This window comes from Magnolia sinica, chromosome 1 (genome assembly GCF_029962835.1).
Source record: "Magnolia sinica isolate HGM2019 chromosome 1, MsV1, whole genome shotgun sequence".
NCBI lineage: Eukaryota > Viridiplantae > Streptophyta > Magnoliopsida > Magnoliales > Magnoliaceae > Magnolia > Magnolia sinica.
Window position 1 is genome coordinate 40,378,939 of NC_080573.1, and position 144,179 is coordinate 40,523,117.

The 144,179-nt window shown below is 40.4% G+C and overlaps 1 protein-coding gene and 1 non-coding gene across 6 annotated transcripts; one reads left to right on the forward strand and one right to left on the reverse strand.

The window, feature by feature from the left end:
* The first annotated feature begins 31,466 nt into the window (after positions 1 to 31,466).
* Positions 31,467 to 31,557, forward strand: TRNAY-GUA (transfer RNA tyrosine (anticodon GUA)). Its single transcript is given in 2 exon segments — positions 31,467 to 31,503; positions 31,522 to 31,557. It is a non-coding gene; the product is annotated as a tRNA-Tyr (tRNA).
* A 1,100-nt stretch (positions 31,558 to 32,657) lies between these two features.
* LOC131246596 (3-isopropylmalate dehydrogenase 2, chloroplastic-like) lies at positions 32,658 to 82,916 on the reverse strand. 5 transcript variants are annotated; one of them, XM_058246875.1, is made up of 13 exons: positions 82,766 to 82,916; positions 82,490 to 82,688; positions 81,237 to 81,366; positions 67,737 to 67,848; positions 64,694 to 64,769; positions 64,484 to 64,572; positions 57,879 to 57,965; positions 41,412 to 41,528; positions 40,830 to 40,937; positions 40,653 to 40,706; positions 40,413 to 40,565; positions 33,557 to 33,661; positions 32,658 to 33,189 (listed from the first exon to the last, which is right to left on the reverse strand). In XM_058246875.1, exons 1-12 carry the CDS (start codon positions 82,898 to 82,900, stop codon positions 33,581 to 33,583), a joined length of 1,341 nt encoding a protein of 446 aa, XP_058102858.1. In that variant the 5' UTR covers positions 82,901 to 82,916; the 3' UTR covers positions 32,658 to 33,189; positions 33,557 to 33,580. The 5 variants fall into 5 exon arrangements, with proteins under 5 accessions (XP_058102858.1, XP_058102869.1, XP_058102848.1 ...); XM_058246886.1 differs by lacking the exon at positions 32,658 to 33,189 and adding an exon at positions 33,230 to 33,411; XM_058246865.1 differs by lacking the exon at positions 32,658 to 33,189 and having other exon boundaries at positions 33,230 to 33,661.
* Positions 82,917 to 144,179: the final 61,263 nt, after the last annotated feature.

Below are 144,179 nucleotides of genomic sequence, written 5' to 3' on the forward strand. Positions count from 1 at the left end.
TTTGTTCTCTTTTGAATGATGTTCATTTTACAATAAGAATACTGGACAATCAATCTCCAAGATACCTTCGAATGTTGTTTTGTCACACCGGCGCACTTGATGTACGAAAACTTGAAGCGTCACTGTATGTCTAACCCGAAGACCGACCAAAACGAACCAGAGAGAAAATGGTCTGTATTTTTGTATATAATCAGTACGGAGAGAGTAAAAATTGAATTGAATTAAAAATTTTGCCTGATATTTGGTTTTATAGACTTCAAAGGTCATTGAATGGGTGTGTACGCACCCTGCCAATAGACATGTTGGGTTTTCGAAGGAGAAAACCTTTGGGTTTTCGGTTCGATTGAAAATTTGTGGATTCTTAGGTTGCACATCTATTTTGCAAATCAAAATTTCAAAAGGCAACGAAATGTTTGGGCTTTGTAAGTATACTCGTGTGTACGCATGTACCACACTACACCACATCGCACCACACCTCCCCAATAAGCAAATTCACACGCCCCAGTGCCTAAGCCCTATCTGAATTTATCTTCTTATAAACTCAAAAATTTACACATGCCTATCCAATGTGGGACTAAACCCACATCACTATAAGATAAAAGCCTTTTTGTTTTTTGTTGATTTTTGAAGGAAATTTTCAATCCATTAAAAATTAAATTTATTTATTTTGAAACACCAAAATACAACAAGCATGACTCGACCTGAACCCTAACCTATCCGACCTGAATTCCATCTTGAAGCCCCCACCATAATCGAACCTGAATTTTGCTATAATCAACCCTAATCCAACCGACCGACTCGAATTGACCCAACCTAACCCAAATACATGTAATTATTTCCAACTGAGCCTTGACCCAAATTTGCTCAACTTGAACCCAATTTAATTTCAAATTAGTTAAACTTTTCCAAACCTCACCGGGCAAAGGACCTTAACAACCGAACTCAATGTGACTTAAAATGGTGTTGGGTTAGTTCAAGTTGCAACCTTCATGTGGCATTTCTAAGAGATATCGAAGCCATGCATCTAGGTCATGTGGACCTCAGTGGGTAGATGACTTGGCTAAAAAATTTGGCTCGCCTACTAATCAAGCAAGCTACATATTCACAATCGATGTGAAAGGTGAATGTGTGAAGAAAAAGATTATGAAACACACCCTCTGAGTGGTTATATAGGGTATCAAATGAAGAGTATAGATAAGAATTGGCTGACCTGACCCTAGTCTGCTAATCCCTATACTTAGCTCCATATGGGCAACTTATAAAGAAAAGAGATAAATGACTAAACGTTAAATGTGGTTCAGACTAAGAATTTTGTATGCAATCATATAAATCGTTTTGGTCAGTCGAACTTAACAATTTTTCTATGTGATCATATAAATAATTTAGATCATTGAAACATGAATTAAATTCAACTCGTGTCTTTAAGGACATGTTTGATTTTTTAATTTCCAAGTAAATGCATTATAAATGAGTAATTATTACTGTCATGCCCCAAACTCGAAAATCGGGCTAAAAAATTCTCGATCGCCGAATCCGGTGTCGACAGCCTCCGTAGTACCCCATTCTCAGTTCCCGGCGTCCATACGCCAGATTTTGATCCTGGGATCCTACAAGGAGGATTTTTCAATGTACATTCAACTCGTAATAAGCATAACTACAAATTTACCCAAATCACAAAGGTAACATCATCATCACATATCAACTAATATAAACATTTGAATACAGTGCTAAAAAGGAAATACATATGACAAAATTACCTTGTAATGTGCTGTGGTGGTTCTGCACCCTTTAAAGTTTTTTTTTGTTTTTTTTTTGTATGAATTGTTGGATATTCACGAACCCCAATTGTAGGGTTACGAAGTAGTAATAAATCAATGAGACCGATGTCGAATCCCCAGGGAATGGGGAACATGACCTATAAATGATCTAAGTCTAATAGTTTGTCTGGGTTTTTAATCCAGTGAGATAAAAATGGTTTTAAATAAGAAGAAAAAGGACTAAGGATCTAGGAATCCACTTATAGCAATCACAATATCTATTTTACTAATTCAATGATTATAAGTCAATTAGAATTGAAGTTCTATCATATCCAATTAGAAGATAGAGCGGTTAAATCAAACATAAATAATATTAGAATATGAATTCAATTGAACAATTCTCGCATAAAACACTCGAACATCAATCGCAGGGAATTAAAAGCATCTATTGTACCTGAAGTCTACAATATATCAAAGAATTTTATAGATTGATTCCTTCCTTAATCAAGCATTATAATTGCACTTTTAAGCATCCAATTGTACCCGGAGTGCACAACAAATCTAGAAATAAAAAAACTCAAAGACTTTAAAGTAAATTCAAATCAATTCAATCTAATATCATAATTCTAACCATTGTTTACTAAATCAAATAAACTAAATTATGAAATTAACTATAAGCTTCATCCCTTAGCCTTAACGAAGAGATTAGCCTAACATGGCTAATATTTTAGAAGAAAAACAAAAGAAAGACAAACTAGAATTGAGAAGTCGAAGAAGAAGAACGGTTTTGCAGAGACTCCTCCACCCCTTGGTCTCCCTCCTAAACTCTAATTCATCCCTAAAACAATTAAGAAAACTCTTTTAAATAGTAAAAGTTCACACTGACTTTCAACTGACTTCAATTTCTTCACTTTTGTTACACTTCGGTCTTACTGAAGTTTCCTTCGGTCGAACTGAATTTTATCTGTCTGACTTAGGTACCACCTAAGCTATCTTAGGTGAAACCAAAGTTGGCTTCAATCGGACCGAAGGTCGAGCTGAATGAATTCTAAAAATTATAATTTTTTGTTGGACTATTTTATGCACTTTCAGTTGGACCAAACGGACCTTGGTGGGACCGAACAATTTGTTTTTTCTCTTGTTGGACTTGTGATTTTGCCAGTCTTTTCTCTATCCTTTGCACTTGGTTTTACTGGATCTTTGGTATCTGAATTCTTTATTAATGATCTTTAAATCTCTAATTCTTCATTATCTTCTTTTGAACTCTATATCCATCCTTTTAATCGCATATTCATATTTAGGTTCAAAACCACCTTGCATGATAAAAACATACATAATTCTATCAGATTAACACTTAAATGTCAGGAAAGCTAATGTAATAGAAGAGATAAATATGCAATATTTGGTCTCAACAATAATTTTTAATCCCAACCCTTTTGCTAGTGCTGTAGTAATACATATAAAATATATTTTGAAACTAAATGAATAAATTTTCATAAACTCAAGCAATTCTCAAAGCAGTTCCATATTATAAAAATCTAAAATTCACTAATATTGAGTACTACTTTCTCCTAAACTCTTATACTTGGTAAATGTCCTAATCAAGTTCAAAGAATTAATCCTATAATTAGAACAATTCTAAACATTGAGTTCCATGGGTGCATAGTGAAATTTAAACTTAACACAACTAAAGGTTTCAGCTTTCTACTTTTATGATACCATTGATAATTCAAAGAACATTCAAGATAACCAAAACTTGTCTTACACTTTTTATTTTTCTACTCATCCACTTTTGATTTTTCCATCAACGGCTTTCACACTATTTTCATCATTTTCTTCTTCTTTACAGTCCTTTCAAGGAACTTCGATAGGGCCCTTTTCGACGACAATTGTTTTTATCTGGGTATTTTCTTTTTCTCTCTCTTTTTTTTTTTTTTTTAAACATGATGGACAAATTCCCCAAGTTTAGTTCATATCATTCTTAATAATTATCAAGTTAACAATTCAGTATTAACTAAAACATTAATGTGTAAGGTAGATGTGACATGTGAATTACATGACTCATTGTTTAAAAACTTCTAATTCAAAGATTAAAAACTTCAAACTTAATTTTTAAAATCTATCAAATAATTAGAATCTAAGAGTAAAAAATCCCCAACATTAAGTATCTTATCGTTCTAATATCTAAATTAATTTTAAAATCCCTTAAATTCACATAAAAATGAAAAAAATATATATAACTCAAAATTTTAACAATTCAGTACAAATCTAACAACCCACAAGTTGAACTCTCGCCCGGACATTGAACCGTTGCTCGGACAGTAGCTCAGTTAACCAGGGTGTTAGAATCCCCCGCCTTTAGGGCAGAGCTGCCTCAGCTTTGATGTCATTATTCTAACACATTGGTTAACTGAGTTGTTGTCCAAGTGAGGGTTCAACTTGTGGATTGTTCGAACATATCGCTAACAGTTGGTCGGGCCTTGGCTTAGTCCCACATCGGATGGATGAGCGCTCGAGATCTTGGCTATAAGTGCGGTTTCACCTTTCCCTACGACGAGGCATTTTGGGGGAACCCCAAAACCAAAACTATGAGGCTTTGGCCAAAGCGGATAATATCGATACAATGAGGAAGGCTAGGTCATTACAAATGGTATCAAAGCCAAGGATAGATCTGCCCTGAAGGTGGGGGGATTCTAACACCCTGGATAATCGGGCTGTTGTCCAAGAGAGGGTTCACTGTCCGGGCAATGGTGGTGAGCCCATTTGAATCTAGGCGTGGCTTTTCAAGAATTAGATCTACACCTAAAAGAACTTGGATGCCCTAAAGCATGAATGTTTAGAGAAATTTGTGAACCTTAGCAACAAATCTTCGTTTAATCCCCTGAGGTATCCAAAGTGGATAATATTCACCTATGGTAGAAAATTTTTCAATGTTAAGATACCACGATGAATCAGAGACTATAATTAGGTAAATTTCTAAAAAAAAAATTCATTAAGCAATGTAGTCTCTACAAATTCCAAAGTTTCAAACGTCGGTTTAAATTCCAGGTCCACCTTTAATGGTAAACATTCTGGATACGTGGAAGGAGACATTTCAGAATAATAATTCTCTCGGTTAGTATCAACTACCGAGGTATTGTCTTGCAAGTCACTCACTATGTCTTTTATCATATTATCATTAGAATCCTCAAGGTGTGTCAAATAAACTTCTAAAGAGTCGGGACATTCAGTTGAAAGGGACACATTCTCTATATTGAGGTCAAGCGTGTCATGTGGGTGGAGTAGATCAATATCACTATGTTTGAAAAGTACTCATGCTTCTTAATCATTAACCTAAGCTATAATTGAGATTGACTCTTGGGGAAAACTGGACCGTAAGCTCATGATCATAATCCAACTCCTCCTCGTTCTCAAATTCAGTATATTCTAGAAGTGAGTTGTGTGTTTCTAGATTGGGTTGAGGCTGGGCTAAACTAGCCTCTTCCCGTGACTGAATTCTTTGAATGGAGGATTCGAGCAACTCTAATGATGTTCTAATGTCTGTGAATGATTGCGCAATGTGTCACTTTGATTACACTTATACTACGCTTGATTTTCGTTAATCACACTTTGATCTTGCATTGATTACCATTTGATTATTCGTTAACATCCGGGTTATCAGGAAATGAGTTGCATACTCAGGTCCTGAAAACCGGGGCGTTACATCATATGTGAGAGTATTTGATGATTGTTTGTAAGCGTTACCATTCATATAATAATCACACATTATCTTCTTAACCGGTGGATGATAATTGTTCTCCCTCCTATATTCACGTATTAGTTTCTTAACCGATGAATTATTATATCTCGGTTGGTCCTCGATTATAGATTTAGTTAATTTATGAGACATAAGATGTTTCCTATCATAATCGTTTAACAACCCTTCAATGGATCTCTCATCATTTAGAAGTTGATTAAAGTGTTCATGTGTCCACTCTTGCATGAACATGATGAAACCTAATAAACAATTCTACGGAAAAATCCTCCAGCAATAAGGAAAGCAAGTAGAAGGAGTAAGGAATGATGTTAACAGAAAAGAGGAACTAAAGTGAAGATCTTATAAAATAGAAACAATAAACAATATTAGTAATGTTAGGAAAAAAAAATAGATAAACCCTAAAAACAAAATTTTAAAAATTAAAAAAATTTAAAACCCTATGTTAGAAAAATTCAGAAAATAAGAAAAATCTAACCTAAAATAAAAATCAAACCTAAAAAACTTAAACCTAATTGTGTTCAACGCCACTACCCGACAATGACGCTAAAAACTTGTTCACGAACCCCAAGTGTAGGGTTGTCAAGTAGTAATAACTCGGTAAGACCGAGGTGGAATTCACAGGGAATGGGAAACATGGCTTAGAACTAATCTAATTCTAACGGTTTATCTAAATTTTTAATCCAACAAAATAAAAATGGTTTTTAAAAAAGAAGAAAAAGGACTAAGGATCTAGGAATCCACTTATAGCAATTACGATATCTATTTTACTAATTCAATGACTATAACTCAACAATGGATCAAAGATGAGACAACACAAAGACTTAAAAGTAAAATCCAAATCTATTCAATCTAATATTGTAATTCTAATCAATGGTCGTTAAATCAAATAAACTAAATAATGTAATGAACTACAACCTTCATCCCTTAGCCTCAGTTAAGAGATTAGCCTAACGTGGCTAATATCCTAGAAGAAAAACAAAAGAAAGACAAACTAAAATTGAGAAGTCGAAGAAGAAGAACGGCTTTGTAGAGACTCCGCCACCCCTTGATCTCTTTCCCAAGCTCTAATTTGTACTTAGAAAGTCCTAAAACATCCCTTTATATAGGCTTTGATTGCACCAACTTTGAATCAACTTTAAATTTACGCACTTTTGTTACTCTTCGGTCGCATCGAATTTCACCTGAAAAATATGTGCAAAATTTGTCTAACTTAGGTCCCACCTAAGCTGTCTTAGGTGGGACTGAAGTTAGCTTTGGTCCCACCGAAGGTCGAGCTGAATTAATTATGAAAATCACAAGATCTGACTGGACTATTTTATGCACTTTCGGTCAAACCATACCGACCTTAGGTGGGACCGAGCAGTCTTTTTTTTCTTTTGTTGGACTTGTGATTTTGCTAGTCTTTTCTCCATTCATTGCACTTGGTTTTCTTAAATCTTTGACATATGAATTCTTCATTAATGACCTCCAAATATTCAAATCTTCATCTTCTTTTGAGTTCTAAATCTATCTTTTTAAGCGCATATTCATCTTTAAGTCTAAAACCACTTTGCATGATGAAAGCATATATAATTATATCAGATTAACACTTAATTGTCAGGAAATTTAATGTAATCGAAGGGATAAATATGCAATATTTAGGTCTCAACAATAATCCTACTATAACTTATGTTTTTTCTATTTGCATTCTAATTACAGGTTGTGCCTCACCAGGAATCAGTCGACAACAATAGAGGGCAATGATCCTCTCTCAAGGAATCCAAGTAAGGTTTCATCCCTGCTTAGTTTGAATCTAAAATGACATGTAAGGTTCTTTGCCATAGTTATGGGATACCAAAACCAATGGTAACGATGAACATTGCTTGTAAGTCTCAAAATGGGACCCCGAACCTATCTAGAATGGCGTGTGTGGGGATGTATTAATTATTTAGGATTTTTAGAAATTTTTTGGTAAGAAATGTTGAAAATTAGGGTTGGATTTTTAGAATTTTAGATGTAATATGCATTCCGCATCCAATTACACCATCGTAGGGTTATTTGCCCAACAATAGGGCATTTGTAGCCCAGTACAGTGCGTTTGTGTTTAAGCCAGTATGACTACGATGCTTTATTGGGGTGGCATTTTACATGCTCAAGTATTCTTCTTCAATCTTATATGATACATAGCTTATTACATATTGATCTGAAGAGAGGGAGGATTGGATGAGAACCCAGATCAGACGAGGTAGGGTGAGACTCTTGATTGTAGGGCTGATAGTGATGTGTGTGACTTAAATCCACATAAATATCATCTCCATCCAAAGGATATGTGGCCCACAATAAGACTTCAATGGTCATTCATGATTGTTTCTAGTACTACGACCCAATTGGGATTTAGAACCGCTTCAGTTAGTTGATTATGGCCTAGAATGAGCTTATAATACAGATATTTAGTGTCTCAATTGACTCATCAAAATCGAAGTGTCGGTAGTCCACACAAATGGAGAGTTTGGATGGACGTTCATCTCGTTGAGATTAGCTTTGTAGCACAATAATGATACAAGGTAAAGATGCTTTAGATGATTATATACTTGAAAGAGTGGAGATAATGACATTAGCCATTGAAATCTTTTAACGCCCCACCGTAATGCTTTCTTCTAATCTAACTTGTACATGAGGATACAAACATATCAATTAAGAAAAAAAATATGTTATTACTCATCGAAAATATCTGTGGACCATAGAAAGTTTCGGTGTTCTATTTTCAATTTCCCCCATTTCTTATTATGTATTGTACATATGATGTTACTATGCCATTGGCTGTGTGAGGCTTGCCGAGATGTGTGTGAGTAATCTAATCTGTCCATTTATATGCTAGGATGATAGTAATGTAATCTTAATTATCAGTCGGAATGATTACTCGTGTGGCCTGTACCAGAGGAATTTGTGGCTAGTGAACAACTATGAGTAACATTGTTAGTGCACTTATTTTTACACCATGTTTGTTAATCACGTGAGTCGTTGTGTCATATAGTCAGCTGAGCTTTTAGAAAGTGAAGATTGAAGACACAAGTAAAGATAGAGCATCAAGGAAGCAGCAACAAGTAAATGATGTGCCTTGATGACTCTAACCCTTGACCAAAACAACTCATATACTTCTAGATGGTCTTGACCTAATACGAATACATAATTGATTATCCCATAGCCTTAGAAGACCCAAAAAAAGATGATAAATAAGGCTATAAGAGGTGCGAATCTACTGTATAAAAGATAGCCCAAGACAACAGAATTCGATTGATGTTTGATAGCATCGAACAACCTTCGACGGCATTAAAGGCTTACTCGATGATATCGATTGAGAGTCAAGGATGTCCAGCAATCAACTTGATTTTATTTCTAAAATTCTCGATGACATCGAGGTTAGTTCAATGACATCGAAATTGGTCCATATATGTCTAGCAAGAAATTACCATATATTGTCTAATTTGTTCGCGACTCGCGGACCGACCCAATACCGTGCTAGGAGATATGGGCCCACGTTCATTCAAGAAACGCCGCGCATTGCAAATTTTGAGAGAATCTCTATAACATGTCCCATCAATCAATCCCATGAATCACCTCACATGTCAGGTACAACATCTCATACCACAAGTACAAGCAACCCATCACTTTCTCTTTCCGAAAGTCAACTCTCTCTCTCGACCCATCCCTCTTTCACCTAAATTTCAATCAAGCCCATACCCTAACCATCCTTTCCTTACAACAACCACTCCATCCATCCCTTTCATCCATCATTCCTCTCTCTCTCATTTCTCAAACAATCTCCCAAGCAACAAGAAAATCCAACGTCTAAGCAACCCAAGTGTGGCCCACTTTTCCACTCTCTCATCTCCCATCTCAACCTTTCAAGATCCATCAACCTCCATCAAAGTTGAAGGCACAAAGCATACGAAACCAAGGAGATAAGGAAGAAGGCCGATAGGTGGGTGATCCACTGTTAATTTTTAATTTAATGGCCCACTTATGATGGGACCCAATTTAATTTATGTGATGTAATCATATGAGGGGCCCATAGTGGCGGGGTCCCTCCACTACACCGATCTCTCTCCCTCTCTCGCTCTCCTTTTCTTTTGGTGATGTTGATGATGAGTGTGTGGCCTGCTTATGACGTATATATTATATCCATACCGTCCGTTTTGGGATGTATGGACCCCACCGTGATGAATGGATTAGATCCACACCGTCCATTTGAGGACCATGTATAGGTGGGGCCACCTCTATACATATATGTGGTTGGTGGGCCACGAGTACATGGACCCCACCTTGATGAAGGTATTGCATCCATGCCTTGGACGTCCAGCAGTCTCTGCTGCTGGACTGTGTAAGGGAAAACACTCTAGCAGCTTCAAAAAAAAAAAAAGAAGAAGAGGAGTTAATATTTAAAAAATATATAATATATTCATATATCATAGCACGTTGAGGTGGGCCACACGTGTGGACCCACCATCATATATGCAATGAATCCCTATTGTCCAGAACGTCCAAAGAGTCTGGACAGTAGGTACTTGAAGTTATGAATATATGTATTATATTATTATATATTTAATTATACATTGTACTATATTATATTATATTATATATATACATGCACGTATAAATTATACACACACACACACACACACACACACACACATATATATAAGAGAGAGAGTGAGGGAAGTGGGGCGGCCCACGCACCTGGGACCCACCTGACAAGCAGAGTGGCCGGTGTCCTCGCTCTTGTGGGCCCCACACTGATGGATCCAAACTGTTCGTCCATCTGGCATGCCACATGTGCCCCACCTTGATGTATTGTGCTACCCACGCCGTCCATCCAAATTTCTTAGGACCCACCTCTTTTTATGAGATTTGCACCGTCCATATGGGTCTGAACGGTGAGTATGAGCAGTGCTGCCACCGTGCAGGTATATGTAATATATAATATTATATTATATATTACATAATATATTAATAACATTATATTGGTGGGCCACTATGTGGACCGCACCATGATGTATGGTTACATCCATCTGACATGCATACGGCCCCACCATGATGCCCGTGTTGTATCCCTACTATCCATCCATCTGACGTAGCTATGGGCCCCACTGTGATGGGTGTTTTCCATCCAAACTGTCCATCCACTTAGTGGGTTTTAGACCGTCCATCTGCTGGATGGTCAGTGCCCCACCCATGATGGATGTTATCCATCCAAACCGTTTATTCTTTGGTGGGCAGCCACGTATGTGGACCCCACCTTGATATATATGATTCATCCCAACCTTCCATTCATTTGTCAGCTCATGTTAAGACTGAGATCAAATTAAGACAGGTCTAGTATCAAGTGGACCACACTACAGAAAGCAGTGAAGTCAAACGCCCACCATTGAGACCCCCTTTGGGTTACAGAAGTTTTGATTCAATATAATATTTGTTTTCCTTCCTAGCTCAAGTCCTTGTAACCTTATGAACAATATGGATGGAAAATAAATACTATGGTGGGCCCACTAGAAATTTAACTATGGAAATCATTATCACCACTGTAATTTGTGGTATGGTTTAAATGATCCTTTAGATATGATTCATTTTTTTATGCTCTATAATGATCTCTAACAATGAATGAATGGTGTATTCGACTCGGCCCATTTGACTTGGCCCATTTGATTTGTCCCATTTGATACGGCCCATTTGATTCGGCCCATTTGATCTAGCCCATTTGACTTGGCCCATTTGATTCGGCCCGTTTGATTAGGCCCATTTGACTCGGCCCATTTGACTTGGCCCATTTGATTCGGCCCATTGATTTGACCCATTTGATTCGGTCAAGTATATCTAAGAATAACAAAGGCACACATCACAAAATCCACTAAAAATTTGAACTTTTACAATCATCCAAAAGGTACAAAAGGACATACATGAGAATAAAAGGAAAAGAGAGAGAAATCAGCAACACTAGAGTCCTCACTGCTCAACTCTGCTCCACGCTCTGCTGCTACGGCGCCTACCTAGAGTCTCCTGCACGCATCAATCGTGCATAAGCTTATAGAAGCTTAGAGGGTGGTGTAAGTGTGTGACAATGGTGCACAGAAGAATAGAATGAGGTATAAGGAGAGAAGCATAATCAATGAACATATCGCTAGTCTTACCAAGGCTTACCATGAATGCGATACAATAAGTAATGGGTGCCATACCAAGGCAATGTATGAAAGGGGGGCTTGTACAACCAATGCTAATGCGATGCAAGTAATGTCAGTGCTCATATCCAAACCATAAGTCAAGTAAATTTTCAATCATAAGGAAATCACCGGGGTCCATCACACTGCTGAATGACTGCCGCTCTACAGACCCCGCACAGTCAAACGAGCGTAAGAGACCTCACTACCCGCCTGTGGACAACCAATCACCAATAAGGCCTGAAGGTAGCGGACCCATTTACGAGCTGGTCAGACTCAGCCTAGCAATGCCTCCTCACACCAGGCAGGTAAGGCCACACCCCTATCCAACCGACTACACGATAGTGGGAGTCGCAGCCTAACGGTATAAGGCCCTCGTGCGCTCATGTATTCCACCCGGTCACGGCGTTGGAGCAGATCCTTGGTACCATGGAAGTTTTGGAAATTTCACCCATGGGCATCCTATGCACCCGGTATGCTCAACTAATATTTTCGGTGTCCACACATACGGCCATCCACGAATACCCCTGTGGAAGCAAGGCCCTGATGAAGTAAGGGCGGATATTCACAAGATATGCAATACCAGGTGCATGAATCACACAATCACACATGCATCAATTCCAAGTATCCATCTCTTGAGGAGATAGCAACATGTCCTACACAATGACACAGCCATGGCCAATCATACCTCAACCAATCATGCATATGATGCGTATGGGAGTGGGCCATAAAGATGAATAGGGGTGCCGATGAGGTGAAGATGAACTCTCTACCTAACCATGAAGGGTTTAGGTACTTAACCAATTCCTCATAAGGAATACAACCTCTAGTGGGGGCCCATATACCTGGGGTAGCCCACGAGACTAAGGAGAACAATGGCCTAAATAGATGAAACGGGCCTAGGAAGGGTCTATGGTGGACCTTTAACCACCCATAGAAGCCCGTGGGCCTACCTTAGGGCCACCAATGTGGACATCCAACCACAATTGGTCCCCAAGAGGTAGCCCATCTCTAATTGATCATGGATCAAGGCCCAAGGCCCACGCAACATCAGAAATAAGAAACGGGCAGCCATAATCATATCACAAATACTCATGTTGGGCTTCAGAAAGGCGGCCCAAGGCCTATCTACAACATGGGTCCAAGGGAAACACACATAGCCCAACCCATATATATCGCTATGGGCCCATAGGGGAAAGGTTAGGGCCCAACATAAAGGCCACTAATCCCATATATTGTGGTGGCCTAGTGGGCAGCCCATTGCTCAAACCACATGGGCAAATGTCATGCTCTTAGTCAAGTAAGTTGGGCCTACAACCCGGTCCAGGTATTAAAGTTGATTTGGTGGGCAACCAAGGGCCCATCTACTTGTGTAATCCAGCCCACTAACCCAACACAATAGTATGGTAAAAATGGCCCAAGAGTTCAATGGGCCTATCTGGAAAGTTCTAGCCCAATTGGGCCTAAAGAATTCAACAACCAGCTACATTCATGGACCCGATTAAATTCAACTGTGGTGGGCCTCAAAAGTGCATTTATCAAGCCCAACATTTAAGGAACTAAATGTATAAATTATTTCCTCTAAGATCTTCACAATGTGGTGGGCCTTACTCTTCAAAATTTCAGCCCAAAGGCCAAGCATAATTATAACATGTTGCTGTCTTAAATTTGGGCACTCCATTGGAGTGGGTCCAGGCCCTTTAAAACTCTGGAAATTAAGGGCCAAGGTCCCCCTCATCATGCATACAATGAGAGGTAACCCAAAAAGGTGGCCCACCATCAGAGGAAATATTTTTGAATTATGGTTTTATTAAGGCATATTGCTGGACTGTACAGCGAAAATCTGGCAGTCCAACTATCTTTGCCCATTTATTTGGACGCCCAAATGAGGTCCGTTGGAGCTAAAATTTTACAAAGTGACACTACCATAGGTGGGACACACTCTCACAAAAATTCAGAATTTTTGGACATCTGTAAATATTTTAATTCATTTAAGAAATCCATCTGTCCTGAAAATCGGACTGATCTGGACGCCATGTTATAATGGGCCGGTCCAGCCATCACTACGGTGTGTACAGGTGTCCATTGGCCTCAAAATTTTGTAGGTGGGTCCCACCATGGGTGGTCCATCTTTATGTAAATTTTTATAAGAAATTTTGGAATTCTAACCTGTCTAGGGTGGATTGCTCTGGAACAGTGCAGAAAATTCAGACTGTCTACCTCACTTGGACCACACCTTTAGGACCCCTATGAATGTCAGATTGGGCTGAAATTTGGGAGACATCAAGATGAGATCCCCACCTTTTAGAAAAGTATATTTGGTGGTTATGAATAGTCCCCCAAACAGTCCCAAAATCTGGTCCAAAATCAACCAGAAACTGTCCAGAAAATTCTGGACAGCAACATGTACTTGGGTAAAATTAATTATATAAGCTAAATAAAAAGGGGAATACTCCAAGAACTAGGTGCTATGGCCCTCCCTAGTGGGCCCCACAAATGTCCAAAACAAATCCCAAGGTTACCACACTTGCATGCATCAATAAAGGTCAGCAAATGGGACACCCAACCATAGTGTAGGTGGGTATGGATGTCCCACCCTAGCTGGACTTTTCTGGACTGTCCAGGCCCACCAAGTGGACCACACACATCATCAGCAATCATAGGAAAGGTAGAATAAGAGAAATAAAAACATTCCGGCCATTGGGAGAAGGCTCCGTCACTATTGAGCCTTCCCCAACACAATCACACCCATACATTGCATTTCCATCTATATTTCACCATGGATCTTCATCATGCATAATCTATACTTGAGATGAATGGATGAGATACCATCTCAACCATGATGCAAGGGTCTAGATGACCCATCAAGTTATGGAATGTGGAGAACCCTCCATGATGGGGTCAATCAAGAGGAAACCCCATGCATGGGACATGCATGCATAAGATGGACCATTTGGCCACATCCAAGGAATTGTGTAGGATCTCCACCATTGATTGGTGGGTCCTATACTTTCCGAATGAAAGAAGAAGATCTACACTATGGAAGGGATATTGCATGGAATAAAGAAGCACCCACCTAAATATCTTCACCAAAACTTGGATCACCAAGCTCCAAATGCTCCAAGGAACCAAGATAGATGGATGAGATGGGTTTTTAATGGATGGATTAAGAGGAAAAAGGAGGAGAAGGGGCTGGAGAATTTAGAATTTTTTGGAGGAATGTTGCTAGGGAAGAAGAGAAGAGAGAGAGAAATGAGAGGGAAAGAGAGAAAAATCTCTTTTAAGCTAAGTAATCATGAGTTTCTTACCTAGGATAGAGAAGAGAAATCATGGTAATAGGGAGTTAGAAACAATGTTGTAGGGTTAGTAGACTTTTTAGGTTAGTGGGTGGTGTTTTAGAGATGGGTGGTGTAGGGATAGGGCCTAGGTAGTGTGTGTGTGTGTAGTGTGTGTTGGAAATAGTGTAGTGTGTGTTGGAAATAGTTCCAGAATCCCGATTACCGAATCCGGTGCCGATAGCCTCCGTAGTACCCCATTCTCGAGTCCTAGCGTCCATACGCCAGATTCCGATCCTGGGATCCTAAAAGGAGGATTTTTTTTTATATACATTTAACTCGTAATAAGCATAACCAAAAGATTACCCAATTGACAAAGGCAACATCATCATCACATATCCACTAATATAATCATTTGAGTACAATGCTGAAAGGGAAAATACATATATCGAAATCAAAGCTCCAGAATACAACTGCACGCTCCAAGCTCAACGCTGCTGCAACCTAATAACACCTGCACGCATCTATCGTGCATAAGCTTATAGAAAGCTTAGGAGGTGGTGTAAGTGTGTGCACAAGGTAAGTGCCAAGTACTCAATACAATGTCATTATCATACAAACTGGAAGTACTGGTAATCCATAAATCGTACAATATCGGAATAAGCAAAGATACTAGCAAGATCATGAATTATCTGAGTAAGCAGAAATACTGATAAGAGCAGGAATTATCAGAGTAAACAGAAATACTCACAAGATCATAGATCATACGATAACAGAGTAAGCGGAAATACGAGTAAGTCCATGAGCCAATCAATATCAGAATACGCAATATATAACAACTATGCAAACGAGAAGTCATAAAGAGCCAAATATCAAATGCCGAGAATGCAATGGGGTATATAATTCCTTATGTGTTCACAAATACGTCAGCCATATCTAGACTATATAAATGCAGAAGCACAGTAACCCAAGATGTCGTATGCCGCGGATGTAATGCAATATGCGGTGCGAAAGGAATGACCATGCTGGAGTGTGAAGTCGGGATGGTAGTACGTAGTATCGCAGGCTATGGGGTCCATCACAAGGGACTTCTATCCAAACCAGTCTCATACCTAAATTTGGATAGTCAGACTCAATGTGGTAAACTCCTGATCTCAGGTTAGTCATGCGCCCCAACCGAAATCCTGGCCATTGCGAAGGCACACGTAACAACTAGTTGCATACCACCAACCCGAGTAGATAGTGAATGAATGAATGCATGAATGAGTATGCAACTCCTACTCAATAAGTTCACATATCAGTACAGTTCATCTCTGAGATCATCACCGGGGTTTAGTACACTCCAAATGGCACTGCCCCTCTCCCAGCAGCATAGTCCAAGTGAGCGTAAGAAACCTCACTATCCGCCTGGCTAATAGTTTACCAATACCTATCCGGCACGTCGATAGCGGACCCATTTATGAGCTGGTCAAACTCAGCCTAGTTATGCCCCCTAACCTCGGGCGGGTAAGGCCATACCCCCTCTCAACCAACCACAACATAGTGGGAGACGTGGCCTCTTGGTATTCGGCACTTGGGCGCTCATGTATCCACTCGGTCTCGATGTTGAGGCGTCCTCTGGTACCAAAAGGGTTTAGGGATTTTCACCCAAGGTCATCTATGGAAGCCCATCTGGCCATCCACGATATGCCTATGGAGGTTACGGCCCTGAGGTCGCTAAGGCGTACAATAATCATAATGCAAGATGCATGAGTCATACAATCCAGTCATGCATCAATCCTGCACATACCGTGTGCTCATGTGAGATAACCTCCACCTATCAGGGAGTCTCATAATAACATACTCAATGACATATGCAATGATCAACCACATCTCATAACAAACATGCGGATGATGTGTATGGGCATGTATCATGATGCTATGTTGTCACATACTCATAATCGGTATCAATAATTGGCATCGACAATCGACCTCGACAATGTGGACATTTAACCAACATTACCCCCAAGGAATAGCCCACATAAATCCTAACATATAGTGGACCCATGACCTCACACAAGGGCTAAATACACAACACCATGGGCCTCACTCAAGAGCTTAATATACATCACGATGGGCCTTTCACATGGGCCTAACATACATCACAATGGCTCCATAGCCTAGCCCTCAAACACACCACAATGGGCTTTGTACAATTATAATGGGCTGCGTCACATGGGGCTAATACGCATCACATGGGCTACATATACATCACAATGGGCCACGTCCATGGGCCTTTATACATCATAGTGGACCTCAACCTACGAGCAGAATATACATCACAATCGAAATCCACAATCGGCCACGATGATTGGCCTTGGTTGATAATCAGCCAATCGACCACAACAATCATAATCGGTAGTCGATAACCAGAATCGGCAAATCAGTCACGTCAATCAGAATCAGTCAATAATCAGCGTCATTGATTGGTCGAACATGGCCTATGGGAAGATCACAATATGAAGATTCAACCATCATCGCCCGACAAAGTGGACATTTAACCAACATTGCTCCCAAGTAGTGGCCCATGTAGAGTCAAACATAAGGTGGGCCCAAATATCCGACAGGTGGCCTCAAATAGTCATCACAAGTGGGCCTTGCACGCGCAGCACATAGGCCTACGCATCACCGTGGGTCGATACATTGGGCCGCTCCATTAGCCTAATATGCACATCACGGTGGGTGGCATCATTGGGCCGCATCAATGAGCCAGAAATACATCTCGATGGGCTTCATCACATGAGTAGGAATATTTCACAATGGCCTCACTAAATGGGTCGGAAACACATCTCAATGGGCCACAACGTATGGGCCGAGTATATATCACAATGGGCCACGACCCATGGGCCGCTACCCGTGGGCCTCAAATACAAGTGGGCCACATTAATGGGGCCCATATATAAACCTCAGGTGGGCCCTGCTCATGGGCTTCAAATACATAATATGTGGGCCCTACCCATGGGTCTTATACGCTTCAAATGGGTCACGCGTCATGGGCCCAATACATGTCATAATAGGCCTTGCATCAATGGGCCGCACTAATGGGCCTCGTACACATTAAGTAGGTTGTATCAAATAAGCAGCACTAATGGGCCTCGACCCATGAGCCCTGATATATATCATAATGGGGTGCCTACCCTGGATGGTGTGGATAAAAATACATCCAAGTGGGCCTGACAAATGGGCCACAACATACATCAAAGTAGGCCTCATAACATGGTCATACATACATCAAATGGGACACACCAATGGGCCCCATGTATATCAAATGGGCCACACTCAAATATAAGTGGTGATAATGATTTCCACTACTAAAATTTTCAAGGCCCGCCATAACATTTATTTCCCATCTAATCTAATCATAAGGTCTCAAGATTTCAAAGATAGCCATTCAATCCTCACCGTGCACTATGGTCCACTTGATAAATAAATCTGGATTATTTTCATCCTAAACCTAAAAATCATTTTTTCCAAAAATGGTTGGATGGTTGGATGAAACACATGCATCATGGTGAGTCCCATAGGGATGGAAGGCATAGATAAGTCACATATCCCGCTATGGAGGTCCACAATTGTGGACACAACACATGCATAAATGGGTCTTAAGTAAGACCCACCAAAATGTTTATTTTCCACCCATCCTAGGGCCCAACATACTGTCCATCCAAACTGGGGCCAACATGATGTTTATTTTCCATCCAAACTAATCTGGTGATAGGGTCACATGGGCCTAGGGCCCGCTATAATATTTATTTGCATCCAACCTAGGCCACTGTAATATTTATTTGCATTCAACCTGGGCCACTGTAATATTTATTTGCATCCAACCTGTTAATAAGGTCATATAGACCTGGGGCCCACTACAATATTTATTTATTTATTTATTATTATTATTATTTTAACCTGTTGATAGGGTCACACGACATTGGACCCACTACAACATTTACTTGCATCCAATCTGTTGATAAAGTCACATGGGCCAAGGGCCCACCGCAATGTTTACTTGCCATACAACCTCTTTATAAAGTCACGTGGACTAAGCCACCGTAATATTTATTTGTCCACCAAACTTTTGGTACGATTATGTGATCTTGGGGTCCACCATGATGTAGTTCACAAATCCAACCCATTCATTGTGTGTGTCCCACCAATTTAAGGGTCCAAACAGAGTTTCAGGTGGATCCAAGCTGCATGTGGACCCCAACAGTTGATTCCATGTGGCTTGACATACCACCGCATGAAAGATGATGGTGTGGGCCATACGAGAACGTTTTATAACTGATTTTTAGAACCAACATATCAAATAAAGGGACCTATCAAATGAATGGCGTGGATGTAGAACATACATCATGGTAGGGTCCACCATTGGGGCCAATGGGATCCTCCCTACTTAACGTTGGACGCCCAGAGAGTCTGGACGTCAATGTACATGCATGCATATATATTTATATATTTTTTTTAATCCTAGGTGGGACCCACATTAACCAGATCTACTCCGTCCATTATATGTGTCCCATAAAGTTAGAGGTCCAAACCAAGTTTCAATCACATCCAAGACTCAAGTAGGCCCCACCAAATGATTTTATATGTTTAGGCATGTTTTCATATGATTTTAGATGGTGTGTCCCGCCTGAGTCTCTTATAAGACTGATTCTTGGAATGGACATATATTTTGTAGGGACCCATCAAATGCACGGAGTTGATGGTCGACACGCATCACAGTGGGGCCCACAGCTGGAGCCGTGAGGCCCAGCTCGCTGGCCGTCCGCCAGCCGCAGGCAGCGTCTGCTGCGTTCTGACAGCAGCAGCGCTGCTTCTGCATGCAAATTTTTTTTTTTTTTATTTTTCTACGGTTTTTAGTAGGTGGGGCCCACCTAAGATAAATCCAATCCAGCCATTGAATTTTATAGCTCGAGACAGACTCATTGAGTCTAATATGCAGTGTGTTGTGGTGGGTAAAAGCATCAAGGCGAGTTTTAACGGTTAACCTCACTATTCCCTATGGTATGGCCCGCTCGATTATCGGATTGACTCCATTTTCTGGTTCAACGCCTAAAATGATCTGGGAAGTGGGGTTGACGGTGTGGATTAGACCGATACATCAAGGTGGGGCCTGCATAGGCAACCCTTCCCAAAAGCCTTAAAATCTCCTCTCTTTTTTTTTTTTTACGCTGTGTGAAGCACATCCAGCGTCCGTGGATGACGCTGGACGGACGAAGTGAATATGAAAGTTCTTTAAGGTGGGTCCCACGTTGACGTGGCCCACCTTACAGGATCAACTTGATATTTGTGGTTTTTCCATCACCCACAAGATAGGGCCCACATAGCTTGGACGACCATGGGGTCCATCTGATGGACAAATATACATCACATCTTATTGAGTGGGCCACAAAATAAAGGAAGAAGAGAGAGAGAGAGAGAGAGAGAGAGAGAGAGAGAGAGAGAGAGAGAGAGAAGGAAGGAGAATCACCCACTTTACTCTTTTTCTTCTTCCCATATACTCCAATGCTTCTATGAAGCTCTTTCAACGGTGAAGATGATAATCTAGAGGTTGGATTGGTGGGGATCTAAGGTAGATGGTGGTTGGATTTTTGGGATGGTTGGACGTCCATGGCTTTTGCAATGGAGAGTGAGGAAGAAAGAGGGAGGGAGAGAGAGAGATAGGAGAGAGAGAGAGAGAGGTGATGGTTTATAGGTAATTAATGAGTTGACTTATGGGGAAAAGGGAATGGGTGGTTATTTATGAGTTATGGCTAGGGGTAGGGTAGGGTGATGTCACCCCTAGGGTGACATCATAGTAATTATATTTTTAGGGAAGTACAATAAGAGGGATAGGTGGGTACCACGATCAAGCGATCAATGGTCGCGATTGTGCACGAGCCGAATCTCATAATCTGAGCGTCGCATTGACGCACGAGACGTGTCATCGGAACCGCGGCGATGGCGCGGTCACAATGACATAGGTCTCGGCTTGAGTCGGTTCGGGTTTACAGGATGTGACCCAAGAGCGTGCGCAAATGCTACTGCGGGTCATTGAAATTTGATCGGGAGGACCGTGAAAATTTACGAATAGTACGGGCGAGAATACGGGTCTTACATGTAGTGTGTGTTGGAAATAGTTCCAAGAGATGGGACCTACCTAGAAATCCATGCACACCACCCCTAGGTGGGCCGCATGATCATGATCAAGGGCTTAGAAAATGAAATGTACCCAACTTACGATCTACACATCGGATGGATGCACAAGACGCGCCGTTGGAACCGCGGCGACAATGCAGTCACAATGGTATAGGTCTCAACTCGATCCGAGTCGGGTCTTCATGACTGGGCTCACGGATGACCGCAAACACTATCCAAGGGTCACGGGTCACCGAGATTCGACCGGTAGGACCGCGGATCAAGATAGACGGAATGCATACTCACACACACACATTTACACATGCGAACTCGGGTCGGGTCTCACAACCCTCTCCACCAACAAAGAAATTTCGTCCTCGAAATTAAACAATCTTAGACAAAATAAAAGACAAAACACCACCATCATATAGCAATTATCTAGCCCATTTGATTAGGCCCATTTGACTCGGCCCATTTGACTTGGCCCATTTGATTCGGCCCATTGATTTGACCCATTTGATTCGGCCCATTTGATTCGGTCTATTTGATTCAGCCCATTGGTGCGGCCCGTGGATGTGATCCACTTGATGTATTTGATGGCCCATGGGTTGAGGCCCAATGTGATGTATATAAGGGCCACGAGTGAGGCCCAATGAGATATATGTGGGGCCTTTGCATGGGGCCGAATGTGATGTATATGAGGTCCATTGTGATGTGTGATTACTCCATGATGTATGTAATAACCCTTGTGTGAGGCCATGGACCCACTATATGTATTGCTCTACTTGGGCCACTTCTTAGGAGCAATGTTGGTTAAATGTCCACATTGATGGGTAATGATGGTTGAATATCCACATTGTGACCTTCCCTTAGGCCTTGTTAGGCCCATTCTCATCGAGGCCAATTCTGATTGTCGAGGCCGATTGTATAGGCCAGTTGTCGATACCGATTATGAGTATGTGATAGCATAACATCATGATATCTACACCTTGGGCCCACCTATGTGATGTATCTGCCACACCGTCCAGCATGGGATGGTGTGCCTGCCATGATGTACGTGTTTGATCCCTACTGTCCACGTGGGACATAGGTAATGTATGTGCCTTATATCCTGACCACCTATGGGACGTGGACCCCACACAACGTATGTTTTATCCACACTGTCCATGGGACGTGTGATCCACCTTGATGTGTAATTTCATCCACACCGTCCAGGGACAGGGGACCATCGTGATATATGTTTTATCCTTGCTGTCCATGGCCCACTTGCTTTATGTGCAAGGCCCACCTATGATGTATATTTGAGGCCCGATGTGATGTATTTATGACCCATGTGCCGAGGGCCATAGTGATGTGTATTAGGCCCATGTTATGCAGCCCGTTGCGATGCATATTAGATCCATGTCATGGGGCCCGACATAACGTATGTTAGGCCCATGTGAGCAACCCATTGCGATGTATATTAGACCCATGTCATGCGGCCCATTGTGATGTATATTAGGCCTAAGTATGTGGCTCGTTGTGATGTATTTAAGGCTGATTGTATAGGCTGATTATCGAGGCTAATTCCGATCGTCGAGGCCCAATGTAATGTATATGCAGTCCATATTTAAGGCCCATTATGGTGTGTATTCAGCCCGTGTTTAAGGCCCAATGTGATGTATATGAGGCCTATGTGATGAGGCCCATCATGGTGCATTTGAGGGCTAGGTGATAGAGCCCATTGTGATATATATTAGGCCCATGAGAGAGGCCCATCGTGATGTGTATTAAGCTCTCGAGTGAGGCCCATGGTGTTGTATATTAGGCCCTTGTGTGAGGCCATGGGTCCACTATATGTTAGGCTCTATGTGGGCCATTCCTTGGGGGCAATGTTGGTTAAACGTCCACATTGTCGAGGCCGATTGTTGATGCCAGTTATTGATACCGATTATGAGTATGAGATAGCATAGCATCATGATACATGCCCATACGCATCAGCTGCATGTTTATTATGAGATGTGATTGACCATTGCATATGTCATAATACAGATGGTTTATGAGACTCCCTGATAGGTGGAGTTATCCCACATGAGGGCACGGTATGTACAAGATTGATGCATGATTGGACTATATGACTCATGCATCTTGCATTGTGTGATTGTGATTACTATATGCCTTAGCGACATCGGCCGTAGCCTCCAATCATGTCATGGATGGCCGGATGGGACACTAAAAATTTATTACTAGCATCGAGCCGCCATAGATGGCCCCGGGTGAAAATTCATAAACCCTCTTGATACCAGAGGATGCTCTAACGCCGAGACCGAGTGGATATATATGAGCGCATGAGGGCCGTGTACCAGGAGGTCGCGTCTCCCACCGTGTCATGGTTGGTTGGGAGGGGGTGTGGCCTTACCCGCCTAAGGGAGTAGGCATGGCTAGGCTAAGTCTGACCAACTCCTAAATAGGTCCGCTATCGATAAGCCGGGTAGGCATTGGTATACGACCTGGTAGGCGGGTAGTGAGGTCTTTTCACTCGCTGGGCTACGCCTGTAGGGGCGGTAGCCAATTTGGAGTGTACTAGACCCTGATGATTCCAGATGGACGGTATTGTTATGTGGACTTATTGAGCAGGAGTTGTATACTCATTCATTTATTCATTCACTATCCACTCGGCCGGTGGTGCGCAACTATTTGTTATGTGTACATTCGCAATGACCAGGATTTCGGTGGGGCGCGTAACTACCTGAGATCAGGAGTTTGCCACATTGAGTCCGACTATTCAAATTAAGTATGGGACTAGTTTAGATAGAAGTCCCTTGTGATGGACCCCATAGCTGCGATACTACGTACTATCATCCCGACTTCACACTCCAAAGATGGTCATTCCATTCGCACCGTATATCACATTACATCCATGGCATATGGCATTTTGGTTTGCTATATTTCTACATTTATATAACCTAGATAAGGTTGATGGTATGTAGCTCTTTTGAATTACATATTGTATTGCATCCTCGATATCCGATATCCGGTTCATTATTTTTCCGCATTATATAGCCGATTTACATTACTTTCTCAAGATATGACATTGGCTTGCTATGTCTTTTCATCGCATATCCTGGATGAAGTTGATGATATTTTTATGGGCTTGTAGTATTTTCGCTTACTCGATATCGTATGATTCATGCCAGTAATTTTGATATTATATGATTAAGGCATTGTGTTAAATACTTGACACTTATCTTGTGCACATACTTACACCACCCTCTAAGCTTTCTATAAGCTTATGCATGATAGATGCGTGCGGTGATGTTAGGTTGCAACAGCGTAGAGCTTAGAGCATGTAGCTGTCTAGATTTTATTATATGCATGTATTTCCTTTTCAGTATTGTACTCAAATGATTATATTAGTGGATATGTGGTGATGATGTTGTTCTTATGATTTGGGTATACTTGTGGTTATGCTTTTTATGAGACAAATTCATGTTGAAAATCCTCCTTATAGGATCCCAGGATCGGAAAAATGGCGTATGAGCGCTGGGAGCCGATAATGGGGTACTAAGGAGGCTGAAGACAACAGAATTCGATTGATGTTTGATAGCATCGAACAATCTTCGATGACATCGAAGGCCTACTCGATGATATCGATTGAGAGTCAGGGATGTCCAGCAACCAACTGGATTTTATTTCTGAAATTCTCGATGACGTCGAGGTCAGTTTAATGGCATCGAAACTGGTCCATATATGTCCAGCAAGAAATTACCATATATTGTCTGATTTGTTCGATGGCATCAAGGAACCTTCGATGACATCAAAGGAACTTTTATGACATCGACAGTGCCATTTTCTACCTGTTTTTTAACCGTTAGAGTTCTAACTGTTTATAAAGGGCATTTGGTTCTTGGGACTTTTTGATGGATTTTTAGAGCAACTATAGGTAGAGTGATTACATACTCATATCCCTCATCCCTAACCTCTATTCCGTGGTGTTCTAAGCACTCTTCCTTAAGATTTTCACTCATATGAGGAATTCAAACTCTACATTAAAGATATGCTTAGACCTTTCAATTTTCTAGAGGTTGGACTTAAGTAAATCTTGGAATATCATTATCCAAATTTTCTAGGAGACCCATCTAGGTGAATCTCGTAGAAAAAACAACTTCTCACTAGTTGTATAAGATTTAACCAACCTCGCATCACCTTGGTCACCTAGGAGGAGCATCATATGTAAGGTGGTTGATCGTGGAGCTGAAACCTTAGTGAAGCAGCGACAACATGATCGGGGGAGCATCGGGGATCTGATTGAAGCATAAGAGAGCAGAGATCAAGCAACCCAAAGAGGTGCTACAAAATGGGGTCAATCCGACAAGTAAGTTGTCAATTGTAAGAGTCTAAGTTTACTCTCTTTCCTTGTGTAAGATTGAGGGTAAGAGTTTGTAAACCCAAATTCAACAAGGTTATTATGTAGGACTTGACTCTTTAGTAGGGCCTAAACCTTAGGTTCTTGTGTAGGACCTTGACTCTAGTGTGGAGTCTAAATTCTAAGTTCTTGTGTAGGGCCTAAATCTCTGGGTTCTTGTGTAGGACCTTGGCTCTTGTGTAGGGCCTAAATTTTCAAGTTCTTGTGTAGGACCTTGGCTCTTATAAAGAGCCTAAATTTAGAGTTCCTATGTAGGGATGTAAAGGTTAGGGGTGAATTTAATTTAAAACCTCCGATAGTGAAATTCGGTATACTCATGAGTTGAGTGCGTTCCCCAGGAGTGGACTAAACAAGTATTAGAACCACTATATATGATTGTGTTTAAGATTGTCATTTGTACATTTATTTAATTATGCTTATGAGTTTGAATGTTTGAATTATGTATACATGATTATATAAATGCCCAGTGTTAATAGGAAGCACATCGTGCACAAACATATACACTATCTTGTTATAAACTAATTGCCTTAATTACAAATCATTTGTAGTCTATGTAATTGGACCTTCTATTGACTTGAAAGCCTTAGAGTTATATTGCCTTACTTAGTTTAATTGCTAATTAGTTTAAGTTAAGCAATCATTATTTTTAATAAGCATAATTTTTAAATCGGTCCTAATCACCCCCCTAGGACATGGCCTTCATTCCTTAGCCCCGCCAAGCTTACGCACTTCACGCATAGCGGCGAAAACCGCAATTTCAAACATAAGTTTATTATCTTCATGAAATATATACCATAAATTTACATGATCATTAAACAACAATATGAATGGCTTGAACGATATGAAAGCATTATGCATATGATGAGAATGGATTAAAAATTAAAAAAATTTGTAACCACTATTTGTCAATTAAAATTAATATGAGATTTGGAACCGCATGTGCTTAGCTTGTTATGACAAATGAACATATTAATAAATATATTGTGCCATTTGTAAAGAAAGTGTGGGATTTGGATGCTTAAATATGTGTTTGACACACATCAAAATAAAAAAATGTCCATTACAATTGATTTTCATTATTTAATTTGATTTAGTAGTTTACTGTATTAATATTCATTACTTAGCAATTGAATATGTTTATTTTATTATGTTTAATATAGATGTAATAAGTCTAACTTGAAAGTAACAATTTAATAGAACTCTAATTGTTAGTTTTGACTTATGTATTTATTTTCAAGTCGAGAGGCATAGCACCACCATATTAGAATTAGTTTTTTCTTTGTAAAAAAATAAAATATTAATACGTTGAGATTAATAAATACAATCATATTCATATAGTCATCTAGGTCCGTTGAAATCTTACTCCAAATGAATCGTGGGGGATAGATATAGGAGGAATTGATTATATTACAATGATGATAGCTGCAACAATGACAGTTATGGCCGTCGAAAAGTGCTATACTAAATATTTGCTGTAAAATTCTTCAAAATGTGCTGATCACGAACAAGAATGAATCATTAGTGAAATATTAGGGTGACTGACTTAAATTCCATATCTTAAATGAGAATGAGTAAATCAACATTATTCAAATTATACTCTACACTCCACAAGACACACTATCTAATGTGAAGCATGTCAGTATAGAAGAATAAATGATAATGTTCCTCCGTACTATCAGCCACAATGTCCATAATTGTGTAATAAGTCATTGCTTATTTTGATTTGGTTATACTGTAAATAGATATTTCAATAAAGTTCTGGATACATTATTGACACTTTATCCGAACTACATCAAACAATTAAGAGCTGAAACTCTACCAGAGATTGCCTAAAACTTTTAATAGAGTGACTACTTCTAGGTGAGATGACATTTACGAAATTATATTATATTTATTCTTATTCGCACCCATATTACGAATGACATTTATCAATATAGGACTATATCGGCACAATAGATGAAACACATGTACGACACATGTTCCAGTCTTAGAGAGTGGTGTTTATCAAAATATAAATGGAGTTGTCTCACAGAACGTAATAGTTGTCTTTGACTTTGGTATGAAGTTTACATACATGCTTGTGGGATAGGAATGATTTGTTTTAAATGCACGTGTCTTACACAGTGACCTGACTCTACCACATGATCGATTGAAGATTCCAAATGGTGAAGTAACAAATATAAGAGAGATACACGATACATGACCAATGTAACAAAATAACTAATGTTATAAAATATTGATTTATATTATAGGTAAATTCTACAAAGTTGATACCGGATATGCTCATTTATCCAGGTTTCTAGCACGCTATTACGGTGTCTGCTATCATCTTAAAGAATACCGAACATGTCGTAACTCATTGAATAAGAAATAATTATTCAATTACAAGCATACTCAACTTTAAAATGTTATAGAGCGTTGCTTCGGAGTCATAAAAGCAAGATTTTTAATCTTAAAATTGCTTCACAATACCCCATCCACAAATAAGCAAAGATTATTTTCGTATATTACTTATTACACAACTTCATCCGCATATGTGGTAACGAAAACCTAATAGATAATGACAGCATATCACGGGAGGGGTATAAAGGTGGTGCTACCTTTACCGGTAAGATATTGACCGTTGATGAAAGTCACATTATCATAAACGCAACACGGCGTGAGAGAGATGCATAGGGAAAATTCAAAGATGATATTATCACTAGGATGTGGAATGATACGCATCAAGTAAGTCACCGAAATTTAAACTTAAATAAATGTTAACCTATTTACGAGACGTGCTTTCTCATTTATTTTGTCGAATGCTTTAGTTTCATACTACTCTTTTATGCGGCATAAAGAATTTGTGTACATAAATAGTTGTTTATATTAATCATATCATAAATTTCAATTATACTCTTTTAAATTGTATAATGTACACAATTTCATATGATGATATTCAATAACCCAACCCCTCATTCTTTTGTAAAATTTTAAAGTTAGTTTGGTGAATATGTTATCGAAGTATAGAATACAACCTTAGCCACTAACAAAGAGTCCGGAAAAATCACTGCAGAATGGAATGCGTAGGACAATACTCACATTAACGTCTAAGAGAACATCGAAAAAATACACAAGCAAATTGTCTGAGGACGCTAGCTCAACAACTAGGTAGATCTGTTAGACGGATGAAATTGACAATTATTTTTTAGACACCCTGATTGATATTATTGCATCAGGCCGCAAAAATGGACATAGATTTAAGAATGAGTTATTTAAACCAATTTTTAATAACATTCTGAACAATATTGGAATATTTCTAAATATGAAAAACATTATAAACCGACTTCAAACAATTAAAAAATATTACTTTACAATACATGATTTATAAAGTACAAACAGCTTTAGGTGAGAAAACAATTTGAAAATTATTATTGCTATGAATATTATTTGGAAAGATTGCATTCAGGTGAGTATGGAGCTGTCAAAGACAATTTGTTTCTTAAAATATTTCTATTTATTATCAAATGTCATATCACATGAGCACCTCTATTCTTATTTTTTTTAATAGCCACATCTATTTGCTCAACACATATACGAGAAGCCTCATCCGAGATATGATGATCTAGATTATGTCTTCGGGAATAATTGCGCTAGTGGACATCGTTATACTAATGGGAACTTTAACTCATCCACTACACCTTGTCAATCCAATGATGTCTATGAATGGGACATCACAAATAGTGGATTTAAATGAAGACACAATACCATTATTATTGGATGAGTACGATAATAGTACACCTGACATACGTTGGTTGTATGGTAGTCATGATGGTGTTAACTTTGCGACTCCTAGTCCAACAATAAAGAAAAATGATGTGGGGGAACACAAACAGCACTGTGAACTCCCAGAAGAAGGATAAGGTATTCCACCTAGGTAATATAATTGGATATGGTATATCCGATATAATTGATGCAATGAAGGTAATTGTGATTACCGTGAAAAAATGTAAAGATTATGGATGGATATCACAAATTATTCCAACGTTATATGAGATGAAGAATGATCACCACAAAAGTTGTTCTGTGTAACGAAATTATTCGCTGAGCGAAAATCGTATGGTGCGGTATTCTTGAACCTCCAATAGGAGAGGATGTTTGAATTTGTGATGATACCGATGCGCGAAAATGGCTTGCTTGACCGAATCTGTGGATCTAATATATGAGGAAAGTAAATATTTTACTTAACTTTTACACATAAGACATTTGATATTTTGTTTAATTTTAAATATGTATTTAGGATAAAGTACGGCTCATAAGTATTGTTAATTGTGGGACCAACATTTTCATATTTGTCCAGGTGATCATCGATATCCTCACATATATTGAATGATATTACATTATCATAATATAACTATGCATATATTATTGTTGTTGAACATTAATTCATTTGTAGTGCCCATAAATGATCATGTTGCTTTCATAAAACTGTTATCTGTGATACATTAGTATTCCCCAATTTGAGGGTGAAGTGTAGGTCAAATGGTATATATAATTTAAGGTGGACAATTACATGGAATAATGGAGACTTTAGTCTCCACAAATTTGAATGTACATATTTATATTGTTTTTCATTTGCTTGTTTCGTACTTGGTTCCTAATACTTGTTCATCAAACTTTTGCCGAGCATGTAGAAATTTCCTCAATACATATTCAGGAGGATCAACCACACAATACCCGTAAGTTGGAAGTGTTAGCATTCCATTACAAATGCCGATCATTACATTAACCAATCTCATATTCTATTTACTATTTTGAATCTTTTTTGTCCTATAGATGGAAAATATATACGTTGTGTTCAATGGCCGCTCCCTAGGCATTTACCATACCTAGGAGGATTGTTGTGCGTAAGTCCTCGGATACAAATGTCCGACGATTAGAGCATGTAATAGTACCGATGAAGTATTTATTACATGGGCTGCGTTCTTAGGAGAGTTTCAGTACCCTACTGTGCCAGTGGGAGATTTTCCTCCCCACTGGATGACGGTTGTTGGTTAGCTATACATTCCAAAAATGAAGCCGATTCAAATTTTATGTGGACTACACATGAAACATCCATTATTGAATCGCCACCATTAAAAACTTCATGGGCCACTGAAATGTTTATTTACCATTTAACTTGTTAATAAAGGTCACGAAGACCCGAACTAGGAGACAACACTAATATCAGCTTCATCCAAAACTTTTGTGGCTCACGAGAAGTTTTCAAGGGTTAATTACCATTGTTTCTTATACCATGGTCAACTTGAAATTTGGATCTGCTTCATTTTTTTTGAAATCAAGACCTGAAATGATTTTTCAAAAAGACTGAATGGCCTGGATACAAGTCATATACATGAAGGGTGGGCTCCAAAGATAGGGATCCCACATCCACCGAAGCTCCGTCCGTGTAGAGAGAGGGTAGGTTTGGGGATGGCCATTGGCCAAAGTCTGCCGAGGGACGGCAACTGTAACTCGCAAAGCACACGTGTGGAGGGACACTAGACACTTGCCACGCACGAGAACTATAAACGCTCCTATCAAGTGGGTCCTATTTTAAATTACTTGGTCTGCCGGGTCACGGAGCTAAGCTGAATCTGGACCGTTGATCAGATAGTAGATCAGCCTGATTTTTTGGCTTGCAATCATAGGCCACACAATGAGAATCTGGGATCTGGTACGTGCGCGCGATGCTGACGCCAGTGATTACGCTTAGCAGGGCTTTGAGAAAGACCTTAAAGATGTAATGGTGAGAGAAAATCGACCTTGCCGATCGATCCTCACACCGAAACGGATACCGATCATTAAAATCAATGGCTGTGATTGTGTGACGTAGATCAGCGAAGAACTAATTACATCTGTATCATATGTTTAATTATTATCATTCTTGGGTTTTCTGTCAACGATCCGACCTTAGCTCAGTTGGTAGAGCGGAGGACTGTAGTAGTTGCCTTGCAGTTAAATCCTTAGGTCGCTGGTTCGAATCCGGCAGGTCGGACATCTCTTTTCTTTCTTGTTTTTTCTTCTCTCCTCTTTTACCGAATATTGGGGACCATTCAGTTACATAGAGATCAAATGGACGGTTAGAAATAAAGTGGCGTTCCAATTTTTGGAAACCTATACAAGGAATCGGGACCGGTTTTCTATTATTTTTATTTTTGCAACCATGAATAACTGTACTATCAGTGGTCCACTTTATTTACAACCGCTAATTATAACACACACAAAAAGTGTCATTAGCATACATATCGTTGTGTGTGATAGCTGTATGTGAACTTTCACGTTCTTGATGTTCACCTGGAATGAAATAGTATCAGCTGTCCATTAATGCATCACCCCACCTTGATAAGTAGATCAGCTTCATTTTCATGCCAGCTGATCCTATTCTGATCTGCGATCATTTTCTCCTTTGGAAAGTGCAGGCAGAATGGGCCCCACAATTTCGTATGGTCCCTATGGACTTGCATGTGTAGTGGCTGACTATCACTGTTTCTGTACTCCTAATCTCTTCAGTCGGGGCTCATCACAATAAATAGCAATCGAAAGCACTCTAATCCAAACCATCCAAAATTATGGGGTCTGGCAGACGGTCCAACGCCCAAAACTTTTGAAGATCGGGCAATCTTCACCATCCACATCCAAAAAAAAAAAAAAAAAAACTTGGACCGCCCATGTACAGGGTTGGCGATTTCCTACAAGTGATCGACTGGTGGAAAACGCATCCAAATCCCATTCTGGCCCATCTTTTCCACTGGAAGAGGATCTTGTGTAGTCAAGAGGACACCGGACATTATCAATTTCCACTAAAAACTAATGGCCCACTTAAGTCGATGTCCTAAATGAATTGACCAGAATATCAACGGCAGAAAACAAGGCCACGGTTGTTTCCATTTTCCACTTTCTGTGTTGCCCCAACTACCACAAATCAGATATTGTACCCACCCCCCCAAATCATTTCCTGCGCTACCTTCAGTTTCTCTACATCCAAATGCACTCTTGAGAATCAATTGACAAAAACTCCGAACTGATATGTAGTAGCGCCGGCCGATGAACAGTAATATATGGTAGAACAAACTCTCCACAGGACGTGGCAGGGTGATATATCATCGATCTGGTCCACCCATATACTGCACCAGGACATTTTAAAAGTAAAACCCACGATCAAATCATATCCATTACTAGTGTACAGTTTGTTACAGATACTTCCAGTGCATAATCCAATAACTGATTTTGTTCTCCATCGTCACTTTAATGGACACAAATGAGATGAGATATAACGTATAATTGAGAATGATCTTCGATATGAAAACCATCCATACCAGGGCCCGGCACATGGGCGGACCTGATTTCAACATCTCCATACCGTGTATCGTGCGGAGATGTGCCCTAACCATATTACGATTTTTCCACGCTAAACTGTATAATCTCCCCATAAGTATTGAGACAGCAAAAGTTAGTAACACAACATTGAACGGTCGCAGCAGATAGGCAATGGGAGTTAGTTTTTGTGAGTTTGGCTGACCCCACACTGCCGTGGACCCAGACCATAGAGGCAGCCCCACATGACAACATGTGAGAAGGCCAAGCAGATACAAACCTTCAGCAGGACTTCACTCCCGAATCTCATATTCTGATTGCCAAAAAATAAAATAAAAACAATAACAGAGCAATAACCAGAATAGTCAGATAAAACATAAATCCATCAATAATCCATCCATAATAATACAATAAATAGCCCATCCCTCGAGCAATTACAGAAACTAATTATAAAATTCTACATGAATTCCAATGATTCTAAGATTCTCCCTTCTTTTTTATTCCCCCCTCTTAGATATGATTACTGAGAAAATTGCTGAGATTCAGGATCAAAAGAACAGGAAAAAAAAAAAACTCATTAGTGAGGAGTAGCCTGCTCCTGCAGTGACTTTTCCTCCACCTCTTGTTTTCTCGAGCTTCAAAGTTGGCAATGAAAGCCATGATCAGCGTGAAAGAAATACCTGCCAGCTACTTCCCATCTGATTTCAACAAGAAACTGGAGCGGGGCTTAGAGAATCTAGCAACTTCAGCACTTCTTCTCCCATTGCTTTGCATCCCACCAATGTCTGAAGAAGGTAATATCAGTTATTATTCATACGTAAAGCGGCCGCAAATAAGTCAAGTTTGCATGGATCTCCATTGTCAGAAACTAAAATATCTACTACTTAGCTAAGGAAATTCCAAGATCTTCATGTTCTACTTGACGGCTTGTTTGGGCAAATGACCAAATCTTGATGACTGTGGTGGCATGAAATACAGAAACATATAAAGCGGGAGAGCCGTTCCCAACCTGAATAGCTAGTGGGGTAACAACAGGTGGTTTCAGTCCAAATATGAGTTTTGGACATACTCTGTCCACTTCACCTTCGGAACCTGGAACACCAAAGATGCACCCAGGACCTTCCTTAAATAACCCATACAAGGGTGAGCTAGGATTGGAACACAATCTCAACGTAGGGAGGTTGCCCAAATAAATAGTGGTAACCTTCTAATTCTTGAAGTTTCTCCAAATAAAGTGGTAAGCTCGTAATTCTTGAAGTTTCTCCAAATAAATAGTGGCAAACTTGTAATTCTTGAAGTTTCTGGGTGGTTGTAGGAATCAAAGACATACACTCTAGATTAAAATAAATAAATAAATAAAGAGAAGAAGAAGAAGAAAGAAGCAACAATACATATCAGAAATAATAGGTGATAGCAGTGCTTGTGAAACATAGACAGGGACAACTACAGCATAAGAAGGTGGATACTGATATGGATATGCTATCTCACCAGTAATGTACTATTAGAATTTACTTTATCATTTTGCTTGAACCATTTTAATCAAGTAATTGATTTTAATTGACTGTTACTTGAAACTTTTTAACTTCTGATTTTAATACCTGTAATGTGCAATTAGAATTTATTTTTATCATTTTACTTGAACCATTTTAATCAAGAAATTGATTTCAATTGACTGTTACTTGGAACATTTTAACTTGTTGATTTTAACCAACCTATGTAATTGACTATTGCATGGCACCTATGAGAGTTTTGTGCTCTTATTACTGATCCCAAGTCAGACAAATGAGGACAGTTGTGTCAAGTTGGTAGCTGGCGTGAAACTTTTGCTACAACTTTTATCATGAATCCTGACAATATGATATTTCAAAAGATTTTTCTGAAAAAAAAAAAAGGCATTTCAAAAGACTCAAGGACCTATGGTTTAATTGAGGATATGGTCCACTGATGGAGTGGATGTGTCTGATTAGACCACAAATTACAAATGTCTAGAAAAGCTCTATTGCTATTTCTCAAGGTAATCCACATCATGTAATGAAAGTGAAGGGCCCATGACAAATAACAGAATGCTCCAAATAATCGATCCATTTACCAAGTAAAGTCCACTCCATAGTAATATCCCAAACATTATTGACAACCCAATCGATGCTTCAGGTAACACCGCGAAAGCATCTACTATTCCTCTCTCTCCAAATCGACCACCAACTTGCGAGGAAACAGAGTCTCCAAACTGCTTTTGCATGTTTCCGGAGAGAAACTCCATGCCATGCCAAGAAGAGATCATCAATATCAAAAGGCATAGACCAGGCCAGATTAAACCTTCCAAGTTCCAAGAAGCGAAACCCACACTCAAATTGCAAAGGTGCAGTGGATAAAGAGACAGTTAACCAACTCAGCATTGGACATGCACATAAGGTATATATTTGGGATGATCATGGAATGCTTTTGGAAATTGTAAATCATTAGAACTCTATTAGCCTTCAATTTCGTCTAAAAACGACTTGCAAACTTTATTATGACCTTCCCTCACTGGTTGTACGCTGATCCCATTATCAAGAAGTGTATCCACAGCTTCTTGTAACAATTTCTCATGACACATTACGTATTCCCCTGGCATAGAACTACTTGTGTATTGCTCCAATAAACAACTCTTTGAAAGAATTCATTAATATCCGAACTCATTAGGTTAACCCCATTTATCTAAATGATTAGTCTCAACCAGTGTTCATAATATCGATACTATTGGCCGATATTATCGTTATCGCTAGCTAGCGATATGAAACTCAATAAAACTTGCTCAGAGATGAAAAAATAAGGAATTTTGTGTATCGTGCGATATATCACAAGATATCTCAAAATATCGTGCGATATCGCCTATATATCGCAAGATATCGTGAAAAATTGTGTGATACCAACAATAAAGCAAGCATCATTTTCGGCGATACGAGGCAAAATCCTCGCTACTACCCCCACAAATTCGAAAAAAAATATATAAAAAATCTCTCTTACCTCAAAGATCTGTATTAGGTAATCGCCTTCGACCGAATTTGGTGGGCCAAACATCGAGCTGGATCAAGTAAAAAAACCTTAAAAACCCAAAAATCATATTCCTGCCGAGGCTATGAGGATTTTGGGAAGGATTTGGAAAAGGGATGGGAGATTTTTGGGCTTTCGAACAGATTCGAAATCGCATGACCTTACGAAGCTTAAGGAGAAGAAGACGAGGCCGAGGGTTTCGTCAGCTCGCTTTCTCCTTAACTAAGGAGTGGATTTGATGCGACTCGGGTGTATTTAAAACAGTACAACACTTACGGTGGGGCCCACCTTGATATATATATTTTATATCCATTCTGTCCATATGTTTTTAGGTATAAATTTAGGTCATAGGACAAATAATGAGGCAGATCCAAAGCTCAAGTGGACCCCATCACAAAAACAGTGGGGATTAAAAGCCTACCATTAAAACTTCTTGAGGGCCACAGAAGTTTTCGATCACGTTGATAAGTACATATCTTCATGTACTCATGAACAGGTTAGATTGCAAATAAATATTATGATGGGCCCTAGGAAGGTTTCAAGTTTCAACGGTGGCTGGATTGTCCCTGTTGTTTTCTATGGTGGGGTCCAATTGAGCTTTTGATCGGCCTCGTTCTTTGGTTGATGCCCTAAAATGATCTATCCAAATGGATGGATGGTGTGGATACAACACATGCACCATGGTGTGGCCCACGATCAAGGTCCCCCACTCACATCGCTCGTTCGTGTGCAGCGGACTGGGAGCGGATTAGTCGTTACCCTGGGAACAACTTGGTGTTACCCTAAGCGTGTGGGGCCCATCTTGATGTATTTTTTATATATCCATGCCATCCATTTGTTTTTCCATTTCATTTTAGGACGTGATGCCTAATCCTAAGAAGATCCAAATCTCAGATGGACCATAACACTAGAAACGGTGATGAATGACCATTAAAAACTGTTCGTGGGCCACAAAAGTTTTGGATCAAGCTTATCCTTTTATTTTCCCTTCATCCAGATCTTCTTGACATTATCAACATGTTCGATTGCAAATAAAAATTACCAAAACCTTACGATGGTCTCTTTGGAATTTTTAATGGTGGGGCACTCAATCACCGTTTCTAGCGGTATGGTCCACCCGAGATTTGGATCTGCATAATTTTTGGAACCCCATCCTCAAATTGGTTGGAGAACCCGAGGGTGGACGCGGGTTTCGAAGTTTCTGCGTTGGGAACCTAAGTGGGGCCCACTGTGATTTTTGAGATGAATCCACCCCGTCCATCCATTTTGCATGATCATTTTAGGACATGTGGCCAAAATTGAGACAGATCTAAGAGTCAAGTGGGCCATACGAGAGGGAAAACTGGGGAAAGAAATTCTTACCATTGAAACCTTTCTGGGCTCCAGCTTGATATTTATATGACATTCAAGCCGTTTATAAGGTCATTCCCACTGGGATGAACTGAAAACACTAAAAGTTTAGCCTAATACAAAACTTTTGTGGCCATAAGACTGGCTTAATGGTAGTTGCTCAATCTCCGTTGTTTTATCTCGTGTGGCCCATTTGGCTCTTAGATCAGGCTTAGTTTTAGCAGCATGTCCTAAAATGATCAAGCCAAACGTATGGACAGGGTGGATTCATCAAAAAAATCATGGTGGTCCCTCTCAGCACGGGAACTTCTAGGGAAAGGATTTCGTAGTAAATCTGCGTCCACTCTTGGCGCTGTTTTGGTGGATCCCTAATTGCGGGGCCCACCATAATGTAAGTGCCTTACATCCACACTGTCCATCCATTTTGAAAGCTCATTTTCGGGCATGATAAAAAAAATGAAGCAGGTCCAAGTCTTAGGTGGACCATAACACAGTTAACGGTAGTAATTGAATCCCCACTATTAAAACATCATGGGGTCCACTGGAATTTTTATTCACCATCCAACCTGTTGGTAAGGTCACAAAGACCTGGATGAAGAGACCACACAAATATCAACTTGATCCAAAGCTTTAATTGCTTCTTCTTCTTTTTTTCAATCAGACAACGCATAGCTTAGGACACTATACAAAGGAAACCTATTATATGCACTTCTTTTTTGAGATTTTATGATTTAAAAGTGTGTACTAAGGTCTTTTTTAATCATCCTTGAAGTTTCATTGAAAAATTCAACCATTTCCCCAATGTTTTCCCCATGTTTCCCAAAAAGTGAGATAAATTACACGATACAAACGATATATCCCGTGTGATAACCGATACGTATCTGTATCCCACGATTGCGATACATTGCGCAATACCGATATTTCAAATACTGGTCTCAACTTCAGGAGGAAGAATTGGTAGTGGGGAAAAAAAAAAAAAAAACCATTCGTTCTGGTTCATAGGGCCTATTAGAGCTTGGTGCTCTTATTGCCAGTTCCAAGCCCAGATAAAGGAGGATGGTTGTGTCAGGTTGGCAGCCAACATGAAACTTTTGCTACAACTTTTATCATGAATCCTAATAATATGGAATTGAAAAAGACTTGAGGACCTATGGTTTAACTAAGGATATGATCTACTGATATAGTGGAACAACATAAAAGAATTTGTGTAGCTGACCCCAACTTGGGATAAGGCTTTTGATGATAATGATGATGTTTTACTTGAAACATTTTAACCATTCAATTAATTTTAATTTTATCAATTGAGTTTTTTTTTTTGACATATTATACAATGCTAGGCTAAAAGATTGTTTTAGGTTTTCACTTCGTACAAGTGGGCCCATGGTTCAATAATCCAACCAATTGACATCACAGGCTCACTTTGGATAACATATGCACAAAAGATCCCCAGGTTGGAAGATACTTGTATAATATTTGACCTTTTTCTCGGTTGAATTGGAACCGTTGTTGTATTTTCTGTCTACAGAATGGTTACGATTCTTCCAACCTGCAACACTTTTACATGGCCTGTCCACAGTGGGACCCAAAATATAAACTGTTTGGATCAACGGACCTTGGGTCCCACTTGGCCCAAGCAAACTGAAAACCCAGATGGTAATGTACAACCTTTTGGCCTGAGCATTGTATAAATTATCGGAACTTCTACAATATTTGCTTTGTGCGTGACAAGCATGTGAAAATTGATGGAATATCAAATATACCCTAATACAACAAGATTCGGTTAAAACGTGTCTAGAAGCGTTCCAGATGTATCCGGTACCAGTGTGTTATGAGTTAGATTGGTATGTGGGTCTTTGTTGAATGGAGACACATTTGAGGCATAGACACAAAAGGTTGACATGACATATCCATGCAGCTGTATGACAAATTTGACAGATATTGTGACAATAAGATTAGTTGACATTAGGATATAGCAAACAGAAACAAGCAGATATTCACTGTTAAGAAAGTAGTGTGACTAGTGTCTTAGAAGTTCTAAAGTGTCATGGTTTTGTATATTCCTGCAGAGCACCATACTGGAGGATTTTATTCTCATTTTCTACTTTCTTCTCTCTTATTCTAATTTATGGTGTTCTCATCTCTTGTAACAACCTATTATAAATAAACCACTGTGAGAGGGATAATGCATCCTCCCATTCTTTATCCTTTCATTTCCCTAATATCATGCATTAACATTTAGAAATAGATTGGAAGTTATATAATCAGTGAATTAATGATGCCAGAAAACCAGAGAAAGAATGAAAAAGGTTCCTTCTAATAGTCAGGTCACAAGTGTTGGAACCACTGGGTTATCATGACTGTTCTCTGCGTTATTTGGAAGGAAAGGAACAGCTGCTGCTTTCAAATCGCTCCTCAATCTCCAGGGTGGTGGAGTTGATCTTTCGTGACTTGGCAGACTGGTCTATCTGTCTCCAGATCTCTGGCCATGCCTCAATCTTTTCCTTCCTTGGCTTGTAATGTTCTGAGCTTCCCTTGAAGCCCGGCTGTGTGTAGTTTTGTCAGTCTCGAGTTGTATGGTCTTGTTCTGCTTTTGTTGTTTTGGTTTCTTTTGTTGTAAGTTATGTTTTCTTGTGTTCTGCTTCTGTTTGTTTCTTTGCCTTTGGGTTTTTAATAAATTTTGCAATCTAAAAAAAAAAGGGTTGGAAGTTGGAACCCATTTTTTCATGGAATAACGTTTGGAAAATGTAGTCCACATTGCATGAGCTTTACCATTCTGTGGGCATAATACTCACCGAATGTAACTATGTTATGTTCAAAGCTGTAGTTGGATCCACAATCAAATTGGACTAAATAATTAGTTCAAATAAAGCAGAAAATGGTTACATTCTAATTACCTCAAGTATTGATAATAAGGAAGTAGCTATCAAAATGCAGTTACATTCATTTCAAGTAGAACTTGAAGGTAGGCCAGTGGCAATTTGTAGCAGAGTTCCATACCATGCATTTTAGGGAACATAAAAAGAGTATAGTTCGATTAGGGAACTAATCATAACAATTCAATTCAATGGTTCATCCAGTTACAGCCAGAGTCATTTAAAGACAACACGCTACACTGAAACTGGAAATAGAGCAATTAAACAAAACATTACATACCTTTCCAGTTGAAACAATGTCGCCTGTTCGAAAGCCTTTATCCAGAGTCTCTAGCACCACATTCTCAATTCTCTTAGCAGCATTTTCTTCTCCTAGTCCATACCTCAAAAGCATCGCAGCACTGAGAACTGTTGCTAATGGATTTGCCTTGTCCTGTAAAACAAAGAGAAAAACAAATAAATAAATAACAAAGCAATTACAATCTGCAATGGCAAACAACTAATGCAGTGAGAACTAAACCTGTCCAGCAATATCAGGAGCAGACCCATGGATGGGTTCAAAAAGGCCAGGTCCCTGCAGATAAGGAATCAGGCTTGATCAAGTTGTATATGAAGGAAAGTAACCTCTTGAAATAGTTAAAATTTACTAGGTAATGGAAAGAAACTTGCAAGTAACTGGGAAAAAGGGGGGGGGTACCGATTCACCAAGGCTAGCAGATGGGAGCATTCCTATACTTCCTGTAAGCATCGAAGCTTCATCAGACAAAATGTCGCCAAAGATGTTGTTTGTCACAATTGTATCGAACTGCCACATGCAAGTAAAAGTCAGTAAACATGACCACTCCATATGGTCGTTCCCATTTTTGGTAAAGCGGATGCGCTACACCAAAACCTTAAGTGAGGTAAGAAACAGTCGGATTACCCGTTCTAATCTCACTTTGGATAACTGGGAGGGAAAAGGCAAGAAAAAGGAATCCCTCCCACCATAGTTTCTATTCTTTGGGCCTCACCCTAAGCCAAAGGCAGAACAAGTCCCCTGAATAATCAAACTAAGCCCGAATTAAGGGTAAATAAAAGGGGGGCCTATATAAAATCAAGGTTTGGAAACACTAATCATGAAAATTTTCAAGTGGAAGAGTTGTTCTCAGCGAAGTGTATCCAAGTTTTAGTTATCTGAAATTTGGGCACCCGACAACTGGTTCAAATGAAAAGAGCATACAAAACACGCATGCACACATGTGCGCGCGCACACATAGAACTTCATGGAGAAAGAAGGAACCTGCTTTGGATTGCGGATAAGTTGCATTGACGCATTGTCAACATACATGTGCGAGAGCTCCACATCAGGGTATTCAGATGCCACTTTTGTCACTCTTTTCCTCCATAGCATGGATGCCTGGTCAATTTCAGAAAGTGATACTGTTTATGTCATTGTATTCACCAATAAATTTTGTTCAGGATCGTGCCAGCCAAGAAAAAGAGAAAAAGAAACAAAAAGAAATATGCTGATTAAAAATAAATTCCCACCATCTAAAATCTGTGGGTGAAAATCTAAAATGCATTTCAAAGTGAAAATTTTAAACGTCTCCCATCCAAAAACTATAGGCCCAATTTCGGTGCACCCACATCTCTCCAATTGAAATACATGTCGGGATTTCCTCCAACCATGTATGGACAATGGGAGATATCTGTTCACCAGATCTTGGTGCCCACTGTATGCACACACTGTTTTCCCTAGAATTTTTATTCTCATGCCCGGCACTTGGTGCACACGGCATGCACACTGTTTCAGAAGTTTTTCTACTCATGAGTCATGCCAAATGTTTCATCATATAGATGTATGACAGCATATAGCATTAAATTCACAAATTCAAACCATAGTAACTGCTACTCATGTCAGTATGTAGATGTCTGTAGTTGTATGGGGCAAAACTCATAGATTCAAACCACAATAAAAGTCCTTGTGGCAATGGCTAACTTGATGAATATGTTAGTACTAAGCAACTTTTCAATTGCTACTCCATAAAATTTATAACTTAATATTATAAATACATGAAAGAGCTTGTATCTATTCAGGCACACCTGACTGAGATGGATCATGTGTCCATCAACACCTAACACATTACAGTATGATTAAATAACAAAGACCATACATTAAGTGTAGCCCACCTTAAAAGGGCAATAGTTAAAAAATCGCATTGATAGGTGGCGCAGCCGATTGATGGGGAGGATCTGCCAAGTGTAGGCACTTCCAAGCTAAGCACAAGAATCATACAAAGTGGAAAGAATCAATCTAGAATTTTATCAAATTCAAAGATACCTTGATACTATTCATCCCAGGCCCTTATATAAAATTTTGAAATCTACATTAAAGGAAAACTCATAATGTCATTGACAACCAATGACCTTTACAAATATAGAAAAATATTTAGCTAATTACCTAAATAAGGTAGCTACCTAAATAGGAGGCTTGGGCCTCCTTATTAATGGGCCAAATGTTGGGATTGGGCTTTAATGGGCATGGGTTTGGGCCTGGCCCATGGACCATGGGCGCATGTTTAGCCTACATCAATTCTCCCCAGCTTGAAAGAACTCGACTTCGGAAAGTTCATGGTCTGATATTATTTGTAGAGGTCAAGAGGACGTCCTTGTCAACGGACAAGAAACTTCTAGTAACCACCTTGGTGCATGGAAACGATCTAGTCATCGAAAACATCAATAATTGTGCTAGCGGGTGGCAAAATAGCTAGAACTGTGATAGCTTGTTCCTTGATACCACCATCACACATTGAAAGTATGATTGATAGGTAAATCCGGTGGGAGATCTAAAACATAAGCATTGACACTAATATTCTTTATTATTTTGAACAGTCCCGCATTGTGAGGATTGAGTTCTTTGAGGATCCGTGGAGTAACTAATAGGGATGAATATGGACCATAACCATATCGTCTTCCTCAAATTTGACAAAATGATGTCTTGCTTCTACATGTCGCTTATAACTTTCATTACTTACAACAGTATTGCATTGAACTTGATCATGCACCTACTGCATATGGTGGATGAAGTAATCAATTTTTGCATTTGGTTTCGACTCAATAGGTAGAGGAACCAAATCTATGACATGTTGGATATTTTATAGCAAAGGCAACTCCTAAAGAAGATCATTAGGGACAAAATCGTGGAAGTCATGGAGCATTGATTTGACTTCATTAGGAAGAGACTCATCCTGATTAGCATCTGGCTTCTGCACCTATTTTGTGACTAGAGTGAACATTTCACATTTCTCCTTACTTTCTTCCTAGAACTTCCGCATTGTAAGAGCACAAGAGTTAGAAAGAGCAGATAATGTTGATGATGGAGGTGTAGATGAAGGACACGATATAGGTTGCAATAGGCGAAGATAAATATGATGACCTCGTCATAAAAAGTATGCGTGTTAGTCTCACCGTCACTATGTACTTTTCGATCAGAGCCAAAGTTGACCGAGAAGGATGTGGGCAACATTCATCCGAATTATGTCACACTATATGTCATCCTCATGGATACCAATTTTAAAGGACACCAAACACCTTCGAGTCACGGGGATGACAATGTCAACAACCCACACAACCTTATATGGTTTTGGATGCCCTTCAGTTGGCAACTTGAGTTTATCAATCACCTCTTGAGATACGATGTTCTAGACAGCAACATACACTTGGATTGAATTAAATGTATGAGTTAATTAAAAAGGGAATTACCCCAAAAACTAGATGCTATGGCCCACCCTAATGGGCCCCACAAATGTCCAAATCAAATCCTAAAGTTACCACACTTGCATGCATCAATAAAAGTCAGCAAATGGGACACCCAAAACCATAGTGTAGGTGGGTATGGGCGTCCCACCCTAGCTGAACTTTCTGGACCACCCAGGCCCACCAAGTGGGCCACACTTACCATCATCAGAAATAGAAGAAATGAGAGAGAAGAGGAAGAACATCCGGCCATAGGGAGAAGATTCCGCCACTATTGAGCCTTCCCCAACACAATCACACCCACACATTTCATTCACATTCATATTACATCATGCATGATCTATATTTAAGATGAATAGTTGAGATGCCATCCCAACCATGATGCAAAGGTCTAGATGACTCATCATACTGTGCAATTAGGAGAAACCTCCATGATGGGGCCCATAAAGGAAAAACCCTAAGCATGGGACGTGCATGCATAAGGTAGGCCATTTGGCCACATCCAAGGGATTGTGTAGGATCTCCACCATTGATTGGTGGGTCCTACACTTCCCAAGAGAAGAAAAGAGAAGATCTAACCTATGGAAAAGGAATGTATACATTTAGAAGAGCACCCACCTAAAGATCTTCACCAAAACTTAGATCACCAAGCTCCAAATGCTCCAAGGAATCAAGATTGATGGATGAGATGGGATTGAGATGGATGGATTAAGAGAGATTGGAGAAGAGAGGGGCTGGAATGGTGTGGACGTCCCACCTTCTCTAATTTGGGAGAATGAGAATGAGAAGGGAGAAAATGAGAGGCAGAGAAGAGAGAAGGATGGTTGTAGGAAAACCATGATTGCTAGGTGGCTTGGGAAGAAAAATCATCATGGTTTCTCTCTAAGAAAGGGTGACTTGGTTAGAGAGCTCATGATGAGCTAGCAAAAGAAGGTTTATATGGGGGCTATAGACTAAGGATGGGTGGTGTTTGAGTAGTAGGTAGTGTAGGATGTGGAACTTTGGGTGGTGTGTATTGAAAATTGCACAAGAGGGAGTGGGCCACCTTGAAAAACGTGCTCTTTACACTAGGTGGGCCTCATGATCATGATCAAAGGCTAGAAATGAGATGCACACAACTTATGATCTACACATCGGATGAACGCACAAGACACAGCGTCGAAACCGCAACGATGATGCGAACAAGATGGCATAGGTTTTGGCTCGATCTGAGTCGGGTCTACATGGCCGGACTTAAGGATAGCCACAAACACTATCCGGGGGTTGCGGGTCGCCGGGATTCGACCGGTAGGACCGCGGGACCAAGACAAACGAAATGCACACACATGCACTCGGGTCGTGTCTTACAAATCTTCCCACTAACAAAGAAATTTCCTCCTCGAAATTGATAAAATCCAGGACAATGCACGGCAGAACACCACTATCATATAGCAATCATCAAAGAGAAGGCAATGCATACTGTCATACATCAATCAATCATCAAACAAATGGGGATAACACTCTCTAATCTAGGCCTTGCGTTCCCAAGACGCCTCGGCCTCCAAATGATGACTCCACTGCACCTTCACCAAGGGAATGACCTTGGTCCTGAGAACCTACTCCTTCCGATCAAGGATATGAATCAGCTGCTCAATGTAAGAAGTATCCTCACGGACCTCGAGGGGCTGCCAATCAATCACAGGTATGATGTCCGACCCACACTTCCGCAACATAGAAACATGGAACACATCGTGAATCGTGGACAACTCAGAAGATAAGGCAAGCCTGTATTTTTGGTCGATTGTGTCCCGGACGTGCTAGAGTTGCGTCGTGATCTGATGACCGAGGCACACCGATCGACACTTACTATTCACCCGTGATCCACGAAGATGTATAGAGATATGAGGAAGTATTTTTCACCGGGGATGAAACGCCAGATTGCTAGCTTCATGGCCGAGTGTGATACATGCCAGCGTGTCAAGGCCGATCACCAGAGACCCCCTGGTCCCTTGCAGCCGTTGGGCATTTCATTATGGAAATGGGAGCATGTGGCGACGGATCTCATCGCAGGTTTGCCGAGGACTCAGCGTGATCATGATACCATCTGGGTTGTCGTTAATCGTCTGACGAAGTTGGCGCATTTTATTCCGATGCATGCTTCCTAGACTATGGACCGGTTGGTGAAGATCTTCATTGAGGAGATAGTGAGACTATATGACATTCCAGTTTCGATCATTTCTGACCGAGAGTCCAGATTTACGTCTTAGTTTTGGAGGAGTTTCCAACAGGCGATGGAGACCACTTTGCATCTCAGCACCGCTAATCATCCGTAGACGGATGGGCAAGCCGAAAGGGTCAACCAGATCCTTGAGGATATGCTCCGAGCTTATGGGATTGACTTTGCGGGCAGTTGGGGTGAGCATTTGTGCCTCACCGAGTTCGCGTACAACAATAGCTATCAGGCGACTATCGGCATAGCTCCTTTTGAGGCACTCTATGGTAGACCATGCAGATCTCCTAGCTGTTAGACCGAGGTTAGAGAGTGTCGTCTCCTAGGTCTCGAGCTTATGCAGCAGACGTCGGAGATTATTGATGTTATCAGGCAAAAGATGCACACAGCTCAAAGCCGGCAGAAGAGTTTTGCTGATCGTCGGCGTTGACCCCTCGAGTTTGCAGTTGGGAACATGGTATATTTCAAGGTCTCACCTATGAAAGGCGTGGTTCAATTTGGTGTGAAGGGCAAGCTTGCCCCGAAATTTATTGGACCTTTCGAGATTACCAAGCGCGTGGGCGCTGTGGCCTACAGGCTTGCCTTACCTTCTGAGTTGTCCGCGATCCACGATGTGTTCCATATTTCTATGTTGCGGAAGTGTGGGACGGACATCATACCTGTGATTGATTGGCAACCCCTTGAGGTCTGTGAGGATCAAGGTGTCCCGTATCGGTATCGGTTGGCGTAACGGTGACCTCCAAAACCGATACAGATACGGGAGCATAACGGTGATATGGGGGCATAACGGCCCGTAACGGCGCAAATTTATTTATTTTTTGCCAAAAAAATATGAAAAAATATGGATTAAATCCAGAATATTCTAAGCATTCCAAATATGCATTCATTTATAAATTGGAACATGTTTATGGTGGTGTAACGGTCCACTCTTTAGTGAGAAGTTGTATCGGACTGTCTGATTAATTTATGAACCAGATAACCTGAATTTGACTACAAAATTCATATATTTAATTTTCTAACTATCTACTATCAATGATAGATATATTAGAATGAATGTAATATGAAAATATCTTACATTTAGGTGTTTGCAATTATTTTTGAGGGCCAAAATTCATGCGTAAATAGAAAAAAAATATATAAAATGGCACCCCAAATATGTAAAATGCACATTAACATGTTCTACTATGATTAACACATCATATGGCATCATTAAAACAGCAAAAGAATCATTAAAAAATGATTTTTCGAATTTTCAAAAAAAGGGCCAAAATAAATGCGTAAATAGAAAAAAATAAAAATATATATATAAAATGGCACCCCAAATATGTAAAATGCACATTAACATGTTCAACTATGATTAACACATCATATGGCATCATTAAAACAGCAAAAGAATCAGTAAAAAATGGTTTTTCGAATTTTCAAAAATAGGGCGAAATAAATGCGTAAATAGAAAAAATAAAAAAAATATATAAAATGGCACCCCAAATCTGTAAAATGCATATTAACATGTTCTACTATGATTAACACATCATATGGCATCATTAAAACAACAAAAGAATCATTAAAAAATGATTTTTCGAATTTTCAAAAAAATGGCCAAAATAAATGCGTAAATAGAAAAAAATATAAAAAATATATAAAATGGAACCCCAAATCTGTAAAATGCACATTAACATGTTCTACTATGATTAACACATCATATGACATCATTAAAACAGCAAAAGAATCACTTAAAAATGGTTTTTCGAATTTTCAAAAAAAGGGCCAAAATAAATGCGTAAATAGAAAAAAATATTAAAAAAATATAAAATGACACCCCAAATCTGTAAAATGCACATTAACATGTTCTACTATGATTAATACATCAAATGGCATGATTAAAACAGCAAAACAACCATTAAAAACTGATTTTTTGAATTTTAAAAAAAGGGGCCAAAATTCATGCGTAAATAGAAAAAAATATTAAAAAATTATTAAATGGCACCCCAAATCTGTAAAATGCACATTAACATGTTCTACTATGATTAACACATCATATGACATGATTAAAACAGCAAAATATATTAAAAAAAGTATAAATACCTATTTTTGACGAATATCTGAAAAATGGATCACCGAGCTTTGATTCAAAAAAATCTATAATATAATGTGTTTTTCTATCAAATACCTAGCTAAGGTTGGTCGAAATTAATAGTAGAAGGAGTTAGAAACAGTTTGGAAGCAAGAGGTTTCAAAAAAACAGCAAAAACAGATCTTAAAAAAAAAAAAAGTTACCGTTTCGGGCCGTTACGCCCGTATCGGTCCCGTATCGGCCGATACGGGTACAAAAAATCGAATCGGCCGTTTCGGCCCCGAAACGGGTAACGGTTCGCACCGTTACCGTTACGTATCAGCCGATACGGCCGATACGTAACCGATTTGGCATACCATGGTGAGGATGCTTCTTACATTTAGCAGTCGATTCGTATCCTTGATCGGAAGGAGCAGGTTCTCATGACCAATGTCATTCCCTTGGTGAAGGTGCAGTGGGGTCATCATTTGGAGGCCGAGGTGTCTTGGGAACGCGATGCCGAGATTAGAGAGTGTTATCCCCCCATTTGTTTGATGATTGATTGATATACAATAGTATGCATTGCCTTCTCTTTGATGATTGTTATATTATAATAGTGTTCTGCCTTGCATTTTGTCATGAATTTTGTCAATTTCGAGGAGGAAATTTCTTTCTTGGTGTGAAGGGTTGTCAGACCCGACCCAAGTGCATGTGTATGTGTGTGCATTTCGTTTCTCTTGGTCCCGCGGTCCTACCGATTGAATCCCAGCGACCCGCAACCCTCGGATAGTGTTTGCGGTCATCCTTAAGTCCGGTCATGTAGACCCGACTCGGATCGAGCCGAAACTTATGCCATCTTGTTCGCATCGTCGTTGCGGTTCCGACGCCGCGTCTTGTGCGTCCATCCGAAGTGTAGATCATAAGTTGTGTGCATCTCATTTCTAACCTTTGATCATGATCATGAGGCCCATCTAGTGTACAGAGCACGTTTTTCAAGGTGGCCTACTCCCTCTCGTGCAATTTCCAATACACCACCCATACACCACCCAAAGTTCTATATCCTACACTACCCACTACCCAAACACCACCCATCCCTAGTCTATAGCCCCCATATAGACTTCTTTTGCTAGCTCATCATGAGCTCTCTAACCAAGTCACCCTTTCCTAGAGAGAAACCATGATGGTTTTTCTTCCTAAGCCACCTAGCAATGATGGTTTTCCTACAACCATCCCTCTCTCCTCTGCCTCTCATTTTCTCCCTTCTCATTCTCATTCTCCCAAACTAGAGAAGGTGGGACATCCACACCATTCCAGCCCCCTTTCTTCTTCAATCCCTCTTAATCCATCCATCCCAATCCCATCTCATCCATCAATCTTGATTCCTTAGAGCATTTGGAGCTTGGTGGTCTAAGTTTTGGTGAAGATCTTTAGGTGGGTGCTCCTCTAAATGTACACATTCCTTTTTTATAGCTTAGATCTTCTCTTTTCTTCTTTTGGAAAGTGTAGGACCCACCAATCAATGGTGGAGATCCTACACAATCCCTTGGATGTGGCCAAATGACCTACCTTATGCATGCATGTCTCATGCTTAGGGTTTTTCCTTTATGGGCCCCATCATGGAGGTTTCTCCTAATTCCATAGTATGATGGGTCATCTAGACCCTTGCATCATGGTTGGGATGGCATCCCAACTATTCATCTTAAATATAGATCATGCATGATCAAGATCCATGATGTAATATGAATGTGAATGAAATGTGTGGGTGTGATTGTGTTGCGGAAGGCTCAATAGTGGCGGAGCCTTCTCCCTTTGGCCGGGATGTTCTTCCTCTTCTCTCTCTTTTCTTATATTTCTAATGATGATAAGTGTGACCCACTTGGTGGGCTTGGATAGTCCAGAAAATTCAACTAAGGTGGGACGCCCATACCCACCTACACTGGTTTTGGGTGTCCCATTTGCTGACTTTTATTGATGCAAGTGTGGTAACTTTGGAATTTGATTTGGACAGTTGTGGGGCCCACTAGGGTGGGCCATAACACCTAGTTTTAGGGGTAATTCCCTTTTTAATTAACTCATACATTTAATTCAATCCAAGTGTATGTTGTTGTCCAGAATTCTCTGGACAATTTCTGGTTGATTTTGGACCAGATTTTGGGACTGTTTTGGGGACTTTTCTTACCCATCAAATATACTTTTCTGAAAGGTGGGGATCCCATCTTGATGTTCTCCAAATTTCAGCCCCATCTGACCTTGATTGAGGTCACAAAGGTGTGGCCCAAGTGAGGTGGACAGTTTGGTTTTTCTGGACTGTTCCAGTAATATGTCAGTTTGAAAATCTTTGATTATAAAATAACTTTTGCATTGGTGGGCCACTTCTGTGGACCCCACCCTGTGGTATACATATGAGGGGATGTAAAAACCATTTTTCCCCAATTTTTGGAGGCCTTCAGTCCACACCATTGGAAGCTCAGATCAGGGCCAACCCAAATTCTGCACTAACCAGATTTTTGGGTAGGTAGTTTTCTTTTAATTCAAATAAATACTTTCATAATTCAATAAAATCTGAAATTTTGCCAGGGAGTGGCCCACCCATGATAGGACCCCCCTCCCAAATTTCGGGGCCAACGGACCCTGAGCGATCTTTGACGAGGGATGGATCGGCCCACCAGGCTGGATGCCCAAGGCTGGGATGTCCAGCATGGGCTAGCCATCCACCCTCTTTTAGGCCCACCTTGATGTGTTTTGTATCCTCGCCGTTCATCCAGATTGTGGTCCACATGGGATGTGGCCCACTTCCCTATGGGATGTCCACATATGGGACCCACTTTGATGTCCATTGGGGCAGCCGTCCATGGCCCCATGGACCGCCCAGGCCCATTGGGCTGTTGTTGCACGTCCAGTCCAGCAGCATGGCCCACCTGATTTAGGTGTTTTATGCACTCCATTCATCTGGTGGGGCCCACAATGATGTGTGTGGGTCACCAGTAAATTATAATTTTATAAATTGATTTTTTATTGCTGGACTCTAGCAGGCCCAGAAAACAGGTGGGCTGGAATTCCAGCAATAGGCCCAAACTGGCTGCCCTTAATGGCATGTTTTGGGGCAGCATGGCCCACCAGATTTAAGGATGTTGTATGCACATATCTTACCATTTCTCTGATGTGCCTTTGGGCTTAATTAGTGCATACTTGAGGCCTACCCCAGTTGGGTTTTTATCGGATCAATGTTCATAGCTATTTGTTGGATTTTCTAGGCCCTTTTGTCCTGGAACTTTCAAGATAGGCCCCTTGACCTTTGGGCCTAGATTTACTACTTATTGGGATAGGTTTGTGGGCCGTAATATGCAAGTAGTTGGGCCCTTGGTTGCCCACCAAAAAAAAAATAATAATAATAACCTTGTACTTGGGCCAAGTTGTGAGGCCCAACTCACTTGAAATAAGGATTGCCCTTATGGTTGGATTACCGGGCTACCTATTAGGCCCACCACAATGTGGGTTTATGACCTTTATGGTTGGGCCCAAACCTTACTTGAGGGCCCACCATATTGCCTATTTGTTGGGCTTGGTGTATAGCCCACTAGGCCATGAATTGCTTAGGCCTTGGGCCTTGTTTCATATTCGAGTAGTGGCGGGCTACCTTTTGAGACCCAGTTGAGGTTGGATGTCCTCATTGGTGGCCCTAAGGTAGGCCCATGGGTTGCTATGGGTGGTTTAAGGCCCACCATAGGCCATCGTTAGGACCGCTCATTCCTTTAGGCTTATATATTGCCCTCATTAGCTTTGTGGACTACCCCAAAGTATTTAGCCCCTACTAGAGGATTGTTTCTCAGATTAATTGTCTAAGTACCTAGACTTGATTCCCTCCTTGGGAAGGAGGAGTATGTTTTAAGTCATCATTGCCGTATGGCGCACCCTCATGACCCATATACATCATGGTGTGTTTGGATTTCATTTGTGCGTGGTCATTGGGTTGATATGATAGAAGGATGGAGTCTTCCCCTCTTGTGCACATTGAGTGTTTGGAGCTAGTGCATGATTGGTATGCGTGATTCATGCATTTGGCATCACATCTCATGGATATTATTGCCCTTGCTTTATCAGGGCCTTGCTTCCACAGGGGTATTCGTGGATGGCCGTATGTGGACATCGGAAATATAATATTTGAGCATTTGGGGTGCATAGGATATCCCTGGGTGAAAGCCCCTAAATCTTCAAGGTACCTAGAAGACGCCTCAACGTCGTGATTGAGTGGAAATTATGAGCGCCTGACTGCCTTACACCATTAGGTTGAGTCTCCCACTGTCGTGTAGTTGGTTGAGATGGGTTGTGGCCTTATCCGCCTGAGTGAGTGGGCATCACTAGGTTGAGTCTGACCAGCTCGTGAGTGGGTCCGCTACTGTCGAGCCTCGCTGGTGATTGGCTGTCCACAGGCGGGTAGTGTGGTCTCTTACGCTCGTTTGATTGTGCGGTCTTGAGAGCAGGAGTCATCCTGTAGTGCATTAGACCACGGTGATATTCCTTATGATGGAACTGTATTGGATATGTGGACTGGTTATGAGCATTGGCATTACTTCGCATTGCATTGGTATTGGCTGTATAAGCCTTATTACATTACATAGCCTTGGTATGGCTTCCTGCATTCATGGCTTAGCCTTGGTAAGGCTAGTGATATTGGCATTGATCATGTTTCCCTTCTGCATCCCCTATTATTTTTCTGCGCACCATTGTCACACACTTTCATCACCCTCTAAGCTTTCTATAAGCTTATGCACGATTGATGCGTGGAGGAGATCCTAGGTCGACGTCGTAGCGGCAGAGCTTGGATAGGAGTTGAGCTGAGGACCCCAGTGTTGCAGATCCTTCCCTCTTTCTTCTGTTATCATATGTATTTCCTTCAGCCTTGTATCTAAAGTTCAAATTTATAGTGGATCTTGCTGTGTGTTCCTTTGTTATTTCTGAGATCTACTTGCCGTGATCTTGGGTATGCTCTTATTGGAATGGATGTATGATTTACAAAAAACTTCCTTATAGGATCCCAGGATCGGAACCTGCTTCAAGAGCCGAGAATGGGGTACTATGGAGGCTGTTACGGCCAGAACCAGCTATCGGGTTCCTCGTGAGTCCAGTTACCGAGTCTGGGGCATGACAGTATTCATGTAATTTGAATGCAAATATTTACTTTCCGGCTTCTCTCTCACCGTAGCCTATCTAGTGATGACAGGACAACCCATGATGAGACTATTGTCGTCAATGCTTTGCCACCAAATTCTTTATGAGCCCTTCAGCTTGACCTTGACAAAGGCCACTCGCTGGACATTGTCCATATCATACCATGCAAAATAATTTTCAAGCATTGTAATACAATCGATAAAAGCCTTTGCATCAAGACAACCCATGAAATTTAGAACTTCAATTGGTACTTTCTTGGTGATATCGTCTTTCTTAATTATCTCTATCGAGGCGTCACGGGCCCTCTACAAAGAGCCGTTGCATGAAGTTATAAATAGACTCCCGTTGCATGAAACCATAAACATACTCCCAATGACCAGTGCAATTGTCTCGTTGTTGACTAGAAAGCCTCCCTTGATTGACGTAACCACTATGGGTAGACATCATATCAGGGGTTGATACTAGCAAAGCAATTTTATTTTTTTAATGGGCTGGACCAGGGCTGATTTTGGAGTTTTAATGGGTTGTAATATGGCTGATTTGTGGGGGGGAGGGGGTTGGTGATTTTGGGGGTTTTAGTGGATTTTGGGGTTTTTTAATGGGCTGAATAGAGCTGATTTTGGGGCGTTTTAATGGGCTGGAATATGGGCTGATTTTGGGAGTTTTAATGGCTGGAATAGAGCTGATTTTGAGGGTTTTAATGGGTTACAATATGGCCGACTTGGGGGGTTTTAATGAGCTGGGATGTGGATGACTTCAAGGCTTTGTAAAAGAAGAAAAGGTAAATGGGGGTAGGAGGGATGGATGCAATGAAGAAGATAAAAGAAAAGAGGTAAAATTTTATGATTAAAGAACCTGAAACAATAATATCAAGATTGTTGTTCGTCCAGGACTTCAAGCCAACCGCTGGAACCTCACTCTAATACCAAACTGACATAACCAACTGAGGAGGAGGATTCGCCCAAGCGTAGGCACCTCCAAGCTTAGCACAGGAATCACACAAAGTGGAAAGAAACAATCTAGAATTTTATTCAATTCAAAGGTGCATTGATACTACTCATCCCTGGCCCTTATATAAGCTTTTGAAATGTACATAAAAGAAAAACTCATAATGTCATTGACAGCCAATGACTTCTACAAATATGGAAAAATATTCAGCTAATTACCTAAATAAGCTAGCTACCTAAATAGGAGGTTTGGGCCTCATTATTGATAGGCAAGTTGTTGGGGTTGGGCAAAATGGGCCTAGGCCTGGCCCATGGATCGTGGGCCCATATTCAACATGCATCAATAGGACAATCCTAATTCCTAAGCACATCGCAAATGGACTATAATATGCCACCAATCATTTTTATTTATTTTTAATTCCCCCACTAAGGCCATTGATCAAAAGGAAGGTTATCCGTTTGGTGTGATTTTTAGCCTGTGTCCCATCAATGATGAGGCCCATTAAATGGATGATCTAGATTGTTGGAGTTGTGCCATAGAAACCAATGTGAATATTATCCATCGATAACATGTATGGTATCGAGTGATATTGATGATCTTAAGTTCTTAACCATAGATCATAATAATCATGGGTCCTAGATAGACATGTGATTATGCCATTAGCTAATATGTGGGAGTATCCTAGATGTACATAAACATGGGTTAAAAGAAAGGGATTCCTCTGGTTGTTTAAAAGCGGACACAATGGTCACTGGCGAAGGGAATGTTGTGGACTATGGATCTCAGTACCCTGTTATACCATGACCACCTAGCAGGTTATAGGCAATGTTTTAAATAGCAGTAGCGTGTTGCGTAACGTTCAACCCTCTGTAGTGTGTAGCGAAATTGCGTAGCGTGTAGCGTAAGCTACACAATACTTCTATTTTTTATTATTTAAAAAATATATATATATATATATATATATATAATAAATATTAAATAGCACAATAAAAAACAATGCACATATACACACACCACAGTAGGCCCACCATAGAAAACAATGCAAATCCACCCCTTCACGCACCTCAGTGGGCCCCATGTGGGCCACACCATAGAAAACAATGCACATCCACACATATGCACACCACAGCGGGCCCCACGTGGGCCACAACATAGAAAACAATGCAAATCCACCCCTTCACGCACCTTAGTGGGCCCCATGTGGGCCATACCATAGAAAACATGCAAATCCACCCCTTCACGCACCTCAGTGGGCCCCACGTGGGCCATACCACAAAAATATAATGAAAAAGAAATAAAAAATTTATAATGATAAAAAAAACCACATAGTAACCGGCATTTTAAAAGGGAAAAAATAAGAAAAACTCAAAATACCAAGTTATTTTTATTGTACATCGAAAGAAATTCAAAAAAAAGGAGCGTGCATACCTATTTTTGTCTCAAGATGAGATTGAATTAATGAAATATGCAAAAGTTCAAGCTCCACAGCCGATCGCAACCGGAATAGGGGAAATACGATTTCTCTGTCATTTCTTCTCCATTATTGATGAAACTGCACCAAATCAAGCCCCTTGTAGTCTCCAACAATCGGCCAAAGAAGCCCCTTCGAAGGACCTTTCGATTGCAAGATTGAAGAGGGGGAGACGAAGCAGCGACGGGTGTCGGGTTAGGGCCGGCTGTCGAATACTGTTCGAATAGTGTTTTTTTTTTTTTTTTTGAACTTAAGTTACTGCTGTGGTGTGAGTTCACCACCATTTACAGCAATGTAAAAACAAAAATAAATAAATAAATAAAAATCAAAACAGGTAGCGCACGCTACCTACGATACACGCTATGCTTCCGTAGCGTACGCTACGACCCCTGTTGCGTGCGCTACAGGGGATATACGCTACGTAGTGTTTTTTGGAGCGCTACGCTACCTACGTTACTGAAAATACTGGTTATAGGACAAACATGTGTTTGTTAATTTGTATGTGGTCATCCTGTGTGAAGGAATTGATGACGAGTCAGGATGGAAAGTCTCCACCAACGGGCATGACAACAAGTCGATGTGTCGTTGCCCTGACCCAAATATGAGCATGAGTGCATTGTGAATATTGGTTCATGGATTGGACTTGTTAGGCACTAGCATTGGTGGATCGAGGTCAAGTCTCTAAACCGAGAGACCCATCATGCTTGGACAATGATTGACTTGAGTATGTATTACCTTCAATTGATCCTTAGATTTAAGGATGTGTAAAGAATCAAGGTCTTGATTACATGTGCTTTGGTTCGCCTTATGAGGTAATCAAGTGGCCAACAAAAGTGGTTGTGGTTGGGCACATTCAACAAGGTCCATAGAAACCCACATGGGCCAACAAGGGATCCACTGGTTTCTTATGAACTAATGGCTTAGATCTTGGAGATAAATGAAGGTCAAGTAGTTTTTCCACTTGGCCTGGCAGTCAAAAGATTTTCAAAAGGCTTTACTAGTGGTTTCAACCATTAAAATTTTGTTTTAACCATTTAAATGATTTGATCGCACTTGATGATGATCTGATGGCTTAGATTTGATGTGATCCACCACTTAATATGCATGGGTATCGGATCAATGATGGATGGTCTTGGCAATGGAAGAATTGGATCAATTTGGGTACATGGGATAAGTTAGGATCACGGACTTTCGATGTAGTGGGGCATATGGAATATTGTAGGGTGGTAGAGTACTGTAACTAGTGTCTTCCTAAAACCCTAATTTCTCCTTATAAATATCTTCTATCCCAAAGGGAAGGCAATAGAGATTAGCGAGAGAGAAAACCTTGGACATACCCCCATTGGACATCACCCGCATAGAGAGAGAGTGACTCTCATCTCTCCTTCCTCAGTCATCACACATTCCACCCGTGTGGGGTCCACTTGTGTGGACAGCCCTAGCGTTTCCCCTGGCCCTACAAGGGCTGACATGTGGCTCTTGTCTCTTCCTTCGTTTGGGATAAATCAAGGAGGCACCTAGTTTAAGGACGACATTGACAAATTGACGGTTTGTCAGTGACATTAATCAGGTAAATCATAGCATTAATTGGGTAAATCATAGTTGTAGGCAATGTTGTCAAAATCCTATGATTTACGACATACGATATACGATTTTGGTCGAATCTTAAGCAAAACGATATGAATCCCAACCTTGAATCCCTTTTTATATGAATCATATGACTCTATGATTTGAATCCCTTTTTATACAATACAAACCCTAGTATGATTTGCGGTACGATAACGATATTGACAACATTGGCTGTAGGAATTGTTTTTCCTTTTTTTCAAAATCTGAGAATATTTGAACGTGGATTGACAGGGTAATAAAAACAAAAATTGGGGTTTGAAAAACTATTGTTTTCCACAGCATGTCGAAAATCCCCACAAAGATCACCCAATGGCGCAACCACATATATGTTGGTGATGGCAAGACCAAGTCAAGTCAGGAACACCTGACTAGATTGCTCCTCAGAAATAAAAGCATACAAGCAAATAAGCAAAAGCAATTTTCTAGGTAAAGAATGGTACCTCTAATACATTTACTTTATCAACAGAGCATAGTTTTCCACATCGTTTTTGAGCAAATAAGCAAAAGCAATTTTCTAGGTAAAGAATGGTACCTCTAATACATTTGCTTTATCAACAGAGCATAGCTTTCCACGTCGTTTTCGAGCTGTCTCAAAACCGATGCGAGCAATGCGATCAATCTGAATTACATGTACCACGTGAATTAGGGATTTATGAAAAAGCCAACTCGTGAGGCTTGAAAAGAAGAAGAAGATCCATGCATAACAACAAACAAAACTAGCATAAGGAACAATACAAAAAAGATATCAAGCATTCAACTATGTCAGTAAAAAAGTTTTGGGAGCATGCCTCTTCCTTTGGAAATCTTAAATATGTGTACGATGTTTATAGCTCCACGAATGTGTATAAATATATGAAATTATAGTATCAATGAGGTGCACTTAAACCCCTTTGTAAGTTGCCCTTCCTACACCTAATAGGATTGTTCTATAGCATTGAAACACAAGTGTATATACGTGGAAGTCAGTTCAGCGAAAGGGAAAGCTCCCATGCATTGGTCTTTATTTTCTAGTTTTCAGGAAATCTGTGTAGTGATGGCAACGCTAAACAGTTCATTTACACAAGCCATCGATCAAAGAATTTCCATGGCCGCTGATCTTTCCAATTTTGGGGTTTCACACTGTTTTCCTTGTATTGGGAACTTTGTCTCCCTCTTTTAAGCCTGGGGTTTCACACTGCTTTCCTTGTATTGGGAACTTTGTCTCCCTCTTTTAAGCCTTTAATATTATAATTTGTGTTCTCTTCAAAGTAGAAAAATAAAAAATAAAAATAAAAAGAAAAAGAAAAAAAAGAAGATAAATAAGACTCACTAGGTGGCACATGGCAACCACGTGCTTAGTAGTTGGGCTTGTTCGAAAAGATCTTATGGGGCTAAAAGCAGCAGACTTAGAATGGCATTCAAGTGACAAGGGAACAACGGCAAACATATTCATCAGACAAGAGCTTAGAAGTTTGACCTTTAGAGGATCCGAGGACAATCTCACACAGGAGATATTCTCTAGGATTATTCGAGGAACCTTAGGATTTTGTCTAGGCCTACCAGAGCATCAGGTCCGATCAAGGCAGGGATTTATATAGTGGTTTTGGAGTCTTGACTCGGCCTGAGGACCAAATTTTTTATCGCTTGCCTTGCCTCAACCATTCTAATTCCATTGTAGTTTGTTGACTCGTTTCATTTTGGAATGAAAGTTATATGACTCGGGTGATACCAAGTTATTGATATTTAAAACCGTGGATAAAGGCCAAGGGTAATTTAAAACCCTGGAATCCTGGATAAAGACTAAAGGCAAGGCTGTAGAGAAGGGTCTTCACATTTAGCTCACCTCTTTAGATCTAGGTTCTGAGTTGGGTTCAGGCCAAATAAGAGCATTTACATGATTGGGTCCCAGCCCACTTGATGGATGCATTAGATCGCACACACATGTGCCACTTTAACACATGCATAATGTGTAAACAGGCTGTCTTACTGGTGTATGGCTTAAGAAAACTCATTCTTTTGTTAGAATCATCAATAGATATATAATACACATAATTTTACAGTTAAAACTAACTGGACCCGACCCAAACCCAAACCCAACCAGACTCGATGTTTAACTGGATAAAAAAAAAAGGTAAAACCCAAACCAGACCCAATTTATTAATGGTTCTAAGAAATGGGACCCATACCCATCAAAATTGGGTCGGGTCCATCAGGTACCCACCGGTCCGGGTACCCATTTGACAGCCTGAATCATCAAAGTCGAGTGGCACTGAGAAAACAAGAATGATTCTGCCTTCATCATCACAATCCTCCCCAAAATGATATATGATTAATTACAAATATCTATGATACCCATTTGACAGCCTGTATCATCAAAGTCGAGTGGCCCTGAGAAAAGAAGAATGATACCTTCATCATCACAATCCTCCCCAAAATTATATATGATCAGTTACAAATATCTATGATCTGCCTTCCCTTAAAGTACCACTCCTAGCCAAATAATTAGAAACGCCCTCGACAAAAAAAGATTAAAAAAGAATGCCATCGGACGATCTCGCAATGAATAAAACAATGATCCACAATTGCTTCATCCTTGCTATATAGCATGTACATAATTGGCCTGGGGAATTACATTTAATGAACTGGGAGGAGGCGTGAAAACCCAAACATGGAAGGGGGAACTGATATAGGAAGAACTATTGAAAAGAACTGGGCTTTACCTCCAAATGGTGGTGGTGCTTCGGCCATGAACAAGTCCATTATGGGGAGATGTTAACAGTCAATATTCAATGGAATAAATTGAAGAAATGCTATGTATATGATTGTCTAATAGATTCAACTTTTAAAACATATACAGGGCTCAGTAGACCAAATGGATAATTCAACCTACCACATGCACGGATATAAATAGCGGTTTCAGACAATTTTTTTTTTTTTAAAACCATGGCCATATACATTGTGGAAAGATGGCCCTACCATTTTAAGTTCTTCTGTTTCTATCATATAATCTCCACCATGTCGGATGCATAAAGTATTTTTTAGGTTATCCAGTGGACTACTTGAGGGAAGGTATTTGAACTACATGGGCCCAAATGACAACATCATACATGGATGTCATTGGTGCACTCCTGATAGGTGACCTTGTTTGATATTTGGGCTAACACATGTTAACAGTGGGTTCCACCTATGAATGGCACAAATCTTAAGTGAGGGTTAGACCAATGGCCCCAAATGAATGCCTTAAGCACTCCTCTTTCATGCCATTGTTGCAACATTGGATCATCCAGATTTTGGGTGGTGGGGGCCACCTATTAATCAACTTGGATCTTGCACAACTTTCTACATTGGTCATTTTGAATATCTTTCTGCATATGTATGCATGCATCGCACATTTCACTACTAGAATGGTGTAATGGAGGGCGGATGATTCTGGATGGTGTCCTTGAGGAAGGTGTTCCCATATTTATAAGGCAATTTCCAAGTTCAAAGGCATCTCGGAGGGTGTGGTAATGCCCTTGAAGAAAGGATGAAATTCTTGGAGGGAATTGCTAAAGGATCGTATTTTAGGAGGGTAATTGAGCAAGGGATTCTTCATTCTTTGCTTGCAAAAGATTTCATAGATTATGTTTGCTAACCCCCACATTCATGAAGATAAAGGATTATTACAAAGTCTTGGGGGGTGAGGCAATGTGAAACCAAAGATTCAAAAGAAACTTCAAGACCAAGAAATTTAGATAGTCAAGAATTGTTTAAAAGTGCTTGGAGTGTTTATATTGGCAATTGAGCCAAAGAAATGCCTATTGGAGCCAGCTTCGAGTAGGTTTTTTTTTTCCCAGATCATTGTGCCAGAAAAAATCCACATACTATGTTGCATTGAGCTGTAGTGTGGGGATCTCTTTGATGTAGGACATGAAATTCAAGCATGATCTGCAAGATTTTCAAGCTTTAGATCTCATTAGTTCAAAAACAATTACACAAAATTCCACATCCCACACAAAAGTTCAAACACTCAATCAAGGGGAATCTTATGCGGATCCAGGCCTACACATGCTAAGGCCGGATCAATCAAAACTATATACCAAACAAGATTCAAATGAGGGTAAATTCATCTAAACATGCACAAAAATAATTCCCCAATCCAAGGGATTCAGAAATTTCAATTCGGGGAACCCTAAGGTTGAAGAAAGGGCATAAAATTGGGGATTTGAATAATTTAGGGTTAGTTTAAAGATTTTGGGTGAAAGAGGAGTGAAAGAGAGGAGAGAGACGAACCAGAGAAGTACTGCACATGTGGACAGCAGCAATGGCTCAGACGCACGTGCGTGTGATCTCGGCCGCATGTGTGTGGGGCCCACTATTCAGAAAAAGGCCAGCTTGGCCCTGGTCGGCCAGGGGTGGACTCCAAAACCCCCAAATTTTAGCTCGATCCGATGCACGGTTTGTGTGTGGTGCTCTGCCGAAGTTTCAACCCTCTTGCAGGGCCAGATTCTGGAAATCTGCTTTAGAGAGAAAAACGGCTGTAATAGAGGATGAATTTGAAGCGTAGATGATTGTAGGAGAATGGAAATATGAATGGAAGAAGGTGGGGCGAATCGGGATAGGTGTGGTTTCGCACCACAATAGTCAATCATTCAAGGAATGGAGGGTTTCGCACCCAATTGAATCTCCACAACTCAGAAATTTAGAGGAGCAGAAAAACATAGCAATTTTATTAATCTTCATTAAATAAAAAAGACTACAAGGGGTGCCTATTTATAATAAAACCTTATACTCCAAAACTCGCGCCATGTGCGCAACCTATTACTTGGCGACAAAGTAATAAAAAATAACAACTAATCAAAGCAATCTAAACCGTCCATGATACTCCTAATAACAATAACAATAATAAGCAAAACCCAAAGTACTAAATTAATTGGAATAGTGGGCCACGATCATGAGAACCCATGATGGAATTCACATGACTATCGGGTCTACTCCAACGAACCAAAACGCAGCCCTCTAACTAGGAGGCCCTCCTCCTTGCGTACGTGCGTAGGGAGGGGGTGCGTGAATGTGCGTGAGATATCTCCATCACTCTTGCACTTCCAAGATTATAAGCTTTCTGTTCTACGACTTTGGAAAACAAAAGTCCCAACTTCAATAATTTAAAGAAATGGACAAAGTTGGAAAATGCTAGCTTGCTTAGAGCATGTTGTGCTTCCACACTGCCCCTAAACACCCGACACGCTAAAGATGACTTTGGAATCCAGCCAACCATGACTTTGCAAGTACACCTAAATGCTGCCTAAGACAATTCTGCGAGTGAATTTTTAGGACACTTAAAAATTGCACTTTCTGCACCCCTCCCAATTTTGCCCCATGCAATTGGGCCATTTGGTGACATCAAATGTGGGCCTCATCTAATAGACTGGGAGACACCTGCAGGTAGGGGTGCACATCGAACCGGTAGAACCGTGGAACCGGATCGAAACCGATCCAACGGTCCGGTTTAGTCCAGTTCTAGCCTACACCGGTTCCGGTTCCAGTTCCAATTTTCCAAGAACCGTTGGACGCGGTTCGGTTCTGATTTAGGGCCATGTAGAACCAAACCGAACCATGAACCGAACCATTGATCTGAACTGTGGCCCAAACCATGGAACCGATCTGTTTTTCACCTATGCTGCATCTTTCTTGTTGTCACACTTGAGAAGATTATTCTAATGAAGAATTATAGGATCCTTAACTTTAGGCTTTGCTTAGTATATATGGGTTTTCAGTTCTGACAAATGGCGCCCAAATGGATCAGTAATCCAGACCACTGATCTCTTGCATTCCACCATGCATGGACTATGTGCCAAAAACATCCAAAAGTTCGGAAGGTTTCAGGCGCTAATTTTGGAAATTTTCAGTTGAACATGGGCTGTTGTTGTATTCTCTTTTGTCATGTCGAGGACATTTTCAAGGAGTGATCTAAACTTCTGAAACATGGGCCTTACTTTTCAAAATAAAAAAACGATTGTATATTGTTCAAACCCTCAAGTCAAGGATCCTACATTTTCTCTTAAGAACCCTGACACCGTACTCTATCTTTGTTGGCTTAAAGCCACTTAAAAAAGTGGCGGACTAAACAAAAGGTGCTAACACATGCATGTAGTTTGTATCTCCAATTCATGTCACGCCATGCATGCTCCACTTTTCAGAAATCAAAACTGGTGTATATTAGTAAAAGCCCAGAACCGTGGAACCGAACCATTTTTCACGGTCCGGTTCCGGTTCGGTTCTAGGGTGCCAACGGTCCGGTTCTGGTTCCGAAAATCGTAGAACCATTAGGAACGATTTGGTTCCGGTTTCACCCTAGAACCGGACCAAACCGACCCGTGTGCACCCCTACCTGCAGGTTGTTGCCTCATGCGCTTTGGGTCATAAGTTGAAAGCTTAAAGAAAAGAAACAGAAGAATGTCTTGAATCCATGGGCCTCAAATATTCTGTTTTATTGAATGTTTTCCTAGGCATGCTAGGGTTATTGCAGAAATTTCTAATTTATGCACAGTTGCTGAGTGGTTTTGTTAAACAATGTTGAATGCAGGTGGTGGTCAACTACCATCAGGAATGCACTACAGATAAACAATTCACATGATGTGGAACCATAAGATCTTGATGCATACAGACATGAACTGTCTCTTGATTAACCCACTCCATAAAAGTAGAGCCCATGGTTCCATTGTCCACATTGGTGATCTGATCAACCCCACTTGGGTGGTAGATGCCCCAAAATCTTCCTAATCAGAAATTCCTGGACATCCAACTTTTCACCTTTCTCCAGCTTGCCGCCATATTTTATTTATTTATTTTCTGTCAATTTGTAGGCCACTGATTGAAATGTTAGGATATTACAATCTGGAAGATTTTTGGGCCATCTCCCATGCACAGCGGGGCCCATCAAATTAATGGTCAAGCAAACCATGGTCCCCACTCCCCACTTTAACGGAATGGATATATCAGGACCTGATAATTCATTTCCTGATATTTGATTTCTATCTCACAGAGACATCAAGGAAGCAAAAAGGTCCAGAGTTTAGTTCCCAAACAAAAAGAATTAAAGTAAACAGTAAATTTATCAAACCTTTTAAAGTGAAAACATTGAGCATGGGAAAGTTGCACTGGAGAAGCCTATATTACCTCAGAAGTAGAATAGACCTCTGTGTTGAAACCAATGTCCTCACCCTTTTCATTTGTTCCAAAACCCCTCGGCTTTCCAAAGTAAATTCCTGTCAAAATAGAAAATGAGAATTCAAGCAACAGTTTTTCTTGTAATCCTGGTGTTAATCAATAAAATAGCATCAGAAATGATCATTTGCATCAGTGTTGCCAAGATGTAGATAACTTCACCTCCAGTAAGCTCTCTTACAACAATGAGGTCAACCCCTTCCGCAACCTCTTTTTTCAAAGTGGAAGCATCAACCAACTGGGAAGGTGATTAGAAACGATAGTCACTAAATCATACAACAGCAACAGGAAGGACTACATTTAACTAAATGTTCAAACTTTAACCAATTCAAGGGCATTCATATTGCACAGGCTTAGACAATGATAATGACAAGTTCAACTATTTTATAGATTCTTGATCTAAGCTTTAGCAACCTTGAATTTATTAAAAAGGAAACTAAAGAAGTTCTGACTGAATCAACTATCGTCATCAACATCTCATTGGTCATATCTTCTAAATTAGAAGAAGAAGAAAAAAAGAAAAAAGAGTAGAAGATAGGTATAGTTGTAAAGCAAAAAAAAAAAAGAAAAAAAAAAAAGAAGAAACAAAAGATGCACTTAGAAGCACTTTGGTATTAGAATCCATAGTTCCTGAAATTGGTTGAAGTCCTGAAACTATGACTTACTAGAAGTTATAGTTCCAGGAATCACAGTTGTTCTATTTCACTAACCTAAAACTACATTCTTAAGCTGAAACCACAGTTATTTTATTTTTATTTTATTCTATTTTTTGGCTGACTTATTACTCTATGTCAGTAATTGAATTGATCTGTGTACATTTACTTGCAAATCATTATACAACTTATAGGCACACATAAAACTAGAATTTATCGACAATGTTAGCCACATGCATGTGGAGCCATGCTGTCCACACACATGCTACTATGTTAAATGTGTGAAAATTTGACAGTTGCACAAGGCGAGCCACCTGGTGATACAAGAAAAGCCCCAATCATTAATCTCGCCATCAGTTATGTGGGTCCACCTGCGATTGCCCATCTTCTCAAAACCCACTTTGATTGGATGATCCAACTGTCCATTGATTGGCTAGGGAAATAGGCTGCCAATGTTTCTTATACTAGAAATGGTATGTTTCATCATCATCGTCTAAGCCGTATCTGCGACTACTTGGGGTCAGCTACATGAATCCTTCTCTGTCATTCCACTCTATCGAGGGCCATAACTTCAATTAAACCATAGGTCATCAAGCTCCACCCACATCCTTTTTGGCCTTCCCTTTGCCCTTTCAGAGCCTTCGACATGATCACCGATCTAAATCCACTCACTCATCTTATTACCTATTGGTGCTACTCCTAACTTTCCTCGAATGCATTCATCTCCAATTCTATCCCTCCACATCTTTGCACTCATCCATCTCAACATCCTCATTGCAGCTACACGCACCCTGTGAACCCGTTGTTCCTTAACTGCCCAACATAAATCATCAATCAAGATTATTGATCAAGTCTTTCCTTAACTGCCCAAAAATGGTCCAATTATTGATCTAAATCATCAATCACATGGTGCTGCCTTTGATTGCTCATCTCTCTAAAGAAGTTCGGAAATGATTTCGATACCATGTTGAATAAGGTTCTAATCATCCTATTTTTTCTCAGATGTTTTAAGATTACTTTTCGCATTTTTTTCTGAATTTTTTTAAATTGACAACTCAAAAGTCTATTTGTGTAACTATGCTTTTTAACTTCTTTTTTAAAGTCTATTTGCAGAATAGGATTTGTATAGCTTACCCCAATAGCCAGACAAGGCTATGATGATGGTTAATAAATACAAAAGTTATAAACAAGGTTCAGAGTATTGGAATGCACCTTACCATGCTGGGGAATCATCGATAAATTGATCTGGCAATACGATACGCACATTTTTATTTTTTTTTATAGTATCATTCACATGCATATCACGAAACTGGAGTCTGGAATATATTGAGAAGTATTTCTTGATTGGTCCATATTGTCAATACATTCCGATAGAAACACATGGGATTGGAATGTATAATCAATGCATTCCTCCCCAGCTAATTTCTGTCTCATTTGATATCATAACAAGGCCAATAGTATCGGAAGGTATCATATAATACCAGGAGTGTAGTGTGCAGAATTCATAAAACAATATGATGCATTAAACAATATTTTGAACCATGGTTTACAAAAGACGAAAAAACATACTTCATCAGACAACAGCAAATGATTTTTCTTAACCTTGATTTCCACTTTATTAGATTGATTATAAATTTGATTTTCCTTCAAAAGATTATAAATTTAATTTTGTACCAAAACATAGCCTTAAATAGCTGATCACAAACTGTTTAGGATTCTGAGTACAAACTCCAATCAGCCAATTTGACAACTAGGTTCTAAGCCAAGAAGTTCAAGATGGTATAAAAAGTCGATCTTTCTTCAAACCAATGAAGAAAACCAGACAAAAAAGAGAATCATATAATATGGCACTTGCATTTTCCACAGGTTTCAATTCTGACAAGCAGACGCCCATGATTCAATAATTCGGGACACTGGCTTGTTACATCCCACCATAGATGGACCATGCCCCAAAATTTCCAGATCATAAGATTCTAGAGACCAGCATTGGGAATTTTTTGAGTGTGAGTCTGGACCATTGTTGTTCTCTCTTCTTAACCATCTACATATTGGCCATGAGTGATTCCATTAGCTGCCTCCCATTCTGGGACTATTTGCTCTATTCATAGAGACACATGCACTGCTGAAGATTATACTTTTGGAAAATAAGGAATTAGAAGGCTAAGATTGTGTACAAAGCAACAGGCAAATGAGCTGGATTACTGAATGATGGGATTCACTTGTCAGAACTGAAAATCCAGGTGTGTGTGTGTGTGTGTGTGTGTGTGCGCGCGCGTCACTTGTCTAACTGAAACCTGTGTGTTTGCACACGTCCTTGTTTTTTTTTTTTTTTTTTTGAGGTGTGTGCGCGTGCAAAGCTGACCCCATTCAGTCGAGATAAGGCATTCATGATGATGATGATGATATATGGAAAGATAGGGCCATGTGTCATATAATTCCCCACAGAAAAACTGATTTAAGAATCTAGCTACTGAATTACAAATGTAACACAATTAAATCAAATCTAATTATAGCAAATAAAGAAGATTTTCTTAGTGTCTGTCATACAGTACTTGTGGTAGCACAGTCGCTGGCCTCAGATTCGCAAAGACGCCAAGACCCTTCCGAAGCTGAAGCAATCCAGTTTCAGGTTTCAATTGAGGCGGATTGTTATCCCATTTATACCTGAAGAAGTACTATTATTCACATGAGAGAAATGTCAAGAGTAAAACAAACAAATATGCAAAATTAGAGTAGACATCCTGTCAATAAACTAGTTTAGGATATGTGCAGTATGCTCTGGTCAAAAGTCTGTACAAGTGGGGCCCATTGTTGAACAACCATTTGTCTGTTTCATGCCACCAGGGATGGACCATGCCACATAAATCAACTAGAGAACAATCCTAAACCTTCAATTTGTGTCCTGCAAATAAATGGCCCAAGAGATACAGAAGTGATCCGCCTCCAACTGAAGGGGCCAAGATTGTAGCCAGAAATGTTCCAACTTGGGAGATCAACATGATTTACTCCCAGAGGACAAAACAGACCTATGGTCCAGATTAGTAAACCAGCCCTCACTTTTACAAATTAAAAAACCCGGGAATTAAAACATAATTGGGCACACACACGCACGCACACCATATCTTGCTGCATCTGAAACCATTTCATACATTATATACCATATGGTGTATTAGATGTCTCCCCATCATCATCATCATCATAAATTGTGTAGTACATGTGTAATTACATGAGTAAAATAAATAAAAGAGTCTTTGACATATACCACCCTTACTTTTTGCTATACACAAAATAACCCCCTTCCTTTTCATTATTGTCAAATAAACCCTTCCCTTCTTCTACAAACAATCATAAAATACCTTGGGGTTAACTTCCATCAGAGTTGACCATTAAAGAGACTGTCGACCGTATGAAATGACACTTTTGCCCTGATTTTGTAAAGGAGGAAAGTTCCCATTTTTGCTCCTATGCAAACACAAAATGGATCAATGATTTAGATCGGATGTCGTGTATGGCCCACCATTAGACAGTCTAGATCATTTTGCAGTGATGGGGCTCACATTACAAGCGGTGGGATCTCTCCAAGGTGTTTTGTATCAATAACAGTAACTGCAACGGTTAATCGGTTACCACCGTTACTGATATAGAGAATCAGCGTAATGGCCAATACACCCCCATATCATTGTATTTTTATTTTATTTTTTTGTCAAAATTTTCTGGAAAAATATCCAGAAAATTCAGAAAAATGTAAATATTCCAAATGTGCATTTATTTTTTGTTTTGAACATGTTTATGATAGCATAACAATCCACTCTTTGCTGAGAATGTTGTATCGAGATGTCTGATGAATTTATGAACCTGGCGACCTAGGATTGACCAGAAACCTTCTATATTTAATTGTTTAATTATATAATATCAATGATAAATCTATTACAATGAATGTACTACCAAAACATATCACATTTGCAGGTTTTACTATTATTTACAATATTGGTGTATTACATACACTGTAACTCGTGTACATTTCATTTCAACGAACAAACTCCCATATCATTGTATTATTTCAATGTACATACATTCTAACTCGTGTAATATGCCAATACACCCCCCATATCATTGTATTTTTTTATGGTAAAAAATTTCTGGAAAAATATCCAGAAATTTCAGAAAAATGTAAATATTCCAAATGTGCATTTATTTTTTGTTTTGAACATGTTTACGATGGCGTAACAATCCACTCTTTGCTGAGAATGTTGTATCGAGATGTCTGATGAATTTATGAACCTGGCGACCTAGGATTGACTGGAAACCTCTATGTTTAATTTTTTAATTATATAATATCAATGATAAATCTATTACAATGAATGTACTACCAAAACATGTCCCATTTGCAGGTTTTACTATTATTTACAATATTGGTGTATTACATACATTGTAACTCGTGTACATTTCATTTCAACGTACAAACTCCAAAGACTTGTAATTTTGTGTCCCATTCCTATCATGTAATTTTTATATCTAACAAGTAACAATTTGATATCATCTCCCAATAAATCTTAAGAAAAAATTGAAATTAAATTCGGACATACAATGCTCTGCCGATTCGAGGCGAATTTGGCAAACCACTCGTTGCCCAAAATTAGCCTCAAATTTATCCAAATATATTGGCACTTATCCCACTAATGGATTGGTAGACATTTATTGGACAGTGATGCAAATATCAAATGGTCCTATTCCAAAAAAATAAATGTCCATAAATTAATGATTAAAATCATTCAAACAATCTGATTTTGAGATTGTGATTTAGCAACAATGGTCCATAATCTAATTGATTAATTTTGAATTAATACATGCCTCATGTACAATTATTTTAGGACCCGAATTGTTGGACATGGGCCTGTTGGGCCCACTAGTGGGTGGGTCCCACATATCTTTCCCACTTCTTCTCTCTTTCGAGACTGTTTCGGACTTTGAAATTCCAAGAGATTTTGAAATTTGTTTATTGGATGAGGGAGAGATGCGGAAGAGGTTGGATTAGATGGGTATAGACCTTATCCCATCCAAACTCATTATTTATCTCTCGATCCTTCATTCTATAAATATAGGGAAATACCCTTCGATGAGATCAAGTAATTAAGAATCTGAGAGACATCCACAAGAGAAGAAAAGGTCAGTGAGTTTGTGTCCATCTGACCCGTTCCTTAAATGAGTTAAGTCGTAGATCGTAATCCAAGGCCATCCTTACCAGAGAATCAGAGGGGTGATCAAACCCATCTACTCCTATAGTGGTTAGGCGGACCGTTGGACCTGCGCCATTCATCATTGGCTCTTGTGGTCCCATATCTTGTATACCGTTGGATCCTGTGGGCCCATTCTTCTAGGCCGACTTTCAGTGGTATCGGAACAACTTAACGACATATCTCTGATTTAAGCTGAACGAATCATATTGAGGTCAGTAGGCCTTTCTTATTACATGTAAGATTTTATCCTTTTTCTGTCAAAGCTTTTATTTTATTCAAACATATCAATCATCATTTTTTTTTGTTTTTACACGTTTGAATGGAATTATAATATCCAGCGAATCAGGGAAACAAGGATTAATAAAAATGAGAGTAATATTGAAATGTACATATAAATGCTTGATGAGGGAGAAAATGAGGGTTTTTTTTTTTTTAATTTAGGGATTTTGGATTAATATCCTAAATTTAAAGATAGAGAATTTGAAATTGAATATTAGAGAGGTTGATGATTAGAGGAAAGGAGAAAACGGGAGCCACTGCCGCATTGGCCAGCCGTCGCTGCCGGCCAGCCGCACATTGAAGAAGAAGTAATGGCTACCACTTGAGGCGGTGGCCATGGCCAGTCAGTGGCAATAGTAGCAATCGGCACCCACCCACCTCTCTCTCTCTCTCTCTCTCTCTCTCTCTCTGTGGTGGCAGGCAACACCGCCACAAACAGCGTCAACAGCCATGCTCATCACCCCTGCAAGCAATGGCAGCAACTACCTCCCGGGCCACACATCTCCCTCCATCGCAAAACTCACTTCTATTGTTTGTTTCTCTCTCAATTCCTTCAGTGTGCTTCCATCCGTGGCAATAGCCATTGTCATGGCTGGCGCCACCTCCTAGAGCAGCCGCGGCAGCGGCATCCATGCCCGGATGGCTACCCTATCTAATGGGTTTTCTTAGAACCCTAGAAGAACGGATTGATTTTCCCCTCGGTTCAAGAAGAAATTGCAGCCATGGCTGTCCTTTCAGATTGGTTCCTTCAAACCCAAGAGAAAGAAGATTGTGAAGAAAATGGGTCTGGGTTACGGGCATGAATGTTGGCCTAGTGGGCATGACTTGTGTTTTGGGTCTGTTGCGGTGGGTTTTGCATTCATAGCATAGCCCAAATATAAAACTTAGGTCCTACAAGTGAGGGAGAATACGAGGCAAAAGAGAGAGAGAAGAAAGACAATCTTTGGCCTGGATTAAAAATAAATAAATTAATTAATTTTAAAAAAAAAAAAAAGAATCGAAAAGGGCGTGCTTATTTTTTGGGCTCATTTTATAAGGATTGTGATATCTTTTTTTCCCCAACATTTAGAGAAGATTGTAGGCCACTTCATGAAAAATAAATGGACAACAACATAATGTTGAAAATAGTTATTCACATTCTCTTAAATTGAGGGCCCAACATTAAGGCCAGGGCCCATTAACCTTATGCACGTAGGGCGGATAATAATTCTGTGATACTTTTTTTTTTTTTTTTGCATCGGGCATACGTAGGAATTTAATTTTTATTTCTATGTTGTTAGTTGATGGTTTTGATATTCGTTTTTCCGAGACGATTTTCTATAAGAGTCGATAACCCCATCTTTGCATGGAGAAATTTAATTTCAGATTTATTTATTTTACACGTAAATAGTGATGATACACTTCTTGTGTTATCTACTATGTCAAATGAATTTGTACCATAAAATGGCATGCGAGGTTAGGTCACATTGAAAAATACCGTCCGATACAACTTCTCACCAAAGAGTAGACCATTACACCACCATAAACATGTTCAAAATTATAAAATGAATGCATATTTGGAATATTTAGAATATTCTGGATTTAATGGATATATTTCTAGATTTTTCCGACCAAAAAAAAAATAAAAAATCGACCGTTACAAACCCCGTATCAGTCGATATGGGGCGTATTCGTATCAGAAACGGTGGGGACCGTTACGCCCACCCAGTGTTGTCATGTGTGATCACACATTTGCATATGCGATCGCATATGCACACACATGTGCAGAAATCACATATATGACAGTGATCGCATATGCACACACATGTGCAGAAATCACATATATGACAGTGGCATATGTGATTACTGCACATATGCGATCGCATATGCCACATGTGCGATAATATGTGATCGAATATATGATGTATGCAATGTTGTCAAATCGCATATGCGATCTTATGTGATTGCATATGCTTGTGCGCATATGTAGTTGCATTTTTTTTATTTTCAAAAATAAAAATTAAAAAAAAAAAATCAGAAAAATAGGGAGAAATTAAGAAAAAAAATGAATAACATATTATATGCCCTTGGCCCTTGCAATACATTTAATTTAAGTAAAATAAAATCAATTACATAATGAATTAAATATTAAGTCATCATTCATCAACAATTCAACATTTTATAACATAGTTAACAAATATCAACATTCAACAGTACAATGAACAATCAACATCAACACACATAGTAAACAAAATAAAGAAGTTATTTATTTATTATTCATCTAATCATATACTATATACATTGATCTATTTCCCATTGTGGCATTTGATCACCACCAGGTCCACCACCACCGTCATCCGAGTCATCTCCTTCTTCCACATACACATCTTCTTCCGTTTCTTCATCATCTGTATGTGCTAATACTTCATCAACATCCAATGGTGGATATTCAGCTTGATCATTAACATCTCATCCTTCTTCCATCTCCTCAATGTCTTCAACAGGTTGACAACTACTACTCACCCCTCGGCTCTCCCCATCCTTCGCCTTCAAGTGGTACCTTCTCCAGGTGTCGATCTGTATGCGGCATCTTCAACTTATGCCCATTTCAAGTCCTCTCCAGCAAATACCGGGTCCTCCGTATCTACGAGCCACTCGTTATCTGCATCCAACTCATTAAGCAAATAGGGTTAAAGAAAATAGGCTTTTCTTTCCTAGTTTAGAATTGTTATTGCAATTTTTTGATTGTATTGGACGAAAACCAAGTCATTGAGCTTTTTTTGCTCAAGGCGATTCCTTTTCTTGGTATGAATCTCCATGAAAGAAAGAGCATTTGGCATTAGCTATTTAGGTAATTAATTTAACTTAGGCCTTACACTAAAAAATTGAATTTTACAATCACTAAACTTACCACCTTGAACGTGCTCCAATTGCGCTCGCAACCACTAGCAGAACAAGTGAGTCCAAGAATCCTCATAGCCAACTTCTTTAGAACTGGATCCTTTCTGTTCAGGTCCACTCCATAGACAGCCCACCAGTCAGCTGAGAAAAACAGTTTAAGTAGGTTAGAGACATTTTGTAGAAAAACTATTTGTAAGACACTAAGACTGACATTCATGGTACTACTTACTGGGTAATTTCATTGTCCGATGTCTGATGACGATATCCCTTGAAATATCCCCTCACTCTTTGTATAGAAGTCCAGCAAAGTTGAGATCTTGTCCTGTTCTTCTCTATCTGGAATCGTTCTTTCCAACACATCAATAAATTCAACCATATGCATAGTAAGTGCTTCTGCCGGATCAGCAGAAGTGAATAAATAGGTTGGGTTAAAAATGTAAGCAACCGAATATAATGGAAATGACATTTGGTTGCCCCATCTTCTATCTATAATATCTATAATTAGCTTGTAATCACGGTCTCTATAGTTAAAATGGTCCATGATCTTATTTTTCACCCTCTCCATTGCATCATATATGTAGCCCATTGCAGGCTTCTGATCCCCGTCCACCAATCGCAACATAGTGACCAAGGGCTCGGAAGCTTTTAGCGCCTTTACCACTTGTATCCAAAAATTTTGCGAAAGGATTTTTTTTTACATATAATTTTTGTAATGTTAAAAAGGTTGTAGCGAAACGGGTGACTGCTAGACGTAGCAAGTTACCCCCAATGTGTTTTCTCATTCGACCGAGAAGAAGGGCGTGTTTGTACATAAAGACCGTAATTCTTATAACCCTTGCAATTACTTTTATAAATAACCTACTTATACCTTCTAACATAAGATCAACACAATGGGCAGCACAGGGGGTCCAAAATAAACGACGCATCTTCTTCGTAAGAAGGCGACCGACCATTACATACTACGTCGTGTTGTCTGTAATTACTTGTATAACATATTCCTTACCTATTTCCTCAACTACATTATCTAAGAAGCTAAACAAGTATTCTCCTATGTGTGAATGGCCCGATGCATCCACGGACTTTAAAAACATTATCCCACCTGAACAATTCACCAAAAAGTTAATGAGAGACCTGTCAGATTTGCTCAATGACCCTCAATCGAGTGGTCCTTTTCTTATATAGAAATCATTTTCCCTAATTACAATATATCCCTTAATTACAGTATCACCTAATTACAGCATAATATCTCCTAATTACAGCAGCATCTATATTCCCTAATTACAACATCTATTTTCTAAATAACTATACAACAATATATGGTAGGTTTGTTGTCTATCCTACTAACATCCCCCCTCAAATTGATGTTGGTCGATCAAGAAGCATCAATTTGCCAACAAGAAATTGATGACGTAGTCGTGTCATAACTTTGGTGAAGACGTCCACTATCTGAAGGTCGCTTGAGACATGTGGAAGAGAGATAACCCGAGTATCAACAACTTCTCGAATAGAATGACAGTCCACCTCGATATGTTTGGTACGCTCATGATAGATGGGATTGGTAACAATCTGAATAGCACTTGTATTATCAGCATGAGTACAAGCCAAAAAAATGATACTAGGAATGGAAAAGTATAATGGAAACAGTCTCCCAACTTTAGGCCCCTTCGCTATTGTCCTCCCCGACACCGGATCCTGCACATGACAACCATCACGAGAAAACTGAACATTATAATTATCATCCACTAATTGTCCAACCGAGATAAGACTCATAGAAAGCCCAGGTGATACAAAAATATTAGTAAGTTATGGTGCGATATCACCAACCCCAGTAATCGGTAAACGATGGTCATTAACAACTTGAATATTAGAAGAACCAGTATACTTACGAACATTGCAAAGCATATCAGGAGAACTGGTCATGTGATTGGATGCAGCGGAGTTAACAAGCTAAGATTGACAGGGTATAGTACGTATAGTACCCTTACCTTGCAGCCCTAAAGCGGAAAATGCCAATACAATCATTTGCTGCACCATTTCTAGTGTAAGGGCAGGTGTAACAGCAGTAGAAGATGACACTGGAGCGAGATTTTGAGTGCTAGTTACCCCATCCGAAGTGTGGCCAGTAGCAGTAGCATGATAAGCATTCACGGGTCGGTTTTGAGGACGTGTTGGGCATTTTTTGATGATGTGCCCCTTCTGTTTACAGTAACTGCAGAACTTTTTAGCACAATGGGCAGCAATATGCCCATAATCTTTGCAACTATAGCACTGAACTATACGCATATCTCGAACCCTCCCATTGCCTTGAGCAGCATATGCGAAAGCATTCTCTTGCGAAAGCGAAAATTGAGTAAGAAGACGTTGTTCCTCTCGAAGAAGTGCTCCAAAACACACATCAAGAGATGGTGAAGGATCCTTGTGCATCAGGTTGGAGCAAATAGACTCGAATTTTGGCCTTAGTTTCATTAAAAACTGGTCTCTTTTGCTAACTTCATAGACTGCTTGAACAGCGGAGAGGGACTCGGCCGACACGTCGGCATAAACAATGTCGGAAAACTCAGCCCAAAGATTCTGAAAACTACAGAAATATTCCCGAACAGAGTGTACCTTGGGAATAGGCAGCAAGATCAGTTTCTAACTGAAATCGCAAGGCAGAATGATCGTGATGATAGACCTTTTTCAAGTACTCCCACATCGATTTAGCCGTCTTGTGCGGCCTTAAATTAAGTATAAGCAGTGGATCAATAGACTCAAGAATCCAAGTCATCACACGAGTATCTTTCACCTTCCATTAAACCAACGTCGTAGGATCGGTAGGTGCTGGATCACTCCCATCAACATATCCCCACAACTCCTTTCCCATGACAAAAAGTTGAAACTGAAACTCCCAGGCAGCATAATTCTTCCCTGTAAACCGAGCTTGAAAGACTTCTAAGTTGGAGTTGTTAGTCATAACTAGAATCTCTCGAAATGCACCAAAAAAACTGCAAACCAAAACCTGCACCCAAGAAACCAAAAAACTAGAGCCTAGAACCACGAAAATTGACCAAAGACAAGGTTGCAGAGAGTGGCTCTAATACCATGTCAGATTTGCTCAATGACCCTCAATCCAATGATCCTTTTCTTATATAGAAATCATTTTCCCTAATAACAATATATCCCTTAATTACATTATCCCCTAATTACAGGCGCATAATATATCCTAATTACAGCAGCATCTATATCCCCTAATTACAGCATAATATCTCCTAATTACAGCAGCATCTATATCCCCTAATTACAGCATCTATTTCCTAAATAACTATACAACAATATATGGTAGGTTTGTTGTCTATCCTACTAACAAGACCGACCAGATCTATCAGTCCATCCATCGGCCTTTAGTGAACACTCATATATTTTCCACGATTCCTTATATTCAGTTATAAAGGATCATGTATATTCAACTACGGTTTTCAAGCATGTCTCCCTCATTTCATGATATGAAGGAGGTTTAAGCCCAGGTTCGAATTGACCTATAGCCTCAACCATTACTTTGAAGCTTCTCGATTTAATGGCGTTGAAAGCAATGCCGGTTTGGTAAAACCACTTGGCAATATATTGAATATTGTGGTTTTCCTATCTTTTTGTTTATACCGGTTCTCTAAAGTTGTTTGAGACGGCCCTTTGCCTCAACTCCTTTGGTCGATCACATCCTCGGGGTATGGTCTACACCACCTATCCATAGGGTCATGCCCTCGGGCTCTTTTCGAGACCGTTGGTTGTACTTCTGGTCTAGACCGGCCTGTCGAAGTAGGGATAGTGGGACTAGCTTTATCTACATTAACTACATTTATTTCTTCATATGCGTATTGTTCCAAATATTCCTCCTGACGTAGGGCACTATCGCATCTCTTTCATGACTGTTTTTTCATATAATCCAAACACGCTTTTCTTCTCTGTCGAATGAGAAAACACATTGGGGGTAATTTGCTACGTTCAGTAGTCACCCGTTTTGCTACAGCCTTTTTAAGGCTACAAAAATTACATGCAAAAAAATCAGAACTTAGAAGCTTTGTAGTGTCGGCCGATTTTACAAGTGGGCCTTGGTCGAAGAAGGCTGAAGGGAAACAGGCTCAACAAACAATCCTTTCGCAAAGTTTTTGAACACAAGTGGTAAAGGCGCTAAAAGCATCTGAGCCCTTAGTCATTGTGTTGCGATTAGTGGATGAGGATCAAAAGCCTACAATAGGCTATGTATATGATGCAATGGAGAGGGCGAAAAATAAGTTCATGGACCATTTTAACTATAGAGACCGTGATTACAAGCCAATTATAGATATTATAGATAGAAGATGGGGCAACCAAATGTCATTTTCATTGTATTCGGCTGCTTACATCCTTAACCCAACCTATTTATTCACTTCTACTGATCCAGCAGAAGCACTTATTATGCATATGGTTGGATTTATTGATGTGTTGAAAAGAATGATTCCAGATAGAGAATAACAGGACACGATTTCAACTTTATTGGACTTTTATACAAAGAGTAAGGGGATATTCTCAAGGGATATCGTCATCAGACATCGAACAATGAAATTACCCAGTAAGTAGTACTATGAATGTCAGCCTTAGTGTCTTACAAATAGTTTTTCTACAAAGTATCTCTAACCCACTTAAATCGTTTTTCTTAACCGACTAGTGGGCTGCCTATGGAGTGGACCCAAACAGAAAGGATATAGCTCTAAAGAAGTTGGCTATGAGTATTCTTGGACTCATGTGTTTTGCTAGTGGTTGCGAGCGCAATTGGAGCACATTCGAGGTGGTAAGTTTAGTAATTGTAAACTTCAATTTTTTAGTGTAAGGCCTAAGCTAAATTAATTACCTAAATAGCTAATGCCAAGTGCGCTTTCTTTCATGCAGATTCATACCAAGAAAAGGAATCGCCTTGAGCAAAAAAAACTCAACGACTTGGTTTTCGTCCAATACAATCAAAAATTGCGAGAATGATTCCAAACTAGGAAAGAAAAGTCTAGTTTCTTTTACCTTATCTGCTTAGATGAGTTGGATGCAGATAACGAGTAACTCGCAGAGACGGAGGACCCGATATTTCTAGAGAGGACCTGACATGGGCGCAAGCTGAAGATGCCGCATACGAATCGACACCTGAAGAAGGTACCACTCGAAGGCGAAGGATGGGGGGAGCCAGGGGGCAAGTAGTAGCCGTCAACCCGTTGATAATGATCAAGCCGAAGATCCACCATTGGATATTGATGAAGTATTAATACATACGGATGATGAAGAAACGGAAGAAGAAGAAGAAGTGTATGTGGAAGAAGGAGATGACTCAGATGATGATGGTGATGATGACGATAGTGGTGGTGATCAAATGCCACAATGGCAAATAGATCAATGTATATAGTATATGATTAGATAAATAATAAATAAATAACTTCTTCATTTTGTTTACTAAGTGTGTTGATGTTGATTGTTGACTGTACTGTTGAATGTTGATATTTGTTAACTATATTGTAGAATGTTGAATTGTTGATGAATAATGACTAAATATTTAATTCATTATGTAATTAGTTTATTTTACTTAAATTAAATGTATTACAAGGGCCAATGACATATAATATTTTATTCATTTTTTTCTTAATTTCTCCCTATTTTTCCGATTCTTTTAAATTTTTTGAAAAATTTTTATATAAAAAAAAAACATGACCACATGCGATTGTGCGATCGCTCACGATTGCATATGCGATTTGACAACATTACGCCCACCGTTACCGCAATGAAACACCTTGCCCATGACAATCCAGTATTGCAACCATCTCGCAATAGCCCAAGCACTATAAGATCAGGCATTCTCTGAAAGATTAATGGTTTCAATCCACTTATATACTAACGGACAACCCGTTATTACAACCATCTCACAACAGCCCAAGTGCTATATGATTAAGAGTTCTCTGAAGAATGAATAGTTTCAATCCAATTCTGTACTAATCAACTTGTAGGGATGCTAGCATGTAGTCCAACTACTTGCGCGAGACAACAACCACTCAGTATACCTTTTTATACTATCTACCTCAACCTCCACATGTTATACGCAGCTGTCCGTCCACTCAAAACTTTCTAAGGACCCAGTCAAACCACGATGTTGAGTGCTACAACAGCTCTATTGGTGACCAAGTGATCATGTAAGCAAGGAACAAGTTAGGATTCATGAAGATGCAGCCTGCTGTTGACCAAGCCCAACTTAAGATTTGTGAAGATACAGTCTGCTGCTCCACAACCAGCCACGATAAACAAAGTCGGCCCATGTGATCATGGTGAGCAAGGCCCAATTTAGGATTTGTGAAGAGGTAGCTTGCTGCTAGCCAAGACCCAACTCAAGATTCATGAACTGCTGCTCCAAGAACAACCACAACAAATAAAGTCGTCGCAGCAGCAGCAGCAGCAGTAGCAATAGTAATAGCAGTAGCATAGTAAAATTGGAATCTGCACTTGTCACTTGGGCCTTCACGTGATGGTTTGAACTTCTATCACACGGTTAACATTGTGTGTAGTAGGGCCTTCACATGATAGTGTAACCTATTGTGGTAAAATGGGAATTTGAGGGCCTCCACATGATAGCATGCACAACAGTTAAATAGAATCCGTAGTGGCAATGGAACAGGAAATGTGTGCACAACTTTAGTGATTTATCACACAATATTCATTGATTTGGATTCCCGCCAATCATATTTAGACGGTGAAAGATGCATGCATTAAATCCCTTTGCACACAAACAATATTTTAGTAATAAAACTGAAGTGTTAAAGATATATAAATAGCTGTCTACAGTAAAATATTGAGAAAAACCAAGGCAATTCATGCAAAAAGAGAGAGAGATGCATGATTGGCGACACATATGGCAACATAGCAAACATGTGCATGCCTTCGCTCAAAACTAAGGCCGATAAACTCACCAAGTGGGAACTATATTAGAGAAGATGGGGGCAAACAAAAATGACCAACGGTGTATAATCAAAAGACACATGGAAACTAAATGATATGTAGGCTTGCCCTGAGTTTTGGCCAGGACATGTTCACAGTTAGCATCACCTGCTGTATGTTCTGCATCTTGTACATGTTTATCACAATGTGCAACAAATCTCCCATTCTACACAGTACACAACCACCTTTGCATTTCTTCAAGCCTTACAATTCGGGAATCAAGCGAGTTCAACAACAAACTCCTCCCCAATAACAAAGAAGGATGCTAAAAAATGTCAGGATCATTCCATCCATGCAACTTTTTGGGTCACAACTTGTGCTGGAGATTTACCTGTATCTGGATGTAGAGATGTATATACATTAAGAGCCTTGGCATCAAAGTTTCAAGATTTAAAGTATCATCCAAACCAGGAATGTATCAGGAGATACGGACCGGTTTCAGACATGAATGATACAGAAATATCAGTCAATTACATCTTGGTTTTGGTGTTGTTCATACAGTACGCTGTGACTGATCTTCAAACCTTGCTTGGCACAGACTTTACAAATAAGCATTACTCATAAACCAGACAAAAGTTAAAAACACATAACAAAAACTCATCAATCTGAAGAGATTTGACAATCAATTGGGCCATATTCCCAAAGCAAAATTAACAACAAGAGGAACTGAAACATTACCCTCCGATGGCTCCAAGAAGAACTGCATCTGATTGTTTGGCGACTGAAAGGGTTTCTTCTGGCAATGGAACTCCTGCTGAATCTATCGCTTCCCCTCCAACAGACATTTTTTGAAACCGAAACTCAATACCTGCAAGCATTTACAAGCTCATTAAGGAAAGATAAATTTCCAATGTGAGTTTTTTTTTTCCCTGTAGAAAGTGAGTCATCACACTGTTTTGTCTTAACCATCCCATTTTCAGGCAACTGTTGGAAGGCTACCACAGTTGAATTCCCTTGATTTCCACAATATGGCTCATTCCAAGGCCACCAAACAAATCAATGGTTCTGACCACCAAACACAACTGCCAAATGTATGGAGGAGATGTATGGGATCAGAATGTTAAGATCAACCTACGCAGGAGAGTCAGAGAGCACCAACTTGCGGGCCCAACCTGCACAATCTTCTAAAACATCCTAGCTAAAATATCATTATCAGGACGGGCACCATGTAATCTTGAAAGGGGCCAGCTTGGCGGCATGCAAGACCACCTGAATTGATGACTCTGACAAATATGAGCAGTGAACCATCCAGGAGGTGAGCTCATAGTGAGCAGGCCAGAAACCAGAATTCATATGCCAATCAAATTATCCTAAACATCTGATGGCTCTCTCCAATACAAACAACTTAAAGCAAAACTAGCCAAATTTTCAAATTGTTTGGATTGTCCCATCCACAGACCGGAATATGTGGATCACCAATTAGGGTGGTTCTATGGGCTACCTTCAATAGCCACCAAAAAAATATTTAAAAAACAGCTAAAACCCTAGAATTTGACTACAGAGCTCCCAAACAAGACCAGTAAAATAGCAAAAACCCTAATGCCCTACGAGAAGTGTCATGGATTCCATGCCAACCTGGCACATGCCCGCAAGATCCGGGCCACTCGTCAGGCGGTGAACTGCTGCTAAAACGCTTTGGCCAAAAATCCATAAGTGGGCCCCACGTGTGCCCTGAAAACACACCATTGCTTCTCTTCGAACTATCCAGTTTTCTCATACAACGATCAGTTGACCAGCCTGATTTATGGGCCCGGGAATGTTCAGACAGCCAGGATCTCCCACGTGTGCCACGCCCGTACGTGCGCCACGAAGCGCCTCATGGATCTCCCGTCGCGAAAGTCGTCCCAGTACTCTAACGTTCTAAAACCCTAGACCCTAGAAGAAGAAGGGGGGAAAAGAGAGAAGAAAAGACAGCATTTTGTTTTTGGTACCTTGTTGAGAGCCGGCGAGGGTGAGAACGTCCTTCGCGACGGATATGACCTCCGGACCGATGCCGTCGCCGGGAAGCAGCGTTATGTTGTAGGAGCGTTTGGAAGTTTGTAGAGACGAGGAGCACCGGAACTTTCTCCATTTGGGGGAAGGGGCAGATTTGGAAGAGAATGGGCTGGAATTGAAGGGCCTCAGATTTAGCTGATGAAAGCATGCCATGAGTGCAAGAGAAAGAAGAGCAAGAGAAAGGGCTTACAATGCCAGTTTCGAAGTAGTACTTGAAATAAAAAGAAGCGGCCTCGCCTCGCGCAGTGAGGACGTGGATTGCGTCTATCCCCGCCCGTCTCTAGCCCCGAACGGTCAGTTCTGCGGGCGGACCAACCGTTATGTATCTGTTTATCCAAGCCGTCCATCCCTTTTCTCGAATCATTTTAACGTATGAACACAAAAATGAGGCATATCCAACGCTCAAATGTACCACACCCAAGTGACCATTGCATTTGATGCAATCAAGCTTATTATTTAGTGTGATCCACTTAGCGTTGGATCTAAATAAATTTGGTGCTCATTCCTGGGAAAAGGGATGAATGGCTTGAATAAACAGATACATCATGGTGGGCCCACACCACAAAACTGCCAGCTGTGGGGACCACCGTCATTCATGCATTTTATGCACTCCGTCCATCCATTTTATCAGATAATTTTAGAGTGTTAGACCAAAAATGAAGTACATACAAAGGTCAAGTGGACCACACCACTGGAAACAGTGTGACTTCAATGTCTACCACTGAAAAGTTCCCCAGGATAACATAAGTTTTAAATCAAGATGATATTTAATTTGTATTTTCACTTCATCCATGTCATGTCTGTGTGATCCTATGATCACGGTAGATGACAAATAAACATGATTGGGGCTTATAAATGTTTCAACAGTTAAAATCAATACTTCCAATGTTTCCAATGGTATGATCCAGTTGAGCTTTGGATATGCTTCAATTTTTAGATCAAACTTAAAATGATCTGGAAAACAGATGGACAACGTTGATAAACCAAATGCATTCACGGTGGGCCTAACATAGTTTACTCGGCAAGATAAGAGTTTAATGAGTAACTTGGTAGGCAATCTGATTTCGCATTCAACGAGGCCACACCGCGCAAGAACATGGATTGCATCCTACCCCCGCCCAGACAGTAATCCGTTCGGGCAGGGCTTTATGGGTCCCACCATGATGTAAGTGTTTTATCCACACTGTTCATCACTTGTCTCTGAACATTTTAAGGTATACCCTAAAACTGAGGTAGGTCCAAATCTCCAGTGGACCACACCAAAGGAAGCTGCAGTGATAATGACACCCACCATTGAAACCTTTCTAAGGGCCACCGTGATTTTATTTTTTTTTACCATCCAACTTATTCATAAGGTCATGTAGATGTGGATGAAGTGAAAACACAAATATCAGCTTGATCCAAAACTTCTTCAACTTTGAAGAAGTTTTTAATGGTGGATGTTCAATCCTCAATTTGTGGTCCACTTAAGCCCAATATCCTAAAATGATCTGAGAAAAATGATGAACGATGTGGATAAAACACTTACAACACGGTGTGCCCCACGGAGCTCTGCCCGGAAGGATTAGTAGAATCCCACCCCCTCCCCCCCAAAAGGTCGTCTAGTTGGCTAAAATGAGGAAGTGGATTGGCTGGTGTACTAGATACCACCGATCTGGCTAGTGTGTTGACGTCACCAAGTTCCGTGGGTCCCATCATGAGGTATGTGTTACATCCCAACCGTCCTTCCATTTTTCGAGTTCATCTTGAGCTAAAAAAATAAGAAATCCAAGGATCAAGGTGGACCACAATGCAAAAGGCAGTAGGAGATTGAATGTCAACCAATGAAACCCTTTCGAGGTTACAAAAGTTTTAGATCAATATGATATTTGTTTTTGAAAAGGCCAAGCTATATGTCTTGGGGGGAGGGGGGGGGGGGGGTTGTTGAATAGGACTATGCCAAATAAAAATGATAACAGCAAAATTAAACAAATAAAGGAAAGATAACACTGTAAACAATCCACGATACGGAAATTAAATACAACCTCAAAAGAATAAGTATTGAGAGATTGATACAAATGTTATTCTAAGGACAACCTTACACCAAAAACCAAAGGTTTATGGTAGGACAACCTGATTCCTAGAAAGGTCTATGTATCAAAAACTCAAACTTAATATAGAGGAATAAATAAATAAATAAATAGCAAGAAAGAAATTATAAGCTATTACAACATTCCCCATAAAGCTTGAAATGTAAAAGATTACAGCATTCACATCTACAAATACATTCCACAAACTTGAACCACAAAAGATATAAAAAATAAACCACACATCCACAAAACACAAAAAATTATAGTGGTTCGCTTGTGTGTACACCAACTGTTAAACAACAGCCACACAGCTACTCCACTCCTAATATCCTCACACAGTGGATATTAGCATTCACTATGAAAATAGTTTTTTCTAGGTTCACCCAAAACCTTCACAATTGTGTCTTTCAAATGGGCTTACACAATTTAAAAAACTCCACACTCTGAGTTTTCTGAATCTCCTTAGATAACCAATATAATGAGATTTTTCTGGCTCAATCTTAAAAGAAACTAAAAACAGAAGATTTACACAAATGTAAAATACCTGGATATTCTCCTTGTTGCAGCCCGGAAGAACTAAATCGAAGTAAAAGTTTGAATATAAAAGTTCAATGTCCACACTCACATATGAAATGGTTCTAGTTTCTAAATTGATTTTAAATTAAATCAAGTTGGGCTAGCTCTATTTGATTTTGATTCCAAGAAGTGGGAACTCTTCGATTCCTCTTTCAAATCAGATCGGAATGCAGAATACAAAATCAAATATACAAAGCTAATAAAAGAAAATATTAAATGAGCACAATATAGCTTTAAAAAATGACTAATTTATCTCTCAGAGTGATGAATTGATTTAGCTTGAATTGGATATCAAACTCTGAAATTCGTCGTCTATTTATAGCTGAACAAATCACGTTCACGACTGGTCCTGAGGTCTCCACGACTGGTCGTAGAACCAACAGATTTTTTGAAATTTAGGCGCGATAAGAGAAAGTCATTCCACAACTGGTCGTGGTACCTCCACGACTAGGTGTGAGGAACCAGGTTTAGTCGCTGTAGTTTGAGTCGTAGCTGTAGGACTAGTCATGAATGAGTCGAGCATCGTTCACACGTCTAGTCGAGCAGTCTTCAGGACTGGTCGTGGCTTTACAAAAAATTTTAAAATTTTACAACAACCTTAGGACTGGTCGTGGCTTTACAAAAAATTTTAAAAATTTACAACAACCTTAGGACTGGTCGTGGAATTTCTTGGACTGGTCGAGCCAATGCTAAGACTAGTCGAACAGAGTCCAGGACTAGTCGAAGAACAATCAAAATACTTATAAAGTGATTCAATTGAATTATGTGTTCAAAATGACCTACCCTAAGGTCAAACTAAGGTCTTTCATACCTTATCCATGATGTATGAACATTGAACATTCTTTTCATCAGATGTAAGACGATCTTTGAAGTTCATGAAGCTTGAGATCTCAACACATAATGAAGCTTGAACTTGAGATCTTTTGAAGCTTGATTTTGTAGTACTTGAGTTGTACTTCACCTTGAGTCTTGAGTATGAACAGTTCACTTGTCTTTCGATGTCGCTTTAAAACATTGAACTTTGAAGCTTAAAGGAGTAAACAATGTACTTGATCTTGCATATCTTGAAGTAGATCTTTGTTCTTGACTTGAAGCATTGACCTTGTACATGTGATGCATTGCATTGAACACATATCAATGTGCTACACAAGACACAGATTATGGTTTTGGCACTATAAAATTTGACAATTAAAGGAGCAAGAAACCAAAGCACTTATAATCTCCCCCTTTTTTAAATTTGTGACAAAACACACTCCATTAAGCATTACATGCTCAATAAAGAATCATACACCATATATATACAAGAAAGTATAATGCACCAGTTACAATAACCAGAACACACTATCATTCAAAACACCTCATTACTTACTCCCCCTGAGTAGCAGACATAAAAATAAAAAAATGCTATTACCCACAATCCATATCCATATCCATAAGCATGCATAATAAATCATTCTCCCCCTTTTTGTCACAAATGACAACGGAAGCAACTAAGATATGGAAGAAAATAAACACAAGAGGAATAAGGAAGCAAAATAGTCAAGATATGAAAGATAAAAGCAAATAATGTTCACATATAAGAAAGCAACATGAACCAAGTTCATCCAAAGTCAGTCCCACAAACTGAAAGAAAGCAAAGTATCATAAGAGTTATTACAGGCCATATGAGAAAACACTTAATCAGATCCTGAAGAGGGAGCAGGAATAGATGGATCAATTTGGTGTAAACCCTTGTTAATGTGCCTCAGATATTTGCGCATGTGAGCATATTGATAATCCTGGATTACACGTATTTGAGCCACCTGTTTCTCAAGAGAATGCAACCTCTCAGCAAAATCAGAAGGCTGATAATCAGGATCAGCCTCAGAATCTAACTCAAGCTCATTGAATATATCATCATATTTATATCATCAGGAGGTAAATCGCCACCTTCTTCTTCATTCACTGCTTCAGCTCCACCACCACCCACATCCACTTGGCCATCAGCCAATCACAACTTCATCTTATTTATATTTGAGTTGTTGAAAATAAGGTGATGAATAGGAGCCTCTCCAATAGGTATAGTTACTAACATATGAGTGGCTAACACAGTCATTAGATATGCAAAAGGAATATCACTGTGTCCAGGATGGAGACGAAATTGAATGATGGAATGACAGATTAAAGAAGGAAGACAGATATTTGTACCAGAGATGATGGAATGCAAAATTCGAACCATAAAAGAGGTAAGTTCGGTTTTGTTACCAGAACATGGATGCAGATTTGAAATAAATATTCGATGAAGAACCTTGTATATGGGTAACAAGTACTTTGAAGCAAGCGCATTTTCATTTTGACTCCATTGCTCATTTATGTTGCATAATGCTCAAGTAAGCAAGCGTTTTTTCTGATTCAGAAGGTTTCTCAATTAGAGAACTAATAGGAATACTGTCATCATTGGCATGTATGTCCATTAGGCCAGAAATCAAATGTCGATCAACATCAAATGGGCATTCTCTAGTTGCTATTTTAAACGTTAAATTCTCTGTTGAAAAATCAGAAATACAAGCGAACATAGCTTGTGCAATAGACCGGTATGCCGGGCCACCACAATGTAAAATGTTATCCCATCCTACAGATTGGAGAAGAGGAAGGAGACCAAATTGAGCAATATGTTCAATATGCACAGGATGTTCAACTATCACATTGTGCAAACGTAAATCCTGTACATACGAGGGGTCATCTTCGGGTAACCGAAGGTGGCGCCTTGTGATATGAGTTGATCTAGATGAGGAAGCACCAAGGGAAGTTTTCTTTTTACCTCTAGCATCCATTTGCAACTAAGAAATGAAGGAATCAAGAGTTTGCAAAAGATGTAGAGTGGGTTTCTTTAAAATCAGATTTTGGAGAAGAAAACCCCAAAAAATTCAAGAAAACAAGAAATAAATCACTTTAAGTGTGAAAATAAAGTGATATTAACTTGAATCTACAAGATAAACGGAAATAATGGACTACCCTTAATGAATCAAGAAGGTGGGTACGACCGGTTGAGCTTCGATTCGTTGGAGAGGAAAAGCAAATGAGGAAGAAAGGGCTTTATCTCCAAATTAAAAGCACCAGCGCGCTACACGACTGGTCATGGGACGTCCTCGACCGGTCATGCTACGACTGGTTAAGTACATCCTCGACTGATCGTGCACAGACAAAAATATACATTTTTCACATAATTTCGAAATTTAAATAAATAAATTAATAAATATATATACTATAATACAGAAATGCATGAATAATCAATTTAATTGCACATACTAAGATCAAATTTTAATTTATTAAACTTGCTTTTGTCGAGCGGTTTAGTAAAAATGTCAGCAAGTTGAGTCTCGGTCGGAATGTACTCCAAAGAAATTGTCTTTTCTTCCACTAATTCACAAATGTAGTGATATCTAATGTCATTGTGCTTGGTTCGTGAATGCTGGATTGGATTTTTAAATATATTAATTACACTAGAATTATCACAATATAAAACCATTGAATCCTATGCAATTCAGTAATCGCTTAACATTCTATTCATCCATACAAGCTGAGTACATACATTTCCAGCTGTGATGTATTCAGCCTCAACAGTTGAGAGTGATACGGAGCTTTGTTTCTTACTTTGCCAAGAAACTAAATAGTTCCTAATATAGAAACAACTACCACTAGTTGATTTCTTATCGTTAACATTACCAGCTCAATCAGCATTAGTGTAACCAACTAATTGAACATTAGTATCATATGGATACCAAAGTCCTAGATTAGCTGAACTTGTGACATATCACATAATCCACTTAACAACAGTTAAATGAAATTCTTTAGGGTCAAATTGATATCTAGCACAAATCCCTACGCTAAATGCAATATCAGGTCAACTTGCAGTCAAATAAAGTAAACTGCCAATCATACTACGATTTAATTTAGGATCCACACTTTTACCTGTAGAGTCCTTTGAGAGTCTTAATGTAGTACTCATAGGAGTATCAAAATTTTTCCCATTTTCAAATCCAAACTTTTTAACTAAGTTCAGAGCATATTTGGTTTTAGAAATAAAGATACCATCAGGTTGCTATTTAACTTACAACCCTAGGAAATAGTTCAATTCCCTAACAATGCTCATTTCGAACTTAGATTTCATAAGATCTGCAAACTCAACAATCATGTTAGTACAGGTAGATCCATAAATAATATCATCAATATAGATCTGCACTATTAAGATATGTTCATTATGTTTCTTAACAAAAAGGGTTTTATCAACACTTCCCATTTGAAAAGTATGACTTAGTAGAAACTTAGTCAATTTTTCGTACCATGCCCTGGGAGCTTGTTTCAAACCGTAGAGAGCATTTTTTAAGCGATAGACATGATCAGTATTCTTAGGGTCTTCAAAACTCGTTAGTTGTTCAACATACACTTCTTCATGTAAATCGCCGTTTAAAAAAGTACTCTTTACATCCATTTGATAAATTTTGAATTTTCTAAAGTAAGCAATGGATATAAACAGTCTAATTGATTCAAGACAAGCTACTAGGGTAAATGTTTCATCATAATCAACGCCTTCAATTTGATTATACCCTTGTACAACCAGTCTAGCCTTGTTTCGAATTATATTCCCATGTTCATCAGACTTATTTTTGAAAATCCACTTAGTTCTAATAATGTATTTATCTTTAGGTCTAGGAACCAAGTACCAAACATCATTTCTAACAAATTGATTAAGCTCTTCTTACATCACAACTATCCAGTTTTTGTCAGTAAGAGCTTCTTTTATGTTAGCTAGTTCGATCTGAGATGTAAAGCACACGTAATTACATATATCTTCTAGTTATCTACGAGTGCGCACACCAGCGAGAGGGTTTCCAAGAATCTGAGTGGTTGGATGATCTTTGGCAGTCCTCAGTTCAGAGTTATTTTGACTTGATGAAGTATCTAATTTGTCAATTTAAAAAACTTCATCATTATCTGAACTTGAGGCAGGTGTATTCAAGTGATCGTCAATGACCACATTGATGGACTCTTGAATAACACCGGTCCTCTTATTCAGTACTTGATACGCTCGACAGTTTAAAGCATATCCTAAAAAGATCCCTTCATCACTTTTGGTGTCAAACTTACCCAGATTTTCATGGTCACATAAAATATAGCACTTGCTACTAAAAACTCAAAAGTATTTGAGAGTAGGCTTCTTATCAAACCACATTTCATAAGCCGTCTTATTATTTGACTTACTTGAATAAACCTGGCTGATTATATAACATGCAGTATTTACGGCTTCAGCCCAAGATTTTTAGGGAGCTTCATACTATTCAACATTACGTTTACCATATCTTGAAGTACTCTATTTTTTCTTTCAATAATTCCATTTTGTTGTGGTGTTTTGGGCGCAGAGAATTCATGTGATATTCTCTGATCGCAACAGAATTTCTCAAAACTGCTATTCTCAAATTCTGATCCATGATCACTATAGATTTTACAGACTTGAGAACCTTTTTTTGTTTGGATCCGTTTGAGAACTCTTTTTACTTCATTAAGGGTTTCTGATTTATCCCTTAAGAAGGCTACCCAAGTGAATATAGTAAAATCATCCACGATTACCAGTACGTATTTTTTGCCACCTCGACTCTCCGTCCTGGTTGGTCCTATAAGATCCATGTGGAGAAGTTCGAATAGTTTGGATGTGGCATTGGAGTCCACCTTTTTGTGAGCACTCCTAGTTTATTTGCCAATTTGACATTTGTTACAAAGTTTGTCTACTTTCTATAATTTAGGTAAACCTCTTATCAGTTCTCTTTTGCTTAATCTATATAAATTGCGGTAGTGTACATGTCCAAGGCGTTTATGCTATAATTCAGTCTCATCGATATGGACCATGTAACACGATTGATTAGATGAGCTAGAATCACTTACAATATAGCAGTTTTCAGAAGTTCTACGACCAGTTAATATTAGTGAACCCTTTTGTTGAAAATTTCACAACCTTGATTAGAAAATTTTACGTTATGATTTTATCACACATTTGAGAAATGATTAACAAGTTGTGTTTTAATCCTTCAATGTATAAAACATTCTCAAATAAAGGGATGTTAGAGAGTTGAACCGTACCTTAGCCAATAATCCTACAGTTGCTACCATCACTAAATGTGACCGAACCATCAGTCATATCTTTAAGAGTGGTGAAAAGACCTTTGGCACCAGTTAGGTGCCTGGAGCATCCACTGTCTAGGTACCGCTTTAAATAGCTTGAAGCTTTGAAAGCGGTGTGGACAACCAAGCTAGTAACCTTAGGAACCTATTTCATAACTGTTTTGGGTTTAGGAGTATAGTTGGTCTTCTTGTATTTGTAGTTATTGTAAGAATAACCTACTGAGTTAGATTTTAAGAGCTCATTGAGTAAATCAACTATTTTTTTAGCTAAAGGGTTTCAGTTTTAATTTTTATAATTGATATGGTTACTTCTAGGTTTTAAAGTTTGAAAAGACTTAGTATTTTTAAAATGATTTTGATTCAAGCTTTTCCCTTTTGAGTTTGAAGACTCCCCTCCCACAAATTTAGGAGTATTCTTATGTTTAGGAGGAATACTTTTGTCGTAGCCCAAATCCGGATCGGTTGCCACATTTTCTTGATCCAGACAAAAACTTTTCTAACTTTGGATCACCTTGGGCATACCTCCATGTATCCTTTAAACTCAAAAGTGAAGAGACTTCAAGTATAAGTTTTTCATTTTTAGATTTTAGACTTTCAATCAGGGAGGTTTTGAAATCTAAATCACATTTTGATTTTTCAAAACAATCAGAAATGTGGAATTTTTATAAAATAAGAGAATCAAAATTTTGTTCAAGTTTTGAAAACTTTTCCTTTTGAAGTTTTAGTTTAACAACAATTTTACAACTTTCCTTGTATAGGGCATTGTCAGCATCTTGAAGATCTTCTTCATTTTCATGATCACTATTTAGATTTTCTTCACTAGTTGAATCATCGTAATCTGAAAAAGTGAACTTGGTTAGAGTCATAAGGGCTTTGACTTCATTACCCGACTCGGTTTCAGAATCTTCTGATTTAGAAGAGGCTTTAGAGTTAGAAGATTCATCCCAAGTAGCCAACATTCCTTTCTTTTTAGGTTTGTCCTTTTTAAGACACTTTTTTGCGAAATGCCCATATTCATGGCAATTGAAACATCAACTATCTTTTAATAATCTTTAAGTTTTATATTTAGATCTTTTCTTATCATTTGATTTTTGAAAATCAACCCTCTTTTTACTTTTGAAAATTTTGTAAAACTTTTTAGCTAAAAGGGTCATATCATCTTCAGAATTTTCTAAATCAGAATTACTATAATTTTCTTTAGAAAAACATTTAGAAGATTTAAGGGTAATAGATTTACCTTTAAGAGCTTTAAATGTTAACTTATAAGTCTGTAAAGAGCCAACTAGTTCTTCTACCATCATGTTGTCCGTATCACGAAGTTCCTGGATTGCGGTCACCTTTGAGTTGAACCATTCAGGTAGTGAGAGTAATATCTTTGCACACACTTTACTTTATAGGATTTTATCACCAAGACCCCACATAAAGTTCACAATGTCATTTAATCTAGTATAGAAGTCCTTAAACATTTCATTTTCTTCCATATGTATTTCCTCAAATTTGGTTGTGAGGATTTGGACTTTAGATTTCTTAACAATTGATGTTCCCTCGTGTGTCATTTCTAAAATATCCCAGGCTTGCTTTGCAGAATCACAAGATATAATTCTTTTGAATTCATCCGGTGATAGTGCTCAAGTGATTGCATTTAGTGCTTTTGCATTGGCACTACTTTCACTTTTCTGAAGAGTGGTCCAAGAAAAATAAGGTGTTATTCTCATAGATTTTAATCCATCGATACCAGTTACTTCAGTGGTATGAGGGGTCCATTCAGTCATTGTGGCTAGCCACACACTTTCATCTATGGATTTTAAGAAAATTCTCATTCTGGCTTTCCAATAGGCATAATTGGTGCTATCAAATGGTGGAGGCCTAGTGACTGAAAGGCTATCAAAATTTGACATCTTATAAATAGCTTAAATTGATTAGCTTAGGAAATAAATCTAAAAATATAACAATTAAAATAAGCTATTAGGCTCTAATACCACTTGAAAAGGCCGAGCTATATGTCCTAGATTGGGGGGGGGGGGGGGTTGAATAGGACTATGCCAAATAAAAATGATAACATCGGAATTAAACAAATAAAGGAAAGATAACACTATAAACAATCCATAATACGGAAATTAAATACAACCTCAAAAGAACAAGTATTGAGAGATTGATACAGATGTTATTCTAAGGACAACCTTACACCAAAAACTAAAGGTTTATGGTAGGACAACCTGATTCCTATAAAGGTTTGTGTATCAAAAACTCAAACTTGATATAGAGGAATAAATAAATAGCAAGAAAGAAATTCTAAGCTATTACAACATTCCCCACAAAGCTTGAAATGTAAAAGATTACAGCATTCACATCCACAAATACATTCCACAAACTTGAATGATAAAAGATATAGAAAATAAATCACACATTCACAAAACACAAAGACTTATAGTGGTTTGCCTGTGTGTACACCAACAGCCACACAACTACTCCACTCCTAATATCCTCACACAGTGGATATTAGCGTTCACTATGAAAATAGGTTTTTCCAGGTTCACCTAAAACCTTTACAGTTGTGTCTTTCAAATGGGCTTACAGAATTCAAAAAACTCCACACTCTGAGTTTTCTGGATCTTCTTAAATAATCAATATAATGAGATTTTTTTTGGCTCAATCTTAAAAGAAATCGAAAACAAAAGATTTACACAAATGTAAAATACCTGGATATTCTCCTTGCTACAGCCTAGAAGAACTAAATCGGAGTAAAAGTTCGAATATAGAAGTTCAATGTCCACACTCACATATGAAATGGTTCTAGTTTCTAAATTGATTTTAAATTAAATCAAGTTAGGCTAGCTCTATTTGATTTTGATTCCAAGAAGTGGGAACTCTTCAATCCCTCTTTCAAATCAGATTGGAATGCAGAATACAAAATCAAATATACAAAGCTAATAAAAGAGAATATTAAATGAGCACAATATAGCTTAAAAAAATGACTAACTTATCTCTTAGAGTGATGAATTGATTTAGCTTGAATTGGATATCAAACTCTGAAATTCGTCATCTATTTAGAGCTAAACAAATCACATTCATGACTGGTCTTGAGGTCTCCACGACTGGTCGTAGAACCAACAGATTTTTGAAATTTGGGCGCGATAAGAGAAAGCTATTCCACGACTAGTTGTAGGCCATCCACGACTGGTTATGGTACCTCCACGATTGGTCGTAACCTGTCACGCCCCAAACCCGGAGATCGGACTCACAGGAATCCCGATCGCTGAATCTGGTGTTAACAGCCTTCGTAATACCCCATTCTCGGCTCCCAACACTCTTACGTCAGATTCCGATCCTGGGATCCTATAAGGAGGATTTTCCAACATACATTTATCTCGTAAGAAGCACAACCAAATTTACCCAAATCATAAAGGCAACATCATCATCACATATCCACTAATATAAACATTTGAATACAATGCTGAAAGGGAAATACATATGTCAAAATTAAAACTCCAGAAGACCGCTACATGCTCCATGCTCAATGCTGCTGCAAAGTGACGCCACCTACACGCATCTATCATGCATAAGCTTATAGAAAGCTTAGAGGGTGGTGTAAGTGTGTGCACAAGGTAAATGCTAAGTAAGCAATGTAAGAGAAATCAGAGTAAGCGGAAATACTGATAAGCTCAAAAATCATCCAATATCAGAAATACTTGCAAATTCATAAATTATACGATATCAGAGTAATGCGAAAACATACTGATAGACCCATAAATACTATCAGCCTTATCCAGGCTATGCGATGCAGAAATATAATAAAAACAATATCATATACTGATGAAGTAATGTATATCAGCTTTGTAATGCGAATACAGTAAGCCAAATATCAGATGCCGGTGATGCAATGCAATATGCAAATTATGATGAGTCTACGAATATCGTCAGTCGTATCTAGGCCGTATAAATGCATAAACATAGTAACCCCAAGTACCATATGCTGCGGATGTAATGCGATATGCGGTACGAATGGAATGACCATTTTGGAATGTGAAGTCGGGATGATAGTACATAGTATCGCAGGCTATGAGGTCCATCACAAGGGACTTCTATCCAAACCATTCCCATACCTAAATTTGGATAATCAGACTTAATGTGGTAAACTCTTGATCTCAGGTTAGTCGCGTGCCCCAACCAAAATCCTGGCCATTACGAAGGTACACGTAACAAATAGTTACGCACCACTAGCCCGAGTGGATAGTGAATGAATGAATGAATGAAATGCAACTCCTGCTCAATAAGTCCACATATCAATACGGTTCCTCTGTAGGATCATCACCGGGGTCTCATACACTATAAACTAGCTTGCCGCCCCATCAAGTGCACAACTGGGTCGGTGGAAGAGACCTCACATCCGCTTGGCCAGTAGTTAGCCAATATCTACTCAACACGTTGATAGCGAACCCATTCACAAGCTGGTCAAACTCAGCCTAAGTATACTTACTCCCTCGGGCGGGTAAGGCCACACCCCCTCCCAACCGACCATGACACAGTGGGAGACGTGGCCTCCTAGTATTCAGCACTCGGGCACTCATGTACATCCACTCGGTCTCGATGTTGGAGCATCATCTGGTACTAAGAGGGTTTAAGAATTTTCACTAAGGCCATCTATGACAGCTCGATGCTTGAACTAAACATTTCTAGTGTCCCATCTGGCCATCCACAATATGCCTGTGGAGGCTATGGCTCTAATGTCGCTAGGGCGTACAGCAATCACAACACACAATGCAAGATGCATGAGTCATACAATTCAGTCATGCTTCAATCCTGCACATACCGTGCACTCATGTGAAATATCCTCCACCTATCAGGGAGTCTCATAACAACCTGCCCAATGACATATGCAATGGTCAACTACATCTTATAGTAAACATGTAAATGATGCATATGGGCATGTATCATGATGCTATGCTGTTACATACTCATAATCGGTGTCAATAATCGACATCAACAATCGGCCTCGATAATGTGGACATTTAACCAACATTGCTCCCAAGGAATGGCCCACATAGAGTCTAACATATAGTGGACCCATGGCTTCACATAAGAGCCTAATATACAACACCATAGGCCTTACTCAAGAGCTCAATACACATCATGATGGGCCTCTCACATGGGCCTAAGGTACATCACAATGGGCTCCATCGCCTGGCCCTCAAATGTACCACAATGGGCCTCATCACATAGGTCTAATATACATCACATTGGGCCTCAAACACGGGCTGAATACACATCACAATAGGCCTCAAATACAGACCGCATATACATCACATTAGGCTTTGACAATCGGAATCAGCCTCGATAATCGGCCTATACAATTGGCCTCGACAATCGGAATCGACAATCGGAATCTCTCTCATCAATCGGAATCAGCCTCGACAATCGGAATCAGCCTCGACAATCGGAATCAGCCTCGTCAATCGGACTCGGCCTCGATAATTGGAATTAGAATTGATGAGATAATTGGAATTAGAATCGGCCTCGTCAATCAGACTCGGCCTCGACAATCGAAATCGGCCTCAACACTAAGCCTCGATAATCGGAATCGGCCTATACAATTGACCTTGACAAATCGAAATCGGCCTCGAACTCGGCCTCAAAAATCAGAATCGGAATCGGCCTCGTCAATCGCACTCAGCCTCGATAATCGGCCTCGACAATCGGAATCGACAATCGGAATCAGCCTCATCAATCGGACTCGGCCTCGACAATCGGAATCGAAATCGGCCTCGTCAATCGGACCCGCCCTCAACAATCGAAATCGACCTCCACACTCAACCTCGACAATCAGAATCGACCTATACAATTGACCTCGACAAATCGTAATAGGATTCGATACTCGGCCTCGAAAATCGGAATCAGAATCGGCCTCGTCAATTGGACTCGGCCTTGACAATTGGAATTGGCCTATACAATCGGCCTCGACAAATCGAAATTGGCCTCGACAATCGGAATTAGAATCAGCCTCGTCAATTGGACTTGGCCTCGACAATCGAGATCAGCCTCGACACTCGGCCTTAACAAATCAAAATCGGCCTCGACAAATCGGAATCGGCCTCTTTACTCGGCCTCGATAATCGGAATCGGCCTTGACAATCAGAATTGGATTCGGCTTCAACCATCGGCCTCAACAATCGAAATCGGAATCGGCCGTAACAATCAGAATCAGAATCGCCCTCAACAATCGGCCTCAATAATCGGAATCGGCCTCAACAATCGAAATCGGAATCGGCCGTAACAATCAGAATCAGAATCGCCCTCAACAATCGGCCTCAATAATCGGAATCGGCCTCAACAATCGAAATCGGCCTCGACAATCGAAATCGGCCTTGACAATTGAAATCGGATTCGGCTTCAACCATTGGCCTCGACAATCGGAAACGGAATCGGCCTCAACAATCGGTATCAGAATCGGCCTCAACAATCGGCCTTGACAATCAGAATCGGAATCGGAATGGCCTCAATAATCGGCCTCAATAATCGGAATCGGCCTCAACAATCAGAATCAGCCTCGACAATCGGAATTGGCCTCGATAATCAGAATCGGCCTCGATAATCGGAATCGGCCTCAATAATCGTTCTCGACAATCGGAATCGGCATCGACAATCGGAATCGGCCTCGACAATCTGACTCAAAATCGGAATCGGCCTTAACAAGCTAACTCAGCATCAACAATCGGAATCAGCCTTGATAATTGGAATCGACAGTCGGAATCGACCTCGACAATTAGAATCGGCCTCGATAATCAGCCAAACAAGGCCTAAGGGAAGGTCACAATGTGGACATCAAACCATCATTGCCCAACAATGTGTACATTCAACCAACATTGCTTCCAAGGAGTGGCACACATAGAGCAAATGTAAAGTGGGCCCATGGCCTCACACAAGGTCCTAATACACATCACTGTGGGCCTCACTCATGGACTGCATATACATCACAGTGGGCCACAACCATGGGCCTCAAATACACAACATGTGGGCCCCATTACATGGGCTGCAATTACATCATGGTAGGTCTTAACGGATGGGCCACAAATACATGGGCCTCACAGATGGGCCACAAATACATCAAGGTGGGCCTCACAGATGGACCACAAATACATCAAGGTGGGCCTCACAGATGGGCCACAAATACATCAAGGTGGGCTTGCACCTCCAAATGGGCCCACCAGATGAACAGGGTGGACATAAAATACATACATCATGGTCAGTCTATGTAGCACCGTCCAGATGGACGATGTGCATATTCAGCATATACATCGTGGAGGGCCCCACCCAGCAAAACGTCCAGATGGATGGCTAGATGGAACAGATGAACAACATAGGTGTAACATACATACACCATGATAGACCGCATGGGTGGGTAGTGTAGATAAAACACTTACATGATGGTGGGACCACGTGATGCCAGCACGTGCATCTGGTGAATCTCCACCGTCCAAAAACATTTGGATGGTGAATATATAACATATACATTAAAAGGTGGTCCCACGTCCTTGCTTAAAACGGATGGACGGTCAAGGATATGAAATACATATATCAGAGGTGGGCCCCACCCCACACGTGCTACACGTGTGGGTGGGTCCTACTCGATAGAAAAATGGATGGCATTGATGAAATACTTACATCAAGGTGCTCCAGCAACACCGTCCTTTGCTGGACGGTGTGGGAGCAACCCATACATCATATGGGTGGACCCTACAGATGAAGGGTGTAGATAAAACACATACACTATGAGTGGACCCCACCGTCCCACGTGTTGGACAGTGGTGAGCTCCATCGGAGATTTAAATCTAGCTCATTTATAGATATATATGTATATATATACATATTATATTATATAGTAATATATATTCTTTCTTTCTTTTTTCTTTTTTTTTTCCTTTTTTAAAAAATCGTCCAAGCTTTGGACGTATATTGATGGACGGATTGGATATACAGTCCATACATAAAGTGGGTCCCACGTATTTGCTGATGTCAATACATCAGTTGTATAGCTGGTGTATGGACGTCCAGCCTATCCGCTCCCAACAGCAGGTGGGTCCCACGGTTTCAAAGGTGAGCGTCATTTCTCGCTGGTTACAGCATGGTCCATCTGAGTTCGGATCTTCCTCTACTGGTAGAGGATGGATGGTGGAGCAAAGTGGGGTCCATGTGATTGGCCCACCAGCCGCAGTATCAAGCTGCTACTAGCATTTTTCCCTACATATAGTCCTACAGCGGTTGCTGCTGGACGGTCTGGATGACCATCATTAAGGTGGGTTGCTGGCCTTAGATGGCGTAGACATAATACATCCGGTGGACCACACATCGTCATAAAAAAAGTGAGAGAGAGAGAGATAAGGAGATCGAGTGGTGGAGGGGAGGGACCTCGCTACTATGGGCCCTCCCTTTATTATAATGCATACATCAATGGGTCCCATCGAATGTGGGCCCTTAAATCATGAAATCAACGTTAGAAACCCAAAAATCACCCACCTTTCTTGCTTCTTCTTTGGCTCCTCCTCATCTTAGCTCCAATGGGACATGATTCAATGGTTGAGATTGATTATGGAAGGTGGGATTAGGTGGTAGGAAGTGGGCCACACTACCTTCTCTCCATGGGAGGCTTCTTGCTTGGATGATTCCTTGCTTGGAGAATGAGAGAGAGAGAGAGAGAGGTGATGGGAGAGAGGGATGGTGGAGTGACATGAGAGGTAAGGTGCTTGTTGACTTTAGGGTACTTGTGTAAGAGAGAGGTAAGGGTAGGGTATGAGTTGCTTGTACTTGACTTTGATTGATGGATTGATGTGACATTCGATGTGATTGATGAGAAATTCTCTTCTAATTTACAACGAACGCGTTTTCCTCGAACTGAACGCGGTCCCACATCTCCTGGCCCAGGTATCGTCTCGGCGCGCGAGATGCGGCATCAGAACCGCGGCGATGGTGCGGTCACAAGGATACAAGTTTTGTGTTGAGCTGACTCTGGAATACGAGACATGACTCAAGGTTGCGTGCAACTGCCGATAATAGATCGCGAGCGGCCGGAATTCGACCGGAAGGACTGTGGAAGCCTATAGAACAGTACGAGCTAGGATACAAGCCTCACATAACCTGTCCATGACTGGTCGTGAGGAACCAGATTTAGTCGCTGTAGTTTGAGTCGTAGCTACAGGACTGGTCGTGAACGAGTCGAGCACTGTTCACACGACCGGTCGAGCAGTCTTTATGACTGGTCGTGACTTTAGAAAAAATTCTAAAATTTTACAACAACCTTAGGACTGGTTGAGCCAGCGCTAGGACTAGTCGAACAGAGTCCAGAACTAGTCGAAGAACAGTCAAAATACTTATAAAGTGATTCAATTTGAATTATGTGTTCAAAATTGCCTACCCTAAGGTCAAACTAAGGTCTTTCATACCTTATCCATGATGTATGAACATTGAACCTTCTTTTCATCAGATGAAAGATGATCTTTGAAGTTCATGAAGCTTGAGATATCAACACATAATGAAGCTTGAACTTGTGATCTTTTGAAGCTTGATTTTGTAGTACTTGAGTTGTACTTCACCTTGAGTCTTGAGTATGAACAGTTCACTTGTCTTTCGATGTCGCTTTAAAACATTGAACTTTGAAGCTTAAAGGAGTGAACAATGTACTTGATCTTGCATATCTTGAAGTAGATCTTTGTTCTTGACTTGAAGCATTGGCCTTGTACATGTGATACATTGCCTTGAACACATATATCAATGTGCTACACAAGACACAGATTGTGGTTTTGGCAGTACAAAATTTGACAATCAAAGGAGCAAGAAACCAAAGCACTTACAATTTTTCCTCTTCATCCAGGTATGTGTAACCTTATAAACAGATTAGATGAAAAATAAATGTTATGGTATGCCTTACAAATATTTTTTCAACTGCGAGAATCATTGTCCTCATTGCTATTTATAGTGTGGTCCACTTAAGATTTGCATATGAATAATTTTTTGGTTCGTGATATAAAATGATGTTGAAAAATTAATGAACAGTGATGATATAATAAATACATCATTTTGGAGGCCGTGTAACTTGGATCTCCTTTGAACTGTTCCTACAACTCGGAGCTCTAGGAGCGGCAGCGCTGGTCTTCACACAACATGTACCCATAGCAGCCAGATCGGTGGTGCCTGGTACACTAGGCAATCCACTTCCCTAAAACGGGACGCATGGATGGATGCGGATTTCGCAGTTCTTGCGCTGAAAACTTAGGTGGGGCCCATTGTGATGTGTGTAAGAAATCCACCCTGTCCATCCGTTGTTTTATATCATTTTAAGACAATATTGGGCCAAAAATGAACCCGATCCAATGCTCAAGTGGGCCAAAAATGTGGGAATTGAACATCAACAGTTGAAATAGTTGAAATATTCATCAGGCCACAAGTTTTGAATCAGGACAATATTTGTGTTTTCAGTTCATCTCGGTAGGAATGATGTTATAACGGATATGGATGTCATGTAAATATCATTGTAGCCCCAAGAAGGTTTCAATGGTAGGAATTTCCTTACCCACTTTTTCCTTCAGTATAGCATACTTGAGTCTTGGACCCTTCTCAGTTTTTGTCTCAAGTCCTAAAATGAGCTCACAAAACGGATGGACAACGTAGATTTCTCATAAACATCACAGTTGGCCCCACATTGGTTTCCAGCGTACAAACTTTTTACGAGAGGCTTTCACATGTAATCTACGTCTCGTGTAGAGCTATTGGTTGGTTGTGTGGGCCCCACCGTGATCATGTGTTTTATCTATACCATTCATCCATTTCCCTAAATCATTTTAGGACATGAGCACATAAATGAGGCATACCCAAATCTCAGGAGACACTACAAGAAAAGCTAGCAATTATATGCTCACCATTAAGGGTCCCATTGAGAGCTTCTAAAAGGAGGTAAATGGAAAATGAAATTTAAGATAGATGAATTGGGAGTGAATCATTTACTTGTAAACTGTAGTATAGAATTGAAAGGATCGAGCCACGCATCGATTATGTAGATACCTGATTGGGAAGCCATTGCAGAATGAATCATCGAAACCTTCCGCACCATACATGTAATAACCCGAATTAATGTTGATGTCCAATTTTAACCATCAATCGACATGCCAAACTAATCCAATATGACCATTGATGTATATGATCAACCTATCCAATCTCAACCATTGACATGAACATATTTGAATCCAATTATCTATTGAAAAATAAATCTAACCATGCATCTGACCATTCATCCAAAGATACACTCATCTAATTGTCCATATGTTGAAAATCATCGGAACACTTGCTCTTGCATCTGAATTGACCATCCATCATATTGGTCATGTGGCCACCCACAATCCTACCCGTCCATCCATAGCTACATCTTGGAGTCTAGTCATCGATCATACACCAACTCATCTAACCATATATCTATCTGTCCATCCATTTATACATCGATCTGTCCATCCATCTACATTATCCATTTATGCACTATTGAATACATCATAACCACATACACGCACCAAACACATCACGCACACATGCCTTTCATAGATGTGGCATGCATGCATTGAATACATCACATGAACACACATGGAACACATATGGCACACGTGTAGTGCACAACATGTGCATGAAGAACAAAGCCACGTGGAGCATGTGATTTAAATGGAATAAAACAAAAGTAACATAAGGAAAAGGAAATGTAAGAGTCTTAAGGTGCTTATTTCACACGTGCTACACATGAAAGAGCTTATAAGAGAGAGAGAGAGAGAGAGAGAGAGAGAGAGAGAGAGAGAGAGAGAGAGAGAGAGAGAGAGAGAGAGCTAAAAAAAACTTGGTTGCTCAAGAGAAAAAGAGAGAGAGAGAGAGAGAGAGAGAGAGAGAGAGAGAGAGAGAGAGAGAGAGAAGGAAAAGGAAGAGAGAGAAAAAGGAAGGGAGAGGAAGAAAAGAAAAGACACGAAAAGAAGAGGAAAAAGAAAAAGGAAGAGAAAAAAAAGATTTTTATTTTATAAAGTGAGTATCTCTCACTTGATATTTATAAAAAAATTATATATATATTATATATATACATATATTTGTTTGTTCATTTGTGCTTATAATTAATCTTTGCCATCTTAGATTTTTTTAAATATAATGTAATTACTTACCATGCTTCCTAAAAATGTTTTTTAATTTTTTTTATTACATCGGTTCTCATTATTTTAATGTCTTAATTCGAGTTTTATATTGTCTTATTGTTAATCCTACATTAAAAATTTAATTTTGCATTTTGACTTTGTTGTTAGAATTATTGCAAAAATCTTGAGTTTATATATAAATTTCTACATTCTTAGATGTGATAAAGCATGTTGCATGTTTATTATTATTATTATTATTATTTTTACGTAGAACTTTAATCAAGATCTAATATATTACGTTACATGTTTATTTTTTTCATAGAACTTTAATCATGTATGGACAATTTACATTGATTGAAATTTTTTTTTTTTAGTTCGATAAATTATGTACATCAAGTATTATGGATTGATCAAAGAATAGTGGTCATTAAAGATTTTTAGAAATATTTGATTAATGCAATATTAAAATCATACATCATTAAAATAGTTATGAAACACCAGAAAATAGGTGGGGCGATCAAGTCCTCTGAGTTGAAAATCCCTAAAGTGTAAATAGGTGGAGTAATCATGACCCTTGGGTTGAAAGTCCCATAATCTAAACTGGTACCTCTTGGAACCTCTACTGTACCCTTTGAGTGGGTGAGCATGTCAGGATTGCAAAAGGTTCTCAATGTCAGATACGGTAGGGTAAGAGTTTGACCAGCTAACGTACAAATGGGTCCCTCACCAAGTGCCCTTTGAATGGGTGAGCATGTTACGCAAGAAGTTTTCATTGCTAGGCTAGGTGTTGTATTCGCGCGGGTGTTGGCCAACCGGTGTAAACGGACCCTGGTGTTAAAAAGAATAAACCACACTTGTTATTGTGGATTTTAACATATGTTGATTTCATTCATTCATTTTTTTTGAATTTACATTGAAAATTCTTGTTTATTAATCTCATCATTTGTTGCTTTACCTAAATAGGTATTGTATCTTTTAGTACATTTTATTCAGATTATGTGAGGTTATTTTTGAAATATGTGTTGAGATTACTCACTAGGCGTCACAGCTTACCCTGTTGGGATTTTTAAATTTCAGGATCAGGATCTCGTGGAGGCGCTTAAAGAGATTTGCTTTTTTTTTTTTTTCATTTAGCATTTTCTAAATAAGTGTAATAAACATTTAGTATGTTAGTATGGAGATGACATGAGTTTGGTGATAATCTTGAATTGTCGAAACATGGATATTTTATTCTTCTCTAAATAAATGATTAATTATTTAATTTTTGGATGGTTATATTTTATGAATGAGAATCATTTTGTCAAAATATGTGTGGATTATAAAATGTAAACATACAAAACATAAGTCATGCCTTCGGGTATGGAATCGGGGTCGGATATATCCAGGTGCCAGATTTTGGGGCATGATAGATTGGTATCAGAGCTTAGGTGTAGAATCATTGAGGACCTGGGGTTTTACTTGAAAACTTAGTTACTTTGAAAATTAGGATATATCCTCTGCGAATGTTGTTGTGATGTAAACTTAACTTATAGTACTATCTTTTAGTGATCCACCCTTATATGATATCTAAAGCTTATTATTTGATTTAGAACATGTCTGGGAGGCAACGTGGAGATAGAGGAAGAGGTAGAGCCAGTCCTATGGCAGCCACACCAGGGTCCACCGAAAGTGGCTAGTCACTTGATGGGGTCTTCCATGCTTTAGGTAACATGGCGGCCATTCTTGGACAACACATTCATCGCGATAATGGAGGAGCTGCCTCAGTTGTGCAGGATGGTGTTGGGGACTTAATTAAGAGATTGAAGCCACCTACTTTCAAGGGTTTGTTGGACCCTATGGAGGCAGAAAAGTGGAAAAAGAAAATAAAGAAGATATTCACTATTTTAGGATGTTATGAGGAGCAAAAGGTCACACTTGCGATTTTTATGTTAGAGGGAGAGGCCGGCCACTAGTGGGAAACAATTGCTAGAACAATTGAAGAAGATACCACATGGGCGTGGGATATGTTCTATAAGAAGTTCAATGAGAAATACTTTCCTGAGTGTGTACGGGAGCAGAAAGAAGAGGAATTCATAAGCTTAGAACAAGGGGAGATGACTGTTGGCTAATATGAGTCCAAATTTATTGAGTTATCCCATTTTGCCCCATATATGATTTAGGATGAAGCTTGTGAAGCTAAGAAGTTTAAGCGAGGACTGAGAGGGTGAATTTGTAATAAGCTGACTCCACCTAAGCTTAGATTGTATGCCGATGTAGTAGAATGAGCCCTAATGATAGAGCGGGACAATGAGGAATTCTGAAAAAGTCATAACCAGAAGAGAGAAGTGAAGAGCAATGCTAGGGCTACACCGAATACATGTCAATCACGGTGTAATGCTTCCAAGAAGTAGAAGATGATGGTAACAAACACCTTAGCTCCAGCTCAGCCAATGAATAGATTTATAGGTAAATGTTATAACTGCAAAATGGAGGGTCACTCCGCTCGTTTTTGTGGGCTACTGCCTCATTAGCCACATTATCAGGCGCCCTCGCAGATGCACCCTAGACCTCAGCCACAGTATCAAGCACCTCAGCCATAGTACCAGAGACCTCCATATCATCAAGCACCGGAACAGTATCAGAGAACTCCACAGCAAAGACCCACTCAACCCATAACAACAAAAATACCAGCCGAGGTAGGAAGGCTTGGCTCCTTGACAGCCATCCCAGGGTCGTGTGTTCGCCATAGTACCACTAAACGCAAATGCTAATGGAGTAGTGGTAGAAGGTACCGTAATTATCAATTCCTCGCCCACTCAAGTTTTATTTGATTCAGGAGCTACGCATTCTTTTATTTCGACTCCTTTCGTGCATACATTAGGTCTATCTCCTAAACTCTTAGATAAGAATTTAGTAATTGCTACACTAATAGGAAGCTTTATAGTGCTAAATCAAATATATAGATCTTGTTCTTTCATGGTTAGAGATTTCGTATTGTTAACCGACCTTATCGTGTTGGAGACGTAAGAGTTTGATGTTATTTTAGGAATGAATTGGTTGACTTCGTTCCATGCAAAGTTGGATTGTTTTGAGAAGACTGTGACTTTCTCTATTCCTGAACGACCGAGACTCCAGTTTCTTGGGAAGCAAAAGGACAGACCATTATGCGATTTCTTAGCAATTTTGGAAGACGGACCACAGGAAGTGGGTATTGATTAAATTCCAGTTATATGTAAGTTTTTAGACGTATTTCAAGACATATCAGGGTTGCCTTCAAGAATATCGATTTTGGTATAGATCTTATGCCAGGAATATCACCGATCTCGATGGCACCATACCGTATGGCACCAATAAAGCTGAAGGAGCAGATTTAAAAGTTATTGGAGTGGGGTTTTATTCATCCGAGTACATCGCCGTGGGGTGCTCCAATCTTATTTGTGAAGAAGAAGGATGACTCAATGAGATTATGTATTGATTATGGCCAGCTGAATAAGGTCACCATTAAAAGCGAGTACCCAGTGCCTAGGATAGATGACCTTTTCGATTGGTTGAGTGCCTGTATCTATTGTATCCGATCACGATTCCAGGTTCACGTCTTATTTTTAGAGAAGTTTACAGAAGGCATTGGGAACCACTTTTGATTTCAACACTGCTTTTCACCCTCAAACTAACGGGCAGACTGAATGACTGAATTAGATCCTTGAGGACATGCTCCGAGCTTGCGTACTTGATTTCAAAGGGAGTTGGGATGACTATTTATCATTGATCGAGTTTGCTTATAATAATCGCTACTAGATGAGTATCGACACGACACCATATGAGGCTTTGTACATGAGGCCTTGTAGATCTCCAAATTGTTGGGTAGAAGTTGGAGAAGGTAGCTTACTTGGGCTAGAGATTGTGCAAGAGACAATAGACAAGTTTCTTTTATCATCAGAAATTGTTTGCACGTAGCCCAAAGTTGTCATAAGAGCTATGCCAATAATCGTAGAAGAGATCTAGAGTTTGCAGTTAGAGATCATGTCTTCTTAAAGATTTCTCCTATGAAGGGCGTCATGAGGTTCGGTAAAAAAAGGAAAGTTGGCTCTAAGGTATATAGGTCTGTTCGAGGTTCTAGAAATGGTTGGTGTTGTCTCATATAGGCTCGCGTTACTGCCTTAGTTGTTTGGTATTCGTGATGTTTTCCATGTGTCGATGTTAAGGAAATATGAGCGGGACGTTTCTCATGTTATAGACTGGCAACCATTAGAGATCCAGAAAGATGCTGCGTACATCGGACAACCATGCATATTCTTGACAGGAAAGACCAAGTGCTTCGATCCAGAGTTATACTGTTAGTAAAAGTTCATTGGAGTCACCATACCGAGGAAGAGGCTTCTTAGGAACGAGAGGTCGAGATCAAAGAGAAATACCCTCACCTGTTCGCATTCTAGGTATGTAAATTTCGAGGACGAAATTTCTTTTAAGGAGGGTAGAATGTAATAACTTGAATTAATTTTGATGTCCAATTTTAACCATTGATCGGCGTACCAAACTAATCCAATATGACTGTTGATGTACATGATCAACCTATCCAATCTCAACCATTGACCTGAACATATTCGAATCAAATTATCTATCGAAAAATAAATCTAACCATGCATCTAACCATTCATCTAAAGATACACTCATCTAACCATCCATATGTTGAAAATCATCGGAACACTTGCCCTTGCATCTAAATTGACCATCCATCATATTGGTCATGTGTCCACCCACAATCCTACCCATCCATCCATAGCTACATCTTGGAGTCTAGCCATCGATCATACACCAAATCATCTAACCATATATCTATCTGTCCATCCATTTATACATTGATCCGTCCATCCATCTCCATAATCTATTTATGCACCATTGAATACATCATAATCACATACATGCACCAAACACATCATGCACACATACCTTTCACACATGTGGCATGCATGCATCAAATACATCACATGCATCACATGCACACACGTGGCACACATATGGCACACGTGTAGTGCACAACATGTGCATGAAGAACAAAGCCACGTGGAGCACGTGATTTAAATGGAATAAAACAAAAGTAACATAAAGAAAAGGAAAGGTAAGAGTCTTAAGGTGCTTATTTCACACATGCTACACATGAAAGAGCTTATAAAAGAAAGAGAGAGGGAAATACAAAAAATCTGGTTACTCACGTGAGAAAGAGAGGGAGAGAGAGAGAGAGAAAAAGGAAGAAAGAAAAGGAGGAGAGAGAAAAAGGAAGGGAGAGGAAGAAAAGAAAAGACAAGAAAAGAAGAGGAAAAAGAAAAAGGAAGAGAAAAAAAAAGATTTTTATTTTATAAAGTGAGTATCTCTCAATTGATATTTATAAAAAAAATTATATATATTATATATACATATATTTGTTTATTCGTTTGTGCTTATAATTAATTTTTGCCATCTTAGATTTTTTTATCTAATGTAATTAGTTACCATGCTTCTTAAAAATGTTATTTAATTTTTTTTTATTACATCGATTGTCATTATTTTAATGTCTTAATTCAAGTTTTATATTGTCTTATTGTTAATCCTACATTAAAAATTTAATTTTGCATTTTGACTTTCTCATTAGAATTATTGCAAAAATCTTAAGTTTATATATAAATTTCTACATTCTTAGATGTAATAAAGCACGTTGCATATTTATTATTATTATTATTTTTTACGTAGAACTTTAATTAAGATCTAATATATTACGTTACATGTTTATTTTTTTCATAGAACTTTAATCATATATGAACAATTTACATTGATTGAAAATTTTATTTTTAGTTCGATAAATTATGTACATCAAGTATTATAGATTGATCGAAGAATAGCGGTCATTGAAGATTTTTAGAAATATTTGATTAACGCAATATTAAAATTCTGCATCATTAAAATAGTTATGAAGCACCAGAAAATAGGCGGAGCGATCAAGTCTTCTGGATTGAAAATCCTTAAAGCGTAAATAGGTGGAGCGATCAAGACCCTTGGGTTGAAAGTCCCATAATCTAAACCGGTACCTCTTGGAACCTCTACTGTACCCTTTGAGTGGGTAAGCATGTTAGGATTGTAAAAGGTTCCCACTGTCAAGTTCGGTAGGGTAATAGTTTGACTAGCTAACGTACAAATGGGTCCCTCACCAAGTGCCTTGTGGATGGGTGAGCATGTCATGCAAGAGGTTTCCATTGCCAAGTTATGTGTTGTATTCGCGCAGGTGTTGGCCAATTGGTGTAAACTGGCCCTGGTGTTACAAAGAATAAACCACACTTGTTATTGTGGATTTTAACATATGTCTTTATTTATTCATTTTTCTTTGACTTTACATTGAAAATTCTTATTTATTAATCTCCTCATCTGTTGCTTTACCTAAATAGGTATTGTATCTTTTAGTATATTTTATTCAGATTATGTGAGGTTATTTTCGAAACCTGTGTTGAGATTACTCACTAGGCTTTGTAGCTTATCGTATTGGGATTTTTAAATTTCAGGATTAGGATCTCGTGAAGGCGCTTAAAGAGATTTTCCTTTTTTTTTTTTTTCCTTTAGCATTTTCTAAATAATTGTAATAAACATTTAGTATGTTAGTATGGAGATGCCATGAGTTTGGTGATAATCTTGAATTATCGGAACATGAATATTTTATTCTTCTCTAAATAAATGTTTGATTATTTAATTTTTGGATGGTTGTATTTTATAAATGAGAATCATTTTGTCAATATATGTGTGGATTATAAAATGTAAACATATAAAACATAAGTCATGCCTTCAGGTATGGAATCGGGGTTGGATATACCCAAGTGCCTAATTTTAGGGCGTGGCAGATTTGTATCAGAGCTTAGGTGTAGAATCATTGAGGACTTAGGGTTTTACTTGAAAACTTAGTTACTTTGAAAATTAGGATATATCCCCTGCGAGTGTCGTTGTGATTAAAACTTAACTTGTAGTATTATCTTTTACTGATTCACCCTTATATGATATCTAAAGCTTATTGTTTGATTTAGAACATGTCTAGGAGGCGGCGTGGAGATAGAGGTAAAGGTAGAACCAGTCTTGTGGCAGCCACACCGGGGTCCACCGAAAGTGGCCAATCACTTGATGGGGTCTTCTATGCTTTAGGCACCATGGTGGCCATTCTTGGACAACACATTTATCGTGATAATGGAGGAGCTGCCCCAGTTGTGTAGGATGGCGTTGGGGACTTAATAGTGAAATTTAAGAAATTGAAGCCACCCGCTTTGAAGGGTTTGTGGGACCTTATGGAGGCAGAAAAGGGAAAAAAGAAAATAGAGAAGATATTCACTGTTTTAGGATGTGATGAGGAGCAAAAGGTCACACTTGCGGTTTTTATGTTAGAGGGAGTGTAACGCCCTGAAAATCGGGGGTCGAATAGGAGCCCAACTCCCGAGTCCCAAAACATCACTTATGCAACATATATGATGATGATTGAATATTGTCTGTATTAGTTCATTAAACATGAGTGGGATTATACCAAATCAGTATATCATACTCCAGAGGCAATTAAACAACGTAAGCGGAAGACTGAGAGATGTATATAAGCATATATGGAACGTATAGACCATTGCCGGTCTCCAGAGTATGAATACATTGCCAGGTCAAATAATTATATGTATTAGTTCAAAATACAAAATACAAAAATAGTCCAACTACAAATGATAAGCCCTGTAGCCCCCGTCGATCAGGACAGTCTAAGTAAACCCGCTGGATAACTGCATATAAGAGAACTCCTCCTTGTCGTCGTAGAAGTCAGGCTCCGCCTCATACGTCGCGTCACCATCTGCAACTAAGACAGAGTCTGGTTAGTGTTTAAAACACCGTCCTAGAATGTGGGAGTGAGTGATCAACTCAGTGGAGCTATAAGGTAAAGGTTAACATGTTATCAATTCAATCAAGCAGAAATGATAAAGTAGTACAACAATCAAGCCCTAAATACTCTTGTTAATGCAAAGATGGTATGATATGATGCATGCCCTCGCCTGGACTCCCTCTACGAACTTCATCTCACGGTCGCAGCATACACCACTCCAGACACATGCTACTTCCTCGCTAAAGCACCGTGCAATGCAATGTTATGATCGTGTTAACCAAGTTCTTACTTAGGTTTATTCATACAGCAGGGTTGGGAAGCTAAGGTACCTCCCTTATATCAATTCCCAAACAATGATCCATTCTAGGGTCGTCAGTCCTAATAAATCTCATACGATATTGCGGTTCTAGGTCACTACAAAGGGCTTGTCACTTGATCAGTGTAGGCCTAGTTTATACTCTAGTTGCTACGAAAAGACTCATCGCCTCAACGCAGTCTCAGAGTATACTCGAGGTCACTATAAAGGGCTCATCACCTGATCAGTGTAGGCCGACAGCTCGAATACAGTGTCCCATACCACCGTATTTGGCTCATGAGGCGGTGTTGCTCACTGGTCACTACGAGGAGACTCGTCGGCCCAACGTAGGCCAACAGTTCGACCACGGTGTCTTATACCACCATGTCCAGCTCATGAGTCTTAGCGGATTAAGGTACCAAAGTTAAACGGGTTTTCCACAGGTGAGTTTGGTACCTTAGAGTCAAGCAGTAGCGTCCATACATAGTTAACATACATTAGGCCAATCGGGTTACTTGACCAGCTCGACTGGTACGAGCGTACGTTGAGCCGATCGACATGGAGCGTGTAAGCACTCCGTGTGGCCTAACCACTATCGACTAGCAGCGTACGACTCAGATTCCTTGAACGTATCTAGTGTGGCAAAACAACCTCGGTCGCCAAACTAGGACGTGTTACCGATTGCTTGGATTATTTCATAGTCCCAACCACACTCGATTCTAACAAGTAATCGCATGAAGTAGTAAATGCAGTATTGAACAAATAATTCAGATCCTACAACCATTTAACATTTTCTGAAATACAGCATAAACATGGATTCCCTCATACACATTTCATAAGTAAAACAGACAATATAGTGCAGGTTGCATGGAGAGATTTATACACATAGTTAAGGTAGTTGAGAATCTTATCTCGACACCCGTATAAAGTACAATGCACCAAATACTTACTCATACCGACATTTTTACAAACACTTAGACTACACATATCAACATACATAACATATGTTGATTATAACATATACTTGGATAGATCCTTCCAACAAGGAGTTGTCACATACACAAAAATCATGTATTTGTATTCCATAGACACGGCAGGCACAAATCATAATCCCATAGACATGGCAGGCACAAATCATAATCCCATATTCATTCAGTCATTTCAACAAACACTTAGACTACACACTATAACATACATGACATATGTTGGCCATAACATGTATTAGGGCAAATCCTTTCGCCAAGGGGTTGTCGCACATACAACAACCTATATCCACGACGGATAATCATGTCAAACACAAGTCCAAATTCTATACGCATTCAATCATTTCAACTAACACATGGAGTACACTACACTCAACATAGTTCATATATATGTGTAAAGCGTGGGAAACATCCTATCTAAGCATGTGATAGCATTCAAGTCAGTCATAAATCATTAACTGACATTGAAAGCCTTAAAAACCATAACCTAAACATTTATAGTTCGCACCTTTCACCGGTAGATTCGTAACGAACTCAGTTTAAACACTAAGCCTTTGTCTATGGCAAAACGACAACCTATAGCATGAAATAGGTTAGCTATTTCATCTAATACACCATTTGAAAACCTAAAACAGATTAGGGTTAGGATTTCTTACCTAAGAACTGAACCAGAATCGCCGGTATAGCCACATGGTAGCGTTGTTTCGATACTTAAAGTGGCAGAGAACGATCTCTGTAGCAAAACCCTGACTTCCCTCACACTTTCTCTCTCTTTCCTTCTCTTTCTTTTTTCTTCTCTCACCTAGGTTAGCAAGTTCTTATGGAGTGAGAGAGAGGGGGTTTTAAGCCTTTATATAGGCTCAGGACTGATGGAAATGGCCCTAGGGCCAAGGTATACTTAGGTTATATCCAAAGGGTGTTTGTTTCCGTCTAACAGAGCACTTCTAGTGGCCTCCCTTCAGCATGCGGTTGGACTTAAGCTCCCTGACATTGGATCTAGGTTAAGTTGAGTTTTCGGACTGATCAGATTTACAGATCGAACGTGGCGGACTAGTTTCAGTTTAACGGTCACCGGTACTCGATCAGGGCCATAAGTGCACCGATATGAGTTAGAAATTTTCCCTGATCCGAGGGTGTAATTGGATTAGATTCTAACAGTCTGAATCTTTTGATTTGGCCTGCAAACGAACGACTCAATTCACTTAAATTTGGGTTTATTTTCTCAAGATATTCGTGTTTCTCACACACTTCGCTTCGGGCTCAAGTTGTGCGTTTCTGGACACTTTTAGGAATTGATTTTCGAGATGGTTGTCAAGCCCAGTAAAGCGGTCATATTCGTATAGTTTCGCGGTCATCAGAATTTCGACGTGCGGTCCAGGTCTGATACGGAGTTTCAAGGTACTCCCAAGAGCAACCGGGTCTAGAGATTGATTCTAGATTTTAGGGTAAAGTAGTGACAATGATACTGCATGTTTTGGGTCTTGCAGATCATATTTAAAGTGATTAGTGCTAATTTTACAGGTACTCTAGTGTAGCACTAGCTAATTCTCGTCTAATTTCTAAAGGATTTGATCCTGAGTGATTTCTGCCTAAGGTGACACTCGTGTCCTTGTACGGATTTTTTCGAGACGTTACAATCTAACCCCCCTTAAAGAAGAATTTTATCCTCAAAATTAGTACCTTTTCGTACTCCTCGAGAATCTGATGGTAGTTCTTACGGACCTGGGCTTCAGTTCCCCAAGTAGCCTCTTCTTCAGTGTGATGCGTCCACAGTACCTTCACAAGTGGGATAACCTTGCTACGCAATACCTGCTCTTTTCTATCTAGGTTCCGCGTCGGTCGCAGTACATATGTAGCGTCCTCACTCAACTGTACCTACTCCCATCTGATAATATGGGAAGGATCAGGAGCATATTTCTTAAGCATAGATACATGAAATTCATTATGCACACGCGCAAGTGGTGTGGGCAGAGCAAGACGGTATGCCACCACACCCACTCGATCAAGTATCTAAAATGGGCTAATGAATCTCGGCGTAAGCTTTCCCTTCTTGCCAAGCCGAAAGACTCCCTTCATAGGGAAAACTCTGAGAAACACATAGTCTCTAACCTTAAACTCAAGCAGTCGCTGCCTCATATCGGCGTAGCTCTTCTGTCTGCTCTGTGCTGCCTGAAGTCGACGTCTGATGATATCGATATTCTCTAAGGTCGCCTGTATTAACTCTGGGCCAATCAGACTCTTCTCACCAACCTCTGCCCAGCAATGCGGTGCTTGACAGGGGCGCCCATACAAGGCCTGATAGGAAGCCATGCCAATACTCGCTTGGAAACTGTTGTTATAAGTAAACTTTGCATACAGGAGATAGTCATCACAACTGTCCTTGAAATTAAGTACACAAGCTCGCAGCATATCTTCCAACACCTGATTCACCCGTTCCGTCTGCCCGTCGAAGGTATGCCACCACACCCACTCAATCAAGTATTTGAAATAAGCTGATGAATCGCGGCGTAAGATAGATGTGAATCGCGTGTCTCAGTTTGACATAATCTGTCATGCCCCGAACTCGAAAACCGGGCATACAAAATTTTCGATCACTGAATTCGGTGCCGACAGCCTCCGTAGAACCCCATTCTCAGCTCCCGGCACCCATTTACCAAGTTCCGATCCTGGGATGCTATAAGGAAGATTTCTAATATCAATTTAATTCATAATGAACATAACCATAAGCATAACCCATGAACAATAACCACAAGAACACCATCACAAAATGCACTATGATAAAAAACTTTTGAGTACAATGCGTAAGAAAGGAGAAATATAATATAGTGAAAGTAACAAAACTCTAGAAGCTCGGCTGCACGCTCCAACTGTGGCGAGACTATGGCTGCGACTGCGTCCTAACATCACTTGCATGCATCGATCGTGCATAAGCTTATAAAAAGCTTAGAGGGTGGTGTAAGTGTGTGCGTAATATAAGCGTGCTCAGAATGCAAGGTCAGAGTAATGTGGAATCATGGTGATGAGTACATGAATGCAATTAGCCGTACCAAGGCTATGCGGTGCAAGATATGAATGCTATCGGCCATAACACGGTCATGCGATGAGAGATGCAACTCAAGCATGCCAATCCTCATTATAAATCAGTATAGTTCTCATTCTGGATAATCACCGGGGTTTAGTATACTCCAAGTGGTAATACTACTCTCCTAGCCGCATAGTCCAAGTGAGCGTAAGAAACCTCACTATCCGCCTGACCAATGGTCTACCAATACCTGTCCGGCATGTCGATAGCGGACCCATTCACGAGCTGGTCGAACTCAGCCTAGTATTGCCCCTACCCTAGGGCGAATAAGGCCACACCCTTTTCCAACCGACCATGACACAGTGGGAGACGCGGCCTCCTGCTATTCGGCCCTCGTGCGCTCATATATCTAGTCGGTCTCGACGTTGGAGTCATCCTCTGGTACCATCGGGTTTAGGGATTTTCACCGAGGGACATCTATGGCGCCCCGATGCTTAGTAACAATATTTTCGGTATCCAATCCAGCCACCCATGATGTCTGTGGAGGCTATGGCCCTGATGTCACTAGGGCATACAGTAATCACAATCACACTAATGCAAGTGTATGAATCATATTATCAGACATGCAACAATCTTGCGTGTACCAAGCGCTCATGTGGGGCAACTCCGCCTGTCAGGGAGCCCATAAACGATCTGCCCGAAGGCATATGTTATGATCAGTCACTTCTCATATCAGGCATACTTATGATGAGTATGATCATGAACATTGGATCTATACTATACATGTTATGTGGTGATGGGCTCTGATCAAAACGAAGATGGGCCTAGATGACCTATATGCTACAGGTATGGGCCTATTAATGGGCCCTAGGGAGAGAGTGACAATGCGGACATTTAACCAACATAATCCTTACAATGTGGACATCAAACCATCATTGCTCCCAAGGCACGGCCTACCATGAATCACACATTGCAATGGGCCTTACATAGATCTTGTTGGGCCTTGACCCAAGGGCCTAAATACATCAAATGGGCCTCAAACCATGGACTCATATATCTCAAGTGGACGGGTCACAAATACATCAAGCTGGGCCTAATCGCATGAGCCTTGCATACGTCACAATGAGCCTCATAATATGTGCCTTATACAAATCAAGGTGGGCCTCAATGGACGGCCCACAAACACACCAAGATGGGCCTTATCGCATGGCCTTAAAATAACCTCTGAAATGGTTAGACGGTTTGGATGAAACATATGCATCATGGTAGGTCCCATAGGGATGGAAGGCATAGATAAATCACATAATTCATGGTGGAGGTCCACACCGATGAAAGGTGTGGGCACAGTTCATACACAAGTGGGTCCTAAGTAGGACCCACCATAATGTTTATTTCCCACCCAACCTGGGGCCCACCGAGATGTTTACTTTCCACCCAATTTGTTGATAGGGTCATGTAGGCCTGGGGGCCCACCATAATATTTATTTACACCCAACCTATTTATAAGGTCATGTGGACCTAGAGACCCATTGTACTGTTTATTTGCATCCAATCTGTTCATAAGGTCACGTAGACCTGGGCCCATCGTGATATGTATTTGCTATCCAATGTATACATGGGGCCCACCGTGATATTTATCTGACATCCAACCTATTTAAAAGGTCACGTGGACCTGGGAAAAACTAGGGCCCACTGGAAATGTTTATTTGCCACCTAAACTGTTCATAGGGTCATGGTCCGGGACCCACCGTAATGTGGTTCGCAAATCCAGCCCACCCATTATGTGTGTCCCACTTGGCTGAGGGTTCAGACCAAGTTTCAGCAACATTCAAATTTCAGGTAGGCCCTACCAAGTGATTTTATATGTTTTAGGCATGTCTTCACATGATTTTAGATGGTGTGGCCCACCTGAGTTCCGTATACGGCTGATTTTTGGGATATCCCATAATTTAAAGGGGACGCCTTAAATGCACGGTGTTGATGTTTGAAACGCATCACGGTGGGGCTCACAGCTGGGGTCGTGAGGGCCAGCCCGTCCATCTGCCCGTCAGCGCAGGCGCTGCTGCGTTCGTCTGCAGCAGCAGCATCAGCGCTGCCTTCCTCTTTTTTTATTTTAAAAAAATCAATTTTTCTGTGGTTTTTCATAGGTGGGGCCCACATCAAGGAAATCTGCCCCGTCCATTGTATTCCCTGGCTCGATACCGTCAAACAGAGTCCAATATCCATTATGATTGGGCGAGTAAAACATCAATGTGGGTTTTGGATGGTAATAATACTGTTTCCTAAAGTGTGGCCCGCCTGAGAATCAGATTGCCCTCAAATTTCGGCTCAACGTCTAAAATGAGCTGGGGAGAAGGATGGACGGCTTGGATTGAGTACATACATCAAGAAGGGGCCCGTATGAGCGGCCCACCCCAAACTTTAAAATATTCTTTTTTTTGTTAGTAGTTAGTACACACCCATGTTAGTTCATGCACTCCATGTCAACCACCAGCACGTCCAGCGTCCAGGGACGCTGGACGGCATAGATAAACACATCATTGTGGTGGGTCTCACCTGTATGTGGCCCACACATCAAGGTGGGTCCCACATGAACGTGGCCCACTTGATCAATCCGATGATTGTGTTTTCCTTTGATCAGGCATGTCCAAACGGACGACCATGTGGACCACTCGGTGGACGGCCTAGATAGAATGCATACTTCATGGTGGGCCACACACACACATATTAGGTGGGCCATCAACAAGGAAAAGGGAAGAGAGAGATAAATAGAGAGAAGGAGAGAGAGATCGGCATAGTGGAGGGGCCCCGCCACTATGGGCCCCTCATATGACTACAACACATACATTAGATTAGGTCCCATCACAAGTGGGCCATCAAATTGAAAATCAACAGTAAATCACCCACCTCTAGGCCTCCTTCTTGCTCCCTTAGCCTCCTTAGCTCTTTGCCTTCTCTTTTGATGGTGGTAGATGATGGATTAACGGTTGAGATGGGAGATGAGAGAGTAGGGAAAGTGGGCCACACTTAGCATTTGGGAGGGAGAAGCTTGGACGTGTGAGAGTGTGTTGCTTGGAGAGATTTTTGAGAAATGAGGAAGAGAGAAGTGATGGGTGAAAAGGATGGGTGAGGTGTGATGCATGATGGGTGGAGTGATGGGTTGTAAGAAAGGGATGGGTGGAGAGAGAGAGAGAGAGTTGACTTTGGGTAGCTTGTGTAAGAGAGAGGTAAGGATAGGGTATGGGTTGCTTGTACTTGACTTGATGTGTGATGTGTACTTGATTGATGGGATTGATTGATTGATTGATGAGATAGGTCGTAGAGATTCTCTCAAAATTCGTACGCGCGACGTTTTCTTCGAATTGAACGTGAGCCTACATCTTCTACCCTGGGTATCGGTTTGGTGCACGAGTCGCGGTGTTGGAACCGCTGCGATGGCGCGGTCACTAAGGTACAGGTTTCAGTTTGAGTCGACTTCGGTATGCAGGTCTCAGCTTAGGATTGTGCGCAAATGTCGGATACAATGCGAAGGTTGCCGAAATTCGATCGGAAGGACCGCGAAAACCAATGGAACGGTATGAACTAGGATACGGGTCTTACATAATCTCCAGGGGAACTCCATACAGATGCACAATCTCCTTGATGTACAACCTGTCCAACTCGTCTGCAGAGTTTGAGACTTTAATCGGGAGAAAGTGGGCTGATCTCGTTAACCGGTCCACGATCACCCAAATAGAGTCATGTCCTTTCCTCATCTTTGGTAGCCCTGAGATAAAATTTATAGAGATGAAATCCCACTTCCATTTAGCTATGGGTATGGGCGAAGTAGTCCAGGAGGTTGGCGGTGTTTAGCATTGATCTGTTGGCACGTGAGACAACGAGACTCATAATCTACTATGTGGGCCTTCATATTGTCCTGCCAGTATAATCTCTTCATATCTCCATACATTTTCGTGCTTCCAAGATACATCGCCAATTTCAAACTATGTGCAGCCTCGAGAAACTCCTGTCTCAAATCATGAAGATTTTGGACGCATAGGCTGCCACGGTAACGTAAGCCCCCATCCGTACCAACTCTCCACTCGGCGTCCTCATCGTTGCTAACCTGCTCTGGAAGTTCAGACAATCGTCTATCGTCCTTCTGGGCCTCAATGATCCTATCATCAATAAGTGGCCGCACATGAACGTGCGCAACGCTCTCGAATGGCTCCTCCACAGTGAGTTTCTGCTCCAAGTCTCGCACGAACTCTACCATATCCCATTCTGCCACCATTAGCGGAGCCGCAAAGTCTATGGTCTTCTTGCTGCTCAACGCGTCAGCCACAAGGTTAGCCTTGTCTGGATGATAGGAAACCTCAAAATTGAAGTCCTTCAAGGTTTCCTTACATCGCCACTACCTCATTTCAGGTCCTGCTGAGTGAATATGTATCTGAGACTCTTGTGGTCCAAAAAAAGCTTGAACTCCTCTCCGTAGAGGTAATGTTTCCAAAGCTTTAATGCAAAGATAACGGTTGCCGACTCTAGGTTGTGTGTAGGGTAGTTCTCCTCGTGTTTCCTCAACTGTCTCGAGGCATAAGCAATCACCCTGTCCTTCTACATAAGGACAAAACCCAGACCAACTCGAGATGCGTCAGTGTATATAGTATACTTAACCCCCTGCTCTGGTAATACTAGCACAGGGGTGGACGTTAGCCTGTCCTTCAGCTCCTGAAAAGATGCTTCCACCTTCTCATTCCAGGCGAACTTCAGATCCTTCCGTGTCAACTGAGATAGCGGTCTGGCAATCTTGGTGAAGTCCCTAATAAATCGACGGTAATACCTTGCCAGACCAAGAAAGCTCCTCACATCAGTAACCAAACCAGGCTACTCCCAGTCCTGAACCACGACTACCTTAGCGAGGTCAACTGCTATCCCTTCCTTGGACACCACATGTCTTAGGAACTTGACTTCCTCTTTCCAGAAGTCACACTTCTTATACTGTGCGAACAACTAGTTCTTCTTCAGAGTACTCAAGACTGCTCGCAGGTGTTCCTCGTGCTCTTCCCGACTCTTGGAATATATCAGGATATCATCTATAAATACGATAACGAATCGGAATAGAAACTGCTGAAACACCCTGTTCATCAAGTCCATGAACACGGCTGGTGCGTTTGTGAGGCCAAACGACATAACAAGAAACTAATAGTATCCAAAACTGGTCCTGAAGGCCATCTTCTGCACGTCCTCATCCCTGACGTGCAACTGATGATACCTTGACTGCTGATCGATCTTCGAGAAGTATCGTGCCCCCTTCAACTGATCAAACAAATCATCTATCCTAGGTAAAGGATACTTGTTCTTCACTGTCACCTGGTTCAACCTGCGATAATCAATACATAATCTCAGTGAACCATCTTTCTTCTTCATGAACAACACGGGCGCTCTCCAAGGGGACACACTCGGTCGTACGAAACCTGCCTCCAACAAGTCATCAATCTGCCTCCTTAGTTCCTCCATCTCGCATGAAGGCATGCGATATGTCGGTAGCGAAATGGGTGTCGCACCGGGCGCCAGGTCGATAGTAAATTCGATCTCACGCCAAGGAAGTAGTCCAGGTATCGTCCTGAACACGTCCATGAACTCCTGTGCCACTAGCGTGTTCCCCAACGTCGGGCCCAACTCATGCTCTAATAAGGCAGCGTAGCAATCAACTCTACAGGGCCAACTAACATGAACTGGGAAAGTAAAGACCGTGCCCTCAGGTCCGTAGGCTGTCACGACCCTGGTCTCACAATCTTTCTCTGCCCTCATCGTGATGAGCCAATCCATACCGAGGATAATATCGTAGTGCCATAGCAAGGCGACGATCAGGTCGACACACACTGTCCTACTACCCAAGTCTAATGAACATGCCTCACACATCCTGGTAACATCCGACGAGGTCCCTTTAGCGGTGAGGATCCTCACTCCCCTCGTAGGAGTAGTAACCAATCCCAGCCGCTTGACTGCGGCGCATGATATGATCGAAACAGTGGATCCGATTTTCACCAATAAAAAGATAGGTGTACCTTGAATCTGAGCTGTGACTTCAAAAGCCACAGGTGCTACGTCTGATGCCTTGGATGCCTTAGCTGTAAGTAAGTGTACTCGAGCCTGCTGTGAATGGTTCGGCTATGGCGCCATAGGCCGTTGAGGTGGCCTAAAGCGAGGTGCCGACAGTCGAAAGGAGGGGTGTGCAGGTGTTGTCCATAGAGGTGGAGAGGAAATAGCCGGAGGCATCGGGCGGTTGATCCTCTGAGGTGGTGAGAACTCGTTATCCCTCATCTTGGTGAAATAATTCACCTCTGTGTGGCCTGGCCTCTTGCAATAGCTACACCACAAATCTTCCTGTCGTAGCTGAACCGGCGGAGCCGCAAGCCTAGGAGGTGAATCTGTACGTGGCCTCTTGCTGAGGAATGGCCTACTCGGCATGTCTGGTCGCAGCCTAGGAACCATAGGAAGGCAAGTGCAGGATAACCTATCCCCATCCTGCTTCACTCGCAAAGACATGTGTACTAGCTCAACATAAGTGGGTATGCTAGCATAACACATCTTCGAGTGAATCTCGGGTTGTAGACCCTCAGAAAATTACCGCATTCTCATCGGCTCATCAGCAAGTATCAGAGGAGCATACCTAGCCAGCTTCATGAATCGGTTCTCATACTCTGCCACTATCATCCCTCCCTATTAGAGGTGAAGGAACTCACTCTCCTTCTCGTGGCGATAAGTGAGGGGATAGTACTTCTCATGGAAGCAGGTCTTAAAGGCTGCCCACGTCCATACATATCTGACCGCAACAGTGTGGAGAGTACTGCCCCACCATAAGCTGTCCTCCTTCTCAAACATGAAGGTGACTAACTCCACTTGCTCTACCTCAGTGCAGTGCAGCAGCTTAAGCATCTTAGAGATATGATCAAGCCAATACTCGGCCTCTTCGGGTCGGTGAGTACCCATGAAAGTAAGAGGCTGCAAGTGCTGGAATTGCTCAAAATGGCCGCTAGCACCTGCATTCCCAGTAGGGTGCACAGGTGATGCAGGTGGAGCTACACCTATACTCTGGGCAACCATGGTAGCCAGAAACTACTACTACTGCTGTTGTTGTTGTATCTGCTGCTGTTGCATTAACAACATCATTTGCTCTAACGTATCTGGAGGAGGGGCCGTCTGAGGCATGTGAGGCGTCGAGGTGGACGCACGGTTTTGCTCAGGAACTGGTGGTGCAGTAGGTGTTGGCCCATTAGTGGGGCCAGTGGCTAGCTGAGAATCCGGCATGGTCTCGTGAGTCGGGCCCAAGTTGGGGTCCGTATGGCTATCACTTAGGGGAGAAGCCCTGTCAAAGGATTCGCCCAGCGTGAGATGTACCGTACTCCAAGCGGCCTTAGGTGGTTTTCCCTATATACAACATAGGGTGTAACCCAGGTTAGATTCAGTATACTCACAACTCAACTACACAACATTCACATTACGGCTCAAAGAAACTTCATGCATTTCATTTAACAAAATTGTCACAATACATGAGATACAGCGTTACATGAATCATGACAGAAGATGCATGTGAGCTAATACAATCAAGGCTTCAAACACTAAAACATACTACCAAACTACCACACCACTAAGCCTATCGAGGCTACATATAGAAACAAGCAAATAAAGAAAAATAAAAGACAACTGCATGCACGACTAGTCGCCAGAATCCGGCGATGGTGGAGGTGCACCCTTGTCCTGCACACAGCACAAGATAGCCCTTAAAGCACGAGACACCTTGTTAAATTTCTGCTTCACGAAGGCCTGAGTCTCTTCAACCTTAGCTCAGGTCTGTGTAATCTCCTATTTCAGGGCAACTTGGCCCTCTTCAAGTTGAGTTAAGCGGGATTGTATAGCAGCCCGATCACCATCGTGGCCCTGCGTAGCAGGAGGAGAGCCCTCATCAGTGTCTTGGGCCTCCTCTTCTTCCTCTGCCTGCTCTTCTTCTATTTCATCTCTATCTTCTTCATCACTCTCTTCCTCTTTACTTTCGGTTTCAACCTCACTCTCGTCGAGTCGGGCTTGACGCTGTCGTGGCCCAATCTCCATATTGTTGAGAGTGGTGTTGTTGATGAAATGGATCGACACAGGAACTTCTGCGCCAAGTCTGTAGGCAAACTCGCATGCAATCTTGCATATAAGTCAGCCGAATGGGAGTTAAATGGACGTCCTGGAAGAGCGTGCAATCTGCACTATCTATAGCAGCACATATGTAGGCATGCACAGCTTCTCTTCTCGCCTAGCTTGGTACAGAAAGTCTACCATCAGGCGTGTGCACTCGCTACCACTACACCTGGGATACACATTATACGTGAAGATGTGATGCAACAGGCAAAAGTCGTCAGTCATATTGTTCGCTAGGAGGCTATTGTTTAGATTCCAGTGGGCCAGTTGGCCACAAAGGAATCACGTGCGGGGATCCTTTTCACGTGCACTCTGAAGATTCTTCTCACTTGCATGGACCTCGCCAAGCTGCATTCCCATAACTTGGGCTATCAAGGCAGCATTGACTATGAGATCCCACCTCACCACAAGGAATTTGAACTGCAAAGGCTCCAGCGTTGGCTCCCAAATGTGCGTGTAGAAGGCTCAGACGGTGTTCACATTTGCACGAGACTTGCCTGCAAATATGGGACCCCACCCGGCCTCGACCAGGCGGTCCATCAACAGATATTCCCCAAAGAGCTTCTCATCCACATGTGCTTCAAAAAGAACCCTACGGCCCTGACATCTTTCATGAGACAGATCTGCTAGTAGAGCTCTCTCGAGGGGAGCCTGAGAATCGAGGTCCCGCTTTGTCCTTATCTCTTGATCAAGGCTTGCACTAGTGGTGACGCCTCTCGGTCTCCTTGAACGAGTAGGGAGACTAGGCCAGCCCTCCTCCGTAGGAGTTCTCTTCTTTCCCATGAAAGAAAGAAGCATGGAAATGGAGAAGATGACCGCCACATGCTTGAAAAGAGCCATGGAAGTGGAATAATATGGGGAAATAGGATGGGTTGTAGGACTTGAAGATATACGAGTCACAAATGGAAGGTTTGTGCACTTAAATCGAAGAAAATGAGAGAGATAGGAGGTGGGTGTTGATGAAAACGGTGGAGGAGTGTATGAAATGAAGGAAAAAGAGGAAATATGGGGATGTAGGGAAGATTTGAGAGAGGAGAAAGGGTTTTTGAAGAGAAAGGGAAGCTTGGAGGGGTGGAAAATGAAGTGGGGGAGCAAATGGAACAAATAAGGGGGGTCCCACGTGATTTCGTGGGCCCCACAATGTCCCACCTGTATTGGCCCACTTGGCCTGATATGCCCAGTGTGCTCGACCGGTGAGGCCTCGCCGATCCGGTGATGGCATCGCCGGTCCCTGGAGGTCCCAGCGATGGCTCACTCCCTGGGTGATGCCATCCCCCCCGGGTGCCAGAAACATGTGGGGTCCACTCTCGGTCCCCCCAATTTGTACAATTTTGGCCTCGGAATCCATTCGAGTCATTTCAGGTCCTATCTCATGTACATTCGCATTTTTTGGGTTGTTTGAGGTTGGAATGGTTAAATCTTCATCTAAACCCGTCGATAGATGGTTTAGAAGTGATCTGGAATCGCCTCAAGTGATCATGGGTGTGTACGGGCCGATCTCAGCAGTTGATTTAGGTAAATTTCACCGATTAGTGAAACTGGGAATCCTATGCCTGTTCCTACATTTTGTCGCTCCCTCCTAAGTCAAAGTACATCAGTGTGCGTCGTGTGACCATAACCCAGGTCCAGTTTAATCCAAATCATGCTCTGATACCAACTTGTAACGCTTTGAAAATCGTGGGTCGAGCAGGAGCCCAACTCCTAAGTCCCAAAACATCACTTATGCAACATATATGATGATGATTGAATGTTGTCTGTATTAGTGCATTAAACGTGAGTGGGATTATACCAAATTAGTATATCATACTCCAGAGGCAGTTAAATAACACAAGCGGAAGACTGAGAGATGTATATAAGCATATATGGAACGTATAGACCATTGCCGGTCTCCAGAGTATGAATACATTGCCAAGTTAAATAATTACATATATTAGTTCAAAATACAAAATATTAAAGATAGTCCAACTACAAATGATAAGCCCTGTAGCCCCCGTCGATTAGGACAGTCTAAGTAAACCCGCTTGATAACTGCATATAAGAGAACTCCTCCTCATCGTCATAGAAGTCAGGCTCCACCTCATATGTCGCGTCACCATTTGCAACTAAGACAGAGTCTGGTTGGTGTTTAAAACATTATCCCAGAACGTGGGAGTGAGTGATCAACTCAGTGGAGCTATAAGGCAAAGGTTAACATGTTATCAATTAATCAAACAGAAATGATAAAGCAATATAACAATCAAGCCCTAAATACTCTTGTTAATGTAAAGATGGTATGATATGATGCATGCCCTCACCCGCACTCCCTCTGCGAACTTCATCTCATGGTTGCGGCATGCACCACTCCAGATACATGCTACTTCCTCGCCAAAGCACTGTGCAATGCAATGTTATGATCGTGTTAACCAAGTTCTTACTTAAGTTTATTCATACAGCAAGGTTGGGAAGCTAAGGTACCTCCCTTATATCAATTCCCAAACAATGATCCATTCTAGGGTCGTCAGTCCTCATAAATCTCATACGATATTGCGGTTCTAGGTCACTACAAAGGGCTCGTCACCTGATCAGTGTAGGCCTAGTTTATACTCTAGTTGCTACGGAAAGACTCATCACCTCAACATAGTCTTAGAGTATGCACGAGGTCACTACAAAGGGCTCGTCACCTGATCAGTGTAGGCCGACAGCTCGAATACCGTGTCCCATACCACCGTATTCAGCTCACGAGGTGGTGTTGCTCACTGGTCACTATGGGGAGGCTCGTCGCCCCGGCGTAGGCCGACAGCTCAACCACGGTGTCCCATACCACCATGTCTGGCTCATGAGTCTTAGCGGATCGAGGTACCAAAGTTAAACAGGTTTTCCACTGGTGAGTTTGGTACCTTAGATTCAAGCAGTAGCGTCCATACATGGCGAATATACATTGGGCCAATCGGGTTACTTGACAAGCTCGACTAGTACGAGCATACATCGAGCCGATCGACATGGAGCGCGTAAGCACTCTACGTGGCCTAACCACTGTCGACTAGCAGCGTACGACTCAGATTCCTTGAACGTGTCTGGTGTGACAAAAAAACCACGACCGCCAAACCAGGGCGTGTTGCCGATTGCCTAGACAATTTCATAGTCCCAACCACACTCGATTCCAACAAGTAATCACATGAAGTACTAAATGCAGTATTGGACAAATAATTCAGATCCTACAACCATTTAGCATTTTATGAAATACAGCATAAACATGGATTCCCTCATACACATTTCATAAGTAAAACAGACAATATAGTGCAGGTTGCATGGAGAGATTTATATACATAGTTAAGGTAGTTGAGAATCTTATCTCGACACCCGTATAAAGTACAATGTACCAAATACTTACTCATACCGACATTTTTACAAACACTTAGACTACACATATCAACATACATAACATATGCTGATTATAACATATACTTGGATAGATCCTTCCAACAAGGAGTTGTCACATACACAAAAATCATGTATTTGCATTCCATAGACACGGCAGGTACAAATCATAATCCCACATTCATTCAGTCATTTCAACAAACACTTAGACTATACACTATAACATACATGACGTATGTTGGCCATAACATGTATTAGGGCAAATCCTTTCGCTAAGGGGCTGTCGCACATACAACAACCCTATATCCATGACGGATAATCATGTCAAACATGAGTCCAAATTTTATACGCATTCAATCATTTCAACTAACACATGGAGTACACTACACTCAACATAGTTCATATATATGTGTAAAGTGTGGGAAACATCGTATCTAAGTATGTGATAGCATTCAAGTTAGTCATAAATCATTAATTGACATTGAAAGCCTTGAAAACCATAACCTAAACATTTATAGTCCGCACCTTTCACCGGTAGACTCGTAACGAACTCAGTTTAAAAACTAAGCCTTTGTCTACGGCACAACGACAACCTATAGCATGAAATAGGTTAGCTATTTCATCTAATACAACATTTGAAAACCTAAAACAGATTAGGGTTAGGATTTCTTACCTAAGAACTGAACCAGAATCGCCGGTATAGTGACACGGTAGCGGTGTTTCGATACTTAGAGCGACAGGGAATGATATCTGTAGCAAAACCCTGACTTCCCTCACACTTTCTCTCTCTTTCCTTCTCTTTCTTTTCTCTTCTCTCACCTAGGTTAGAAAATTCGTATGAAGTGAGATAGAGGGGGTTTTAAGCCTTTATATAGGCCCATGACTGATGGAAATGGCCCCAGGGCAAAGGTATACTTAGGTTATATCCAAAGGGCATCTGTTTCAGTCCAACGGAGCACTTCTGGTGGCCTCCCTTCAGTATGCAGTCGGACTTAAGCTCCCTGACATTGGATCTAGGTCAAGCTAAGTTTTTGGTCTGATCGGATTTACAGATCGACTGTGGCGGACCAATTTCAGTTCAACGGCCACCGGTACTCGATCAGGGCCACAAGTGCACCGACATGAGTTGAAAATTTTTCCTAATCCGAGGGTGTAATTGGGTCAGATTCTGACAGTCTAAATCTTTATAATTAGCCTGTAAGCGAACGACTCAATGCACTTAAATCTGGGTTCGTTTTCTTAAGATATTCGCGTTTCTCACACACTTCGCTCCAGGCTCAAGTTGTGCATTTCTGGACACTTTTAGGATTTGATTTCCGAGATGGTCGTCAAGCCCAGTAAAGCAGTCATATTTGTATAGTTTCGTGGTCAATGGACTTTCGACGTGCGGTCCAGGTCCGATACGGAGTTTCAAGTGCTCCCGAGAGCAATCGGGTCTATAGATTGATTCTAAATTTCAGGGTAAAGTAGCGACAATGATACTGCGCATTTTGGGTCTTGCAGATCATATTTAAAGTGATTAGTGCTAATTTTACAGGTAATCTAGTGTAGCACTAGCTAATTCTCATCTAATTTCTAAAGGATTTAGTCCTGAGTGATTTCTGCCTGAGGTGATACTCGGGTCCTTGTACGAATTTTTTTGAGATGTTACAGGGAGAGGCCGACCACTGGTGGGAAATAATTGCTAGAACAATTGAAGAAGATACCGCATGGACGTGGGATATGTTCTGTGAGAAGTTCAATGAGAAATACTTTCTTGAGTGTGTACGGGAGCAGAAAGCAAAGGAATTCATAAGCTTAGAACAGGGGGAGATGACTGTAGGCCAATATAAGTCCAAATTTATTGTGCTATCCCATTTTGCCCCATATATGAGTCAGGATGAAGCTCGTGAAGTTGAGAAGTTTGAATAAGGACTGAGAGGGTGAATTTGTAATAAGATGACTCCACTTAAGTTTAGATTGTATGCCGATGTGGTAGAATGGGCCCTAATGATAGAGCGAGACAATGAAGAATTCTTAAAAAGTTGCAACCACAAGAGAGAAACGAAGAGCAATGCTAGGGGTACACCAAATACATCTTAATCACAAGGCAATGCTTCCAAGAAGCAAAAGATGATTGTAACAAACACCTTAACTTCAACTCAGCCAATGAACAGATTTATAGGTTAATGTTATAACTGTGGAATGGAGGGTCACTCCGCTCGTTTTTGTAGACGACTGCCTCATTAGCCACATTATTAGGAACCCCTGCAGATGCACTCGAGACCTCAGCCATAGTACCAGAGACCTCCATATCATTAAGCATCTGAACAGTATCAGAGAACTCCACAGCAAATACCCATTCAGCAGCAACAATGCCCACAACAACAACACCACCAGCAGAGGCAGGAAGGCCAGGCTCCTTGACAGCCAACCCAGGGTCATGTGTTCGCCATAGTACCACTAGACGCAAATGCTAATGAAGCTACGGTCACATAAGAGGTACCTCTTGAAACCTCTATTGTACCCTTTGAGTGATTGAGCATGTCAGGATTGTAAAAGGTTCCCACTGTCAGGTTCGCTAGGGTAATAGTTTGACCAGTTAATATACAAATGGGTCCCTCGCCAAGTGTCCTTAAGATGGGTGAGCATATCACACAAGAGGTTCCCATTGCCAGGCTAGGTGTTGTATTCGCGCAGATGTTGGCCAACCGGTGTAAACTGCCCCTGGTGTTAAAAAGAATAAACCGCACTTGTTATTGTGGATTTTAGTATATGTTGATTTCATTCATTGATTTTTCTTTGAATTTATATTGAAAATTCTTGTTTATTAATCTCCTCATCTATTGCTTTATCTAAATAGGTATTGTATCTTTTAGTACATTTTATTTAGATTATGTGAGGTTATTTTTGAAACCTATGTTGAGATTACTCATTAGGCTTCGCAGCTTACCCTGTTGGGATTTTTAAATTTCAGGATCAGGATATCGTGGAGGCGCTTAAAGAGATTTGTTTTTTTTTTTCTTTAGCATTTTTCAAATAAGTGTAATAAACATTTAGTATGATAGTATGGAGATGACATGAGTTTGGTGATAGTTATGAATAGTTGGAATATAGATATTTTATTCTTCTCTAAATAAATGTTTGATTATTTAATTTTTGGATGGTTATATTTTATGAATGAGAATTGTTTTGTCAATATATGTGTGGATTATAAAATGAAAACATATAAAACATAAGTCATGCCTTCGAGTACGAAATCGATGTCAGATATACCCAGGTGCCAGATTTCAGGGCGTGACAATACACCCTTTAGATAAGGGTCGGGATGGGAAAATAACTTCTAACATGTGTAAGCTTAGGGACCCATGCTCTTATTTATTTATTTATTTATTTATTTTTAAAGTTATTAAAGGTGAGAAGTTTGAAACCTATTGAAACTCATCTCCCTTAGGCTCCATACAAATTTGACAATCATAGTCCAACCATAATACTGTGTGTGTAATACAACTACAACACACCACCCCTACACGATTCTAGATTAATCACAACTTGAGTGAGGTCCACCGGTATGCCCATTCACATTATCCAACCCTTAAGGAGATCCGTACCGTTGATCAATTAGGCCCACCTTATAGTATTCTTACATTCTACCACTTTGAGCCACATTATTCAATGTCAATGTTTAATTTTTAAAACATTTAAAAATATATGTTTTAATTAAAAAAGCACAATATTCGAATGGTTTACCAATTTAATTATTCAATAATACAGGCAATGCTTCTGCAATCTGATTGGAAGCATATGGAGATACTTGGTTGGGAAGCCATTATAGAATGAATCACTAGGATCTTCTGTAACATACACCCATTAGAGAAGTGTCGGGATAAGAAAATAGCTTCTAGCATGCCTGGGCTTGGGGACACAACTCTATTTTTATAGTCATTGTGTTACGCCCTAGACTCGGTGACTAGACTCACAAGAATCCCGATAGCCGATTCCGGTACCGACAGCCTCCGTAGTACCCCATTCTCATCTCCTAGTACCCATTCGCCAGGTTCCGATCCTGGGATCCTACAAGGAGGATTTCTATAATATAAATCCAATCCATAAAGAGCATACCCAAGATCATAACATAGTAACCACGGATGATAACTACAAGAACAACATTGCAAAATCCACTAAGAATTTAAACTTTATATAAGGTACATGGCTCGAAAAGGGAAAATACAAGATCTGACATAAGAACAACTCCAAAAGGTCCACAGCACGCTCCTCGTTCCTCTTCAGCTACAGCTGCTGCCTAGAATCTCCTGCATGCATCAATCGTGCACAAGCTTATAGAAAGCTTAGAGAGCGGTGTAAGTGTGTGTAATACTAATGCCGGGAAGGCAATATAAGAGAATGCGGAAATGCGGCATGAACCATGAATACCATCAATGCCAATAGCCATACCAAGGCTATGCTATACCAAGCATGAATGCCATAAACCATACTAAGGCTCTGCAATGCAACACATGAGTACCGGGCGCCATACCAAGGCGATGCACAAGATGCCTACATAGCTAATGCCAATGTAAGGTGCAATGAAATCAATTCCAGTCCTCATATCAAGTCCACATATCATTATAATTCCATTATAGGGAATCCACCGGGGTCAAATACACTGCTAGCCAACTGCCGGTCTCCTAGCCGCATAGTCTAACGAGCGTAAGAGACCTCACTACCTGCTTGTGGACAGCCAATCACCAACAAGGCTTGATGGTAGCAAACCCATTTATGAGCTGGTCAAACTCAGCCTAGCAATTGCCCCCTCACTTAAGCGGGTAAGGCCACACCCCATCTCAACCGACCACGCAACAGTGGGAGACACAGCCTATGGTAAAGGCACTTGGGCGCTCATGTTTTCCACTCGGTCTTGGCGTTGAGGCGTCTCTTGATACCATGAAGGTTTAGGGGCTTTCACCCAAGGACATCTTAAGTGCCTTAAATGCTCAAGTAACATTTTTGGTGTCTAAATCCAGTCATCCACGACATGCCTGTGGAGGCTATGACCCTGATGAAGCAAGAGCGAATATCGACGTGCTATGCAATGCCAGATGTATGAACCACACAAATTAACCATACATCAATCCCGAGCATCTTATGCACTCGAGAGGGGCAACTCCATCCCTTAGGGGATACCATAATATCCTGCCCAATGACATAACTATGACCAATCATAATCTCAACTAAGCACACATATGATGCATGTGGGAATGGATCATGAAGATAAGCAAGTATGCCATGCGGTGATGTTGTACTCTCCTCCTAACCAAGTAGGGTCTAGGTACTTAGACAATTTTTCATAACGAACGCAACCTCTAGTGGGGGCCTGTAAGTGCTATAGTTTATATCCCTGTCTGTTGTCAAATTTGTGGTGCCAAAATCACTGTTATGTTATATATAACTTGCATAAGTGAAGCTCTCTCAAGGATCAACATTCATAACTTGCATAAGTGAAGCTCTCTCAAGGATCAACATTCATGAACAAGCTAAGCTCACAACAAGCAAAGCTCACAAGACAAGACTCAAGCTGCAAGACTTGAAGAAGAGTACAAGGCAGAACTCAAGACCCTTACAAGATTGAGCTTCATGAAGATTTCAAGATTGATCTATATCAAAACCTCAAGACTCATACTTCAAGGTCACTTGTTCCTAATGTTTCAATGTCCATACTTCATGATTGAGGTTTGACTGACCATAGGTTGACCTTAGAAGTAGGTCATTTCGGATACATAAACCGAATGTTTATTTTACATGTGATTGATCTGTTCTTCGACTAGTCCTAGGCCTTCTTCGACTAGTCCTAGACTTGCTTCGACCAGTCTAAGAAGTTCCTTGATCAGTCGTGAGTTTGTTACAAATTCCGGATAAAATTTGTTAGGCTTCGACTAGTCCAGGAATTTGTTCGACCAGTCGTAGGAACAGTGTTGACTGCATCTACGACCAGTCGAAAGTCTTCGACTCGAACTACAGCGATGTGTTATAGGTTCTTCGACCAGTCGAAGGAAACCTACGACCAGTCGTAGGTGACCTACGACCAGTCGTAGGAGACCCTCGACCAGTCGTAGAACGGTCAGAGCATATCCCGCCGGATTTTTCAAATATCTGTTGTTGCTTCGACTAGTCGAAGAGCTCCCTAGACCAGTCGAAGACCCAATCTTCTCACCTATAAATAGTGCACGAATCTCAGAAGAAATCATCGATTTAATTAATTCATTCAAGCCAATCTTTGTCGAACTTCTGAGAGATAATTTTGTGCTCCATCTAAGCTAAGTGTGCTTATTTAATATTCTCTTTCCTTAGCTTTATTTAATTGATTTTGTTTCTGCTATTCCAATCTAATTTGATAAGAGGAATTATTATTCCCTTTCTTTGGAATCAAAATCAATTAAGGCAAGCCCTATTTGGTTTAATTTAAAATCTATTAGAATTAGAACCACTTTAGTTGAGTACTGGACATTGAACTTGGACATTCAATCATCTACTCTGATTTGGTTCTACCGGGCTGCTACAACGAAGGAGATAATCAGGTATTTTACATTTAATTGTAAATTCCCTTTTGTTTTGGTTTCTTTCAAGATTTGCCAGAAAAATCTTGTTGTATTGGTTTTCTGAGGAGAGCCAGGAAAACTCAGAAGTGGGGTTTTTTTTTAATTGTGTAAGCCCACAGACAAAGACACAATTGTAAAGGTTTTGGGTGAACCTGGGAAAACCTATTTTTAGTGAACGCTAATATCCCCTGTGTGAGGATATTAGGAGTGGAGTAGCATTTTGTGTGGCTGTTGTTTAACAGTTGGTGAACACACAGGCGAACCACTATAATCCCTTGTGTTGTGGTTGATTGATTTATTCTTCTAATCTTTAATTAATTTTTGTGGGATGTATGTGTGGTGGTGAATGTTGTAATTATTTAATTCAAGCTTTGTGAGAATGTTGTAATAGCTTAGAATTTATTTTCTGCTATTCCTTTATCAGCTTGATTTTCAATTTCTTTTGAAAGTTGTTCCAGCAAGGTTGCCCTGCCATTTTTATGGTGTATGGCTGTCCCTAGAACAATACATTTTTAATTACAATTTATTCAGTTTATATTTAATTCTGTATTCCTCTTCGATTTGAGATTTGATACAAAGATCTTTCTAGAAATAAGGTTGTCCTACTATAAACTCTGGTTTTTGGTGTAAGGTTGTCCTTAGAACAACGTTTGTATCAACCTCTCAAGATCTGAATTTTGAGGTTATTTTAATTTATTGCTTTGTGATTTACTTTGGCTATCATTTTCTTTTTATTTCCGCTGTTATTAGTTTTATTTGGCATTGTCCTATTCACCCCCCCTCTAGGACATATAGCTTGGCCTTTTCAAGTGGTATCAGAGCCTAATAGCTCTTTTTTAATTCTTGGATTTAATTCCTGAGCTAACGATTTAAGCTATTTAAGATATCAAATTTTAATAGCCTTTCAGTCACTAGGCCTCCACCCTTTGATGGCTCCAATATGCCTATTGGAAAGCCAGAATGAGGATCTTCCTCAAATCAATGGATGAAAATGTGTGGCAAGCCACAGTGACTGAATGGAATCCTCCTATCATAGAAGTTACTGGGGTTGATGGTTCAAAATCTATGAAAGTCATACCATATTACCAATGGACCACTCTTCAGAAAAGTGAGAGTAGTGCAAATGCTAAAGCACTAAATGCAATTACTTGCGCACTATCACCGGATGAGTTCAAAAGAATCATTTCTTGTGATACTGCAAAGCAAGCTTGGGATATATTAGAAATGACACACGAGGGTACTACAATTGTCAAAAAATCTAAAGTCCAACTCCTCACAACCAGATTTGAAGAAATTCATATGCAGGAAAATGAAATGTTTATGGACTTTTACACTAGATTGAATGGCATTGTAAACTCAATATGGGGTCTTGGCGATAAAATCCCAGAAAGTAAAGTGTGTGCAAAAATATTACGCTCACTTCCTGAACGGTTCAATTCTAAAGTAACCGCGATCCAGGAACTTCGTGATACGGATAATATGAGGGTAGAAGAACTAGTTGGTTCTCTACAAACCTACGAGTTAAACTTTAAAGCTCCTAAAGGTAAATCTATCGCACTAAAATCTTCTAAATGTAATTCAGAAGAAAATTCTGATTCAGAAGATGATATGGCTCTTTTAGCTAAAAAATTTTACAAAATTTTCAAAAGCAAGAAAAGGGTTGATTTTCAAAAATCAAATGATAAAAAGAAGTTTAGACCCAAATCTATAAAATCTTTGAAAGATAGTCAATGTTACAACTGTCAAGAATATGGGCACTTAGCAAATAGATGTCCTAAAAGGGACAAACCCAAGAAGAAGGGTATGTTGGCTACATGGGATGAATCATGTGATTCTGAAGGTACTTCTGAATCAGAAGATTCTGAAACTGAGTCGAGCAATGAGGTTAAAGCTCTTATGACTCTAGCCAAATTCACATTTTCAGATAATGACTCTACAAGTGAAGAAAATCTGAATAGTGAACGTGAAAATGAATATGATCTTCAAGACGCTTACAATGCCCTATATAAGGAAAGCTGTAAAATTGCTGTCAAACTTAAACTTCAAAAAGAAAAGTTTTATAAACTCAAAAATTGTTTTGAATCACTTGTCTTAGAAAAATCACAAATTTCAGATTGTTTTGAAAAATCAAAATGTGATTTGGAATTCAAAAACTCCCTAATTATTGATTTAAAATCTAAAATTGAGAAACTTAAAACTGAAGTATCTTCTCTTCTGAGTTTAAAGGACACATGGAAATATGCCCAAGGTGATCCAGGTTAGTCACGCGCCCCAACCAAAATCCTGGCCATTACGAAGGTACACATAACAAATAATTGCGCACCACCAGCCCGAGTGAATAGTGAATGAATGAATGAATGACTATGCAACTCCTGCTCAATAAGTCCACATATCAGTATGGTTTATCTTTGAGATCATCACCGGGGTCTATTACACTCTATGTTAGCTTGCCACTCCTATCTGAGCGCACAACTGGGTAAGTGAAAGAGACCTTACTATTCATATACCAATATCGGGCCCGGCTTGTCGATAGCGGACCCATTCCTCAAGCTGGTCAGACTCAACCTATATATTACCCTCTCAATCAAGCAGGTAAGGTTACACCCCCTCCCAACCGACCACGACACAGTGAGAGATGTGGCTTACTGGTATACGGCCCTCATGCGCTCATATACATCCACTTAGTCTCGATGTTGGGGCGTTTCCTGGCCACGGAGGTTTAAGAATTTTCACCCAGGGACATCTATGACACCTGTATGCTAGAACTAAATATTTTTGGTGTCTCATCTAGCCATCCACGATATGCCTGTGAAGGTTACGACCCTGATATCGCTAGGGTGTATAGTAGTCATATTACAAAATGTGTGATGCATGAGTCATACAATCCAGTCATACATCAATCTTGCGCATGCCGTGAGATAACCTCCGCCTATCAGGGAGTCTCATAATAACCTGCCCAATGATATATACAATGGTCAACCATATCTCATAACAAACATGCAGATGATGCATATGGGTATGTATCATGATGCTATGCTGTCACATACTCATAATCGGTATCGATAACCGATATTGATAACCGACACTAATAATCGGCCTCGATAATCGGAATCGGCTGAACAAGACCTAAGGGAAGGTCACAATGTGGACATTAAACCATCATTGCCCAACAATGTGGCTATTTAACTAACAGTGCTCCTAAGGAATGACCCACATAGAGCCTAACATATAGTGGACCCATGACCTCACACAAGGGCCAAATATACAATGCTATGGGCCTCACTTAAGAGCTTAATACACATTACGAGAGGCCTTTCACATGGGCCTATCATACATCATAATGGGCTCCATCGCTTGGCCTTCAAATGCATCACAATAGGCTTCATCACATAGGCCTCATATATATCACATTGGGCCTCAACAATCGGAATCGACAATCGGCCATAACAATCGGAATCAGTAATTGGTCACGATAATTGGTTTTGATCAATAATTGGCCTTGATAATCGGAATCGGCAATCGGTCACGATAATTGGCCTTGATCGCTAATTGGCAATTGGCAATTGGCCACGACAATCAAAATCAGCAATCGGCCACGATAATCAGAATCGACAATCGGCAAATCAGCCACGTCAATTAGAATCGACCTCAAGGCGTTCATAGATGGATGGCCGATGATGGTCCAAGCAATATCAATGAGGACCATTCGTTTGGGGTAACCCACTAGAGGATGACGAAAATGGGCCTGACCAGGCTTAAAGGAAGGTCACAATGTGGACATTTAACCATCACTGCCCATCTATGTGGACATTTAACCCACATTGTTCCCAAGGAGTGGCCCACATAGAGCTAAACGTATAGTGGGCCTGTGACCTCACACAAAGGCCTAATATACATTGAATGAGCCTCATACAAGGGCCACATATACACCACATCGGGCCTCACCAAATGGGCCATAAATACTTTATAACGGGCTATATACCTAGGCTCATATACATCACAATGGGCCACATCTTATGGGACAGAAATATATCTCATTGGGCCTAACCAAATGATTCTCAGATACATCATACCAGGCCTCATCATATGGGTCACAATTACATCACAATAGGCCTCATATCTGGGCCTTAAATATACATCACAATGGGCTACGACCCATGGGCCTCAATATACATCAGTTGGGCCGCATCAATCGGCCCAACATATATTACAATGGGCCGCACCAATGCTCAATAGGTGGGGCCTACACGTGTAGCAAATGGGTCCCACCAGATGGTCGACGTGGATATAAAATGCATACATCAAGTGGGTCACACGTCCCACAGACAGTGTGGATAAGGCATACATCATGGTGGTCCCCCGTCCCTAGATAGCGTGGATGAAATCATATATCAAGGCGGACCTGAAAAGGCCTAGTTATGAGTCCTAGAGGGAGGGGGGGGGGGGGGGGGTGTTAATAGGACTATGCCAAATTAAAACTTTAATAGCGAAATAAAATAATAAGATAGCCAAGTAAAAGAAAGATAATAATCCACAATATAGAATGAAAAGTAACCTCAAATTCTAGTTGTTCTAAGGACAACCTTTCACCATAAAAACCAAGGGTTTATGGCAAGGACAACCTTACTAGAACAATTAGAGAAACAAAATCTCAAACTGCAAAGGAAATAAAGGAAATAGCGAGAAAGAAATTCTAAGCTATTACAACATTCCCCACAATGCTTGAAATGTAAATATTACAACATTCACATCCACACATATAACCCACAAACTTAAATGATAAAAGATATGGAAAATAAGTCACACATCCACAAAACACAAAGAGTTATAATGGTTCGCCTGTGTGTTCACCAACTATTAAACAGCAGCCACATAGCTTGCTACTCCACTCCTAATATCCTCACATAGGGGATATTAGCTTTCACTATGAAAATAGGTTTCTCAGGTTCACCTAAAATCCTCACAATTGTGTCTTTCAAATGGGCTTACACAATTCAAAAACCCCACACTCTGAGTTTTCTGGCTCTCCTCAGATAACCAACACAATGAGATTTTTCTAGCTTAATCTCAAAAGAAACCAAAAGTATAGAAGATTTACACAAATGTAAAATACCCGAATTTCTCCTTTTGGAGAAGCCCGGAAGAACCAAATTAGAGTAAAGGTTCGAATATAGAAGTTCAATGTCCAATACTTACTTTGAAATGGTTCTAGGTTCCAATTGATTTTAAATTCAATTAAGTTGGGCTAGCTCTATTTGATTTTGATTCCAAGAAGTGGAATATCACAACTCCTCTTTCAAATCAAATTGGAATACAGAAACAAAATAAAATATAAAAAGCTAATAAAAGAGAATATTAAATATGCACAATGTAGCTTAAAAAGAATACAAACTTATCTCTCAGAGTGATGCCTTGATTTTACTTGAAATTGGATCATTAAACTCTGATATTCGTGCTCTATTTATAGTTGCAGAAATCGTATCTACAACTGGTCCTGTGGACACTACGACTGTCGTAGAACCAACAGCATTTTGAAATTTTGAACATGATCGGATAAAACCGTTCTACGACTGGTCGTAGGCCTTGCAAGACCGGTCGTGAGACCTCCACAACTGGTCGTAACTTGCCCACGACTGGTCGTGAGAATCCAGAATTCGTTGCTGGAGTTTGAGTTGTAGCTGCTGGACTAGTCTTGGATGAGTCGTGCACTGTTCACATGACTGGTCGAGCAGTTTCCAGGACTGGTTGCAGCTCAATCAAAAAATTCTGAAAAATTGCAACAACTTAGGACTGGTCTTGGAATTTCTTGGACTGGTCGAGCCAGTTTTAGGACTAGTCGAATAGAGTTCAGGACTAGTCTTCGAATAGACCAAACACTTATAAAATGATTCAATTGACTTATGTATACAAAATGACCTACTCTAAGGTCAATCAAAAGTCAAGTATGGATATTGAGACTTCATTTCTTCAGATGATGGTTGACCTTTGAAGATTATGAAACTTAAGATCTCTATACTTGATGTAGCTTGAATATAAGATCTTTTAAAGCTTGGATTTGAATTATACTCCATCTTGTACTTTATATTGAGTTGTACTTGATCTTGAGTTGTACTTGAGTCTTGAATAGGAACTTGTCTTTTGATGTAACTCTTGAAAGACTCTGAACTTTGAAGCTTACAGTAGTGTACAATGTACTTGACCTTGCATGTCTTGAAGTAGAGCTTCATTCTCAACTTGAAGCATTGTGATGCAGTGCCTTGAACACACACACACACACACACACACACACACACACATATATATTCTCATGCTACACAAGACACAGATAGTGTTTTTGACACCACAAAATTTGACAAAACAAAGGAGCAATCAACCATAGCACTTACAAGGAGGAGATTGTAAGTGCTTTGGTTAATTGCTCCTTTGTTTTGTGAAATTTTATGGTGCCAAAAACATTATCTGTGTCTTGTGTAGCATGAGAATATATATATGTTCAAGGCACTGCATCACAATGCTTCAAGTTGAGAATGAAGCTCTACTTCAAGACATGCAAGGTCAAGTACATTGCCAAAAACACCACACGCCCATCGAATGGACAGACAGTGCGAATGCAACACATCATGGGCCTAATACATATCACAATGGGCCTTGCCCATAGGCCTAAGATTCAAGCAGGTGGGTCCATCATATGGACCTTAAATATGAGGCAGGTGGGCCCTATCACATGGTCCAGAATACAAACAGGTGGGCCCCACTCATGGGCCATAAGTACATCATGATGGGCCTCATGGACGGGCCGCACCAATGGGCCTCAATTGGGCTTGGACCATATCAAAAATCATTTCAATAGTTGTAGGTGTAACATGTTTATCACTGTACACTATCATTCTATAGGGCACATGGCCACTAATGATGGTCAGCACTGCCAAACATTGCCCAGGTAAATTAGCTCTATCTAAACATTATTCAACTCATCAGCACAATCCAAATATTGTCCAGCATTGTCCAAACACTTGGACAGTGTAGATGAAGCAAATACATCACAGTGTAGCCACATGGAAAAATAGGTGGATGGCTTGGGGATAACATATAACAAATGGGACCCACGGAACTTGCTGATGTGGCACAACAGCTACATAGCTGGAGTGAGGTACACTAATCAATCTACCCACAGTAGGTAGGTCCCACGTCCCAGGACAGATGGGCAGAGTGATATAGAATAAATACATCAGGTGGGCCACGTTAGACGACTGGGATGAAACACACACACACACACATACACACACACACATATATATATATATATTAGATGGCTCCACACGTGTGGGACCCACAAGAAATGAATGGATAGTGGGATAAAATATACTCCTCATGATTAAACTCACTGAACTTGGGATGCCAACACAGCAACTATATTAGCTAGTGTTTACGTACACCAGCCAATCCGTTTCACATGTGGGGCCCACCATAGCATTTATTTTTCATCTAATCTACTCATAAGGTCACAAGGACTTGAATAAAATGGAAAAACAAATTTCATACCGGTTCAAAACTTCTGTGACCCAAAACAATGTTTCAATGGTAGACGTTTAATCCACTACTACTTTTGATGGTGTGGACCACCTGAGCCCCATGTATGGTTGATTTTTGGAGAATCCCAGTTCCCAAAGGGGACCCATCAAAATCACGGTGTAGATGTATAGCATACATAGTGGTGGGGCCCACTGTCCCATCCCTTAATAAGCAGCAAGGACGCTGCTTGTTGCAACGTCCAAAGGACGCTAACAGCAACAGTGTCCCATGTGTATTTTCTTTTCTTCTTTTTTTTCTTTTTTTTTAAAATTTTTGTGAGGTTCTTCATAGGTGGGGCCCACATCAGGGGGATCCATGCTGATTATCGGTCTCCCTGGCTCGTAACAGATCTAACGAGCCCAATATAGAATATTTTTCGGTACATAGAAACACTGTAGCGGGCCTTAATAGTTTAAATCAGCCAAAACCATTATTTTCTACATTATGGCCCGCCAAAGATTCAGATTGACTTTATTTTTCGGCTTAATGCTTGAAATGAGCAGGGAAAAAGGGTGGACGGTGTGGATCAGATACATACATTAAGGTAGTGTCCATGTGAACGTGACCCTCCAGCTTTAGAATTAAAGCTGATATTTGTTTTTCCCTTTATACCATCCAGCAGCAGAGGCTACTGGATGTTCCAAGGCGGGATGGGTGGATGCCATACATTCATCCAGGTGGTGTCACGTACACGTGGCTGGCCCACTAATGGATGGGGGTGTTGATATAACACATATCTCATGGTCAACGCCCATAGTGGACGGTTGGGATAAAACATACCTCATGTGGGTCTCATGAGATGGACGGAAGGTGTGGATGAAATCCACACGAAGGTGGGTCCCACGGCATGTACGGTGTGGATTAAGCATCAAGGTGGGCCACAACAGGAAAAGAGAGAGAGAGAGAGAGAGAGAGAGAGAGAGAGAGAGAGAGAGAGAGACGTGAGTAGTGGAGGGACCCCGCCACTATGGGTCCCTTTTTGAACAATGCATACATTAAGATAGGTCCCACTACAAGTGAGCCCTCAAATCATCAAAATCACACAAATCAAACCTTAGAGAACACCCACCTTTGATCTCCTCTTCCTTCTTCCGCTAATGCGATCTAGAGCTCCAAGGGATGCGAATCAATTGTCGAGATGGGCTTTGGAGGGTGGGATTGAGTGGTTGGAAGGTGGGCCACACTAGCTCTTCTCATGGAGAGCTTGGACATCCACCTCCTATGAAATTTACTTGTAATGAAAATGACAAATGAGAGAGAGAGAAGATGTAAGGGAGATGGGATGGAAGGTATGGGCTCTCTTGACTTGTTGGTAAAAAGGGAAGGCTAAGCATGGGTTGTTTTGACTTTGGGTAAGGAAAGGTAAGGGTGAGTGATGGCTTGTGATGGGATGTACTTGACTTATGATTGATATGATTAATAGGATATGTCGTAGAGATTCTCTCGAAACTCACAACGTGCGGCATTTTCCTCGAACCGAACGCAGGCCCACATCTCCCGGCCTGGGTATCACCTTGGCGCACGAGACGCGGCGGCGACGCGATTGCAAGGATACAAGTTTCGTGTTAAGCCGACTCTAATATATGGGACACGACACAGGATTGCTCACAAACGTTGAAAATAAATCGCAGGTCGTCGGAATTTGATCGGGAGGACCATGAAAGCCTACAGAATGGTATGGGCTAGGATATGGGTCTTACATGGTGGGCCTAGTGGGCAGCCCATTATCTCAAGTATATGGGCAAGAATCACATCCAAGTTGGGTCTAAATGAGTCTTACAGCATCGACCCAAAGCTGATTAATTAGGTGGGCAATCAAGGGCCCAACCACACATACATTTCAGCCCAACCAGTGCAACATAATGGTGGACATAGTCCATAAATTCACTGGACCTAGCTAGGACGTTCCAGCCCATTTGGGCCTACCAGAAGTCCTAAAAATTTGGTTAAACATAGGTTCTCATAACCCAACTAAAGAGGGCCTCCAAGATGCATTAATCAAGCCCAAAATTCTGAGGAATCAAAGCATGAAACATTCCCACAAGTCCTCTCAACATGGTGGGCCCCATACCCTTAAAATTCCAGCCACAAACAATGCTTTCTTTTAAGGCAACAAGCTGGATTTTCAGCCCACTTATCTTTCTGGGCCTGCTGAGGTCCAGAAATATGTAAAATCAAGTGAATAAAATTCTCAGGGTGACCTGCAACATACATAGGGGATCCCACCACATGGGGAGTGGCTATTCAACACATAAGTCAAATGGGCCTTACTGCTGGACTGGAAGTCCGAACCAGGTGGGTGGTCCAATGACCTGGACGACTGCCCAAAATAAACTCAAGGTGGGCCCCACCATGGACGCCCCTCCAAGGGTGGGCCACGTCCAAGTGGAGCACACCAAATGGGTGGAAGGGTGGATAAAACATTACATCATGGTGGGCCAAATGAGGGTGGGATGGCCAGCCCATGCTGGATGTCAACCACCATGGGACGTCCAGCATGACTGCTGGTCAGCCATGTCCCTCAAATTCTGGTGGTCTAAATGGCCCCCAATCATATATGATGGGTCCCAGTAAGGTGGTCCACAATGGAGGGAAATTTTGAGGTCATTAGACATGCCAAATAATTTTTACAATTTATGGACAGCAAGGTGTTTCTGAAAAATCTGCTGCTAAAATTGTTGCTGCCCCCATCTTTGACACCTCATGGGGTGGGCCTAGGCTTGCCAAACCAAGAAGGAAATGGATGGATTTGATGCTCCTATATATGGACAACAAGTGGGGTCCACTGGAGTGGCCAAATTTTCCCAAAATCAAAGTGTAAAAGGTCCATTTCCAACATGCAACCCTGCTGGACTGTCCACAAATT

Excerpts from the sequence above, each read along its gene's own strand:
- LOC131246596 (XM_058246875.1), bottom strand. The coding sequence starts at position 82,900 with ATGGACGGCTTGGATAAACAGATACATAACGGTTGGTCCGCCCGCAGA. Across the intron at positions 64,573-64,693 it reads TGTAAGAGAGCTTACTGGAG|GAATTTACTTTGGAAAGCCG; the intron begins GTGAAGTTATCT and ends CTATTTTGACAG. Across the intron at positions 33,662-40,412 it reads ACATTGTTTCAACTGGAAAG|ACATTGGTGGGATGCAAAGC; the intron begins GTATGTAATGTT and ends TACCTTCTTCAG.